This window comes from Macaca nemestrina, chromosome 1, assembly GCF_043159975.1.
Source record: "Macaca nemestrina isolate mMacNem1 chromosome 1, mMacNem.hap1, whole genome shotgun sequence".
In the NCBI taxonomy this organism is placed as follows: domain Eukaryota; kingdom Metazoa; phylum Chordata; class Mammalia; order Primates; family Cercopithecidae; genus Macaca; species Macaca nemestrina.
The window spans coordinates 221171652-221313127 of record NC_092125.1 but is presented as its reverse complement, the minus strand read 5'-3'; the positions used below and the strand labels follow the sequence as shown (position 1 = coordinate 221313127).

At 45.0% G+C, this 141476-nt stretch overlaps 8 protein-coding genes and 1 non-coding gene across 11 annotated transcripts in view; 6 read left to right on the top strand and 3 right to left on the bottom strand.

The window, feature by feature from the left end:
* Positions 1-11631, top strand: part of LOC105473182 (arylacetamide deacetylase like 3) — a 12997-nt gene extending 1366 nt beyond the window's left edge. The window contains exons 2-4 of one of the 2 annotated variants that reach the window (XM_011726840.2): positions 2018-2234; positions 3420-3483; positions 8127-11631. In XM_011726840.2, the coding sequence (XP_011725142.2) occupies positions 2018-2234; positions 3420-3483; positions 8127-8901 (1056 nt within the window). In that variant the 3' untranslated portion in view covers positions 8902-11631. The remainder of the gene's footprint in view (positions 1-2017; positions 2235-3419; positions 3484-8126) is intronic. The other variant, XM_071072459.1, reaches the window with a different exon arrangement.
* A 16039-nt stretch (positions 11632-27670) lies between these two features.
* LOC112425133 (small nucleolar RNA U13) lies at positions 27671-27774 on the top strand. The gene has a single exon (XR_003016146.1). It is a non-coding gene; the product is annotated as a small nucleolar RNA U13 (small nucleolar RNA).
* A 5751-nt stretch (positions 27775-33525) lies between these two features.
* CFAP107 (cilia and flagella associated protein 107) lies at positions 33526-48953 on the top strand. 2 transcript variants are annotated; one of them, XM_071100460.1, is made up of 5 exons: positions 33526-33820; positions 43151-43264; positions 44140-44280; positions 47098-47275; positions 48552-48953. In XM_071100460.1, exons 1-5 carry the CDS (start codon positions 33710-33712, stop codon positions 48731-48733), a joined length of 726 nt encoding a protein of 241 aa, XP_070956561.1. In that variant the 5' UTR covers positions 33526-33709; the 3' UTR covers positions 48734-48953. The 2 variants fall into 2 exon arrangements, with proteins under 2 accessions (XP_070956561.1, XP_070956564.1); XM_071100463.1 differs by lacking the exon at positions 44140-44280 and having other exon boundaries at positions 33528-33820.
* An 18893-nt stretch (positions 48954-67846) lies between these two features.
* LOC105473184 (PRAME family member 12) lies at positions 67847-70913 on the top strand. The gene is made up of 3 exons (XM_011726843.3): positions 67847-68174; positions 68564-69139; positions 70060-70913. The coding sequence occupies exons 1-3, from the start codon at positions 67888-67890 to the stop codon at positions 70619-70621; spliced, it is 1425 nt and encodes a 474-aa protein (XP_011725145.2). The 5' UTR covers positions 67847-67887; the 3' UTR covers positions 70622-70913.
* Positions 70914-72467: 1554 nt separating this feature from the next.
* Positions 72468-74384, top strand: LOC105473185 (PRAME family member 1-like; the record flags this gene model as incomplete). Its single annotated transcript, XM_071069199.1, is given in 2 exon segments — positions 72468-72862; positions 73811-74384. Coding segments are annotated over 2 exon segments (969 nt in total), but the record flags the coding sequence as incomplete, so codon positions are not given.
* A 12567-nt stretch (positions 74385-86951) lies between these two features.
* Positions 86952-90808, bottom strand: LOC105473189 (PRAME family member 5). Its single transcript, XM_011726848.3, has 3 exons — positions 90433-90808; positions 89163-89741; positions 86952-87841 (listed from the first exon to the last, which is right to left on the bottom strand). The coding sequence occupies exons 1-3, from the start codon at positions 90717-90719 to the stop codon at positions 87280-87282; spliced, it is 1428 nt and encodes a 475-aa protein (XP_011725150.2). The 5' UTR covers positions 90720-90808; the 3' UTR covers positions 86952-87279.
* An 8117-nt stretch (positions 90809-98925) lies between these two features.
* LOC105473187 (heterogeneous nuclear ribonucleoprotein C like 1) lies at positions 98926-101106 on the bottom strand. Its single transcript, XM_011726846.2, has one exon. The coding sequence runs from the start codon at positions 100040-100042 to the stop codon at positions 99143-99145; it is 900 nt and encodes a 299-aa protein (XP_011725148.2). The 5' UTR covers positions 100043-101106; the 3' UTR covers positions 98926-99142.
* Positions 101107-107657: 6551 nt separating this feature from the next.
* LOC105473186 (PRAME family member 17-like) lies at positions 107658-113314 on the bottom strand. The gene is made up of 4 exons (XM_024790144.2): positions 113260-113314; positions 110334-110645; positions 109363-109941; positions 107658-108234 (listed from the first exon to the last, which is right to left on the bottom strand). Exons 2-4 carry the CDS (start codon positions 110618-110620, stop codon positions 107676-107678), a joined length of 1425 nt encoding a protein of 474 aa, XP_024645912.2. The 5' UTR covers positions 110621-110645; positions 113260-113314; the 3' UTR covers positions 107658-107675.
* A 16860-nt stretch (positions 113315-130174) lies between these two features.
* On the top strand, positions 130175-133017 carry LOC105473188 (PRAME family member 17). The gene is made up of 3 exons (XM_011726847.3): positions 130175-130461; positions 130855-131433; positions 132459-133017. The coding sequence occupies exons 1-3, from the start codon at positions 130175-130177 to the stop codon at positions 133015-133017; spliced, it is 1425 nt and encodes a 474-aa protein (XP_011725149.1).
* The last annotated feature ends 8459 nt before the right edge of the window (positions 133018-141476 follow it).

Sequence of the window (141476 nt, the reverse complement as noted above, 5' to 3'; positions counted from 1 at the left end):
TGTGGAGACTGCATGAATAACCCTCTCCAGAGGGCTTATTATAATGCCTGGCACAGAGGGAGCCCTCTCTAAATAGTAGCCATTGTTACTCTTTCTTGATTCATTTATTTTTTATGCAAAGATGTGTCATGCAACTGCTGTGTGTCCTGCGCCAGTTCTGGGCCCTAGGGCCAATGACAGGTGAGAAAGATAAAGTTCCTACAGGTCTGCCTTGAGGGAGTTTGTAGGGTCCAGGCTGTGGGGGGCGGGGAAGTGGTCCATAAAGGACCAAACCCACAAGTGAACAAGCTACAGATAAACAGCTTCCCAAAGTGGAGAATGCAAGGAGGACAGCAAAACCCATCAGGGGAGTCAAGCAGGGCTTCTCTCTTTGGGCTCCTTGAGCCTCTGGGGTCACAGAACACAAGGGGGTCATGTATTTGGATGGGGTCAAAATTACCCTATTTTCACAACTAACTTCCAATTGAAATTCTTTCTATGAGGAATGAGGGCAACAAACCACAGCCCTGAAAGCCAGACCTTGACTTTGTCACCAAAGAGGAATCAGACATATTTGCATAGCGTATTAGATATTGTGGAAACTCATGTATTCTCCTCATTTCTTTGAAACTAGGGTAGTGTCAGGCAGCAGCTAGATCTTACTACTCTATGTGCTAGTAAGGAAACACCTATGTTACTATGTCATACATTTTAATATTTTGATAAGTATATTTAAATAAAACTGCTTTTCTTTATAATCCCATGTATTTATTTTATGTATTTAAAAATGTTCTGGGCTGGGTGTAGTGGCTCACACCTGTAATCCCAGCACTTTGGGAGGCTGAGGTGGGAGGATCGTTTGAGTCCAGGAGTTTGAGACCAGCCTGGGTGACATAGTGAGGCCTCTGTCTTTCCAGAGAAACAAAACAAAACAAAACAAAACAAAAGTTCTCAAATGAGGCCTGCAGTCTTTTACCCGTGGCCAAAATTGCTGTGGCACAGACAAGGATTAGGAAACACTGGAAAGGATAACCAGAGGGAGAGCCCTCTTTATTTATATATTTTTAACTTTTTTTTTGAGCTGGAGTTTCACTCTCATTGCCCAGGCTGGAGTGCAATGGCATGATCTTAGCTTATTGCAACCTCTTCCTCTCGGGTTCAAGAGATTCTTCCACTTCAGCCTCCCAAGTAGCTGGGAATACAGGAACCCACCACCACGCCCGGCTAGTTTTTGTATTTTTAGTAGAGATGGGGTTTCACCATGTTGGCCAGGCTGGCCTTGAACTCCTGACCTCAAGTGATCCACCAGCCTTGGCCTCCCAAAGTGCTGGGATTACAGGCATCAGCCACTGTGCCTGGCTGTATTTTCAACTCTTTATGAAACCTTGACATATACCAAAGGGGGAACAGGGTGCCCACTCTCCAGTGTCACCATCACTGACTCCTGGCCCATCTCCCTTCCTTGTGTCCCTAAATGTCCCTAACTTTTCCCTCATTTTCATTTATTTAAGAAGCTAATCTTGGACATCATATTATTTTATCCTAAAATTGTTCAGTAGGCATTTTCAAAAGATATGAACTCCCCCTTCCTGTTTTTAAAAAATGTACCCACACTATAGTTAGCTACACAGGCTTGGGGTGGCCAGATTGGCTGGGATGGCACAGGAAGGCCTCCCTGGAAACAGAGGTCGCGCCCGGGCTGAGGTGGAGCAGGGCCTCGTGGTGGAGGTGGGTGTTGCAAGTACAGGGGCCATCGAGGGCGCCCAGAAGTCTGGCTTGTAGTGGCTGCAGTGGAAGGTGTCAGGAGAGTGGGTTGAGAGGAGCTGGCTGGTGCTGTGGTCACCTGGGCCTGCATGAGAGTGGATTTTCCTGCAGGTGTCCTGAGGGCACTGAGGGCTTGAGCAGGGCTGTGGTCCAATCTGACTGCAGTTTCCAATCACTCCTTTCGTCACCTGTGGAGGGTAGGTTGTGAAGGCCAGACTCCAGATGGCCTGTGAAGAAACCCATCTCGACAGATTTCTTCTTCTCTCTCCAACAGGGGATGATTTTTGAGAAGCTCAGAATCTGTTCTATGCCCCAATTCATCCGTTTCGTGCACGATCTGCCGCCGCTAAAGTACGACCCCGATGTTGTGGTCACAGATTTCCGCTTTGGGACAATCCCTGTGAAGCTGTATCAGCCCAAGGCATCCACCTGCGCCCTGAAGCCTGGCATCGTGTACTACCACGGTGGCGGGGGCGCCCTGGGGAGCTTGAGTAAGAATCCTTTTCTCAGACCTCCCAAAGGGTGGTGGCACCCCTTAACATGACTTCAAAGAATGGGCATCTTCCTGGGGCTTAAAGTCTGCTATTATTACCAGGGAAAACCAGGGCAGTTCATGGTTTGCAGATCATTGAGGGGGCAAAAATATGGGATATATTGCCCTCTTATGTATCTCCTTATTTACCTAAATGTAATCCTTAGTTAAATGTAATAATACTGTAATATAAGGAAGGATACTGTAAGGTAAAGATCCTGAAATATACCCTTACTTGCATTTATATGTGTACATATGTACATACATATAAATATATACATGTATATATCACTACTCTACTTATAATCACCACCTCTAATTAGTTGGAAATAAGGATATTTTAAATGAAAAGAATTAAAACACAGCATTTTGTGTCACATCAGGTGTTGCTAAGACAAATTCTAGTACAGACAAATAGGAAGATTTGAGAAAAATCAATGAGAGGAAAAAGTCACTACTGAGACAAGTTTACTATCTTAATTATTACTCCCAGGGAATTGGGAGAGGGGAAACATCTTTATATGCTTTCTAATCTGTGGAATGCCAGGGTCCCAGTGTGGCAGCCTTTGAGAATAAGGGATTTAATGCAAGGGTGATGTTGGTTTTGTCTATATGAGAATGAGAGTAACAGCCAATATTTATTGAGCAATATTTATTAATATTACTAATTACACACAGGCACTGTGAGAACCCTACAGGTGGATGATCTCATTCTAACTCCAACACTCTATGAGTTAGATATTATCATTACCCCAGTTCACAGATGAGGAAATCAAGCCTCAGGAGGTTAAGAGGCGTGCTAGGCACTATGTCATCTCAAACTAGAAGGAGGCAAAGATGAGATTTGAACTCCAGTCTGTCTGAATCCAGAGCTCACACCCTAAACCTCTGCACTCTACAGTCAAACAGCTTTGCAGATATTTTTAATGACTTGTAGGATGGATCGGAGGGTGGGCATCTTAGAGAAAGTTGTTCAGGCAGTACCACGAAGGAGAATCAGTGAGAAGATTGACTGGCACTTTGCTGGAGTAGAGGAAAACCTAGTCAGCGTCGGCCCAAGGGCTGTGTCTATAAGAAGAAGACAGCAACAATGACTGGCAAAGGAAGCCTTCCTAGTGAATGTTAAAAACCATTTATTTTCTAGAAACCCACCATGGCATATGCTCTCGTTTGTGCAAGGAGAGTGACTCTGTGGTTCTGGCAGTTGGGTGAGTAAAGGGGAGATTCCAGGGAGCCAGCAGGGAGCAAGGCTCTGATGTGGAGAGATGGGGTGGGAAGAAGAAATGGGGGTGGGGGGTGGGAGCAGATTGGTGCTGGAGGAAGCCCAGAGGCGAGGATGGGCTGGGAGAAGCCAGTGAGTAGAGAAAGAGAAGGCAGCTGGGTGCGGTGGCTCACGCCTGTAATCCCAACACTTTGGGAGGCCACAGCGGGCGGAATTCTTGAGCCCAGGAGTTCAGACCAGCCTGGGCAACATAGTGAGATCCCATTTTTACAAAAAATACAAAAATTAGCCAGGTGTGGTGGTATATGCCTGTAGTCCCAGCTACTTGGGAGGCCGAAGTGGAAGAAGAACCTGAGCCTGGGAGGTTGCAGTGAGCCGTGATTGCGCCACTACACTCAGCCTGGGTGACAGAACAAGACTCTGTCTTAAACAAAACAAAACAAGAAAAAGAGAGTGAGAGAAAAATAAGGGGAGGTGAAGACAGATGGAGAGACAGAGAATGGGGAACCCCTTCCTCTGTGCATGTGGGCCGTGGGTTTGTTTAAACAGAGGTGTTTTGTGCGTTTGGAAGCTGGGTAGGAGGTGGTCTTTTTTAAGCGGATCAGGTGCAGAGTTTCACTACACGAACACCTGGATGACATAGCTCTTCTTTGAGTAAAACAGCCCTGCACCTCCCTCTGCTAAATGCCTGTGGTACCCTGTACCATCACTCAAACAACCCGAAATGCTGCCACATCCACTTCCAAGTGCTCCCAAAAGGGAGGTCCCTCTGGCAGAGACCCACTGAAGAAAGCGAGAAAAACAAAAACAAAACCAAACCCACTGTCTCTCCTAACGGATCTCTGACAGTCACCACCCAGCCTAGAGCCTCAAAGAGGGCGTGGTGAGCATTGGGTCCCCTGTCCTGCTGCCTGACGCAGCATCACACATATGGTTCCTCCTGGTTAAGTTTCCCTGTAGTTTCACGTAGAGGTACACACTCTAAAGAAATAGCAGTTCTTTGCGTCTCAGTGGGGGTACATATGCCAACTTTCTTATGGCACAGCTACCTGAGGAGATTAGAAAATGAAGGGATGAAGCCGGGCACAGTGGTTCATGCTTGTAATCCCAGCACTTTGGGAGGCCAAGGCGGGTGGATCACTTGAGGCCAGGAGTTCAAGACCAGCTGGCCAACATGGTGAAACCTTGTCTCTACTAAAAATACAAAAATTAGCCAGGCGTGGTGACATGTGCCTGTAGTCCCAGCTACTCAGGAGGCTGAGGCAGGAGAATCGCTTGAACCCGGAAGGCAGAGGTTACAGTGAGCTGAGATGGCGCCACTGCACTCTAGCCTAGGTGACAGAGTAAGACTCCGTCTCAAAAAAAAAAAGAAAAGAAAAGAAAAACAAAATTAAGAGATGAGATGAGAGAGAGAACTGGATAAACCCCTGACTTTACAATTCTTAGCTCCAGAAGGGTTTCTACCATAGGATGTTGCTGGACACCTTATCATTCTGGTTGTGCCAAACCAAGAGATTGTCAGTAGAACATGCTAGCAAGTCTCCGCTAAAAAGTTATTTTCTAAATCCAAGGTAGACAGGATTTTGGAGTTAAGGGCATTGCTTTCCAGGACTTCCTATTCCCAGGTGGCCTGAAATGGGGGTATGGAATGGAAATGGCATCAGCCATTTGTTGGTCCCATAGAGTATTTCTGTTTCTTTCTCTTTTCTTTCTTTCTTTCTTTCTTTTTTTTATTTGTGGCCAGCATTGAAAAATAGTGAACTTTCTCACAAAATCTGGATTTCTGGAATCTCTTAGCAATACCAGGTAGGCATGGCAGCAATGGTGCTGAGTGTGCATAGCTTGTTTGGAAGAGTGCTGTATATCTCTGGCCTCTGGTGGTACAGTCAGTCCTCAACACTGTCGACAGGTTCTTGGAACTATGACTTGGAGTAAAACCAATTTTACCTATTACAAAACCAAGGCTAATTGATATAAACAGAATTAAGCTCTGATGGTATAATCCTGGTCACAAAACACCAGCAAATTTATTAAATTTTTTAAAAATTTATTTTACTACTTTTATATTTTATCATTTTCTCTTTCTTTTCTTTTTTTTTTTTTTTTTTTTTTTTTTTTGAGACAGAGTCTCGCTCTGTCACCCAGGCTGGAGTGCAGTGGTGCGATCTCGGCTCACTGCAAGCTCCACCTCCCGGGTTTGCACCATTCTCCTGCCTCAGCCTCCCGAGTAGCTGGGACTACAGGCGCCTGCCACCGCGCCCGGCTAATTTTTTTGTATTTTTAGTAGAGACGGGGTTTCACCGTGTTAGCCAGGATGGTCTCGATCTTCTGACCTTGTGATCCACCCGCCTCGGCCTCCCAAAGTGCTAGGATTACACGCGTGAGCCACCGCGCCCGGCCTATCATTTTCTTTAGTAGAGGTGAGGGCTTGCCATGTTGCCCAGGCTGGTCTCAAACTTCTGAGGTCAGGCAATCCTTCTTCCTCAGCTTCTCAAAGTGCTGAGATTACAGGCGTGAGCCACTATGCCTGCTGTAAGCTTCTAAATAAAGACCAAAACCTGCTAATATTAAAAATTGAAATAAACGTGAGCTATACATATATTTTTAAAAGATTGATAAAAACAAAAAGATAATTGTTTACCCAATTCTTGGTGAATCAGTGAGTGATGGTGGTCATTCTGGTGGTGGGTTAAATCTAGGAATAAATGTTTGCAAGGTGAAAATTGTCAGGAGTACCTCTGAACATCTCCCAGTTCAAAACTAAGCACTCACAAATGTGGCAGGCTCACTGAGAGCTTCTGTACTGCATCATTTATTTTTGTGCAGATGTATGATTATTGTAGACTGTACGCATTTTTTTTTTTTTTTTTTTTTTTTTTTTTTTTTTTTTTGAGATGGGCTCTCCCTCTGTCACCCAGGCTGGAGTACAGTGGTGTGATCTCGGCTCACTGCAACCTCCGCCTCCTGGGCTGAAGCGATTCTTGGGCCTCAGCCTCCTGAATAGCTGGGACCACAGATGCACACCACCACGCCTGGCTAGTTTTTTGTATTTTTGGTAGAGGCAGGGTTTCACCATGTTGCCCAGGCTAGTTTTGAACTCCTGAGCTCAGGCTATCCATCTGCCTTGGCCTCCCAAATTGCTGGGATTACAGGCATGAGCCACTGTGCTTGGCTGACTTTATAATTTTTTTTTTTTTTTCTGAGACAGAGTTTCACTCTTGTTGCCTGGGTTGGAGTGCAACGGCGCGATCTCAGCTCACCACAACCTCTACCTCCCGGGTTCAAGGGATTCTTCTGCCTCAGCCTTCCTGAGTAGCTGGGATTATAGGCATGTGCCACCGCGCCCGGTTAATTTTGTATTTTTAGTAGAGACAGGGTTTCTCCATGTTGGTCAGGCTGGTCTTGAACTCCTGACCTCAGGTGATCTGCCTGCCTCGGCCTCCCAAAGTGTTGGGATTACAGGTGTGAGCCACCGCACCTGGCTGGCTTTATGCATTTTTCATTTTGCAATAACGTATATTCCTTCATCTATTTGGTTTCCAACTCACTTATTCTAATTCAGGGTCATGGGGGCTGGATCCTATCCCTGCAGCTTAGGGAACAAGGCAGGAACCCGCCCTGGACAGGACACCCTCCTATCGCAGGGCACACTCACACCTACACCCACATTCACTTGGACCGGGACAATTTAGACATGCTCATGAATGTAACATACACATCTTTGGGATGTGGGAGGAAACTGGGAGACCGGGAGAAAACCCACACAGACATGAGGAGAATGTGCAGACTCCACACAAACAGTAGTAGCCTAGGCTGGAGTCATTTTTCTTCCTTTCATCAATATAACGAAACAATGTTGAATGAAATGACATTATTTGAGGGCTGCTTTTTTTTTTCTTCTTTGAGACAGAGTCTCACTCTGTCTGTCGCTCAGGCTAGAGTGCAGTGGTGTGATCATAGCTCACTGTAGCCTCAACCTCCCAGGCCCAAACGATCCACTTGCCTTAGCCTCCTGAGTAGCTGGGACTACAGGCATCCACCACCACACCCAGCTAATTTTTTGTATTCTTTGTAGAGATGGGGTCTCACCATGTTGCCCAGGCTGGCCTTGAACTCTTAGACTCAAGGGATCGGCCCACCTCGGCCTTCTAAAGTGCTGAAATTAAAGGCATGAGCCACTGGCCTGGCCGACCTGCTGTATTTAAGTCTATAAGATCCCCCCTAACAAAATCTGTAGGTATGGCATGATTAATTAAAAACTCAAGCAGGCCTTGAAGTTGCTCATACAAGAATCATAAGACAGGAAGCAGGAGCAGGTGAGTCAGGGAAGCAACATGAGGTAGGTTCAGGAAGATGGGGCCAGTGTGGGTGATATTTACACTGTTGGCCAATTGGTGGATGTCTCGTGACACAGGTCCCCCATTAGGGCATTGAGATAGTAGGAATGGCACCTGCCTAGGTATGTGGGCTTTATGCGTCTCGTCTCATTTAAACCTCACACCTAACTACCTGCTCAAGTTTCAGAAAGGGAAGTGAATGGACTAATTTGGGCTAAAAGATGCTAGACGCTGATATTTTTGGATCTGCTGGGGCGATGGGTATCAACTGTGTTTCTTGATTCCTTTTCAGTTACCGCCAGTTACCTAAGCATAAGTTTCCAGTGCCAATAAGAGACTGCTTGGTGGCCACCATCCACTTCCTGAAGTCCCTGGATGCATACGGAGTGGATCCAGCCCGGGTTGTGGTCTGTGGTGACAGTTTGGGAGGGGGAATAGCCACGGTGGTTTGTCAAAAACTTGTGGACAGGCCAGATCTGCCCCAGATCCGAGCTCAGATCCTGATCTACGCCAGTCTCCAAGCCCTGGATTTACAAACCCCTTCCTTTCAACAGAGTAGAAACATCCCCCTGCTGAACTGGAGTTTCGCCTGCTGCTGTTTTCCTCGATACCTGGACTTCAGCTCCTCCTGGCAAGAGGTCATCATGAAAGGCGCCCATTTGCCTGCCAAAGTTTGGGAAAAGTACAGAAAGTGGTTGGGCCCGGAAAACATCCCCGAGAGGTTTAAGAAGAGAGGCTACCGACCGATACCCCCCGAGCCCGTGAATGAAGCTGCTTACTTGGAAGTAAGTGTTGTCCTGGATGTGATGTGCTCGCCTCTGATTGCAGAAGATGACGTAGTGTCTCAGCTCCCGGAAACTTGCATCGTGAGCTGTGAGTATGATGCTCTCCGGGACGATTCGCTGTTGTACAAGAAGAGGCTGGAAGACCTGGGAGTGCCCATGACCTGGCGCCATATGAAGGATGGTTTCCATGGAGTGCTCACCACCATTGACATGAGCTTCTTTCACTTTCCGTGCTCCACGAGAATTCTGAATGTGTTAGTCCATTTCATAAAGGGGCTGTGACCATCTTTCTTCTCTGCTGGTACTGCAATGTGGATTCCACTGGCCTCCAGCCTCCCACAGGGCTCTCTGTTGCTGATTTAGGTGGTGCATAGTGGGGCTAGGGAAGGGGTGGAGGTTGCTGTCACTTTTCTAGTCCAGGTTCTAGAACCACATGATGCATGCTCCTGATGTCCAGAGGATGTGGTAGAAAAGACAGGTTTGGGGGTGGGAGTGGGGGTCTCTGTCTCTGTTCTCTGTTGGGAAAATCTAGGCTGACAATCTTCAGTGGCCATTTGTGGGAGTGAATCAGCAGGTAAGAGCTGTTCTCAGCCTCCCTATGGGGCAGTTCAGGCTCTCCAGATTGATCCAGACTGTGTGTGACTTGTGTCCACTGGCTGGACTTTGAAATAGCACAAGGGCATCACGCACAACCTCACGGGGCTTTCCCAATGTGGCTCAGAGGCAGGAGCTCTGATGCTCTCGGCTGCTGTGAGGTAGTGGTGGTGGTGGAGAAACTGGCTTCACCCACCTCTTCTGTGAACAGTAGTGACTTTTCCTGCTGTTTCTCAGCCTCTGGGATCAGAGTCTTGACTGCCTGGGCTGGAAACGTTAAGATAGAATGGATAGAGCTTCCACAGTTGTTGGCATCGAGTGGTGGGTGAAGACAGCCTGCAGCTGGCCGACTTGGGGAGCTCTGGAGCTCCTGGAATCAAAGCCTGGCTTCCAACGAGAAGCCCCAGAGCAATATTCTAAGAGTTTGAGGAGAGAAGTTGGGAGGGAAGTGGGGTCCTGAGTTAGAGAACCATGAAGGCTGAGTCTAACTAGATAACACTGTCCACAGTGCAAAGTCAAGACAGCCAAAGGAACAGAAGATGTATTCGTGAGAACTATTTCTTTTTTAAGACATGGAACCAACTCAAATTGGCCTCCATTAGAAAGAGAATAGATTGGCTTAGGTAGCGATGCATGCTAGGCATACATTAGGCAAGGTTCGATCCAGGAACTCACACAGTGCCATCAGCTGTCCTGTCTTCTCTGCTCTGTTCTTCTCTCCTCTTAATGCCACCTTCACCTCTCCATGTGGTGGCACTGATCAGCTTGATGCTTACCTTCTCCCAGGGTCAAGTTCATTATCATGGACTTGCCTCATTCTCAGCAGTCCCAGAAAAAAACCTCATTGCAACTTAATGGCTTTGTTGGCTTTCTGAGCAATGTGTCCAGTTGCCACAGCCAAGGGAATGGAATGATCTAAATGACCATTCCCAAGTCCTATGCCATCTTGAGAGTGGAGGGTGGAGTCAATTCACCTTGGTGCTTGGACTAAACGTGGGGTGGTAAGTGACAACTTCCCTAATTGAAGGGTAAATGGTTGTTGGGTGGACACCAACACTTATTCTACTACAGAAGCTAAATTGAACCCTCAGGCAGGATATGTGAAAGTGGCAAGAGGTGTCAAGGACCACTGGGCAAGTTGGCCAACTGTTCCTTAGGAATGAAAATTCATTTGAAAAGAATGGTCAGGCTCCCGTGCTGGCCCCACCTGGTCTTCTGGAGGCTCTGATCTTGGTTAGTTAGTGGTCTTTACAGGTCAAGGTCAAGGCCATTGCACAAAAAACCCTGTGCATGCCCTTAACTTGCTTTCAGTTGAATATTTGGGTTGAACTATGAGGCAGAGAGGAATCCTGTTGGGTGACTCCTTGCTCTATTCACAGTTGACCAGCAGGTGGTTTGTTGGAGAAACAGTAACCATCCCCTGAAAACACACACTGTGGTAGCCACTCAACTGTTGAAGAGCACTGGAGTCCAAGGGGTGAGGCCGCCTCTGAGACAGGCCTCTGAGTTGAGTCTGGGAGAGGCTCTCTCCCTGGAGTGTTGCTTTTCTTGTTTCACCCCTGCCTCTGGAGATGGGTGGAGGAACATGAGCTGACCTTCTGGGAAGTTAGGTTGGCGAGGAGTTGCTGAGGCACTGCCGGGCCGTGCCCAGTAGAGAGGAATGTATAACATTTTAAGAGGCTGAGAGCACCCCTGGCTGGGCTCATGCCCATGGCAGCTTCCTTCTGCAGATCATGGGAGAAATCAAGCACTTTCACCTAATGGCTAGATGATTGATTTGGGGATGAAATTCTCCACTCCTCTCCTTTACCACATCACCACTATCCTTCCTGCAATCCATCCACGAGACTCACTGAGTGGAAAAGGGATAAGAATGAATGTTCACCCAGGGCCGGCTACATGCTAGGCACTGTACTGGACCGTTTAAATTTGCCACCTCTTAGGTTCCTCACATTAATCTTACAGAGTAGGTACAGGCATACCTATGGATATTGCAGATTCAGTCCCAGACCACAGCAATAAAGCAAGTCACATGAACTTTTTCTTTCCTTAGTGTATATAAAATTACATTTCCACTATATTAGTTTATTAAGTGTGCAATAGTGTTCTGTATTTAAAAAGCATGTACATACCTTAATTTAAATATACCTTGTTGCTTAAAAATGCTAACAATCGTCTGAGCCTTCAGTGATTGCAGTAGCCTAGGCTACCACCGTCTATATGGTTTGCACATTCTGCCCATGTCTGCATGGGTTTTCTCTGAGTCCTCCAGATTTCTCCCAAATTCCAAAGATGTGTATATTACATTCATGGGAATGTCTAAATTGTCATAATCTTTTTGCTGGTTGATGGTCTTGCCTTCATGTTGATGCTGCAGGTGGTGGTTGCTGAAGGTGGGGGTGGCTGTGGCAATTTCTTTTTTTTTTTTTTAATTTATTTATTATTATTATACTTTAAGTTGTAGGGTACATGTGCATAACGTGCAGGTTTGTTACATATGTATACTTGTGCCATGTTGGTGTGCTGCACCCATCAACTCGTCATTTACATCAGGTATAACTCCCAATGCAATCCCTCCCCCCTCCCCCCTCCCCATGATAGGCCCCGGTGTGTGATGTTCTCCTTCCTGAGTCCAAGTGATCTCATTGTTCAGTTCCCACCTATGAGTGAGAACATGCGGTGTTAGGTTTTCTGTTCTTGTGATAGTTTGCTAAGAATGATGGTTTCCAGCTGCATCCATGTCCCTACAAAGGACACAAACTCATCCTTTTTTATGGCTGCATAGTATTCCATGGTGTATATGTGCCACATTTTCTTAATCCAGTCTGTCACTGATGGACATTTGGGTTGATTCCAAGTCTTTGCTATTGTGAATAGTGCTGCAATAAACATACGTGTGCATGTGTCTTTATAGCAGCATAATTTATAATCCTTTGGGTATATACCCAGTAATGGGATGGCTGGGTCATATGGTACATCTAGTTCTAGATCCTTGAGGAATCGCCATACTGTTTTCCATAATGGTTGAACTAGTTTACAATCCCACCAACAGTGTAAAAGTGTTCCTATTTCTCCACATCCTCTCCAGCACCTGTTGTTTCTTGACTTTTGAATGATCGCCATTCTAACTGGTGTGAGATGGTATCTCATTGTGGTTTTGATTTGCATTTCTCTGATGGCCAGTGATGATGAGCATTTTTTCATGTGTCTGTTGGCTGTATGAATGTCTTCTTTTGAGAAATGTCTGTTCATATCCTTTGCCCACTTTTTGATGGGGTTGTTTGTTTTTTTCTTGTAAATTTGTTTGAGTTCTTTGTAGGTTCTGGATATTAGCCCTTTGTCAGACGAGTAGATTGCAAAAATTTTCTCCCATTCTGTAGGCTGCCTGTTCACTCTGATGGTAGTTTCTTTTGCTGTGCAGAAGCTCTTTAGTTTAATGAGATCCCATTTGTCAATTTTGGCTTTTGCTGCCGTTGCTTTTGGTGTTTTAGACGTGAAGTCTTTGCCCATGCCTATGTCCTGAATGGTACTACCTAGGTTTTCCTCTAGGATTTTTATGGTATTAGGTCTAACAGCAATTTCTTAAAATAAGACAACAGTGGATTTGCCACATCAGTGGACTCTTCCTTTCATGAAAGATTTCTCTGTAGCAGGTGATGCTGTTCTATAGCAGTTTTACCCACAGTAAAATTTCTTTCAAAACTGGAGTCGGTCCTCTCAAACCCCTATGCTACTTTATCAACTAAGTTTATGTAATATTCTAAATCTTTTGTTGTCATTATAGCATTTTCACCGAGAGTAGATTCCATCTCAAGAAATCACGATTTTTACTTATCTGTAGGAAGCAACTCCTCATCTGCCCAAGTCTGTTCCTGAGATGGCAGCAATTCAGTCATATTTTCAGGCTCCACTCCTAATTCTAGTTCTCTTGCTGTTTCCACCACATCTGCAGTTAATGTCTCCCACTGAAGTCACGAACCCCTCAGAGTCATCCATGAGGGTTGGAATCAACTTATTCCAAACTGTTAATGATGATATTTTGACCACCTCCCATAAATCGTGAATGTTCCTCATGGCTTCTGGAATCGCAAATTCTTTTCAGAAGGTTTCCAATTTACTTTGCTGAGGTCCATAAGAGGACTCACTGCCTACGATAACTATAGCCTTACAAATTGTATTTCTTAAATAATTAGACTTGTAAGTCAGAATACTCCTTGATCCATAGGCTGCAAAATGGATGTTGTGTCAGCAGGCATGAACACAATATTAACCTTGTACATCTCCATCAGAGTTCTTGGGTTATCAGGTGTCTTGTAAATAAGCAGTAATATTTTCAAAGAAATCTTTTATTCTGAACGGTAGGTCTCAACAGTGAGCTTAAAATATCTAGTAAACCGTGCTGTAAACAGATGTGCTGGCATCCAGGCTTCTTTGTTCCATTTATAGAGCACAGGGAAGATAGATTTGGGACTCTCGGAATGGAAATGAGCATTGGCTTCAACTTAAAGTCACCAGCTGCATTAGCTCCTAACAAGAGAGTCAGCCTGTCCTTTGAAGCTTTGAAGGCAGGCATTGACTTCTCCTTTCTAGCTATGAAAGCCCTAGATGGCATCTTCTTCCCCTAGAAGGCTGTTTCGTCTACAATGAAAATCTGTTGTTTCATGTAATTACCTTCATCAGTCATCTTAGCTGAGTCTCCTGGATGACTTGCTGCAGCTTCCCCATCTTGCACTTGCTGCTTCACCTTGCACTTTTATGATTATGTTATGGAGACAACTTCTTTCCTTCAACCTCATGAACCAACACCTGCTAGCTTCCTCACTTCCTCCTCAGCCTTTATGGAATGAAAGAGTTAGACTCTTCCTCCAGATTAGGCTTTGGTTTACAGGAATGCTGTGGTTGGTTTGATCTCCTATTCAGATCATTACATTTTTCTGCATGTCAGCAATAAGGCTGTTTTGCTTTCTTATCTATCGTGTTTCTCTGGAGTAGCACTTTTAATTTCCTTCAAGAACATTTCCTTTGCATTCACAAGTTGGTTAACTGGTATAAGAGATAGAGCTTTTGGCCTGTCTCAGCTTTCAACATGTCTTCCTCACTAAGTTTAATCATTTCTAGCTTTTGATTTCAAGTGAGAGATGTGTGACTCTTTCTTTCACCTGAACACTTAGAGTTCCTTGTAGGGTTATTCATTAGCCAAATTTCAATATTGTTGTGTCTCAGGGAATAGGGAGGCCCTAAGAGAGGGAGAGAGATGAGAGGGTATCAGTCAGTGGAGCAGTCAGAACACACAATATTTATTAAGTTCACTGTCTTATGTGGGTGTGGTTCGTGGCACCAAAACAATTACAGTAGTAACATCAAAGATGACTGATCACAAGCCAGGCATGGAGGTGCATGTCATGGCCCCAGCCACTCAGGAGGCTGAGGTGGGAGGATTGCTTGAACCCAGGGATTTGAATACAACCTGTGCAACATAGTGAGACCCCTGTCTCTAAAAATTTTTTTTAATTTAAGAAAGGAAACAAGGCTGGGCGCAGTGATTTACTCCTATAATCCCTCCTAACACTATCCCTCCCCTTGCCCCCAACCCCCTGACAGACCCCGGTGTGTGATATTCCCCTCTCTGTGTCCATGTGTTCTCATTGTTCAACTCCCACTTGTGAGTGAGAAATGCGATGTTTGGTTTTCTGTTCCTGTGTTAGTTTGCTGAGAATGATGGTTTCCAACTTCATCCATGTCCCTGCAAAGGACATGAACTTATCCTTTTTTATGGTTGCCTACTATTCTACAGTGCATATGTGCCACATTTTCTTTATCCAGTCTATCATTGATGGGCATCTGGATTGGTTCCAAGTCTTTGCTATTGTGATTAGTGCTGCAATAAACATATATGTGCATGTGTCTTTATAGTAGAATGATTTATAATCCTTTGGCTATATGCCCAGTAATGGGATTGCTGGATCAAATGGTATTTCTGATTCTGGATTCTTGAGGAATCGCCACACTGTCTTCAACCACAATCGTTGAACTAATTTACGCTCCCACCAACAGTGTCAAAGTGTTCCTATTTCTCCATACCCTCTCCAGCATCTGTTGTTACCTGACTTTTTAATAATCGCCATTCTAACCAGGATGAGATGGTATCTCATTGCAGTTTTGATTTACATTTCTCTAATGACCAGTGATGGTGAGCTTTTTTTCATATGTTTGTTGGCTGCATAATGTTTTCTTTTGAGAAGTGTCTGTTCATATCCTTCACCCACTTTTTGATGGGGTTGTTTGCTTTTTTTCTTATAAATTTGTTTAAGTTCAGTATAGACTGTGGATATTAGACCTTTGTCAGATGGATAGATTGCAACATTTTCTCCCATTCTGTAGGTTGCCTGTTCACTCTGATGATAGTTTCTTTTGCTGAGCAGAAGCTCTTTAGTTTAATTAGATCCCATTTGTCAATTTTGGCTTTTGTTGCAATTGCTTTCATTGTTTTAGTCATGAAGTCTTTGCCCATGCCTATGTCCTGAATTGTATTGCCTGGGTTTTCTTCTAGAGTTTTTATGCTTTTAGGTCTTATGTTTAAGTCTTTAATTCATCTTGAGTTAATTTTTGTATAAGGTGTAAGCAAGGGGTCCAGTTTCAGTTTTCTGCATATGGCTAGCCAGTTTTCCCAACACCATTGATTAAATAGGGAATCCTTTCCCCATTGCTTGTGTTTGTCAGGTTTGTCAAAGATCAGATGGTTGTAGATGTGTGGTGTTATTTCTGAGGCCTCTGTTCTGTCCCATTGGTCTATATATCTGTTTTGGTACCAGTACCATGCTGTTTTGGTTATTGTAGCCTTGTAGTATAGTTTGAAGTCAGGTAGCATCATGCCTCCAACTTTTTTCTTTTTGCTTAGGACTGTCTTGGCTATATGGGCTCTTTTTTGTTTTGTATGAAATTTAAAGTAGATTTTTCTAATTCTGTGAAGGAAGTCAATGATAGCTTGATGGGAATAGCACTGAATCTATACATTACTTGGGGCAGTATGGCCATTTTCATGGTATCAATTCTTCCTATCTGTGAGCATGGAATGTTTTCCATTTGTTTGTGCCCTATCTTATTTCCTTGAGCAGTCATTTGTAGTTCTCCTTGAAAATGTCCTCATGTCCCTTGTAAGTTGGATTCCTAGGTATTTTATTCTCTTTGTAGCAATAGTGAATGGGAGTTCACTCATGATTTGGCTCTCTGTTTGTCTATTGTTGGTGTATAGGAATGATTGTGATTTTTGCACATTGATTTTGTATCCTGAGACTTTGCTGAAGTTGCTTATCAGCTTAAGGAGATTTTGGGCTGAGATGATGGGGTTTTCTAATTATACAATTATGTAATCTGCAAACAGACAATTTGACTTCATCTCTTCCTATTTGAATATCATTTGTTTCTTTCTCTTGCCTGATTGCCCTGGTGAGAACTTCCACTACTATGTTGAATAGGAGTGGTGAAAAGGGCATCCTTGTCTTGTGCTGGTTTTCAAAGGGAATGCTTCTGGCTTTTGCCCATTCAGTATGATATTGGCTATGGGTTTTTCATAAATAGTTCTTATTATTTTGAGATATGTTCCATCAATACCTAGTTTATTGAGTGTTTTTAGCATGAAGGGGTGTTTAATTTTATCAAAGGCCTTTTCTACATCTATTGAGATAATTATGTAGTTTTTGTCTTTGGTTCTGTTTATGTGATGGATTATGTCTATTGATCTGCATATGTTGAACCAGCCTTGCATCCCAGGGATGAAGCTTACTTGATCATGGTGGATAAGCTTTTTGATGTGCTGCTGGATTTGGTTTGCCAGTATTTTATTGAGGATTTTCACATCGATGTTCACCAGGGATATTGGCCTAAGCTTTTCTTTTTTTGTTGTGTCTCTGCCAGGTTTTGGTATTAGGATGATGCTGGCCTCATAAAATGAGTTAGGGAGGAGTGCCTCTTTTTGTATTGTTTGGAATAGTTTCAGAAGGAATGGTACCAGCTTCTCTTGGTACCTCTGGTAGAATTTGGCTGTGAATCCATCCAGTCCTGGGCTTTTTTTGGTTGGTAGGCTATTAATTACTGCCTCAATTTCAGAACTTGTTATTGCTCTATTCAGGGATTTGACTTCTTCCTGGTTTAGTCCTGGGAGGGTGTATGTGTCCAGGAATTTATCCTTTTCTTTTAGATTTTCTAGTTTATTTAAGTAGAGGTGTTTATAGTATTCTCAAATGGTAGTTTGTATTTCTATGGGATCAGTGGTAATATCTTCTTTACCATTTTTTTATTGTGTCTATTTGATTCTTCTCTCTTTTGTTCTTTATTAGTCTGGCTAGCAGTCTATTTTGTTTATCTTTTCAAAAAACCAGTTCCTGGATTCATTGATTTTTTGAAAGGTTTTTTTGTGTCTCTATCTCCTTCAGTTCTGCTCTGATCTTAGTTATTTCTTGTCTTCTGCTAGCTTTTGAATTTGTTTGCTCTTGTTTCTCTAGTTCTTTTAATTTTGACATTAGAGTGTTGATTTTAGAACTTTCCCCCTTTCTCCTGTGGGCATTTAGTGCTATGAATTTCCCTCTAAACACTACTTTAGCTGTGTCCCAGAGATTCTGGTACATTGTCTTTGTCCTCATTGGTTTCAAAGAACTTATTTATTTCTGCTTTAATTTCATTATTTACCCAGTAGTCATTCAGGAACAGGGTTTTCAGTTTCCATGTAGTTGTGCAGTTTTGAGTGAATTTCTTAATCCTGAGTTCTAATTTGATTGCACTGTGGTCTGAGAGACTGTTATGATTTCTGTAATTTTTCATTTGCTGAGGAGTGTTTTACTTCCAATTATGTGGTCAATTTTAGAATAAGTGCTATGTGGTGCTGAGAAGAATATATATTCTGTTGATTTGGGGTGGAGAGTTCTGTAGATGTCTATTAGGTCTGCTGGGTCCAGAGCTGAGTTCAAGTCCTGAATATCCTTCTTAATTTTCTGTCTTGTTGATCTGTCTAATATGGACAGTGGGGTGTTAAAGTCTCCCACTATTATTATGTGAGACTCTAAGACTCTTTGTAGGTCTCTAAAAACTTGCTTATGAATCCCTGTGCTCCTGTATTGAGTGCATATATATTTAGGATTGTTAGCTCTTCTTGTTGCATTGATCCCTTTACCATTATGTAATGACCTTGTCTTTTTTGATCTTTGTTGGTTTAAAGTGTGCTTTATCAGAGACTAGGATTGCAACCCCTGCTTTTTTTACTTTCCATTTGCTTGGCAAATATTCCTCCATCCCTTTATTTTGAGTCTATGTGTGTCTTTGCATGCGAGATGGGTCTCCTGAATACAGCACACTGATGGGTCTTGACTCTTTATCTAACTTGCCAGTCTGCATCTTTTAATTGGGGCATTTAGCCCATTTACATTTAAGGTTAATATCATTATGTGTGAATTTGACCCTGTCATCATGATGCTAGCTGGTTATTTTGCACATTAGTTGATGCAGTTTCTTCATAGTGTCATTGGTCTTTATATTTTGGTATGTTTTTGCCATGGCTGGTAATAGTTGTTCCTTTTCACTTTTAGTGCTTCCCTCAGGAGCTCTTGTAAGGCAGGCCTGGTGGTGACAAAATCTCTCAGCATTTACTTGTCTGTAAAAAATTTTATTTCCACTTGGGTTATGAAGCTTAGTTTGGCTGGATATGAAATTCTGGGTTGAAAATTCTTTTCTTTAAGAATGTTGAATATTGGCCCCAACTCTCTTCTGGCTTGTAGAGTTTATGCAGAATGAACTGCAGAAAAGACCTGACATTTCTCTCTGGCTGCACTTAACATTTTTTCCTTTGTTTCAACTTTGGTGAATCTGACGATTGTGTGTCTTGGGGTTGTTCTTCTCAAAGAGTATCTTAATGGTGTTCTCTGTATTTCTTGAATTTGAATGTTGGCTTTTCTTGCTAGGTTGGGGAATTTCTCCTGGATAAGATCTGAAAGTGTGTTTTCCAACTTGGTTCCACTCTCCCTGTCACCTTCAGGTACACCAATCAACCATAGATTTGGTCTTTTCACATAGTCCCATATATCTTGGAGGCTTTGTACATTCCTTTTCATTCTTTTTTCTCTAATCTTGTCTTCACACTTTATTTCATTAAGTTGATCTTCAACCTCTGATATCCTATCTTCCACTTGATCGATTCAGTTATTGATAGTTGTGTATGCTTCACAAAGTTCTTGTGCTGTATTTTTCAGCCTCATCAGGTCGTTTATGTTCTTCTCTAAACTGGTTATTCTAGTTAGCAGTTCCTGTAACCTTTTATCAAAGTTCTTAGCTTCCTTGCATTGGGTTAGAACATACCTTTAGCTCAGAGGAGTTTGTTATTACCCACCTTCTGAAGCCTACTTCTGTCAATTCATCAAAGTCATTCTCTGTCCAGTTTTGTTCCCTTGCTAGTGAGGAGTTGTGATCCTTTGGAGGAGAAGAAGCATTCTGGTTTTTGAAATTTTCAGCATGTTTGTGTTGATTTTTCCTCATCTTCATGGACTTATCTACCTTTGATCTTTGATGCTGATGACCTTTGGATGGGGTTTTTGGGTGGGTGTCCTTTTTGTTGATGTTCATGTTATTGCTTTCTGTTTGTTAGTTCTCCTTCTGACAGTCAGGGCCCTCTTCTGCAGGTCTGCTGGAGTTTGCTAGAGGTCCACTGCAGACTCTGTTTGCCTGGGTATCACCAGTGGAGGCTGCAGAACAGCAAAGATTGCTGCCGGCTCCTTCCTCTGGAAACTATCCGAAAGGGGCACCCACCAGATGCCAGCTGGAGCTTTCCTGTATGAGATGTCTGTTGACCCCTTCTTGGAGGTGTCTCCCAGTAGGAGGCACAGGGGTCAGGGACCCACTTGAGGAGACAGTCTGTCCCTTAGCAGAGCTCAAGCACTGTGCTGGGAGATCCACTGCTCTCTTCAGAGCTGGCAATCTGCTGAAGCTGCGCCTACAGCTACCCCTTCCCCCAGGTGCTTTGTCCCAGGCAGATGGGAGTTTTATCTATAAGCCCCTGAATGGGGCTGCTGCCTTCCTTTCAGAGATGCTCTGCCCAGTAAGGAGGAATCTAGAGACTCAGTCTGGCTACAACAACTTTGCAATGCTACGGTGGGTTCTGCCCAGTCTGAACTTCCCGGAGGCTTTGTTTACACTGTCAGGGGAAAACCACCTACTCAAACCTTAGTAACAGTGGATGCCCCTCCCCCCACCAAGCTCGAGTGTCCCAGGTCGACTTCAGACTGCTGTGCTGGCAGGGAGAATTTCAAGCCAGTGGATCTTAGCTTGCTGGGCTCCATGGGGGTGGGACCCACTGAGCAAGATGACTTGGCTCCCTGGCTTCAGCCCCCCGTCCATGGGAGTGAATGGTTCTGTCTCAGTGGGGTTCCAGGCACCACTGGGGTATGAAAATAAGTTACTGCAGCTAGTTAGGTATCTGTGTAGACAGCCTCTCAGTTTTGTGCTTGAAACCCAGGGCTCTGGTGGTGTAGGCACCTAAGGGAATCTCCTGGTCTGTGGGTTGCAAAAACTGTGGGGAAAGCATAATATCTGGGCTGGATAGCACTGTCCCTCATCACACAGTCCCTCACGGCATCCTTTGGTTAGGGGCGGGAGTTCCCCGACCCCTTGTGCTTCTTGGGTGAGGCAATGCCCCAATGCCCCTGCTTCTGCTCGCCCTTCTTGGCTGCAGCCACTGTCTAACTAGTTCCAGTGAGATGAACTGGGTACCTCAGTTGGAAATGCAGAAGTTTCCCACCTTCTGTGTTGGTCTCGCTGGGAGCAGCAGACCAGAGCCGTTCCCATTTGGCCATCTTGCCAGATTCCCTCAGCATATGATTTGGAGACTGTTACCACACTCTCAATCATAATATTTCCACTTCCACTTTAAAATATCTTTTAGAAGTTAATTTTAAATTATATAAATGATACACCAATATACTCTCCTTTTGTTGTTGTTGTTGTTTTTAATGTTTTTATTAAAAAGATAGAGATGGTGATTGGGCACAGTGGCTCACACCTGTAATCCCAGCACTTTGGGAGGCTGGGGCAGGTGGATCACTTGAGGTCAGAAGTTTAAGACCAGCCTGGCCAATGTGTTGAAACCCCATCTCTACTAAAAATACAAAAATTAGCCAGGCATTGTGGTGGGCACCTGTAATCCCTCCTACTCGGGAGGTGAAGGCAGAAGAATTGCTTGAGACTGGGAAGCGGGGTAGGTTGCAGTGAGCAAAGATTGTACCACTGCACTCCAGCCTGGGCAACAGAATGAGATTCCATCTCAAAAAAAAAAAAAAAAAGAGATGGGGTCTCACTATGTTTCCCAGGCTGGTCATGAACTCCTGAGCTCAAGTGATCCTCCCACCTCCGCCTCCCAAAGTGCTGGGACTACAGGCATGAGCCATCATGCCTTGCCTATACTCTCCATTCAAATAAAACCTTAAAATATTAGAGATAAGGCTCAAGTCCTTCTGGCCACCTTCCCCTCAACTCTTTTCCTTTTTATCTTGATGTATGCACCATTACCTTTTTTAGGGGAGGTGGGTATGGTCTAATCCTTTAACGCCTGTTTCTGTGCATTTATCCACAGAAAATAAAGAGCATTATGTTATGGTATAATTTTTCCACATATTGCTACATAAAATATATTGTTCTGTATGTGCTGTTGTGAAATTTGAGTGAGTTTTCACTCAATAGTATATCTAAGAAATTCAGCCTAGTAAAAATAGATTTACCTTACTCTTTTTAGCTACTGCATAGTATTCTGTGGTTTGGCAATATTACACTTTTAGCCATTCCCTACTGATGAACACATTTGGTCTGTTTTCAGTTTCTCAATGTGATAAACAAATTTATAGTGAGCATTTCTGCACACATCTCCTTCTGCACATGTGATTCTCTGTGATAGATTCAAGAACTGTTAGCAGGGCACATCTTTTTTTATTTTATTTATTTATTTATTTATTTTTTGAGACGGAGTCTTGCTCTGTCGCCCGGGCTGGAGTGCAGTGGCCGAATCTCAGCTCACTGCAAGCTCCGCCTCCCGGGTTTACGCCATTCTCCTGCCTCAGCCTCCTGAGTAGCTGGGACTACAGGCGCCCGCCACCTCGCCCGGCTAGTTTTTTGTATTTTTTAGTAGAGACGGGGTTTCACCGTGTTAGCCAGGATGGTCTCGATCTCCTGACCTCGTGATCCGCCCGTCTCGGCCTCCCAAAGTGCTGGGATTACAGGCTTGAGCCACTGCGCCCGGCCGCAGGGCACATCTTAAATGTTGATAAATACTAACAAAATGCTTGTTTCCTTTCTTTTATCAGCAGATCTCAGTTGGAAGGGAAGTAGTCACGTTGTAACAACCAATCCCTAAAGCAAAAAGAAAACTGATGAGTTTGACAATTGGCAGGATGGGAAGTAGCTGGTATGGCATATCTGTATTTTAAAAGGAAAGTTCCTTGACTCAAACCATTAGTGGATTTTTGCCTCAAATATCTTTGCCTCCATTTAACACAGCAAACGTTGTCAGAGTCAGCAAACGGGCTCCTAGTTATGCAGGTTGCCAAAGCTTGTTTGGTTCCCTGACAAGAACACCACTGCCCTAACATTGCAGCTTGCTGTCTTGCAAATTGCTGTACAAGGTTAAATCAGGTAAGGCAGCGCCTGGGGTTCGGTTTCAAAGCATTTCTAGTCATAGAAAAAACACTCAAGGCTCTATCTCCATTACTATGAAACAATTCCCTGGCTGTCATCACTAAAGGACAGAGGAGTTTTAATTTGATGTTGAAGAGATAAATTTTGGACTTGTTGCTGCTGCATTCCCAAGGCCCTTCCAGGTGGTAGAATGATGCAGAGCATGTGATCTGGAGCCAATCAGAGACCCAACATTTAACCTCCCAGCCCCTCAGTTTTCTTGCCTTGAAGTGGGGGATCATCATATCTAACGGGTTGTTCATGCTGACTCAATGCAAGTTGTGATTAGGTATATGCTGCTTGTCAGACTCAACTGTAGAGGGCAGGGAGTGCTGTTGATCGGACTCACAGCAAAGCCCCCGTTGGGGTTAAGAAGTTACTCTTGTATGCAGGAATTCTCTATTCAAAGAGAATCTAGAATTACATTCCTTGGGATTCTTCTGCCTCAAATTTTCAAATACACTCTTCTAATGAAGGAAAAGGACTAAATGTTGTTACTAGAATAAACTTGGGTTAGGCACAAAGAGAAGAAAGAATTGACGATTTTTTGACCTTTTCTATGTGACAGACATTTTGCCGGGTGCTTTTAGGTGACATCTCATTGAATCCTCATCATGTTATGAAGCATATAATATTTCTTCCCAATTTATAGATCGGGAAACCAAGGTTGACATGGCCCGGAAACTTGTTCAAAGTTTCTTGGTAAGTGGTGGAACTGGAATTGGAAGCCAAGTTGGTTTGCGTTCCAAATCCACCATCCTACAACCGTTCGGTTCCCGTTGCAATAACCTGACACTGATTTGCCATCTTTAAGAAATATTTCTAGGTCATAGTGGATCAGGAGTGAAGAAGTCAATTCATTATTCACTCCTTGGGTCCTGTCTTAGACTTTGCCTTCCCAGTAAGCCTTCCTACTCCAGTCAGGGTTAGATTCTTCTCCTTCAGGCTTGCATAGCAGACAGTAGTTCCTCAATCATAGTTCTGAGCACATTGCATTGTGATTATACAGTGACTGAAAATGTGAATCGGATTGGACTAAAGTGTTCCGTAATCCAATCCATACACTGGATTAAAGTGGTGCCCAATTTCTAATGTTCACAGGTGCTTGGAAAAGCAAATGACAATCATCTCTGGATGAAGGAAATATTCTATGCTTTACATTATTTTTGCAAAGAGTTTTTAAAATACCAGCTACATGAGAAGAAAAGAGCTAGAAATAAGAACCCAATGAAACAACAGTAAAAAATCCACATTCTGTAAAAGAGGTCTGCTAACTATGCTCAAGGGGATAAAATATAAATCTGAAATTTGAGGAGGTTGAAAGTGGTAATTAAAAGTTCAGGAGGCAAAACAAAATTTAAAAAATTAAAATGGTAAAAGTAACATAGCATTAATGCACACGCACACACACACATATATATAGGAAACAAACAGAAATTCTAGAACTGAAGAATGCAGTAATCAAAAGAAAAATTCAATGGATAGACCTGTCAAAAGAAAAACTTCAGCCAAGTTAAATTTAAAAGAGTTTAATTGAGCAATGAATGATTCACATATTGGGCAGCCCCCAGAATCATAGCAGATTCAGAGAGACTCCAGAGGTGCCTTGTGGTGAGAACAAATTTATAGACCAAAAAGGGGGGAAGTTACATACAGAAATTGGAGGTGAGGTACAGAAACAGCTGGATTGGTTACAGGTTGGCGTTTGCCTTATTTGAACATAATTTGAACACTCAGCAGCCTGTGCATGGCTGAAGTATGACTTCTGGGATTGGCTAAGACTCAGCTGTTGTTACAGGTGCATACTTCTAAGTTAGGTGTTCAATCTTGTCTGCCTATTAAGCTAGGTTACGATTTGTCCACAAGGACTCAAATAGAGAAGTGCAGAGTCCTCCTCAGGCCATATTTAGTTTGCTTTAACAGGTTTGATTTCACCTTAGACACACCGGAAGAAAAGTTATGTAAACTGGAATCTAGGTCAGAAGAAACTGTAAGAAATCAAGCATGAAGAGACAAAAGCATAGAAAATACAGAAGAGGGGGCCAGAGGCATTGAGGATTCAGTGATAAGAAAGAACAAATATATAATTGGTGTCCTAGAAGGAGAGTAGAAAGAAAGGAGGCAGGAGCCATATCTGAACAGAAAATAGCTGAGAATTTCCTAAAATGATTGAAAGACATTTATCCATAAATCCAAGAAGCATATTGCATGCAGCATAAAGCAATCCACTCCTAGATACATCAGAATAATGCTGCAGGAAACCAAGGACAAAGAGAAAATCTTAAAAACAAAACAATTGCCCAAATACCTTAAAAGAATTAGTAGCCTGACACCTGTTTTCTCAGAAGCAACAATGACAGTCAGGAAACAGTGGAAAAATATATTCTATGTGTGAAGAAAAGTAACTGCCAAACTGGAATTCTACCCTCACTGAAAATATCCTTCAGAATCAAAGTAAAATAAAGATGTTTTCAGATAAATAGAAACTGAGGAAGTTTGCCACCAGCAGAACTCCTTTAAAGAATATTCTAAAGGGTTCTTCAGGAAAAAGGAAAATGATCACAGATGGGAGGTCAGAGATGAAGAATGGAATAAAAAATAATGCAAATGAAAATTATGTGGGCAAATCTAAGTAAATGCTAACTATAAAATGATAATAATAATAATAACACATGTAATGTAAAATATATAGGAAAGAGAATTAAAGTACACAATAACATATAGGTCTGGAAGGGACCAAATAGAGTTAAATTGTTCTAAGGTCCTTGAGTTTTCTGGGAGGAGGGTAAAAATATGAACCAACATTAGACTTTGCTAAGTCATGAGTGCAGGGTAATTTATTTGGTAAACACTAAAGTAATAGAAAATAGTTTAGTCTATTATGGGAAGTAGAAAAATAATAGTTAAGGGAATTTATATTCTCAAAACAACAATTAAGGGAATTTATAGCCTTAAAAGCATATAGAAGAAAGGAATAAAGGCTGAAAATTAATGAACTAAACATCCATCTCAAAAAACCAAAAAACTGATAACAAAACAAATCCAAAGAAAATACAAGGAACATAATGAAAAAAATTAAGTTTTTAAAAGTATTTTTATACTTACCCTTTTTTTAAAAAAATTATTTTTTTATATCTTTAAAGGAATATTTCTGAAATAAAACAATAACACAATAGAGATGATCAACCATATCACGTTTTGGCTCTTGGCAAAGACTGATAAAAGTGGTACTATCTGGTGAGAACAATAAAGGTAAAAGAGAAAAGGCATAAATAATAAATACTAGGCATAAAGGGAACTTTAATAGAAGCCCTAGAGATACAAAAAGATAAGAAGAAGATATTATGAGCAATGTATGTCAAAACTTTTGAAAATTTAGATGCAATGTGAAAATTCCTAGAAAAATACAACTTACCAAAACTGGAAAAGGCAACAGAAAACCTATGTAGTTTTGTACCTAATAAAGATAGCGAATCTAAAATAGAAAAGCCTTCCAACAAAAACAAAACCAAACAGAAACCTCCTGGCCCAGATGGATTGATTTATGTAATATTCAAGGAAGAAGTAACAGCCATACACACACACAAAACCTGATTTAAAAAGGAGCAAAGGCAAAGACCTAAAAAGAGAATTACAGTTAGACCCAACAATCCCATTACTAAGTATTTACCCAAAGGAAAATAAACCCTTCTACCAAAAAGATACCTATATTTGTATACTTATTGCAGCACTATTTACAACAGTAAAGACATGGAATTAACCCGGGTGCCCCTCAATGGTGTGGATTGGATAAAGAAAATGTGGTACAGGCTGGGTGCAGGGGCACACGCCTGTAATCCCAGCACTTTGGGAGACTGAGGCTGGTGGATCACTTGAGCTTACGAGTTTGAGACCAACCTGGGCAACGTGGTGAAACCTCGTCTCTACCAAAAAGATAAAAATTAGCCAGATGTGGTGGTACGCACCTGCAGAACCAGCTACTCAGGAGACTGAAACAGGAGGATTGCTTCAGCCTGGGAGGTTGAGGCTGCAATGAGCTGTGATCATGTCAATGCACTTCAGCCTAAGTGACAGAGTAAGACACTGTCTCTGAAAAGAAAAGACAAGAAAAGAAAATGTGGTACATATACATCATGGAATACTACATAGCCATAAAGAGGAATGAAATCATGTTCTGTGTGGCAACATAGATGCAACTGGGGCCATTATCCTAAGTGAATTAATGCAGAAACAGAAAACCAAAAATCACATGTTCTCACTTATAAGTGAGAGCTCAACACTGGGGACACATGGGCACAAACATGAGAACAGTGGACACCAGGGATTCCAAAAGTGGGGAGGGGGAAGGAGGGCAGGTGTTGAAAACTCCCTATTGGGTACTATGTTCACTACTTGGGTGGCAGGATCATTAGAAGCCCAAGTTCTAGGATCTTGCAATATATGCATGTAAAAACCTGCACATACACCCCTTGAACCTAAAATAAAAAATGAAAAACAAAAATATGGGCAAAGGACTTGAATAGACATTTCTCTAAAGTGGGTATATAAATGGCCAATGAGCATGTGACAAGATGCTCGATACTGTTAGTCATTAGGGGAAATTAAATCACAATGAGATGCCACTTCACACCCATGAGGCTGGTTGTTATTTAAAAACTGGAAAATAACAAGGGTTGGTGAGGAGGTAGTGAAATGGGAACCCTCGTGCTCTGCTGGCAGGAATGAGAAATGATGCAGATGCTGTGGAAAACAGATCTTTTTGTGGTTCGTGAGCCTGATGATTGGGTGTTCATGTACGTGTGTGAGATGTGCCACCCTTGAAACTTGTTATGACATCAGCACGTCACCCATCTGACCTGGAAAAAAAAAAAAAAAAGAAAAGAGAGAAGAAAACAGTTTTGTGGTGCCAATATCACTTCTAGGTATGAACCCAAAGAACTGAAAGCAGGGATTCAAACAGCTACTTGTACACCAGTGTTCATACCAGCATTATTTACAAAAGCCAAAATGTGAAAACACAGCAAATGTCCATCACCAGATGAATGGATAAACAATGTGTTAAATACATACAACGGAAATACCGTTCAGCCATAAAGAGGAATGCAGTTCTGATATGTGCTACAACATGGACGAACCTTGACAACATTATCTCAGGGCAAGAAAACTGACACAGGAGGACAAGTATTATATGATTCCACTTATATGAGATACCTAGACTAGGCAAGTTCACAGAGACAAAGGAGAAGAGAGAATACCAGGGGTTGAGGAGAAAGAGAGAATGGGGAGTTACAGCTTGAAGGGTACAGAGTTTCTGTTTGGGATGCTGAAAAAGTTCCGGAAGGTGTGGAGCAATGGAAACGCCCATACACTCATGGTGGGAATGTAAACTGATACAACCCTCTGGAAAATAATTGGCATTATCTAGTACAGCTGGAGGCACATATGCACTCTCTGATGTAGCAATTCCACTTTTAAGTATTTATCCTAGAGCAGTGGGTTTCAAAGTGAGATCCACAGATGCTTGGAGGTCCCAAGTCCCTTTCAAGGGGCCTGGAGGGTGAAAACAATTTTTTTTTCTTTTTTTTTTTTTTTTTTTTTTTGAGATGGTGTCTCACTCTTGTTGCCCAGGCTGGAGTGCAATGGCGCGATCTCGGCTCACTGCAACCTCTGCCTCCCGGGTTCAAGCAATTCTCCTGCCTCAGCCTCCCGAGTAGCTGGGATTACAGGCACCCGCCACAATGCCTGGCTAATATTTTGTATTTTTAGTAGAGATGGGGTTTCACTATGTTGGCCAGGATGGTCTCTATCTCCTGACCTCGTGATCCGCTCACCTTGGCCTCCCAAAGTGTTGGGATTACAGGTGTGAGCCACTGTGCCCAGCTGACAATTTTCATAATGCTACTAAGATGTTATTTGCCCTTTTCCACTAAAGTGCTGACTTTTTTTTTTTTTTGAGATGGAATTTTGCTCTTGTCACCTAGGCTGGAGTGCAATGGCATGATCTTGGCTCACTGCAACCTCTACCTCCCGGTTCCAGCAATTCTCCTGCCTCAGCCTCCTGAGTAGCTGAGGAGGTGTGCACCACCACCCCCTGGCTAATTTTTGTATTATGACTAGAGATGGGGTTTCACCATGTTGGCCAGGCTGTTCTCGAACTCCTGACCTCAGGTGATCCACCTACCTCGGCCTCCCAAAGTGCTAGAATCACAGGTGTGAGCCACCGCGCCTGGCCCACAGTGCTGACTTTGATGGTGCAAAAGCATTTGTGGGTAAAATTGCTGGCACCTGTGCATGGATCAAGGCAGTGCCATTAATTATATCAGTATCCTTTATTCTTCACTGCCACACACTTACAGTTTAAACAAAAAAATTAAGTTCACTTAAGAATGTTCTTTGATGAAGAAGTATCAGTTATTACTTTGATCAAACCTCGACCCTGAGCAAATGCCTTTTTAGTGCTGTGTGTGATGAAATGGGAAGGAGATACAAATAAGGCACTGATGTTGCACATCCAAGGGTGAGCACTGTCTTGAGAAAGAGCATTTGTGTGGGTGACTGAGTTGTGAACTGAATTAATTAGCTGGGCTTTTTTTTTTTTTTTCAATGAAACACCGTTTTTACTTGACAGATCATGATTACTTGCAGACAAACCATGATTACTTAAGTTTGAAATGTTTTCTTTTTGTTGTTGTTGTTTTCGTTTGTTTGTTTGTTTTGAGATGGAGTCTCGCTCTGTCGCCCAGGCTGGAGTGCTGTGGTGCAATCTTGGCTCACTGCAAACTTTGCCTGCCAGGTTCAAGCGATTCTCCTGTCTCAGCCTCCTGATGAAATGTTTTCTTGATGTTTCCTTGAAAATGAATGAGGTAAGCCTGTCACTTCAAGGAAAACGACTGAGATTAATTGTTGCCAATAACAAAATTTTGAGCTTTCAAACTAGAACTGGAATTTTGGAAAACTTATGTCCACCACTGTGAACTTGGCAACTTTCTAACAGTTCAATGCTTTTCTGATGATAACAGTAATGATGTTAGCAAATGCGATTTTTTTTTTTTTTTTGAGACAGGGTCTCACTTTGTTGCCCAGGCTAGAGTGTAGTGGTGCAATCGCTGCTTACTGTAGCCTCGACCACCTGGGCTCAGGCTATCCTCCTACCTCACTCTCCCAAATAGCTGGGACTACAGCTGTGGATCACCACACCTGGCTAATTTTTGTATTTGTTTGTAGAGATGGGGTTTCATCATGTTGCCCAGGTGGATCTTGAACTCCTGGGCTCAAGTGATCTGCTCGCCTCAGCGTCCCAAAGTGCTGATATTACAAGGTGTGAGCCACTGTATCCAGCAGCAAGTGTGATTTTTAAAAATGTTGTACAGTTTGGAAGAAGATCTACACAGCTTAGTAAAGCAATATTTTCCAGATGACCACCAAAATCACCAATGGGCAAAAAATTTATTCAAATTTTTTTGTTTTGGAAAATGGAGTTAATCTTTATTAAAAAATTAATTATGTTAACATGAAATAAGTTTTTTTGTTATTTTGAAATTAATAAATATATTTTAAATTTCTGTTTTAATTCCTTTCTTTCTTTTTTCGAGACAGGGTCTTTCTCTGTCACCCAGGCTGGAGTGCAGTGGCACGATCACAGCTCCCTGTAGCCTCAAACTCCTGGGCTCAACGGATCCTGCCATCTCAGCCTCCCTAGTAGCTGGGCCTATAGGTGTGCATCACCATGCCTGGCTATTTTTCATGTATATATATTTTTAAGAAATTAGTTTCTCTATGTTGCCCAGGCTGGTCTTGAGCTCCTGGGGCTCAAGTAATTCTCCTGCCTTGGCCTCCCGAAATACTGGGATTGTACACATAAGCCACTGTGCCCAGACTGTTTTAATTTCTAATATGGTAAATATTGATGAATATAACCAATAACATGTTGATAAACTCGCTTTCTGGGAGAAAAAAACCAAACAGCCTGATATGTAGCCTTTGCCAGTTCTGTGGTGGAAATATTCCCACTGTGACTGACGTCAAGCTACCAATGTGACTTCATAGAGCATGTTATTGGGACAAGACCACAACTGGCTCTCATGAGCAGGTACAATCTGGCTCCAGCACCACTAACACAGTCCACTACAGGCGCCCGCCACCACACCCGGCTAATTTTTTGTATTTTTAGTAGAGACGGGCTTTCACTGTGTTAGCCAGGATGGTCTCGATCTCCTGATCTCATGATCCACACGCCTTGGCCTCCCAAAGTGCTGGGATTACAGACGTAAGCCACCGCGCCTGGCCCGGTATAATTCAGTTTTTAAAACCTTTTATTGTCACATAAAACACAAATATCAAAAAGTACATTAAAAATAAATGTACACAGATAAATGAATTATGGAATAGCAAACCCCACAAAAAACACTGAGTTGATCAGGAAATAAAATATTGCCAGCACGCCCAAAGTACTCCACATGCCCCTCCCACTCACAACCCATTCCTCCTCTAAAGGAAACCACTCTCTTGACTTTTATAGCCATCACTCCCTTGCTTTTCTTTATATGCTTAATGCCAAAGTATGCTCCTAAACAATAATGTTCAGTTTTGCCTATTTGTGGACTGCACAGGGAGATAGTCTCCAGCATGGGTCAGAAGTACTGTCTCTTCCAAGAGAGGAAGGACAGGTTGGGTTTCATGCTTCACAAGGCCTGTATTTATACATATTCAGCAGGTTTGGGGGAAGCTATTTACACTTATGAGTGGAACTGAGCACATACACAATGGAAGAACATGTATGTAACATACATCTTTCCTAAACAATAATATTGGCTGGGCGCGGTGGCTCAAGCCTGTAATCCCAGCACTTTGGGAGGCCGAGACGGGCGGATCACGAGGTCAGGAGATCGAGACCATCCTGGCTAACACAATGAAACCCCGTCTCCACTAAAAATACAAAAAAATTAGCCGGGCGTGGTGGCGGCGCCTGTAGTCCCAGCTACTCGGGAGGCTGAGGCAGGAGAATGGCGGGAACCCGGGAGGCGGAGCTTGCAGTGAGCCGAGATCGCGCCACTGCACTCCAGCCTGGGCGACAGAGCGAGACTCCGCCTCAAAAAAAAAACAAAACAAAACAAAAAAAACAATAATATTTAGCTTTGTGTGTTTGTGGACTACATATAAATGGAATCCTACCGTATGTATTTACTCAAGTCTGGTTTCTTTTCCCCAATATTGTTAATGTTTTTAAGATTCACCCATGTTACATGTAGCCATGGCTGCTATGACTGTTTTGTACATGATTGTCATCCAAAAGACCACCAGGATGGCTGAATAGCACGACAGCTTTATTGGTGATACCAGTTTGCAAACTGCGGGCAGCGTTTTAATATTAAATGAGGTGGAATTTCGCTCTTTATGTCAAAAGGTGAATGTAGGACACAAAGAGAGTTTGTGCACAGCCTCTATAAGCTGGCTGAAACTGGCTTTAGGTCTGCAATAACTTATGAGAAAAGAATGTTTGTAAGGCCAGTCCTCTGTCCAGTGAACCTGGGAGGTGGAGCTTGCAGTAAGCTGAGATCGTGCCAGCCCTGTCCCAACTGTGGTCTCTGCTAAATAAAGGTTTATTCTAATCTGCAGAACATCTTTCATGGTCTTTTCCTGCCACAGGCTTAGTTTCAGGATGGAACACGTAGTTTCCTGGACTTCCTCTATTTTTGTTTAAAGGCTGTTGGAAACTTTCTCTGAATTGCCTACTGAAATCCAGCCTCTTCATTTTTAGCAAGCGATACTGTAGCACAGAGTTTTGTTTAGTTAACTTAACCACGTGTTATAGACCATCTACCTAAGTCAACCATTAAAACCCTTGCAGAGGATTTCATCATACGGATGAACTACAATTTATCGAACCAGCCCTCTGTTGATGGATATCTTGGTGCTTTTTAATTTTTTTTTTTGCCTAATGAATGAGCAAGACAAAGGCCCTTATCTCATTGGACTGAGCTCTGTGGGGATGGTGCCCAGGTCTAATTGCTAATGCATTGCAGCTGTAGCTAAGCACCTGCCATAGAATGTGAAATGATTGTGGAATGAATGAACGAAGACTGAGTGAATGAACCATATTATACCAGTGCCAGTACAAAGACAGAATTCTTTTGTGCAAGCCCCTGCAGAGTAGCAGACAGGAAATGGAGCCCAGTGGTTTAGGTCTGAACCAGAGGGGATTTAAATCTCTTCATGGGATTTAAATCTCATCACAACTGCATGACGTTAGGCAGCTACTTAATCTCTTTGCTTCAGTGTCCTCATCTGTAAAATGGGTATAATAATGGCATCTGCCTCAGAGGGCGGCTGTGAGGATTAAGCACGTGAATAAATGTATATAAATGTCTTTGCTTGGAGCAAGCACATCAACATTCATTAAATAGTTGCAGACTTTAACTCACCCCAATTGTAAAAGTGTAGCAAGGATGATACTAGTATTGTGGTGACAACACAGAAACCAGGTTCTTCTGGCCAGTGCTTTTGTGGGGGTGGTTGGTTTGATTTGTATCTGTGAGGTCAATTCTGCTTCTGCAGAATCAGCTGTTCTCTTACAGAGAGTATTTATACCCAGAGTCTGTCACCATGGAGACAGTCAACAGTAGAGGGGCCATTTTATTCTCTGAGATTAGCAGGGAGTAGTCTACTACTCAGTCAGGAGGCCAGTTGGGAAGACAAAATAGGCACCCCAAACTCAGCAACTTCATAGCACCTTCCTCTCCCCCTGAAGCCTTAAGCTGTGTCAAGTCAAAGAAACCTGGGGCAAATCCTTATCATGTTTTTGACTGCAGTAAATCCACAGCCACTCTCTACTCCAGGCTGGCAGATTGAGACTAAGTACTCAACGAAAGTGCTCACTGGAAATTGGGTGGAAGAGAGGAGAAAGGTAAGGAAACGAGAGAGACTGGACAGAGGGCTCAGAGGAGGACCGATGGGGAGAGGCAGGAGTGAATTTCATCTCTGTTTTCAAATGGAGGGCAGCAGATGATTGCATCTTGAAAATATTAAGATTGCATCTTAAATATTCAGCAGGTTTGGGGGGAAGTTATTTATACTTATGAGTGGAACTGAGTACATACACAATGGAAAAACATGTATGTAACATACATCTTTGTTCTCTCTGTGTTCTACAAAGGATAGTTACATTCAAGCAATATTCATGCATTTTGCATGGTTTCTATGACTGGTTTATACATGACGGTCAGCGAAAAGACCATCGACACTCTGTTACAGATATAATAGGGATATTGAAAATACGGTAACAGGTTGTCAATGTAGTGCCTCTCAGCACTCTTCTCAATGAAGTGTTTCTAGGCGTATGGATATTTTCTGTCATTAATTCCTTTATACTTGATTTGAAGAACACTTGCTCTCCTTATTCTGGCCCTTCCCAGAATATGGTACCTCCTGAGGCCAGCTTGCCACTCTCTGCATTGATGTCTGGGGATTTGCTGCTGCTCTCTGGCACCTTTCCACAATCCTGCCCTACTAATGCATTTCAATTTTTACTTTTTTTCTTTTTTTTTGAGACACAGTCTTGCTCTGTTGCCCAGGCTAGAGTGCAGTGGCATGATCTCGGTTCACTGCAACCTCCGCCTCCCGGGCTCAAGCGATTCTCCTGCCTCAGCCTCCCAAGTAACTGGTACTACAAGTGCATGCCACCATGCCCAGCTAATTTTTGTTATTTTTAGTAGAGATGGGGTTTCACCATGTTGGCCAAGCTGGTCTTGAACTCCTGACCTCAAGTGATCTGCCCACTTTGGCCTCCCAAAGTGCTGGGATTATAGGCATGAGCCACCGCACCCAGCTTCAAGTTTTACTTTCAAATAGAACAATTTGGCTCTTGGTTTTCCTTTGTGTTTTAAAGGTCTTTGGAAAATACTTTGCCTTAGTTGGCAAAGTTTCAAGTCGGCATACTTGAAATAGAATATCTTCATTTGTGTTTGGCAAGACTGAGCCACTTAAAGTTTTTCAGAGACATCTAGACTTCCCCATGTCTTCTTGGGAAGTGGGCAAGGGAAAGAAAGTGAAATAGAAATGTCAGCTTTGGTATGGGGAAAAGAAGGGAAGGTTAAAGGCTGTTTTCATGGAGAACGTTAGTAATTACCACCTCTCTGGCCAGATACAACCTTCAGTCACCATCAGCTACAAATGTACTTGACCTTGTTTGGTGAGCAGGTGCGTGCAAGAGAAGTTCCAAAAGCAGGAAGGACTGGTTGAATACCTTCAGGTGCCCATGAGTGATGCAGTACTCAGGGATATTATGGCCTGGTCTCACACCTAGAGAAGATTGCATAAAAGTAGTGGAGTTGGAGTGACGTCAACAAAGTAGTGGACTAAGAAGCTCCAGGTTCTCATTCCCTATAGAAACATTAAAGAAAAAAACATAAAAACACTATAGGAGCTCTGGAAAACAGTCAAAGATATATAGCCCAGTCAAATGGCCAATCAAGAAAAAGACACATTCAAAATGAATAGGAAATTTCATGATGTTTTTACTTGTCCTTTCCCACTACCTCCCCAGCACAGCACAGCATAGTCTGCATTTTAGGGTAAGTGGCAGCTTGGCTCCAAGTTCCCTCCTTCAAATCCAGAGTGAGTGGAGCAACATTTGAACCTGTCTGGGGCTGCCTGAGGGATTGCTCTCTATTTCTTCTAACTTGGAGCTCAGACGGGAAAAGGTGGCATAGTTCAGATCTCAGGCTGGGAAAAGCCATGGAAAGCAATGACAGGCACAGCTAGTGAAAGCTGCCAGGGGATTACAGATCTATAAATATCTAGGGCAAGAGATTGTGGATAGAGGAATACGATAGAACATCTGAAGTCGAAGAAGAAGCAGGGGTGAGACTTTTTTTTGGAAATTAAAACATTTAAAAGCAGCTGTGTATGTAGGGGAATTAAGAAAACACACACACACACGCGCGCACATACACACACACACACACAGGTCCAGGCAAGATGTACACCAGAAAAGACTTGAGAATATTTTAAGCCTTCATGTTGGGCTGACCCCAAGACTCAGAACATTACTTGCTAGTTAGAAAAGGTCTTCCCTGCACAGAGCCAGTCTACAAAGACTGGAAGAGTTGGCTGCTTTTCAAATGCCCAATTTTCAATGAAAAATCACCAGACATACAAAGATACAGGAAAAAAAGAAAAGGCCCATCCAAAGGAAGAAAATAAAGTGAGAGAAACTCTCCCTGAATAAACACAAGCATCAAGGTACTAGTCAAATACTTTAAAACAACCGTCTTAAATATGGACAAATAGGTAAAGGACACAAAGAACTAAAGTAAATCAGGAAAACAATACATGAACAAAATGAGAACATCAAAAAGGAGATTGAAATTATAAAAAGGAGTCAAACCAGTTTTAGAGCTGAAAAATGCAATAACTGAATTGAAAAATTCAATGGAGGAATTCAACGGCAGATTTGAATAGGCAGGAGAAAGAATCAGCAAAGTTAAAGGAAGTGAACAGAGCCTAAGGGACTTATGGGACATTATCAAGCAGATTAATATATGCATTAAGAGAATTGCATAAGGAGAAGAGAGAGAGAAAGGGGCCAAGAGAGCATTTGAAAAAATAATGACTAAAATCTTCCCAAATTTGAGTAAATACATAGATCTACAAATCCAAGAAGTTCAGTGAACTCCAAGTAGGAAAAATCTAAAGAGTCCCTCATTGAAACACTTTATAATTAAAATATTGAAACCCAAAACAAAGACAGAATCTTGAGAGCACCAGGAGAAAAGTAACTCATCAAGAACAATGGCTCCTCAGTGAGATTATTAGGGGATTGACCAGATGAGGTGGCTCACGTCTGAATCTCAGCACTTTGGGAGGATAAGGCAGGTAGACTGCTTGAGCCCAGGAGTTCAAGACCAGCTGGGCAACATGGTAAAACCCTATCTCTACAAAATATATACAAATTAGTTGGGCACGGTGGTATATGCCTGTAGTCCCAGCTACTCAGGAGACTGAGGTGGGAGGATCACTTGAGCCTGGGAGGTGGAGGTTGCAGTGAGCCAAAATCATGCCACTGCACTCTAGCCTGGGTGACAGAGTGAGAGTGAGGCCCTGTCTCAAAAAACAAACAAACAAACAAACAAAAAAACAGATTATTAGGGAATTTTCTCAGCAGAACCCTTGGAGCCTGGAAGGCAGTGGGATAATATATTTAAAGTGCTGATAAAAAAATACTGTTATCTGATAATTTTGTATCCCACAAAACTGTCTTTTAAAAATGAGGGAGAAGTTAAAACATTCCCAGATAAACAAAAACTGAGGGTGTTTATTGACAGTAGACCTACCTTGCCAGGAAAGCTAAAGAGAATCCTTCAAGTTGAAACAAAAGGACATTAGACAGTAACTTGAAGCCATACAAAAATATAAAGTTGTCCAGTAAAGGTAAATATGTAGAAAAGCATAAAAGCTAGGGTTATTATAATTTTGGGGTGTAATTCCAGTCTTTATTTTTGACAGAATTTAGAAGACAAAGGCATAAAATTATAAATCTATGTAAATGAGTATGCATTATATAAAGATGTAATTTGTGACTTTAATAACATAAAGCAGAGAGAGGCAAAGCTATAAAAGAGTAGAGTTTTGGTATGCAATTTCAGTTGGTCACAATTTATAATATGTTGTTATAGCTGTAGGATATTGTGTATAATCCCCACGGTACCCACAGAGAAGATGCCTATAGAGTATTCACAAAAGAAAATAATAAGGGAATCAAAATGTGGCCCTCAAAAATTAAACACAAAAGAAGACAGTAAGAGAGCAAATAAGGGACAAAAATCTACAAGACATACAGAAAACAAATACTCAAGTGGCAAAAGTAAGTCCTTCCCTATCAATAATCACTTTTAAATGTAAATGGATTAAACTTCCAAATAAAAGGCATACATTAGCGGAGAGATTTATAAAACAGGATCCAACTATATGCTGCCTACAAGAGACTGACTATAGATTGAAGCACACATGTAAGTTGAAAGTGAAATGAAGCAAAAAGATATTTTTTTTTGCCAGAAGGGAGCAGGTATGGCTAGTATCAGGCAAAGTAGGCTTTAGGTTAAAAACTATTATGAGACAAAGAGGGACATTATATATTGATGAAAGGGCCAATTCACCAAGAAGAAGGTACAATACACACATGTATACACCAAATATTAGAGCTCTGAAATATATGAAGCAAAATGGACAGAATTGAAGGGAGAAATAGATGGCTCCACACTAATAGAAAGGTACTTCAATATCCCACTTTTAATACTGGATTAAAAAACCCCAGAAGATCAGTAAGGAAACTGAGGACTTGAACAACCCTATAGACCAATTGGACCTGACAGACACTCCATCCAACAAAGGCAGAATAGGTGTTTTTTTTTTTCCTCAAGTACATATGGAATATTCTCCAGGATGGGCCATATGTTAGACTACAAAACAAGTTTTAATAAATTATAAAGATTAAAATCATAAAAAGTACCTTTTCTGATCACAAATGAAATGAACTTAAAGATCAGTAGCAGAAGAAATACAGAAAAATCCACAAATATGTGGAAATTAAACAACACACTGTTTTAAAAAAAATCAGTAAAGAAAAAAATCACAGAAAAATTAGAAAATAATAATGAAAATACAACATACCAAAACTTATGGGATTCAGTGAAAGTACTGTTAAGAGGGAAATTAACAGCTGTAAACACATTAAAAAAGAATAAATATCTCAAATTAACCTAACTTTACACTTTAAGAAAACAGAAAAACAAAGAACAAACTAAATGCAAAGCTAGCAGAAGGAAGGAAATTAAAGATTTAGAGAAGAGGTAAGTAAAATAGAAAATAGAAAAACAACAGAAAAAAATCAATAAAACCAAGCTGGGACCGGGTGCAGTGGCTCATGCCTGTAATCCCAGCACTTTGGGAGGCCGAGATGGGTGGATCATCTGAGGTCAGGAGTTTGAGACCAGCCTGGCCAACATGGTGAAACCCCATCTCTACCAAAAATACAGAAATTAGCTGGGTGCTGTGGTGCATGCCTGTAATTCCAGCTACTAGGGAGGCTGAGGCAGGAGAATTGCTTGAACCTGGGAGGCAGAGGTTTCAGTGAGCTGAGATTGTACCACTGCACTCCAGCCTGGGTGACAGACCGAGACTCCATCTCTAAACAAACAAGCAAGCAAACAAACAGAAAACCAACTTGGTTTTTTGAAAAGCTCAATAAAATTTACAAATGTTTATCTATATTGACTAAGGGAAGAAAAGAGGAGATGCAAGTAACTAAAATTAGAAATGAAAGTGTGAAATAATTACCAACTTTTTTCTGACATAAAAAGATAATAAGAGAGTACTGTGAACATATGCTAACAATTGGATAACTTACATAGTTCTCCATGAAATGGAGAAATTCCAAGAAATACACAATATATCAAGACTGAATTATAAAGAAATAGAAAATCTGAATAGATCTATAACTAGTGAAGAGATTGAATTAGTAATCAAAAATCTCCCAACAAAGGAAAGCCTAAGACCAAATGACTTCAGTGGTGAATTATAACAAATATTTTAAAAAGAATTAACATCAGTCCTTCTCAAATGCTTCCAAAATATTGAAGAGGAGGAAATAAATTCTAACTAACTTTATGAGGCCAGCATGACCCTGATACTAAAGATGAAGACATCACAAGAAAACTACAAACCAGTATTCTTTATGAATATTGATGCAAAAATCCTCAAGTAAATAGTAGAAACCCCAATTCAATATTATATTAAAAGGGTTATATACACCATGATCAAGTGAGATTCATTCCTGGAATGCAAGAATGGTTCAGGGCTGGGCATAGTGGCTCATGCCTATAGTCCCAGCACTTTGGGAAGCCGAGGCAGGCACATCAGTTGAGGTCATGAGTTCGAGACCAGCCAGGCCAACATGATGAAACCTCGTCTCTACAAAAAATACAAAAATTATGTGGGTATGGTGGCACATGCCTGTAGTCCCAGCTTGAAAATGGCTTGAACCTGGGAGGTGGAGGTCTCAGTGAGCCAAGATCTCACCACTGCACTTCAGCCTGGCCAATTCTGTCTTAAAAAAAAAAAAAGGTTTAATATATAAAAATTAATCAGTATACTAGAACGAAGGAAAAAAAACTACCTGATCATCACAATGTAGAAAAAGCATTGGGCAAAATTAAACTTCTTTTTATAAAAAAAAAAAAAAAAAGCATTCTACAAACTACACATAGAAGGAAACTGCCTCAGCATAATAACAAAAACCCACAGCTAACATAATACTCGATGGTGAAAGATTGAAAGCTTTTCCTTTAAGATTAGGAATAAGACAAAGATGCCAGCTTTTGCCACTTTTATTCAACATCGTACTGGAAGTTCTAGCCAGAAAAATTAGGAAAGTAAAAGAACAGCTTCCAAATTGGAAAGGAAAAAGTAAAATTATCTCTCTTTTTGCAGATGGCGTGATTTTATATATAGGAAACCCCTAATGATTTTATATGTCGGAAACACACATACACCCACACACAAACTGTTAGAACTAATAAACGAGTTAAGCAAAGTATGCAAAAGTTGATTGTGTTTGTAAACACTAACAGTGAACTCCGAAAAGGAAATTAAGAAAACAGTTCTATTTACAGTAACATCAAAAAATACAATACTTAAGAGTAGGCTTAACCAAGGAGATGAAAGGCTTATATACATTGAACACTACAAAACACTGCTGAAAAAAATAGAGGACATAAATTAATGGAATGACACCCTGTGTTCATGGATGGAAGACTTCATATTGTTAAGATACCAATACTACACAAAGCTATCTACAGATTCAATGCAATCGCTATCGAAACCTCAGTAAAGTTTCTGCAGACATAAAATCCATCCTAAAATTCATATAAAATCTCAAGAGACTCCAAATAGCCAAAACGGTCTTGAAAAAAAGAACAAAATTGGAAGACTCACATTTCTTGGTTTCAAAACTTACTAAAAGCCACAGTAATGAAGACAGTGTGATACCGGCATACAGACAGATACATAGACCTATAGAACAAAAGAGCCTACAAACAAACATTTGTATATACGATCAAACGACTCTTGACGAGGATGCTAAAACTGTTCAGTGGGGGAAAGGACAATTTCTTCAACAAATGGTGTTCGGTAAAGTGGATATCTGTGTGTAAAAATATAAAGTTAGGTCCTTCCCTCATTCCATATACAAAACTGAACTCGAAGTGGATCAAAGACCTGGATAAGACCTAAAACTACAAAACTCTTGGAAGAAAACACAGGGGGTTGGGTGTGATGACTCATGCCTGTAATCCCAGCACTTTGAGAGGCTGAGGCGGGAGGACTACTTGAGGCAAGGAGTTCAAGACCAGCCTGGGCAACGTAGCAAGAGCCCATCTCTCTCTTTTTGAAATTAAATAAAAAAGAAGAAAACACAGGGGAAAAGTCTCATGACATTGGCTTTAGCAAGAATTTCTTGATATGACACCAAAAGCACAAGCAACACAAGAAAAAAATAATAAATTGGACGTCATCAAAACAAAAGACTTTGTGCCTCAAAGGACACTATCAACAGAGTAAATGATAACCAGTGGAGTGGGAGAGAATATTTGCAAATCACAAATCTGATAAGGGGCTAATATCCGGAATATGTAAAGGACTTCTATAACTCAACAATAACCAAAGACAAGCAACCTGATTAAAAAATGACAAAGGAGCTGAATAGATATTTCTCCAAAGAAGATGTACAAATGGCCAATAAACACATAAACATAGTCAGCCTCACTGATTATTAGGGAAGTCCAAATCAAAACTACAATGAGATACCACTTCACCCTTTAGTACGGCTAGTATCAAAAAACAGAAAATAACAAGTGTTGGTGAGGATATGAAGAAATGGGAACCCTTGGACCCTAAATGATACTGCCACTGTGGAAAACAATATGGCAGTTCCCCCAAAAAATTAGACATAGAATTACCATATGATCCAGCAATTATGCTTCTGGTTGTATGCCCAAAAGAATCAAACGCAGGGACTCAACAAGATATTGTACATTCACAATAATAGTAACTATTCACAGTAGTCAAAAGGTGGATGCAACCCAAGTGCCCATTGATGGATGAAAGGATAAACAAAATGTGTAAGTATACTATGGAATATAATCAAACCTTAAAAAGGAAGAAGATTCTGACACATGCTATCAAATGGATGAATTTTGAAGACATTATACTAAGTGAGCTAAGACACAAAAGGACAAATATTGTATGATTCTACTTACATAGGGTGCCTGTAACAGGCAAGGTCATGCAGAGAAAGTAGAATGATGGTTGCCAAGGGCTGCAGGGAGAGGAGAATGGAGAGTTGGTGCTTAATGGTCACAGAGTTTCAGTTTTGCAAGGTAAGTAGAGTTCTAGAGATGGATGGTGGTGATGATTGCACAACAGTGTGAATGTCACTGAACTGTAGAGTTGAAAATGGCTAAAATGGTAAATGAATTTTATGTTGAATATATTTTACCATATTAAACGTTAAGAAAACTAATTAGAGAACAAAATGTAATTTAAAAAGTGAGAGAGTTGGAAAGAATGAGGAATGAAGAAGAGAAAGAAAGGGAGGACTGGGCACAGTGGCTCATACCTGTAATCCCAGCACTTTGGGAGGCCGAGGCGGGTGGATCACAAGGTTGAGAGATCAAGACCGTCCTGGCCAACATGGCAAAACCCTGTCTCTGCTGAAAATACAAAAATTAGCTGGACACAGCGGCGCGTGCCTGTAATCCCAGCTACTCCAAGGCTGAGAGAGGAGAATCGCTTGAACCCGGGAGGCGGAGGTTGCAGTGAGCCGAGATCGCTCCAGTGCACTCCAGCCTGGTGACAGAGCGAGACTCCGTGTCCAAAAAGAAAAAAAAAAAAAGGAGGAGGCAAAAAGGAGACAAGAGCAGGGAGAGAGAAGATGAGAAAGGACACAGGTGCAGATGATGAGAAGGTGGCCAGGGGAGACAATGACAGCTCTTCCCAGGGGTGACGCATGGCAGGCTCCCTGTCCCCAAGCAAGCTCTTATCCTGTGTTGGGCAGGATGTCCTGGGGTTTGTATTTACCTTTTCCCGACCCATCTTCTGATGGCCCAGGAGGTAAGGGGACCCAGCAGAAGTTTGAGAAGTGGCATCTCAGAGGCTTTCCTGAATATTTGGTCTTTTCCAGTTCACCAGAGACACTGACAAGACACCCCAATCCATTTACGGAAAAGAATACATCACTTTCCCAGACCACAGGCCGGACCAGATCTCCAGGTGGTACGGGAAAAGGAAAGTTGAGGTAAGAGGGAGTGGTGGCTGGGACACTCAGGCCTGGACCCCACCCACAGCTCAGGGGACACCAGCCAGGTTCTTATAGGTGTATTATCCTCTTGGGGAAAACAGGAGTAGTCTCATTAATACCCTCCCAGCCCAGGGGCTGCAGATAGCACTAACCCATAATTACCTGTGTGGGCTGATGATCTGTTTAATCTCAAACTGGTAGCATTCCCTCCAACCTATATCCCAGCACCTGGATCACACTCTTCCAACAGAATATGGGCAAAGAATGTGAGAAACAGCAACAAAAAGGTAAATGATGCATATAGTCGGGAATCACATAAGGCACTGCAAAAGCAGCTAGCAGTGATGTATTTGGACAAACAGTGTTGTGTATTATCCGTGCTGCAGCTTCCTGTTCTTTTGTATGAAAAGTCAAGCACCATTCACACGTTGTATTGACTGGGCACTTGTCTGTGGGAATCATGGTGTTCCAGGGGTTGGAAGCAGAAAGCAGGGCATTGCAACCTCAGAACATGCCCCCCACACCCAAGGAGGGGCATTTGAGACTATTATTACCTTTAGCAATCCCCCTGGTGAGTATCTAGGAGACAATTATTAACTTGGTGTGCCAGAGGCTCAGAGATCCTGGCGCTTCCAGGAACAGCAGGGAAAGCGGTCTCCTACAGTAACCCCTGTGGGCAGCTCCCAGCCGGCACAGCCTGGGGAGAGCGAGCTTGTAGGTGCTCACCCACTGGGTGAGCAGCTGTGCTCTGTCCCCACCACACTCTGGGAGTTCCCTTGACTTGTTTCTTTTGCCAGCCTGATGTTCTCATAAGTGATTTCTGTCTCCTCGCTCCCACTGCACCTGACCCTACTACACCTGCTTCAACTCAGGGTGGCAGCAGAGAGGCACGGAATAAGGTCGTGGACATCTTTTGGAATTGGGGCATTTTAGTGTTTGGAGGGACCCAAGAGATCATTCAGCTCAGCGGCCGGAGGTGTCAAGTGTCTTTTTCAAAGCTGTGTGGCTTATTGGTAAGGGATGAAGCAAATTGCTGCTCTGCAACTCAGGCAAAGAATGTCCTCAGATTCCATTCGTCATCTGCCAGAGTCGCCTATTTGCATACTGCATTTAGGGATCCACGTTAGGATAAGCAGCAACAGATTTTCAGCTCTGTGCTGGCAACCCCAGACCACTCCCTCATCCTCAGACCACGCTGACATCCCCAAGCAAGCTGATGCTCTGGGGCTGCTGAGCTTCACCGGTAGTGGGCACCAAAGACACAAGTGAATTTTAACATAACCAAGTCAAAGTTAGAAGCCAGGATCGGGCCGGGCGCGGTGGCTCAAACCTGTAATCCCAGCACTTTGGGAGGCCGAGACGGGTGGATCACGAGGTCAGGAGATCGAGACCATCCTGGCTAACACGGTGAAACCCCGTCTCTACTAAAAAATACAAAAAACTAGCCGGGCGAAGTGGCGGGCGCCTGTAGTCCCAGCTACTCGGGAGGCTGAGGCAGGAGAATGGCGTGAACCCCGGAGGCGGAGCTTGCAGTGAGCTGAGATCCAGCCACTGTACTCCAGCCTGGGCGGCAGAGCGAGACTCCGTCTCAAAAAAAAAAAAAAAAAAGAAGCCAGGATCGGGGGCTCTCGGTCTCCAACCATCCATGTGTGTGAGGTATTGACCCTAGTTCTCAGTACATTGTAGAGCATTTAGAGAGCTTTTCTGAAAGACCTTTAGACCCATTACAAGCTCTGACCAAGAGTTTAACATACAATCTAGTTAAAATTAAGAACCCCCCCCACCCCACCCACACCCCCGCACTGTCCTCTCCAAAAGAACAGACAATTGAATATTCATTTCTTCTTTTCTTTTCCTTTCTTCTCTTCTCTTCTCTCCTCTCCTCTCCTCTCCTCTTCTTTTCTTTATTTTGAGACAGAGTCTCGCTCTGTCACCCAGGCTAGAGTGCAGTGGTGCGATCTTGGCTCACTGCAACCTCAGCCTCCTGGGTTGGAACAATTCTCCTGCCTCAGCCTCCCGAGTAGCTGGGATTACAGGTGTGTGCCATCACACCCAGCTAATTTTTTTTTGTATTTTTAGTAGAGACAGGGTTTTGCTATGTTGGTCAGGCTGGTCCTGAACTCCCGGTCTCAAGTGATCTGCCCACTTTGGCCTCCCAAAGTGCTGGGATTACAGGCGTGAGCCACTGTGCCCAGTCCTGAATATTTATGTCTAATGTTTCTGTTCAAATTGCCTGCTTGTGGGATGGGGCTCTGAACATAACCCTGCTACCACACGGCTGCTTCAACTCTGTCAGCTCTTCTGTTTCCTTCATGATGCCCTTCTTCTCCTAGGACAGCTTCCTTCTCCATCTCCCACTCTCCACTCCCACTTGCTCTTCCTTCTTAGGCGAAAACGATTCCAAAGCTCATATCCCCAACTGCCTCCTTTATCTGATTCTCACACACCAAGCCAATGTTTCCTCTGCCTTAAATCACCCCAGGGCTAAGTAGTGGACAGTAGAGACCACCTCTAGGGCCCAGAGCCCACAAACTATTCACACATCCAGTCCTAAACTTGTCCACCCTAAACTTGCCTCACCCAATGGTTCCCATGGAAACCACAGTAAAGGCTCTGGGCCCTGCTCCCCGCTCGTTCCTTCCGCCTCCCGACCAACGACCAACACTGGTGCTTCCTTATGTGGCCCTGCAGGGCATGGCGTACTCTTCCTCTTGAGAACTGTAAGTAACAAGCTCTTCTTTCAAAGGTAGTTGTCTCTGTGTCTGTCACTTTCCCAAATAAGGAAAAATCCCAGGCACCCAATAAAGACAGCAGGACCACACCCCAAATCAAGAGAAACAGCGAGAAAATTCCTCCTGGCATCTCTCCCTCCCAAGCCACGAGGCTGCTTCTGCACTTCCCTCTGTTGATGGGAAACCCTCCAAGTCACTTCGGCACTGGAAATACACTACGGGGTACCTGGCGATGTGGATCTTGGGAATCCTGCTTAATGTCTGTGCCCACCCCCCTTGTCTTCCTCTGGCATTGTGATCTGACTTATTTATGGGACCACCACTTGAAATATTGGGTGCAGCTGGCATTTCCAGACCATAGCAGACACAGGCCTCCCTGTCTGCTCCAGACAAGAGGACAAGCATGGAAATCAACATTATCCCCCCTTGTAAATCAGTGCAGTTCCCCAGGATTCCCTTCTGGGCCCAAGAGGATTTTCTTAGGAAAAGCACTGAATCAGGCAGACATCCCAGAGAAAGGAGAACATGGCTTTCTTCTCCCTGTAAATTACTCCTCACCAAAGAAATCACTCCCCTAGTTTCCAACTGAGCGAGCAGTAAATCGTGTGCAGGAGAAGATAATGTATAGGGTGTTGTCTGATTCTTCCCACAGTAACAGACTGAAATATAAGGCACACACGTCAGGCTGGCTTTCACCATCTTTTCCTTGCCCTTAGGAACAGGCTTGGATGCATGAGACTTGAGACAAATAGGCTGCAATTTCAGATCACAAGTGAGGTGGTACTGACTCTTCCCATTCAGCAGGATGTCCTGGCTTTAATTTTAATGTGCCAACGTAGCTCATTCTAGGAATGAATTGACTTGGCATGGGACCGGCCATACAGAGAACTGACTGCAGCTAGCTGGGATGTGTTTGAAAGTGGGATGCCTCAGAGTGGGATAAACAAGTGTGTTTCTGAAGACCTTTTGCCAGCCCATGGATGCCCACTCTCTCCATTAGCGCCAAAGACCCCTACATGTGGCAGCTCCTGTCTCCACCATGGCCAGGCGGATGCCTTGCTCCTATCAGTAATGAGCCCACTGTGTCTGTCCTTCCAGGGGCTCCCCTACAAACACCTGATCACCCACCACCAGGAACCCCCACATCGCTACCTGATCAGCACCTATGACGACCATTACAACCGGCATGGTTACAACCCGGGGCTGCCTCCGCTCCGCACCTGGAATGGACAGAAGTTGCTGTGGCTGCCAGAGAAGTCTGACTTCCCCCTTCTTGGTATTTTTATAATTCAGGGTTTTCCTCTGAATTGGTCTGTAAAGGTGCACAGACCAATGCAGCTATACCTGCCTTATGCAGAAGGAGCCACACAGGTGGCCCTGGCTCCAGTAGAGCAGTGGATGACACAGTCGGGTCTGAGTCCTATTGTCCCCTCAGGGCTGCCTCCTGTGCTCTCCCCTTGATACGGGATAATCTTGGCTGTGTAATGAAGCCATCACCTGTGCCCCATGATGGCATGCTTAGAGCACAGGTGGCAGGGAGCGCATCCACGCATCCTTCCTCCCAGTCGTATTTACTACATGAATAGTGACAATATTTCCCAGGTAGTGCTCCTTGCTGCAATGGTAACAAACACTGAGGAATTTCTGGCCTCGGGGAGTTGACATTCCAGTGGGGAAACAGGTAAGACACCACTAAAAAGTAAGAACACTTAAGATCACATAGATAATTTTAGACCGGAATGTGTGCTATGGAGAGAAAACAGGTAATGGATAGAAAGTGAGGTGGTGAATTTGTGAGCCTCCTTTGGTTCACACGTTCCTCCTTGGAAAAGTGAGGGATGGTCTTTGTTGAGGAGATAGTTGAGTTGGGAAGAAGGGAACCATACAGGGATCGATGGGGAGGGCATTCCAGAGGAAGGAACAGAAAGTGAAAAAGGTCTACGGCAGGAATGGAGGAGGGCCATGTAGGGGCTCACAGGGCACAGTGAAGGGAATGAAATTTGTCCTACCCACAATCCCAAGACCTGGAATGCATTTTTGTAGGAGAGTGCCTTGATCTGATTTACATTTCAAGCCACGTCCACCCTAATGAGGACACAGAGCAGTGCCATCTCTTTGTGGTCCTACCTTTTGATGCAAAGGGACATAGGTCAGAGGATGAGCTACTGGTCACTCTGCATTACTTTTGCATGGGATTCTTCTCAACATCACTCTCCATGCACACAGCTTCCTTCCCGACAGGGGTGGGACAATTACTCAGGACTAGCGAGGCCACGCACAACCTCACCATGGGGGCTGACTTCTCCAAGGCCCCCGTGGCAGAGCCTGGTCTCCCCTGAGCACTTGGGATGCAGGTGCACCTTGAGACCGCCAGGGGCTGACTGAACCAATGCTCTCTGCAAGGCTTCTTCCCTCTGGGGCTCTGCTGGCCTTGGTGCCTGACAGAGCAGCCTGGGAAAATCTCCAGCGCCCCTGCTGCCCAGTCTCGTGGCCATTTAGAGCAAGACTCCTTCTCTAAGCCCCATTCAACAGGACCCTGGTTTCTCTTGCAGCTCCCCCTACAAACTATGGACTCTATGAACAACTTAAGCAGAGATGGCTCGCACCCAAGGCTGGCCTGAAGCAGAGCACGTACACTTCATCCTACCCCAGACCACCGTCGTGCGCTCTGTCCTGCAGGGAATATGCGATTCCGGTCCCTCCCCATCGCCTGCATCCTGTCCCACACTTCTGAGAGCTGCCACCCCAGTAGCAGCTCAGATAGAACCAACTGGAGACCCACAGCATCCCTGGACTTGCCAGACAACAAGCGGCTGCAGATAAACTCAGAGTACAATATCCGGCCTGTCAAGGATGCCCTCAGAATAACCATCTGCATTTGGCGGTACCTGTCCCCTCCTCAAATCCCACAGGTTCCTTTCTTTCCATCCCACAATTAAAGCTCTTTGATACTATTGCTGGGCTATGTACGTGCACAAGACAGATTCAGACTGTCAGAGAAAACAGGAAGGGCCCTTAAGTTCCACCCTGTTGTTTCACAGGAGGGGAAGCTGAGGTCCGGAGAGGTAATGAGACTTGCTGAAGAGTCTAGTCCCATGGAGGAAACGAATCTGATGATGAAACCCATCGTGAAAACTCCACAGAATGACCGAATGTGGTTCCCAGGAGGGCAGTGCTGCAGAGCTGGCGATGGGGAAGGACCCCAGCTTGTCTGTCATTGCCAAGGCAGAGGAAGGCGTGCTCTGGCCCCATGGGACTCGGAAGGGGAAGACACATGGCATTTCCTCTGTCTCTGAGCTCGCAAATCTTTTTTTTGTTTGTTTGTTTGTTTGCTTGCTTTTTTTTGAGATGGAGTCTTGCTCTGTTGCCCAGGCTGGAGTGCTGTGGCATGATCTCGGCTCACTGCAACCTTCACCTCCCGGGTTCAAGTGATTCTTCTGCCTCAGCCTCCTGAGTAGCTGGGACTACAGGTGCGCACTACTGTGCCCGGCTAATTTTTGTATTTTTAGTAGAGACGAGGTTTCACCATATTGGTCATGCTTGTCTCGAACTCCTGACCTCGTGATCCCCCTGCCTCAGCCTCCCAAAGTTCTGGGATTACAGGCCTGAGCCACTGTACCTGGCTGAGCTCTCAAATCTTTATGAGCCTGGACAGAGGGCAGAGCCTCTGGTGAGTGATTTGGGAGAGAGAGTAGATCTCCTAGCAGAAGAACTCAGGCATGGTCCTCGCCTAGGACAGGGGTCCACAAGTGCGCATGCTCAGTGCTCACACAAAACTTCCTCTTTGAAGAAATGCCAGCAGACACCTTGGGCCCTCTGCATGCTTGGCTCATGGGCACAGGTGTGTTTTGTCAGTGATTTTGTACTGCAGACCAGTAATATGACTCCCAGTTTGGGAACCTGAGTCTTTGCCATTGTTTTCACAGGACACCTGCTGGCCTCAGGCCACCTACCTTAGGGTCACATTGGCACCTACTAAGTTCCTTCCTTAGTCATCCAAGTGTCCATGTAAGGACGCTGTCTTCCATCCTGACTGAAAGTCAGAGCCTGCACAGGTTAGGTGCTCTATAAATGTTTGTTGGATGAGTGAATGACAGGAGTTGAATGAATGAGTTGAATGAGTGAATGACAGGAGGAGGAGCCAGGGGGTACAGAAAGGCTGCCTCAGGAGACAGCTGTGGGTTAAAGTGGAGCTGGCTGTCCTCACAACTCCAACATCCAGCCATTCTATTGAGCATCCATTGAGCCATATCTGGGCCTGGCCCTGACCTCACAGAGCCTCAGCCCAGCAGTCAGGGAGGAGCATGAGGTAAATGGCTGCAGGACAGAGAGCTGCGGCAGCTGGAGGCCCTGGGGGACAGTGAGGGATTGCGGGGAGTGAGGGAGACCCAGGATATGCTAAGTAAGGGTGTCCAATCTTTTGGATTCCCCGGGTTACATTGGAAGAATTGTCTTGGGACACACATAAAAAAAACGAACACTGGCCAGACGCAGTGGCTCATGCCTGTAATTCCAGCACTTTGGGAGGCCAATATGGGTGGATCCCCTGAGGTCAGGAGTTTGCAACTAGCCTGTCCAACGCAGTGAAATACTGCCTCTATTAAAAATACAAAAATGAGCTGGGCACAGTGATTCATGCCTGTAATTCCAGATACTCGGGAGGCTGAGGCCGCAGAATCGCTTGAACCCAGGAGGCGGAGGTTGCAGTGAGCTGGGATGGTGCCACTGCACTCCAGCCTGGGCGCCAGAGTGAGACTCCATCCCAACAACAACAACAACAACAACAATAAACTTACACTAACGATAGCTGATGAGCTAAAAATATATAGCAAAAAATACCATAATGTTTTAAGTAAGTTTACAAATTTATGCTGGGCCACATTCAGCCTGCAGGCGGAGGGTTGGACAAGCTTGTGCGAAGGTAAAGGATGTCAACGGGCAGGGGTTGACAGGTGATGAATGAAGACCTGGCCTGTCTAGGTAGGGCCAAGGAGAATCAGGCAGGTCAAGGCCAGAGAGCTGAGGGAGATTACCCAGCTGAAGGGACAGGTGGGGAGGGAAGAGAGGGTGGCTTGGGCCATGGGGGCAGCACGTGTGAAGCCTCTGACTTGGGAAGAAACTAAGCAGGTTCCTTAAAAGTCCAGAAAGACCGTGCGTTGGTCTCCTGTTGCTGCTGGAACAAAATACCACAAACTCAGTGCCCTTAAGCAACACATGTTTATTTGACCGTTTTTTATTATAAATGTGAATAGGCCAGGCGCGGTGGCTCAAGCCTGTAATCCCAGCACTTTGGGAGGCCGAGGCGGGTGGATCACGAGGTCAGGAGATCGAGACTATCCTGGCTAACACGGTGAAACCCCGTCTCTACTAAAAATACAAAAAACTAGCCGGGCGTGGTGGCGGGCGCCTGTAGTCCCAGCTACTTGGGAGGCTGAGGCGGGAGAATGGCGTGAACCCGGCAGGCGGAGCTTGCAGTGAGCCGAGATCACGCCACTGCACTCCAGCCTGGGAGACACAGCGAGACTCCGTCTCAAAAAAAACAAACAAACAAACAAACAATAAATGTGAATAAATGCACATTTGTTCAAAATATCGTAAGCTCAGTGCTTTAAAACAACACACATTTATCCTCTTGCAGTTCTCTTACGGGTAAGAGTCTACAGTGGGTCCTCAGGGCTGCGTTCCTTCTAGAGGGTCTGGGGCAAATTGTTTCCTTGTCTTTTCCAGCTTCTAGGGCACATCACTGCTCCCCATCTGGTGCCGCCATCAGCCTGTCGAGAGCCCGCAGTGCAACCTCTTCCTTCCTCTCTCTCCCCTTACAAGGATCCCTGTGACTACACTGGGTTCCCTGGATAACCCAAGATAACCTCCATCTCAAGATCCTTAATTTAATCACACCTATAAAATTCCTTCTGAATGTAAACTAACATATTCACAGGTTCCAGGATGAGGATATGGACATTCTAGGAGGGATGAGGAGAGAAAAGTTCTGTGCACTTGACACCTGCTCAGTCACTTACTCCCCTCCTACCCACAATGTGTCTGGTCCTTTCCAGGCAGCTGGGATGGTCAAGGGGCAGGGGCAGGTGGAATCCTATGAGGGCCACCGACTGTGGCTGCCCTCACCTGGTCAGCACTGCTTCACTTTCCACCCACACGCATTAAAAAGTCACTGTGAATGTGAGAGTGACCAGAAACTCAACTGAGCCGGAGTATTGTGTTCAAGGTCAACAGTGCAACCAGATCAACAAGATGGGGTGCACAACCAACAACCAAGGCTCCAGTTGACCAGGGCGGAGTTTCTCCCCAGCTGTTCCCAAAGGAAGATCAAGCCAGTGGGAGTCTATTTCCTACAGCCCTGCTTCAACCCAACCAGGGGTTCTCAAACGTGAGCCACATCAGCTTCACCTGGGGGCTTGTTGAAACACAGATGCTAGGCCCACCCCCTGAGCTTCAGGTGGGGCTGAGAAGCTGGGTTTCTAATGAGTTCCCAGGGGAAGCCAGTGCTGCTGGCCTGGGGACTGAACTTTGGCAACCACGGCACTAGGCTGAGCTAGTCTAATTCTTTTTTGTTTTTTAATTAATTTATTTTTGTTGATACATAATAGTTGTACATACTTTTGAGATACATGTGACCATCTGATACATTTATATAATCAAATCAAAATAATTTGGATATCTGCCACCTTAAATATTTCTTTTCTTTACGCTGGGAATATTCCAATTATTCTCTTCTAGCTATTTTGAAATGCACACTTAATGTTAACTATACTATCCCTACTGATCTATCAAACTCCAGTTCTTACTTCTAAGTGTATATTTGTACCCATTAACCAACCTCTATTCACCCACCCCTCGCACCCAGCTCTTTCCCGCCTCTGGTAACCACCACTCTATTCTCTATCATCATGATATCCACTTTTTAAGCTCCCACGTATAAGTGAGAACATGCGTTATTTGTCTTTCTGTGCCTGGATTATTTTACATAATGACATTGTTTTACATAATGATTATTTGAACATAATGACCTCCAGTTCCATCCATATTGCTGAAAATGACAAAATTTCACTTTTAATGGTTGAATGATATTTCATTGTATAGATATATGTACCACATTTTCTGTATCCATTCATCCATTCATGGACACTTACGTTGATTTCATGTTTTGGATATTGTAAATAGTACTGCAGTAAACGTGGTCGTGAGGACATCTGTTTGATATACTGATTTTCTTTCTCTTGGATATATGCTCAGTGATGGGATTGCTGGATCATATGGTAGTTTTAGTTTTTTGGAGAACCTCCATGCAGTTTCTGTAGGGGCTATACTAATTAATTTACATTCCCATCAACATTGTACAAGAGTTCTCCTTTCTCCATATACTCACGGGCATCTGTTATTTCTTGTCATTTTGATAAAAGCCATTCTAACTGGGATAAGGTGATATGTCATTGTGGTTTTGATTTGCCTTTCTCTGATGATTAGTGATATTGAGCATTTTTTCATATATCTGTTGGCCATTTGTGTGCCATCTTTTGAAAACTGTCTATTCAGAACTTTTGCCCATTCAAAAATGGGATCATTTGATTTTTTTCCCATTGACTTGTTTGAGCTTCTTGCATATTCTAGTTATTAGTCTCTTGCCAGTTGGGTAGCTTGTAAGAATGTTCTCCCATTCTGTGGGTCATCTCTTCACTTTGATTGTTTCCCTTGCTGTGCAGAAGAAGCTGTTTGCCTTGATGTAATCCCATTTGTCTATTTTTGCTTTGATTGCCTACGCTTTTGAGGCCTTACACAAAATATCTGCCCCAAACCAATGTTCTGGAGCATTTTTTCAAGTTTTTCTCCTGGTTTCATAATTTCAGGTCTTAGTCTTACACAGAATATCTTTGCCCCATCAATGTTTTGGAGTAATTTTTCAGGTTTTTCTTCTGGCTTCATAATTTCAGGTCTTAGATTTAAGACTTTAAACCACTTTGCTTTTTTTTTTTTTGTTTTTTAGATGGAATCTCGCTCTGTCACCAGGCTGGAGTGCAGTGGCGCGATCTTGGCTCACTGCAATCTCCACCTCCCGGGTTCAAGCAGTTCTCCTGCCTCAGCCTCTCGAGTAGCTAGGACTACGAGCACGTGCTGCCATGCCCAGCTAATTTTTGTATTTTTAGTAGAGACAGGGTTTCACTATGTTGGCCAGGATGGTCTCGATCTTCTGACCTCATGATTTGTCCACCTCAGCCTCCCGAAGTGGTGGCATTACAGGTAGTGAGCCACCGCGCTGGCTCAAGACTTTAAACCACTTTGACTTGATTTTTGTATACAGTGAAAGATAGGGATCGACTTCCATTCTGCACATGGCTATCCAGATTTTCCAGCACCACTGATGGATGAGACTGTCATTTCCCAGTTGTATACAGGCTTACTGCCTTTGTCAAAAATGAGTTGGCTGCAAATGTGTGAATTTATATCTGAATCTGCTATTCTGTTCCATTGGTTTATATGTCTATTTTTATGCCAGTACCATGCTGATTGGGTTACTATAGGTTTGCATTATATTTGGAAGTCAGGTAGTGTGATGCCTCTAGTTTTGTTCTTTTTGGTCAGGATGGCTTTGGCTATTCATGGTCTGCTGAGGTTCCACATAAAAATTGTAGAATTATTTTTGCTATTTCTGTGAAGAATGCCATTAGTATTTTGATAGGAATTGCACTGAATCTGTAAGTTGCTTTGGGTAGCATTTTCATTTTTAATGACATGAATTCTTCCTATCTATGAGCATAAACTATCCTTCCGTTTTTTCTCATATCCTCTTAAATTTCTTTCACCCGTGTTTTATAGTTTTCCTTGTATTAATCTTTCACATCTGTGGTTAAATGAATTCCTAGGTATTTTATATTCTTTGTCGCTGTTGATAATGGAAGTGATTTCTTGATTTCTTTAACAATCTTTAAGATTGTTTGCTGTTGGCATATATGAATGCTATTAATTTTTGTACGTTGACTTTGTATCCTACAATTTTACTGAAACACACTTTTTGTTAAAGTCTTTAGGTTTTTATAAATATAAGATCATATCATCTGCGTACAAGGTTAACTTGACTTCTTCCTTTCTAACTTGGATGCCCTTTATTTCTTTCTCTTGGCTTATTGCTCTGCCCAGGACTTCCGGTATTATGTTGAAAAACAGTGGTGAAAGTGAACATCCTGGTCTTGTTCCAGATTTCAGAAGAAAGGCTTTCAATTTCTCCTCATTCAGTATGATGTTGGTTGTGGGTCTGTGAAAAACGCCATTCATGATTTTGAATTGTGTTCCTCTATACCCACTTTGTGGAAAGTTTTTATCTTAAAGAATTGTTGGATTTTATTGAATGATTTTTCAGCATCTATTGAAATGATCTTATAAATTCAGTTCTTGGTTCTGCTAACATGATAAATCACATTTATTTATTTTCGTATGTTGAACCATCCTTGCACCACTGAGATGAGTCTTACTTGATGAGTGTAAATGATCTTTTTAATGTGTTACTCATTTCGGATAGCTAGTATTTTTAGAGGATATTCGCATGTGTGTTGATCAGGGATATTGGCCTGTAATTTTCTTTTTTGGTTGTGCCCTTGTCTGGTTTTGGTATTAGAGTAATGCTGGCAGTTCATGTATTTCTATTTTATTTGTAAAATTTATTTGGAATAACAGATTGTGCAGTGAAAATAAACATAGTAAACGTTAGACTTGATGTTCTGGACCCCAGCTCTTGCACAAGCCTCTCACTGTGGAACTTTATTACAAAGCATTAAAATGAGCAGCACTTTGGCAGGGACTAGGACAAATTCTGGGTGAAATGAGACAGAAGGGGGCCAATGGCCCCAGGTCCCAGATGAGTGGAAAAGAGGCTTTTATCAGCTGGGAGCTATGGGAGAACCCCAGGCCCAGTAGGCATTGCTGCAATGACCTCATGGTATGTATGTGTGCATTTGTGTGTGACCACCTGGAAAGTCACAGCTCTCCAGGATGAGCTGTCCTCATAGCAGAGAAAAGTAAAACGTCCCATATCCCTGGCAGGACACATCTCCCAGGAGTTCAGCAAGAAGACATGGGATCTGTGGACAGGAGGGCACTTGATAAAATCCTTCATTTGAGGTTGATGTGAAAAGTTGAACTCAAGATCCTGAGGCCCTACATCCTTCCTACTCCCCACAGGGCTCCTGCTGAGCCAGCCCTGCCTCCCAGATACAAGAGCCCAGGGAGAAGGTGGGAGAGAGGAAAACCCGCTGGGACCTCAGGGCATGGAAGGAGCCCTGGACCTTTCTCCCTGTGATGCCTCCCCTACTCTCACGTTCCTCTGGTCCTGGAGCTTCAGGGACTCCTGCATCCTTTCCTTCCCACAGCCCTGCCTTTGACAAAGTTCCATGCGTTTGCCTCCAGCTGGGTCCCCAACCCCAGGCTCTGGGAGCTGTGAGGAGGCTCAGGGCTCCTGCAGTCTGCAGGAGGAAACCTTGCTCTACATGAACCTGTATGGGTTCTGGGATCCCTTCCTGCACAGGGCCACCTGCAGGTCCCACACATGCATCTTCCCTAGAAGAGCCAATGGGGATGGGCCAGGGCCCCAAACCTTCTCCCAAACTCCACATCCAAAGGAGGGAGAGGGATCACCTGAAGCACAAACCTGGCGTGTGTGCTGGGTGGGTCCTGGCCCCACTGTCTCCTCCTGATCCCAGAGGCCAGGGATGTGGCCACAGGCGCCCTACCAACTCCCTATGCACCCCCAACCCAAGATGAACAAGCTCCTGCAGACTCCCAGGCCCACCCAAACTTAAAGAAATTAGGAGAATTCTCCAAGGGGAGAAGACAGCGGCTGCCTCTGTGGTGCTGTGCCCAGGAGGAAGATGATAACTGTTCAAACTGCCTTGGCAAGTTGTTTCAAAGAAATAAAGTCCTTGGATTCTCAGTGTTTTGAATTACGTTGCACTTAATAAATATTAGTTTTACTAATGTTTTCCACTTACCTGTCTGTTTTTATTCAGCAGTGAGAGAGTTCTTCATATTCAACAAAAAGTGATTAAAGGACATGGGATATCTGTCATTTTTCCCCATGGATTATTAAGATCACTCTGCACATTTCATTCTGCATAGTCATTTTTTTCTGACCTGGGCTGCAGTGCTGAGCCACGTGTACTCTGTTGAGTTCATTTTCCAGATTCTTTGCTTTCTGTTTGTCTTCCTCAGTAGCACTGAGAATAGTAGATGGCACATCCCAGGCACTCAGTAAAGATTTTTGAATGAATCAAGGGGAGAGGAGGGACAGGAAGGCACTGCGTGTTGGGGGGTCACATGTGCCAGAATCTTCCCTGAAAACTTGACCCAGAGTCTCCCCTCCAGGGCCTCATGACGCTCCTCAGCACTGGACATGGCAGGATTTTTCTGACTGAGAATCAATGTGCACCTTCTCCTTCCACAGGGAGGTGCTGGTCCGGCTGCTGGGCCCTGTTTTGACTTCCATGCCCCAAGACATTTCTCTGGCTTGCAGGAGGAGATTTGGCGTCTCTTGGATGACAGGGACTCTGGGCCAGACTCCGTTCTCCCTCATTCCCTCCTGAAAAGCCCACTCCTTCCTGTTCCATGAGGCTGTGACGAGCGAGGAGACAGAAATGCACAATTTTCAGAGAGCATCCCTTCCCCTGGCCTCACACCAAGGCTGCTTCCCTCTGACCTGTCCCTTGTCTCTGCATTCAGGATGGATGCGTGCCACCTGTGCTCCCTCCCCAGGACTCCCCACTGGACTGACTCTGTGCTCCTGGGGCAGGGTGGGGCAGTCACTGGTACCTCATGCAGACCAGGGCACACGAACGGCCTTGGGAACTCACAGGGTCATATCCGGGCCCCAGTCCCCCCAGAGTCTCAGGCACAAGGCCATAGCTGTTCAGGGACATGGCTCTGTGAGAGCCAGAGAACCTGGCCCCTGCCCTGCTGCCACCTCCTTCCTCCTCCCTTATTCCAGCCCCACCAGCTTCTCTAGCCACTCACTCCCTGACTTGACTTTGCTCTTTCCCTTAATTCCTCTGGCTCTGTCCAGCCTGTAGTGAGTCCCAAGAACTCCCCCACCCCCAGGGTGCTACAAGCACCTCCCTAGCATCAACTGTCTGCTCCGAGGGTGACCTCCTCAGATCCTTATTGGAGGGAAAAAAGGACAGCCCCTGCTAGGGCAAGAAGTGACCTGACTCAGACAGAAAACAAACTTATAACATCCCAGGTGCAGCCTTGTCAGCTTTCAGGCTGGGCCAGGGGAGCCTGGAAAGGGAAGGCCCCTGCCCCAGAACCTCTCCCAGGGATTCCCATCAACCTGGAACCCCTAGGAGAACCAGGGGAGTCAGGTCTTCCTCTGCAAGCCAGGCAAGGTCACCCTGCAGCAGTCCAGGTGCCTCTTTAGGTCCAGAGCAGCAGCTGAGGAGCTCCCCGCTTTGTGCCTTGCTGTATTCACCAGAATGCCTCAGTAGAACTTGGGGAGAATTCCTTCTTTACTGCCGATGACAGAGAAAGGGTGTCCAAGCATCATGGCCATGTTCCAAGGTCCAGGAGAGATGGGCTGATGTTCCTGGGATGCAAAGAGAATGGGCTGCCCTGGTCCTTTCCAGGTTCCCCTGGCCCAGCCTTAGAGCTGAAAAGGCTGCACCTGGAGAGGAAAATGGAAGCTCAGAAATATTCTAGAGACCCCGAGCAAGGGCCTGGAGGAAACTTTGAGATCCCAGTGAGGATTCCGTGAGTGGAGAAGGGATCAGGTCGTCCCTTGAGATGAGCTGTGAAGGCTGCTTTGATCTGGGCAGCAGACAAGCACCTTGAGCAGAACAGGCAACAGGACATGGTAGAATAGCCCTGAAGTGCAGGATTCTCACCAGGGTCCTGGGGGTGGTGCAAGACTCCCTGAATTGGGCAGGAAGGGAAACCTGTCAATCAGTTCTTTCCACGGTTCCAAGACGGCCGAATAGGAACAGCTCTAGTCTACAGCTTCCAGCATGAATGACGCAGAAGATGGGTGATTTCTGGATTTCCAACTGAGGTACCGGGTGCATCTCACGGAGTCTTGTCGGACAGTGGGTGCAGGACAGTTGGTGCAGCCTACTGAGTGCGAGCCAAAGCAGGGTGAGGCATCGCCTCACCTGGGAAGCACAAGGAGTCAGGGAATTCCCTTTCCTAGCCAATGGAAGCTGTGACAGATGGCACCTGGAAAATGAGGTCACTCCCACCCTAATACTGCCCTTTTCCAATGGTCTTAGCAAATGGCACACCAGGAGATTATATCCCATGCCTGGCTCAGAGGGTCCCATGCCCACAGAGCCTCGCTCGTTGCTAGCACAGCAGTCTGAGATCAAACTGCAAGGTGGCAGGAAGGTTTGGGGACGGGCGCCCGCCATTGCCGAGGCTTGAGTAGGTAAACAAAGAGACGGGGAAGCTCAAACTGGGTGGAGCCCAACACAGCTCAAGGAGGCCTGCCTGCCTCTGTAGATTCCACCTCCGGGGGCAGGGCATAGCTGAACAAAAGGCAGCAGAAAACCCTGTAGACTTAAATGTCCCTGTCTGACAGCTTTGAAGAGAGTAGTGGTTCTCCTAGCACGGAGTCTGAGATCTGAGAACGGACAGACTGCCTCCTCAAGTGGGTCCCTGACCCCTGAGTAGCCTAACTGGGAGGCACCCCCCAGTAGGGGCAGACTGACACCTCACATGGCCGGGTACCCCTCTGAGATGAAGATTCCAGAGGAATGATCAGGCAGCAACATTTGCTGTTCAGCAGTATTTGCTGTTCTGCAGCCTCTGCTGCTGATACCCAGGCAAACAGGGTCTGGAGTGGACCTCCAGCAAACTCCAACAGACCTGCAGCTGAGGGTCCTGACTGTTAGAAGGAAAGCTAACAAACAGAAAGGACATCCACACCAAAATCCCATCTGTACGTCACCATCATCAAAGACCAAAGGTAGATAAAGCCACAAAGATGGGGAAAAAACAGAGCAGAAAAGCTGAAAATTCTAAAAAATCAGAGCGCCTCTCCCCCTCCAAAGGAATGCAGCTCCTCACCAGCAACGGAACAAAGCTGGACAGAGAATGACTTTGACGAGTTGAGAGAAGAAAGCTTCAGATGATCAAAATTCTCTGAGCTAAAGGATGAAGTTCGAACCCATTGTAAAGAAGCTAAAAACATTGAAAAAAGAGTAGACGAATGGCTAACTAGAATAACCAGTGTAGTGAAGTCCTTAAATGACCTGATGGAGCTGAAAACCATGGCACAAGAACTACATGATGAATGCACAAGCTTCAATAGTGTGGGGAAATGAAAGAGAGATTACACTGTTACTTTGCCTATGTAGAAAGAAGTAGACATAAGAGACTCCATTTTGTTCTGTACTAAGAGAAATTCTTCTGCCTTGAGATGCTGTTCATCTGTAACCCTAGCCCCAACCTTGTACTCGCAGGCACATGTGCTGTGTTGACTCAAGGTTTAATGGATTTAGGGCTATGCAGGACGAGCTTTGTTAAAAAAGTGCTTAAAGACAATATGTTTGTTGAAAGTCATGCCATTCTCTAATCTCAAGTACCCAAGGACACAATACACTGCGGAAGGCCTCAGGGACCTCTGCCTAGGAAAGCCAGGAATTGTCTGAAGTTTCTCCCTATGTGACAGCCTGAGATAGGGCCTTGTGGGAAAGGAAAGACCTGACTGTACCCCAGTCGGACACCCATAAAGGGTCTGTGCAGAGGAGGATTAGTAAAAGAGGAAGGCCTCTTTGCAGTTAAGAGGAAGGCATCTGTCTCCTGCTCGTCCCGAGGCAATGGAATGTCTCTGTGTAAAACCCGATGGTATGTTCTATTTACTGAGATAGGAGAAAACGGCCTTAAGGCTGGAAGTGAGACGTGCTAGCCGCAATACTGCTCTTTAATGCACCGAGATGTTCGTATACATGCACATCAAGGCACAGCACCTTTCCTTAAACTTATTTATGACACATAGACTTTTCTTCACATGTTTTCCTGCTGATCCTCTCCCCACTATTACTCTGTTGTCCTGAAACATCCCCCTCTCCGAGATGGTAAAGACAATGGTCAATAAATACTGAAGGAACTCAGAGACCAGTGCCAGCACGGGTCCTCCTTATGCTAAGGGCCGGTCCCCAGGCCTGTTTTTCTTTCTCTATACTTCGTCTCTGTGTCTTATTTCTTTTCTCAGTCTCTCGTTCCACCTGATGAGAAACACCCACAGGTATGGAAGGGCAGGCCACCCCTTCAAGTAGCCAATTTGATCAACTGGAAAAAGGGGTATCAGTGATTAAAGATCAAAACAATGAAGTGAAGCGGGAAGAGAAGTTTTGAGAAAAAAGAGTAAAAAGAAACGAACAAAGCCTCCAAGAAATATGGTACTATGTGAAAAGAACAAATATATGTCTGATTGGTGTACCTGAAAGTGACGGGGAGAATGGAACCAAGTTGGAAAACACTCTGCAGGATATTACCCAGGAAAACTCCCCCAACCTAGCAAGGCAAGCCAACATTCAAATTCAGGAAATACAGAGAATGCCACAAAGATACTCCTCGAGAAGAGCAACTCCAAGACACATAATTGTCAGATTCACCAAAGTTGGAATGAAGGAAAAAATGTTAAGGGCAGGCAGAGAGAAAGGTCAGGTTACCCACAAAGGGAAGCCCATCATACTAACAGAGGATCTGTCAGCAGAAACTCTAAAATCCAGAAGAGAGTGGGGGCCAATATTCAACATTCTTAAAGAAAAGAATTTTCAACCCAGAATTTCATATCCAGCCAAACTAAGCTTTATAAGTGAAGGAGAAATAAAGTCCTTTATAGACAAGCAAATGCTGAGAGATTTTGACATCACCAGGCCTGCCCTACAAGAGCTCCTGAAAGAAGCACTAAACATGGAAAGGAAGAACCGGTATCAGCCACTGCAAAAACATGCCAAACTGTAAAGATCATTGATATTAGGAAGAAACTGCATCAACTAACGAGTAAAACAACCAGCTAACATCATAATGACAGGATCAAGTTCACACATAGCAATATTAACCTTAAATGTAAATGGGATAAATGCTCCAATTAAAAGACACAGACTGGCAGATTGGATAAAGAGTCAAGACCCATCAGTGTGCTGTATTCAGGAGAGCCATCTCACATGCAGAGACACATATAGACTCAAAATAAAGGGATGGAGAAAGATCTACCAAGCAAATGGAGAACAAAACAAGAAAAAGGATTGCAATCTTAATCTCTGATAAAACAGACTTTTAACCAACAAAGATCAAAAGAGACAAGGCCATTACATAATGATAAAGGGATCAATTCAACAAGAAGGGCTAACTATCCTAAATATATATGTACCCAATATAGGAGCAGCCAGATTCATAAAGCAAGTCCTTAGAAACCTACAAAGAGACTCAGACTCCCACACAATAATACTGGGAGACATTAACACCCCACTGTCAACATTAGACAGATCAACGAGACAGGAAGTTAACAAGGATATCCAGGAATTAAACTCAGCTCTGCACCAAGTGGACCTAATAGACATCTACAGAACTCTCCACCCCAAATCAACAGAATATACATTCTTCTCAGCACCACATCACACTTATTCCAAAACTGACCACATAGTTGGAAGTAAAGCACTCCTTAGCAAATGTAAACAAACAGAAATTATAACAAACTGTCTCTCAGACCACAGTGCAATCAAACTAGAACTCAGGATTAAGAAACTCACTCAAAACCACTCAACTACATGGAAATTGAACAACCTGCTCCTGAATGACTACTGGGTACATAATGACATGAAGGCAGAAATAAAGATGTTCTTTGAAACCAATGAGAAAAAAGACAAAACATACCACAATCTCTGGGGCACATTTAAAGCAGTGTGTAGAGGGGAATTTCTAGCACTAAATGCCCACAAGAGAAAGCAGGAAAGATCTAAAATTGACACCCTAACATCACAATTAAAATAACTAGAGAAGCAAGAGCAAACACATTCAAACGCTAGCAGAAGTCAAGAAATAACTAAGATCAGAGCAGAACTCAAGGAGATAGAGACACAAAAAACCCTTTAAAAAATCAATGAATCCAGGAGCTGGTTTTTTGAAAAGATCAACAACATTGATAGACCACTAGCAAGACTAATAAAGAAGAAAAGAGAGAAGAATCAAACAGACACCATAAAAAATGATAAAGGGGATATCACCATCTATCCCACAGAAATGCAAACTACCATCGGGGAATACTACAAAGACCTCTACGCTAATAAACTAGAAAATCTGGAAGAAATGGATAAATTCCTGGACACATACACCTTCCCAAGACTAAACCAGGAAGAAGTTGAATCCCTGAATAGACCAATAACAGGCTCTGAAGTTGAGGCAATAATTAAGAGCCTACCAACCAAAAAACATCCAGGACCAGATGGATTCACAGCCAAATTTTATCAGAGGTATAAGGAGGAGCTGGTACCATGCCTTCTGAAACTATTCCAATCAATAGAAAAATAGGGAATCCGGCCAGCATCATCCTAATACCAAAGCCTGGCAGAGACACAACAACAAAAAAAAGATAATTTTAGACCAATATCCCTGATGTTCATCGATGCAAAAATCCTCAATAAAATACTGGCAAACCGAATCCAGCAGCACATCAAAAAGCTTATCTACCATGATCAAGTGGGCTTCATCCCTGGGATGCAAGGCTGGTTCCACATATGTAAATCAATAAACGTAATCCAGCATATAAACAGAACCAAAGACAAAAACCACATGATGATCTCAATAGATGCAGAAAGGCATTTGACAAAATTCAACAGCCCTTCACGCTAAAAACTCTCAATAAATTCGGTATTGATGGGACATATCTCAAAATAGTAAGAACTATTTATGACAAACCCACAGCCAATATCATACTGAATGGGCAAAAACTGGAAGCATTCCCTTTGAAAACTGGCACAAGACAGGGATGCTCTCTCTCACCATTCCTATTCAACATAGTGTTGGAAGTTCTGGCCAGGGCAATCATGGCAGGAGAAAGAAATAAAAGGTATTCAATTAGGAAAAGAGGAAATCAAATTGTCCCTGTTTGCAGATGACATGATTGTATATTTAGGAAACCCCATAATTTCAGCCCAAAATCTCCTTAAGCTGATAAGCAACTTCAGCAAAGTCTCAGGATACAAAATCAATGTGCAAAAATCACAAACATTCTTATACACCAATAACAGACAAACAGAGAGCCAAATCATGAGTGAACTCCCATTCACAATTGCTTCAAAGAGAATAAAATACCTAGGAATCCAACTTACAAGGGATGTGAAGGACCTCTTCAAGGAGAGCTACAAACCACTGCTTAACGAAATAAAAGAGGACACAAACAAATGGAAGAACAGTCCACACTCATGGATAGGAAGAATTAATATCGTGAAAATGGCCATACTGCCCAAGGTAATGTATAGATTCAATGCCATCCCCATCAAGCTACAAATGACTTTCTTCACAGAATTGGAAAAAACTACTGTAAAGTTCATATGGAACCAAAAAAGAGCCTGCATTGCCAAGACAATCCTAAGTCAAAAGAACAAAGCTGGAGGCATCACACTACCTGACTTCAAATTATACCACAAGGCTACAGTAACCAAAACAGCATGCTACTGGTACCAAAACAGAGATATACACCAACGGAACAGAACAGAGCCCTCAGAAATAATACCGCACATCTACAACCATCTGATCTTTGACAAATCTGACAAAACAAGAAATGGGGAAAGGATTCCCTACTTAATAAATGGTGCTGGGAAAACTGGCTAGCCATATGTAGAAAGCAGAAACTGGATCCCTTCCTTACACCTTATACAAAAATTAATTCAAGATGGATTAAAGACTTAAATGTTAGACCTAAAACCATAAAAACCCTAGAAGAAAACCAAAGCAATACCGTTCAGGCCATAGGCATGGGCAAGAACTTCATGTCTAAAACACCAAAAGCAATGGCAAGAAGAGCCAAAATGGACAAATGGGATCTAATTAAACTACAGAGCTTCTGCACAGCAAAAGAAACTACCATCAGAGTCAAGAGGCAACCTACAGAATGGGAGAAAATTTTTGCAGTCTACTCATCTGACAAAGGGCTAATATCCAGAATCTACAAAGAACTCAAACAAATTTACAAGAAAAAAACAAACAACCCCATCAAAAAGTGGGCAAAGGATATGAACAGACACTTCTCAAAAAGAAGACATTGATGCAGCCAACAGACACATGAAAAAATGCTCATCACCACTGGCCATCAGAGAAATGCACATCAAAACCGCAATGAGATACCATCTCACACCAGTTAGAATGGCAATCATTAAAAAGTCAGGAAACAACAGGCGCTGGAGGGGATGTGGAGAAATAGGAACACTTTTACGCTGTTGGTGGGACTGTAAACTAGTTCAACCATTGTGGAAGACAGTGTGGTGATTCCTCAAGGATCTAGAACTAGAAATACTATTTGACCTAGCCAATCCATTACTAGGTATATACCCAAAGGATTATAAATCATGCTGCTGTAAAGACACATGCACAGGTATGTTTATTGTGGCACTATTCACAATAGCAAACACTTGGAACCAACTCAAATGTCCATCAATGACAGACTGGATTAAGAAAATGTGGCACATATACACCATGGAATACTATGCAGCCATAAAAAAGGATGAGTTTATGTCCTTTGTAGGGACATGGATGAAGCTGGAAACCATCATTCTCAGCAAACTATGGCAAGGATAAAACACCAAACACCGCATGTTCTCACTCATAGGTGGGAACTGAACAATGAGAACACTTGGACACAGGAAGGGGAACGTCACACACCGGGACTTGTTGAGGGGTTGGGGGAGGGGAGAGGGATAGTAAACACGCTTTACCTTCTAGAGGGGACCAGGACTGTATCTCGTCCCATGCCCTCAAAGACAATATTATGTTTTGAGTCTACAGTGTCTCTTTTGTAATTATTTCCTTTTTAATTTTTGAATTCAATCTGAGTGGAGTCTTCCAATCCTTCTGTCTCCTCCCCCACAAAATACTCACCATGTTTTGTGTTGTCTTGGTTCCTTCCCAGGGTCCCGTTAGGACACCCAGTCCCATCCTGCCCAGCCCCCACCTCACTTTGTAATTTTGGCCTAATTTCCTCCGGAGAAGCCTGAACCTTTGTCGTGAGATCAATCACACCCTCAGTGGTACCCTTCTTCCACCTGAATGGGCGTATGATCTACCATGTTAGAAAGCATAAATCCCAGGCGACCAGTGGATACAGAGAGATATTTATTCTGCTTTCTTAGGGATGAAATTACTGTCTTCTTAGAGTTGTTTTAGCTCTGAGACATTTCGATAATGTTTATGTGGCCAAATATCTCCCAACAAAGGTTTTGTTTTTTTCTGTCAAATGCCAGAAACAGATTCAACCCTTTCCTGCATCACTATGAAGCTCTCATGTCAGTCAAACTCCATCAGTGTTTGTGGAATAAAGGAAAAATGAGTTGTGGACTTTCACCCTATTATTTATACTTTCACTTTCATAAATGTATATCTGATTCAATCAATTAATCAGAAGAAAGTCACAAGCTCAATCAGGATTAACTGGGTGGAACTTCAGAATCTAATCAGACTCATTTTCTGATTGGAAGTTGGTTGTTGAGAAGGGGAGGGTGTGGTTAGAAAGGTCCATAAAAGCTCCCAAAGGTGCACAGAAGAGACCCGAAGCCCTGGCGCCTGGAGTACTGCTTGGTTCTCTGAGAGGTCGCAGCACCCTGCAAAGTGAGTCCAGCTCTGGTAAGTCACCCCCTCCTTAGGTTCATGCCCATCTGATCTGCAGCCAGCCAGTCAGGGATGGTGACATGCAGCCCAAGGGGGCAGAGAGAACTTCCTTATCTGTTTTCAGATGAATGATTTAGGCTTTGATTTTTCCTCTAAATGTAGTTTTGTCTTCATCCCCCAAAATTTGATTTGTCCTTGGTTTTTGTCATTTCAAAATTCATATCGAAGCAGTTTTTTTTTAAACAAAAGATATTAAAAACTTACAACTGGTTGAATTTCTATTTCATGACATTTGAAATTATTGGTTTTTATGCCCTTAAATTATAGTTCATAGACTTGATGGCATTGTGATTTTACATGTTAGGCTCTCATTTTTACTAAAACCTTAAATATTCCATAGACCATTCTCAAGAGTGGAGGCTTTGTTCTGAACATGGGATCAATTTTTTCCCCCTAGATTCCATCCCAAAGTGGGTCATTGTGAGTCTGTGTAAGAGATCAACATTGGAACCTTCATCTGAGAGTTAGAGTTTTTATCCCTAACTTCCACAGGCTCTAGAATACTGTCACGGTGCTTTCACAATTTCTTGTTACAATTTTTCAAAATAAAAAATAATGGCACTGATTCCAAGGAGTGCCTTTAGTCTTCTGCAAGCATGTTAATTGTGGGAACTGAGAATGTAGGCTGTGTGGGGCCACGGGACATTCTCATTCCATTGTTTTAGGGTGGTAAGTGACAAGAAATATTTTCTTGAAAAGGTGGAGCTTAGATTTCAGGATCCTCAGCAACGCTTCCCAGTGTTACTGAGATTTAGTGCAGCAATGGTTGAAAATGAATGGGCCAGTGGTCACCTTGCCCCTCCTCATTGTTTGGAAGACAATCTTCATGGTACCAGCAGGAGCAGAATTACGGATCTGTGTCCAGAAAGTTCAGAGTGGAATTGGGGTGAACTAATTACCTTTCCACCTCTACCAGAGCAATGGCATTGGCACTAGGAGATGATGAAGTAATGTGATTTGCCATAAAAATCATGCTCTTTCTCTGAAAGTTTTCCACGTAGATTCATCAGCATGAGCCTCCAGGCCCCACCCAGACTCCTGGAGCTGGCTGAGAAGAGTCTGCTGAGGGACGGAGCGTTGGCCATCCCCACCCTGGAGGAGCTGCCCAGGGAGCTCTTTCCCTCACTGTTCATAGAGGCCTTTACCAGGAGATGCTGCGAGACCCTGAAAACTATGGTGCAGGCCTGGCCCTTCACCCGCCTTCCTCTAGGGTCCCTGATGAAGTCACGTCCTCTGGAGACCTTTGGAGCTGTGCTGGAGGGGCTTGATGCACTGCTTGCCCAGAAGGTTCGCCCCAGGTGAGGTGACCCAGCTGGCCAGGTGGGGAGGGCCCAGACATCCAGGGTAGGGTTGGCTGGGTCAGAAGGAGTGGGAGGCCCAAGGGTGGCCCAAAGGCTTCTGATGCGGCTGGCAGGGAAGCTCAGAGAGGCCTTGGCCATTGTCCAGCTCCTCTGGGAAAGGACTGCTCACCATGCAGGGCCCACTGAAGGATCAGGAACCTGCTTCCTCCCAGTGGCAATTGAAGACACTAGCAGTGGGGACCAGGCAGGTTTCAAGGAGAAAGAGGGATGGAGAAAAGACAGAGAGTGGGAGAAGCAGCAGGGAGGGGAGTCACTGATGTCTGGGATGTGGATAAAAGCTCAAATCGTTGAGTAAATCTGGAGCCTCTCTTCTCTTTTACCCACAGGCGGTGGAAACTTCAAGTGCTGGACTTGCGGGATGTGGATGAGAACTTCTGGGGCATATGGTCTGGAGCTTCTGCACCCTCCCCAGAGGCCCTGAGTAAGAGACAAACAGCAGAGAACTGTCCAAGGCTGGGTGGGCAGCAGCCCTTGATGGTGATCCTAGACCTTTGCTTCAAGAATGGGACTCTGGATGAATGCCTCACCCGCTTCTTAGAGTGGGGCAAACAGAGAGAAGGCTTACTGCATGTGTGTTGCAAAGAGCTGCAGATTTTTGGAATGCCCATCCACAGTATCATAGAGGTCCTGAACATGGTGGAACTAGACTGTATCCGGGAGGTGGAAGTGTGCTGCCCCTGGGAGCTGTCCATTCTTATAAGGTTCGCCCCTTACCTGGGCCAGATGAGGAATCTCCGCAAACTTGTCCTCTTCAACATCCATGTCTCTGCCTGCATTCCCCCAGACAAGAAGGAGCAGTTTGTCACCCAGTTCACCTCTCAGTTCCTCAAGCTGGACTACTTCCAGAAGCTTTACATGCACTCTGTCTCTTTCCTCGAAGGCCACCTGGACCAGCTGCTCAGGTGAGGAAGGATGGTGAGCTTTCTGTGCAGACCACAGCAGAGCCTTTCTCTATCACAGTAAACACCAGGGGGTATCTACTGTGAGCCAGCTTGTGACGAGGTCACAGTGAAGGGGACACTAGAATGTCCATGCATTGTCCTGTTGGCAGCTCTGTCCTAAAATGGGTGTCACACAACCATCCCAATAAGCCAGAGGGATCTCCTGGGCTAGATGCTATAGAGAGGCTGCCATGCTAGGAAGCTAGCAACTGCGGGTTCAGATCTAGTGATGGTACATTTGTGAATTCCTCCCGAGGATGTTTGTCTAAGTTAAGATGATGGGAAATAGGGAGTTGAAGAGGGCACTAAAGAAGAGAAAGCCCATCACACCCCTCTGTTTTAAAATATAAGGTCTGTCCTCACCTGCCTAGTGAACAGGCAAAATCCTGTCTCTCCCTCTGTCAGTAAAATGCTTTGAGCTCCAAGTCAGGTAACTAATGTACGGGAAATACATGATGATGGAATAGAGGGTGAGGGAGCAGGAGTGAAGAAGGGAGAAAGTGATAGACGGTTTGTTGATGATACAGGCGTGTCAGGGACTCCTGCAGCCTGGCCACCCCAGCTGATGTTGCAGGATTCCGCCTGGGTTATTCTTTATGTCTGTGTCTCCGTGGTGCTCCTGTGGCCCAGAGATGTAGTTTTCTGCCTGACAGATGAAGAAAGGGAGCCTTAGAGTTCATGGGCTTGACCCACTCACCTGAGTGATGGTGAAGGACTGAGCCTCAATTGGGACTGTCTGGAAGGAGCAGAGTCTCCGTTCCCACACCGCGGGTGCTGACTATCCTCAGATGAGCAGAGCAGCCTTGGGTTGTGGAGACTGTCATCTCTCACCATGAGGTCTTCCCACCACTCTCCTCTAACTCCTCCTTGTTCTCTCCCAGGTGTCTCCAGGCCCCCTTGGAGACGGTCGTCATGACCGACTGCCTGCTGTCAGAGTCGGACTTGAAGCATCTCTCTTGGTGCCCGAGCATCCGTCAGCTAAAGGAGCTGGACCTGAGGGGCATCACACTGACCCATTTCAGCCCTGAGCCCCTCGCCGTTCTGCTAGAGCAAGTTGAGGCCACCCTGCAGACCCTGGACTTAGAGGACTGTGGGATCACAGACTCCCAACTCAGCGTCATCCTGCCTGCCCTGAGCCGCTGCTCCCAGCTCAGCACCTTGAGCTTCTATGGGAACCTCATCTCCGTGGCCGCCCTGGAGAACCTGCTGCGCCACACCGTCGGGCTGAGCAAGCTGAGCCTGGAGCTGTACCCTGCCCCTCTGGAGAGTTATGATGCCCAGGGTGCTCTCTGCTGGGGGAGATTTGCTCAACTTGGGGCTGAGCTGATGAAGACACTGAGGGACTTAAGGCAGCCCAAGACTGTTGTGTTCAGCACTGTCCCCTGCCCTCGCTGTGGCATCAGGGCCTCCTATGACCTGGAGCCCAGTCACTGCCTCTGCTGAATGCCTGTCCATCAGGGTGGATGTATTTAGAGCTTTCTTCTGGTCATTTGGGAACTGAATCCTAGGCCATGAGTGTATGTTAAAGGGAGCACAGACGCACCATGGATGCAGAAGTGGTGGGACTGGGGGAAAAGTTGAGCTGGAGTTGATGGAATCTTTAGAGATCTGTGTCCCAGAGAAACAGAAATGGGAATCTGAACTGCTAGAGTGAAAATCAGGTAGGAGAGACACATGAGAGAGTTACCTCTGCATGGATGGTTGTAAAGAATCGGTCAGAAATAAAGGGAAACTGAATGGAAACTGTCTGGTGTCCTCCATGATTACTTCACCTGGCTTAACAATGTAAACCTAAGAAGTCTCAAGTTACTGATGGAGGAAAGGAGGCACTGATTTGTCTGTGACAAAAGAGTTTCAGCTCCCAGAAATCAAGCCATCAAAATGGAATTTGATCATTTGGATCAATTCCCTCCTTTTCTTTACTTCTCTCTGGGCATCTGTTACCTTCTTGCTATTCTCTGTGACTACTTAGTGGGTTAATGCACATGAGAGACACACACAGGGCCTGGAGCATTCTAAGTGGAAAGTGAGTGTCAGCCACTGAAGTTCAGCTGCTTCTTCTCATGGGCCCTCACTTCTGTCCAGATGCCGAGACCCTGTTCACTCCAAATGGGTGGATCCAGAACTCTCAGTTCCTGACCGTTACCTGTGCTGGGAAAGGACTTCACTGCCCAAGGCATGGCCCCTGCCCTGGAAGGGGAGCTCCAGACTGTGTGAGCAGCAGCCTCAGGGCATCACCAACCCATGCCTGTCCTCACGGTGGGTAGTGGCCCTTGCTGAATTAAAGCAGTTGTGGCCAATAAAGACATCCAAATTCCCTTTTAGCAAAATGCTTGCATTATGTAGGCATATAATACCTATAACATCGGTGAAAGACCTTTTCTTAACACCTCCCCTTTCTCCCTGTCAGGGAAGACTAGTGCATCGTATTTGGAATCACACATCCTTAGAGGGTGGATAACGATCAAGTGCCTGGGGGTAATTAGTGACCACACCTGTGCTGAAGGACCCTACACAACACGCACCTAAGTGTAGAACCCTGCTGAGGACTCAGGGGCTGGTGCTGTTGGGCATGAAATAGGCAAGAAGCTCAGTTTCCCTGTAAAATAAGGATGATGATGCCCGCCATCCTATGAGACCGTTGTACGACCCAGTGAGATGGTGCATGGTCAGGACTTGGAATGGGGCCTAGCATACAGTAAGAGCTCAATACGTGCATCTTGTTCTCGTTTTCCCTCTCCTAATAGAAGTCCCAGCATTCTTCACCCTTCAATGTCATCTTCCATTCCTGATAACAGGGAGGCAGTAGGATGCCAGGGCGGGCAACAGGACTCAGCTGCTACACACCACCACTACTTAATCATGATTCCCCCAAACTGCAGAGCCTCAGCAGCCAGCAGAGGGTGGGGTGGGCGGGGAAGGCCTGAGTTCATCACTAGTGATCCTGAGAGAAAATGTCCAACCCATGAGACTCATGTGCCATCTGCTGGTAGGTGAGACCATCTGTTGTAATTTATTGATGCAAACAGGATGATATTGAGTGGTATCTCCAAAAATCTGCTGTTATGTAAATGTTTATAGAGAATAAATATGTATTTGTGATTTACATACAACACATTTAAGATTCAAATTGAAATGTTAACATATAACAGGAATTTAGTGCTTTAAAGTATGTAGTGCAATATTTTAAAAATGCTTAATGTGGTTTTGAGTCTCAAATGAAATGACACATTCAAAACGAATTTTAAAGATCAATGAATAAGAATTGCTCTTATTTAAAAATATTTAAATACCCCAGGATGAATGCCTGAGATACCTCTTTCAGTGGGTTTACCAAAGGAGAGGTTTAGTACACCTGTGCTGTAGTAAGTTGGTGAATTATCTAACGCCGATTAAATATCTCAGAAAACCACTGACATTAATCCACCTGAATAGTATTCAGGAGCTGGAAATCCGCAACATGTCCTGGCCACGTCTGATAAGAAAGCTTCGTTGTTACCTGAAGGAGATGAAGAATCTTCGCAAACTCGTTTTCTCCAGGTGCCATCGTTACACGTCAGACAATGACCTCGAGGGACGGTTAGTCGCCAAATTCGGCTCTGTGTTCCTCAGGCTGGAACATCTCTAGTTGCTTAAAATAAAATTGGTCACCTTCTTCAGTGGGCACCTGGAACAGCTGATCAGGTGAGAAAGGATTGCGCACTTTCTCTGCAGACCACAGCACAGCCTTGTTTTGTTACAGCAAACACTGGAAGGCATGTACTGTGTGCCAGTCAGTGGCAACGTCACAGTGAAGGGGACACCAGAATGTCAACACATTGTCCCATTCAGGGCTCCATGTCATGGAGTGGCTATCACAGGATCGCTCCAATGTGGGCAGCGGGGTCACCTGGGGTAGAGGCTAAAGAAGGATATCATGTACGAGCTAGTTGAGTGGGGGTTTCAGCTCTACTGAGGGTGCACGTGTGAATTTCTTGTTTCAAGGTGTGTTTCAAGTTGATATGATATAAAAGAGGTAATAGAGGAGGCTATGAAAGGAGGAAAAGTGCACCAAACTTGTGCATGTCACAGTAGAAGCTCTGTCCTCACCAGCTTAGTGATCACGAATGATTCTGTCTCTAATTCCCTGTCTGTAAAAGGTTGTTTCGAACTCCAGGAAAGGTAATTGACATGGGAAATGTGTACTTCTTGAATGGAGGGTGAGGGAGTAGGCATGAGAGTGGTAAAAAGTGATAGGTGGTTTGCAGATGCAGGCATGTCCGGGAGCCCCTGCCGGCACGTAGCCCCAGCTGATGTCCCTAGACCTTGCTCAGTTGAGTTCTTTGTGCACATCTCCAACCTGGTACCTGTGGCCCAGAGATGAAGTTTTCTGCTAAAAAGTGAAGAAAAGAGGCTTTAGAGATTTTGCAGCCTTGAATCAATCACACAAGCAATGGCGAAAGGGCCGAGGCTAAAATGGGACTGTCCTGAATGATCAGAGTCCTCATCACGCAGCAACTTGCATGCGGACCATCATCACATGATGGGAATAAACTTGTGTTTGGGTGAAGCAGACATTTCCCTTGAGGTTATTCCCCACTACCTTCATCTAACTGGTGCCATTGCCCAGAACTAACTTCTTGATCTCCACAGGTGCCTCCAGAACCCCTTGGAGAACTTGGAATTGACTTGTGGCTACCTATTGGAAGAGGATGTGAAGTGTCTCTCCCAGTACCCAAGCCTCGGTTACCTGAAGCATCTGAATCTCAGCCACGTGTCACTGTTCCGCATCAGTCTTGAGCCCCTCGGAGCTCTGCTAGAGAAAGTTGCTGCCACTCTCGAGACCCTCATCTTGGAGGGCTGTCAGATCCACTACTCCCAACTCAGTGCCATCCTGCCCGGCCTGAGCCGCTGCTCCCAGCTCACCACCTTCTACTTTGGTCAAAATTTCATGTCTGTGGATGCCCTGAAGGACCTGCTGCGCCACACCAGCGGGCTGAGCAAGTTAAGCCTGGAGACGTATCCCGCCCCTTGGGAGAGTTTGAATTCCTTGATTCGTGTCAGTTGGAAGATCTTCACCCCACTTTGGGCTGAGCTGATGCAGACACTGAGGGAAGTCAGGCAGCCCAGGAGGATCTTCATTGGTCCCACCCCCTGCCCTTCCTGCGGCTCATCACCGTCTGAGGAACTGGAGCTCCATCTTTGCTGCCAGGGAAGGCGTGCCTAGCGGGGTAGATACATCCAAAGTTCTCTTCCAGGCACCTAGACACTAAAATCTAGTATGTACGTGAAAGTTATTTTTCTTATTTCTTATTTCCTTTTTAATAATTCTAAAATTTTTATTAAAAAAATTTGAGACAGGGTTGCCCCAGCTGGTCGCAAACTGCTGGGCACATGGGATTCTCCTGCCTCAGTCTCCTAAAGTGCTGGAATTGCAGGCATGAGCGACTTTGCCCAGGCCACGTGTACAGCTTAAAGGAAGCACTGAACTCTTTGCTTCAGGCAAGTGCTCAGTACAATGGAAAAAACATAACAGCAGGGGGCAGGACTGGAGGAAAACGTTGAGGTGGAGTCAGTGAGACCTTCAGGGACCCGTGTCCTGCAGAGTCAGAGACAGAACCTAAAGTTCTATAGTCATGAGAATGTTATCCCTGCAAAGATGGTTACAAAGAAATATCAGAAATAAAGAGAACCTCAGTGAACACTTTCTGGTGTCCTCTGTATTTGATTGACTTGCTTTAGCGATTTGTACATCAGAAATCTCTAGTTATTGAGTTACTGATGGAAAAATAATGCAGTACTAATTTGTCTATCATTGAGGTTCAGCTTGAGAACATCAAAAAACCATATAAAATTAGATCATTTTGATAAATTCTCACCAATTCTTGTTCTTTTCTTTTTCTTTTATTTTTGGAGAGAAAAGTCTCACTTTGTCCCCCCAGCTGGTGTGCAATGCAATGGTGCAATCTGGGCTCACTGCCATCCTTTACTTCAGGGCTCAAGTGATTCTCATGCCTCAACCACTCAAGGAGCTGAGACTACAGGCACGTGCCACCAAGCCTGGCTAATTTTTGTATATTTAGTAGAGACAGGGTTGTGTCGTGATGACCAGGCTGGTCTCGAGTTCCTGGCTTTGAGTGATCCGCCAACCTTGGCCTCCCAAAGTGCTGGGATTACAGGTGTGCCAATGGTCTTCACCCATTTTTCTCTTAAGTCATCTGTTTTTTTTTCCTTACTTTTTCACCTTTGGGGAGCAACTCAGTCGGGCACCAAAGATTGGGCAGACAGCGGCCCTGAGGAAATGGGCTTGGGGTGGTGCCATGCTTGCACATGAAGTGTGGTTGCCAGGTTCAGAAAGCAGAGCTGGGGCTGTGCTCCAGGGGCCTGGTTGGGAAGCAGAAATGGCACCTGGTTCAATGACCTGGCCAGCTATGCGGCCACTGTGCCCGCCCTGCTAATAGTGTCAAGTTCCTGGACCTCAAAGGGAGGTTCTGTGGAAATCCTCCTGAGGCTGTGTTTCCAAGATCTGCCCACCACAGGGGTGACCACAGAGCCTGATGCTCCCGATTGCTGGGCCTGTGAACCATGATCCACTGTTACAGATACCCGCCTTGGCAGGGTTGTGGGCCAGGCCAGTGCCCCATGTCACTGAGGCAGCAAATTGTGTCACCCATACCCTCTCATGGCTAAACGGGACCTGCGCCCAAGTCTGAAGCCTCTACCAAGCCTCAACCTCACTCCTCACTGTGTGCTGTTAGCCTGCAATCTTCTTGAAAAGAGTGCAGTTGGGGCTCGTTAAACCAGACCCAGGAGCATTGGGTTTGTTTGTGCAGCGTTGGCCAGAGCTCCTGTGAACCTTCATCTCGCCTGTCCCCTCTGTGGGGAAATACAGAGAGAGGGCACAGCCGAGGCTGCATACACTTTGGAGCTGACAGGAGCCTGGGAGAAGAGGGAATCCTGGTCCTCCTGAGTTGGTAGGGCAGTAGCTCCAAAGGTGCAACAGAAGCTGCCCAGGTTGCAATTACCAACTGACGTCCCCCAGTGCTCTGGAGGGCCCAGGAGTTTTCCCCTTCCCCTGTGGCTGGAGGTGCCTGCTGCCACTGCGTGGTCTCTCATGGCACCTGCTCTAATTTTGGAGAGGGATTGGGGTGGAGCCCGGATGCTATTGCAGCCTAGGTGGGTGTGCGCATGCTCGGGGCCGGGCTGAGTCCCTGTCCTCCTGCTGTCTTGAACCCTCTGGACTTTGGACACTGACCAGCATGGGAGGGGGCCAAGGACAGATCAGCCCTGGCCTTTGGATGCTCCTCGGTGTGTGCGACCTGGGTGCCATGGGTGGTGGTGGAAGAGAGACAAACTCCTAGGCGGGAAAGCGAGGGTACCTAGTCAGGCTCCACTGTCTAACCAGGGAGGGCCTGAAGCTGGTGGGCTGGGCTACCAGTCCTGCGGACCACAACCCTCCAGTACAGAGCTGGCCTCACGTAGATTAAGACGGCTTTGCATTTGGCAGACAAAAGTGAAACATCTCATGTCCCTGGCTGGGCAGCTCCCCCAGGAGTCCAGCAAGAAGACATGGGGTCTGCGGACAGGAGGCCACTGGGTGAAACCTCTCATTTGAGGATCATGTTAAAAGTTGAACTTAAGACCCTGAGTGCCCTATGTCCTTCCCACTCACCAAAGATCCCCAGCTGAGCCAGCCCTAACTCCCTGACACAAGAGCCCAGGGAGAGCTGGGAGAGAGGGAAACCCGCTGTGACGTCAGGGCATGGAAGAAGCTCTGACCTTTCTCTCCATGATGGCTTCTCCCCTCCCAAGTGCCTGTGGCCCTGAAGCTTCCAGGGACCCCTGCTTTCCATCCGTGCCCTCCTCTGCTCCCACCAACCCAGCCTCTTCTAAAGCCCCATGGATTTATCTCCATGTGAGTGCCCCAGTCTCAGGCTCTGGCAGTGGCTAAGAGGCTCGGGGACCCTGTGCCTGTCTGGAGGCAGCCTCACTCTATGTGGACCCACGTGGGTTTTTGGAATTCTTTCTACACAGGGTCACCTGCAGGTGTACAATGGGTGCATCATCTCAAGAAGAGCCAATGTGGATGGGTGAGGACCAGGAACCCCCTCAGGCATGCACATGGAAAGATAGAGAGGGGTCCCAGGAAGCAAAGGCTCAGGGGTGGGTCCTGGGCCCTTCTGTCTCCACTAAGCAAAGAGGCCAGTGAGTTTGGCCACAGAATACACACCTACTTCCCATGGGTTCATACCCAAAGGACAAACTCCTTCAGACTCCCTGCTCCATGCACTCGAGATCCCCAGGGCACCTTGAGTTATGATATCAAAAGGAGACAGAAACCAGCTTTTCTCTCTCTGTTTTCAGATAAACAATACTAATGCTAATACTAATACTAACACTCTTACTAATACTAATACAAGTACGAGCACTAGCACTAGTCCTAATACTTATACGAATACCAAGAGGGATATTTTCTGCTTGCTGTTCCAGGAAATGTGCTGAGTGAGCACTTTTTTTCTTTTTATTGGAGTCACCGTGCCAGGGAAGACAGTGGTGAGGGGCCTCCTTTGAGTAAAAACCAGGTAAATTCAGCACCTGCTTGCTCCAGTGTCTGCCCCTCCAGGGCCTCTGTGTCCTGATGCAGAGTCCAGCCTGTTCTCCCCAGGCTCACATCCCTTGTGCCCAGAGACCCACCAAAAAAGAAAGTCCCGAGAAACAGGAAGGAATGCCACCAGCCAGAGACCTCACACTCATGGGCCTCAGAGATATTCATGACCTGAGGAGCACAAAGGGGAGTGTGTAGGGAGCGGATCCCCATTCAGAAAGAAGCAGGTCAGTGCCCCAAGGCCTGGAAGATGCCGGCTGCCTCCTCTGTGCTGTGCTGTGGGGAAGGCAATAATTGTTTAAACAGCTCTTGGTGAGTTTTCCCAAGGAAATAAAGTGCTTGAATTCTTACTGTTTTAAATTCCAGTGCACTTAATAAATATTAACTTTTTTTGTTTTGTTTTGTGATGGAGTCTCACTCTGTTGCCCAGGCTGGAGTGTAATGGCACAATCTCGGCTCACTGCAACCTCTGACTCCCTGGTTCAAGTGATTCTCCTGCCTCAGCCTCCCGAATAGCTGGGATTACGGGCACCTGCCACCATGCCAACCTAATTTTTGTATTTTTGTAGAGATGGAGTTTCACTATGTTGGCCAGGCTGGTATGAACTCCTGACATCAGGTGATCTGACCTCCTTGGCCTCCCAAGTGCCGGGATTATGGGCTGAGCCACTGTGCCGGGACAATATTAACTTTTTTCTTTCATTCCCCTGTATATTTCTAATGGGCAGTGAGAGAGTAGTTCATGTTCTGACAAAGAGTGATTAAAGGATATGGGATAACCATCATATTCCACACGGATTATGAAGATGGCTTTGCAGGACACGGGGCTCCCACTTGTAATCTCAGCACTTTGGGAGCCTGAATTGGGAGGATCAAGACCAGCCTGGGCAACAGTGAGACCTCGTCTCTACAAAAGATAAACAAAATGAGCCAGGCATGGCGGCACACAGCTGTATTTCCAGCTAATTGGGAGGCTGACACGAGAGGATCGGTTCAGCCTGAGAGGCCGAGGCTGCAGTGAGCTGAGATTGCACCAGTGAACACCAGTCTTAGAAACAGAGTGAGGCCCTGTCTTTAGAAAGAAGAAGAACGAAAAAAACAGAAAAGAAAAGACGGCTCTGCACATTTTATCCTTCCGGATCCATGTTTTATCTGCACAGACATTTTTTTTTTTTTTTTTTTTTCTGATCTGCACTGCAGTGACGAGCCAGGTATATTCTGTTGAGCTCATTTTCCAGCTGCCTTGCTTCTTGTTTATCTTCCTCAGCAGCACCCAGTATAGCAGGCGGCGCATCCCAGGCCCTCAGCGGAAGTTTTGTTTTTGTCGTTACTGTTGGTTTGAGACAGAGTTTTGCTCTTGTTGCCATCCAGGCTGGAGTGCAGTGGCACGAGCTCAGCTCCCCGCAACCTCCATCTCCCTGGTTGAAGAGAATCCCCTGCCACCACGCCCAACTAATAGGAAGGGGAGGCACTGGGCGTTAAGAGATGTTCCAAATCTTCTCTGTGGTTTTTCCCAGAGTCTTCCCCTCCAGGGCCACCTGACAATCCTCAGCCCTGGACAATGCTCCTTCCGGATCCATGAGAAAGTGCCAGGCAGCCTGATAGGCCCAGGTTTGACTAACTCCTAGCAAGACCTTCCCCTGGTTTGCAGGAGTAGATAGGGAGTCACTTGGATGACAGGGACTCCAGTCCAGACCCCATTCTCCCTCATTCCCTCCTGCAAAGTTCAATTCTCACAGTCCTGTGAGGCTGTGACAAGTGCAGAGACAGAACTGCCCCATATTCAAAGTGCCTCCCTTCCCCTGGCCACACGCCAAGGCTTCCTCCCTTTGACCTGTCTCTTGTCATTGCATCCAGGGTGGGTGCTCGCCACTGACTCTCTCTCCCCAGGTTTCCCTGCTAGACTACCTCTCTGCCCCTGGGGTGGGGTCAGGCAGCCACTGGAACCTCATGTAGACCAGGGCGAAATCAAAAGTCCTTGGAAACTCACAGCCCCACATCCAGGTCCAAGTCCTTTCAGGGTCTCAGACCCAAGTCCCCAGTTTATCAGGGATGTGGCTCTGTGGGAGTCAGAGAACCGAGTCCCCAACCCTGCTGCCATCTTTCTCCTCCACACTTAATCTGGCCCCCATTAGCTCCTCGGGGACACTCCCTTTCTTGACCCTGTTCTTGTCCTTAGTCCCCCTGGCTCCATCCAGCCTGCAGGGAGTTCCCAGACCTCCCCCACCCAGACTGCTGCAGGCGCCTCCCTCAGCATCCACTGTCTGCTCTCAGAGTGACCTTCTCCTCAGATCTTTATTGGAGGAAAAAAGAGGGGCAGGCCCTGGTCTTGGGAAAGACAGTCATAAATGTGATCTGGAATGAGACCCTCCTGAGGACTAGGGGAGGCCAGCAGGGCCTGGTCAGAGATTTTTCACTGTTAGAAATGCACAGAGGGCACACACCGCAGGCAAGGAAAAGCCCTGCCTCAGAAACAGACTCACTGCTTTCCAGGTGCAGCCTCAACATGTCTAAGACTGGGCCAGGGGAGCCTGGGAAGGGATGGCCCCTGCACCAGGACCTGTCCCAGGCTTTGCCAACAGCCTGGCACTTCTAGGTAAACCAGAGGAATCAGCTCTTCCTGTACAAGTTAGACAAGGTTCCCTCCATCGGTCCCAGGTGCCACTTTAGGTCCAGAGTAGCAGCTGAGGAGCTCCCTGCTTTGTGTCTTCCTGGGTGCACCCAAATCGCTCAGTAGAATTTGGGGAGAATTTATTGGTCACTGCTGATTCCAGGGAGAATATCTCTTAGCATTGTTTGTGGCCATACTCCTGGGTGCAGGAGAGATCCGCTGACATTTCCAGGAAGCAGAGGACTCGGCTTCCCCGACAGCGCAGGCTTGGGGAGGAAAACAGAAGTTCAGAAATATTTTAGAGACCCCGATCAAAAGCCCAGGAGAAGCTTTGGAATCCCAGTAGAAATTCTGTGAGTGGAATTGAGGTCAGGCCGTCCCTTCAGATGGGCTCTGAAGGGTGCTCTGACCTGGACAGCAGAGGAGCACCTTCAGAAGCACAGGCAACCAGAACATGGTAGAAATACCCCCCAAAGGGCAGGATTCTCACTGGGGTCCTGGGGATGGTGCAGAATCCCCCAAGGGGTTCATTTCTCTCCCAAAGTCTGCAGACACAGCTTCCACCATCCATGCTTCCAGATTGAAAAGTCTCCCTCCTTACGTCTGACCACACTGCTCCTCTCTGGGCTCTGCCCCAGCTCACACACTCAGATTCACTTGTCCCAAGCTGGTATTCTGGGGAAGCCCATCATGTGTGTGAGTCATGATGCTTCACCTTCCAGTAGGAGCCAAGACTGTATCTGCCCTCTCTGCCCTCAAAGAAAGTGTGATGCTTTAAGAGTCTGTATTATCTCTTTTGTAATTACGTTTTTATAATTTTTAAACTCAATCTAAAAAACAGTCTTCCAATCCTTTTGCCCAGATGCTCTCAAAATACCTGCCATGTTTTATGTTGTCTTGGTTCCCTCCCAGGGTCCCGTTAGAACACTCAGTCCGGTCCGGCCCAGCCCCCTCCTTACTTTGTAATGTAGACCTGATTTCTTTTAGTGAAGCCTTGACCTTAACCTTGAGATAAATTACGCCCTCAGTAGCTCCTGTCTTCCGCCCAAATGGACATATGATCTACCATGTTAGGTAGCACAAAACCTAGGTGACCAGTGGATACACTGAGATTTTTATTGTGTTTTTTAAGGATGACATCACTGTCTTCTTGAAGCTGTTTTAAATCTGGAACATTTTGATACTTTCAATGTGGCCAAAGGTTCTCCAATAAATAAATACATATATATGTATATGTAAATATATATAAATCCTTCCCTGTATCACTATGAAGGTCACATATTAGTCAAACTTTACCAGTGTTTGTGGAATAAGTGAACACATGAGTTTCTGACCTTCATCTTATTATTAATTCTTTCACTTTCATAAATGCCTATCTAATTTAATCACTTTATGAGAAGAAAGTTGAAAACTCAATCAGGGTTAACTGGGTGGCAGTTCCGGATCTAGTGGGATGTCATTTTCGGATTGGAAGTTGGTAACTGAGAAGGGGGTTGTGCTGAGAAAGGTCAATAAAAGCTCCTGAAGATGCACAGAAGAGCCCGCAGCCCTGGCGCCTGGAGCTACCGCTTGGTTCTCGGAGAGGTCCCAGTACCCTGCAAAGTGAGTCCAGATCTGGCAAGTCACCACCTTTTTAGGGACATGTCCATTTGATCTGATCTTCTGTGTAGCAAGTCACAGAAATGTCTGGAAGACACGAGCACCTATACTCTGGAGAGAAGTCTGGGATAAGGGGAAGATTAGAGGAGACATTTGCTCTGTGTTTTTGGAATGTTTTGCAATGAGAATTCTGTCCAGAGAAAGGCAAAAGGATGAAAAACAAATGAAGCTCACCCACATGTGCCTCTATATACCTCTTACCATGCTGGACTTCCTTTTGTTTTGTTTTGTTTTTCTTTTTCTTCTTATGGTGTCTCGCTCTGTTGCCCAGGCTGGAGTGCAATGGCACAATCTTCAATCACCACAACCTCCACCTCCTGGGTCAAGCAATTGTCCTCCCTCAGCCTCCCCAGTAGCTTGGACTACAGGTATGTGCCACCATGCCCAGTTAATTTTTGTATTTTTAATAGAGACAGGGTTTCAACCATGTTGGCCGGGCTAGTCTCAATCTCCCAACCTAAAGTGATCCGCCTGCTTCAGTCTCCCAAAGTGCTGGGATTACAGACGTGAGCCATTGCACCTGGCCAATTGCTGGACTTTCATGACACACATGGAGTAGCCACAGTATCAAAAGGGCTTTTTTTCCCATAATCCAATTTATTTCTCTTATTGGTAGCGAGCTGTTGACATCCCTAAGTTAGCAATTTAGTGGCTATACTGATGACAAACATTTCCATGCATCACGTGGTCAACAGCATTTGCTACCAAGTGCCAGGTTCCCTGCTCAGCAGTGGGACCCCAGGATGATCGAGACAAAGTTCCTGACCTTTAGCAGTGATACCGAACAAGTGAGATTGTCAATAAAGAAAAAATCCTTGTAAAACATGCCATACCCCTACAATTTGGTAATCATAGTCCTCGGTATTTAACAAAATGAGTAAACCCACACCTGGATGTTTATAGCAGCTTTATTCATAATCGCCAAAACTTGGAAGCAAGCAAGATGCCCTTCAGTCAGTGACTATCCAGTCAGTGAGCTATTCTGAAGCCATAAAAAGACATGAGAGATTCCTAAATGCACGTTATGGTACAAGTGAAAGAAGGCGATGTGAAAAGACTCATCCTGTTAGACATTCTGGAAAAGGCTTTTGCCTTTTTCTATGGAGATGGTAGAAAGTCCAGTGGTTGCCACGGGTTGGGAGTACAATGGGATGAATGAGAAGAGGACAGAGGACTTTTAGGGAAACAAAACTACTCTGCATGATGCTCTAATGGTGGATACATGTCATTATCCCTTTGTTAAAATCCATAGAATGTAAAAACCAGCAATGATCCGTCATGTAAACTATAGACATTGGGTGATAGTGATGTGTCCATGTGGCTGATTGACTGTGCTGAATGCTCTGCACTGGTGTGGGTGTTGATCCTGTGGGGGTGCTGTATATTGAAGGAGGAAGGGGATAGATGAGAACTCTGGACTTTCTGCTTAGTTTCTCTGTGAATCTAAAACTGCTTTAAAGAAAAAAATAGGCTGGGCATGGTGGCTCACGCCTGTAGTCCTAGCACTTTGGGAGGCTGAGGCAGGCACATCACCTGAGGTCAGGGGTTCGAGAGCAGCCCGGCCAACATGGTGAAACCCCGTCTCTACTAAAAAATACTAATACTACTACAAAAACTAACCAGGTATGGTGGCACATGCCTGTAATCCCAGCTACTCAGGAGGCTGAGGCAGGAGAACCACCTGAACCCTGGATTGTGGAGGTTGCAGTGAGCTGAGATCATGCCACTGTGCTCCAGCCTGGGAGACAGAGTGAGACTCCATCTCCAACATAAACAAATAAACAAACAAACAAATAAATAAACCTAGGGCTGGGTGTGGTGGCTCATGCCTTTAAGGGCTAACTCTCAGCAGTTTGGGAGGTCGAGGCAGGTGGATCGCTTGAGCCCAGAAGTTCAAGACCAGCCTGGGCAACATGGTGAAACCTGGTCTCCACTAAAAATACAAAAATAATCCAGGTATGATGGTTCATGCCTGTTGTTCCAGCTATTAGGGGAAATGAAGCAGGAATATCACCTGAGCCTGGGAGGTTGAGGCTGCAGTGAGCCGTGATCATGCCACTGCACTCCAACCTGGATGACAGAGTGAGAACTTGTCTTAAATTAAAATAAAATAAACTCAATATTTTTAAAAACTGTAATGTTTCCTTTCAAAGCTAAAATTGTGTTATTCTAAATATATTTTAAAGAAGAAAGGATTATTGTTCAGTGTCTTTAAAATTAGTTTTAAAATCTCATTTGTTTTGAGATTCCAAACCAAGTTAAGTATTCTTTTTCTGCCCCCGCTTGAGACGGAGTCCTCCTCTTTCACCCAGGCTGGACTGCAGTGGCGCGATCTCGGCTCACTGCAACCTCTGCCTCCCGGGTTCAAGCGATTCTCTTTCTCTTGCTTCAGCCTCCTGAGTATCTGGGATTACAGGTGCCCATCACCACGCCCAGCTAATTTTTTGTATTTTTAGTAGAGACGGGGTTTCACCATGTTGGCCAGCCTGGTCTCCAACTCCTGACCTCGTGATCTGCCTGCCTCAGCCTCCCAAAGTCCTGGGATTACAGGCGTGAGCCACCGCACCTGGCCATTAACCATTCTTAAAATATCACATTGCATTCTTTGAAAGTTCTATATCGTTCATATACATAAATTACAACACAAATCTTTATACTTAAATAATATTTACATTGTAGTAAATTATTTTTTTCTTGTTCTGTCACCCAGGCTGGAGTGCAGTGGCATGATCCTGGCTCCCTGCAACCTTCACCTCCAGGGTTCAACCAAATGTCCTGCCTCAGCCTTCCCAATTGCTGGGATTACAGGCGAGTGCCACCATGCCCAGCTAATTTTTTGTATTTTTAGTAGAGACGGGATTTCACCATGTTGGCCAGGCTGGTCTCAAACTCCTGATCTGAAGTGATTCACCTGCCTCGGCTTCCCAAAGTGTTGGGATTACAGGCATGAGCCACCGCACCTAGCTCATAAGAGGAAATTTTTTAAAATACTGTAAAATATAGTCCTTGCAACACTAAATTACACCATATGGTCTGATCTAAGAGCAAATGGCACCCGAGACCCACAGATTGGAAATTTTTATCTTATTAGGAATGAATCCAGTGCTGAACTGCCTGCCCTGCCCCCTGCTGGCTCCTGGGGCTCCGCTGTTAGGGAGAATCATGATGAAATTTGTGGTGACTTGAAGAAGCTGAGTCCCATTGTAGGCCCTGGGCTCTTGTTTCCTCCCTGTTATCAGGAATAGGAGATGAGATTGAAACGTGGAAAACGCTGGGACTTCTGCTAAGAAGAGAAAAAAGATCAAGATGTATTGATATTACTATGTGCCAGGCCCTGTACCAAGCCCTAAACATAAACCATCTTATTGGATCCTACTAGGGTCCTGTAAGCTGTTGGACAACATCATCCTCATTTTACAGGGAATCTGAGGCTCTTGGCTAAGATCCCTGACAGCAACACCAGCCCCTGAATCCTCAGCAGGATCCTTCACTTGGGTGCCCATTATGCAGGCTTCCTCAGCACAGGGAGGTCACTCATCACCCACAGGCACTTGATCGTTCTCCACCCTTGGATGATGTGTGATTCCAAAACACGCTGCACTAGTCTCTTCCTTGATAGGGAGAGAAGGAAGGTGTTACGAGATCTTTCATCGATCTGACCTAGCTTCCCCAAAAGATGTATCTTTTTAAATGTCAGATGGAAATATTTTAAAAGTGTTACATGCCTGTATAGTTTTAGTATTTTATTTAAAGGGAATGTGGCTGTCTTTACTGGCTACAACCAGTTTAATTCAAGAAGGGCTGCTAGTCATCAGGGGAACAAGCAAGGGTTGGTGCCTCCCAGAGGCTCCAGCTAATACACAATATGGACATCCCCTTCCAGGGCAGCGGGAATAGAGTGGCTCCTTGTGTGTCCACCCACTAAGGCTTCTGGAACCACGTGGAGACTCACAAGGAGTGGCCAGGGTCGCAGCATCTGGCGAGCAGTGAAAGACCCTGAGAAGAGGGTGCTTTCCATGTGGATTGGCTCGCTGTTCTTGCCCACTAATGTTCCAGACCCTGGGTGTCCACCAGTATTAACCCACTGAACAGCCACAGAAACTAACAAGGAGGTAACAGATGTCTAAAGAGAAGTGAAGAACTGGAGGAGGCCAAGTGTGGAAGCCAACACTTATAATCCCTGCACTTTAGGAGGCCAAGGCAGGAGAATCACTTGAGCTCAGGAGTTCCGAATCAGCCTGGGCAAGACAGCAAGACCTTGTCTCTACTAAAAAAGTATCCAGGCGTGGTGACTCACATACCTGTAGTCTTAGCTACTCAGGAGGCTGAGGTGGGAGGATCGCTTGAACCCAGGAGATTGAGGCTGCAGTAAGCTATGATTGTGCCACTGCACTCTAGCCCGGGTGACAGAACAACATCTTTAAAAAACAAACAAAAAAATAGTTAGACGCAGTGGCTCACACCTGGAATCCCAGCACTTTGGGAGGCCGAGTTGGGTGGATCACCTGAAGTCAGGAGTTTGAGACCCGCCTGACCAACATAGTGATGAAACTCTGTCTGTACTAAAAATACAAAAATGAGCTGGGCATGGTGGCACATGCCTGTAATTCCAGCTACTTGGGAGGCTGAGGCTGGAGAATCTCTTAAACCGTGGAGATGGAGGTTGCAGTGATCTGAGATGTCAATTGCACTCCACATTACAGCCTGGGCAACAAAAGTGAAACTCTGTCTCAAAAAAAAAAAAAAGGAAGGAAATTGATTAAAATAACCAAATTTCATTTAAATGCCTTGATTTTCTGGGGCTGCATCTTATTGATTGGACAACTCAGTGCCTTCTTTTTCCATCAATAACTGAAGATTCCTGGGGCTTAAACTGGAAAGCAGGTTACTTGACAACAGAGGGCACCAGATAGTTTCCACTTAGTTTCCTTTTATTTCTGACTGTTTCTTTACAACCATCCATGGAAGGGGAACTCCCTCATGTATTCTCAAGCCTGAATTCCACTCTAGACATTCCCATTCCCATTTTTGACTCTATAGGACACATGTCCCCAAAGTCTCATTGAATCCATGTCAACATTTCCCCCAAGTCTGGCCCCTGCTTGATCACCTTTCCTTTCCCACTTCAGAGCCGGTGTCTGAAACGGTGGTTTCTGTGCTCCCTTTAGGATGTGTGTAAGACCTAGGTTTTAGTTTCCAAGTGTCCAGAAGAAAGCATTTGATATATCCACCCAAATAGGCAGGTATTCAACAGCAGCACTGATCTACCTCCAGGCCATAAAATGTCCTGTTGCCACAGTCAGCGCAGTAGTCAGTACAGAACAAGATCCTCTTGGGGTGCCGTAAGTCCCTCACTCTCCCCATCAGCTCAGCCCGAAGTTGGGCAAATCTGCGCCAGCAGAGAGTACCACCAGCATCATAACTGTCCCGCGGGGCAGGATACAGCTCCAGGCATAAGTTGTTGAGTATGATTGTGTGGCACAGCAGGTTCTCCAGGGTGGCCATGGAGATGGGATTTCCACAGAAGCTGAAGGTGGTGAGCTCAAAGCAGCGGCTCAGGGCAGGCAGGATGGTGCTGACTTGGGAGTCTACGATGCCACAGTCATCTAAGCCCAGGTACTCAAGGGTGGCTGCAACTTTTCCTAGCAGAACTTGGAGAGGCACAAGACATAAATTGGCCAGTCTGATGCCCCTCAGGTCCAGGGTCTTTAGCTGACTGACACTCGGGCACTGGGACAGATGCCTCAAGTCAGATTCCAAAAGCACACAGTTAGTTATTGCGAGGATCTTTAACGGGGTCTTCAGACAGCTGGGGAGAGAAAGCAAGAAGTTAGTTCTGGAGAATCATAGGGGCGAGTGGAGGGTGGTGGAGAATGTCAAGGTGAAGGATGAAGACCATTTTGCCCAAGCCCAGGGTCATTCTGATTGTCTGGTCAACACTTAGGATGCTGCGTGATGAAGAGCTTTGTCATTGAGGTCACTTCCATTTTGGGCCCGGAGCAGTAACTCACGCCTGTAATCCCAGAATTTCGGAGGCTGAGACTGGCGGATTACTTGAGGTCAGAATTTTGAGACCAGCCTGGCGATCATGCCAAAACCCCCTCTCTACTAAAAATGCAAAAATTAGCCAAGTGTGGTGGCTGGTGCCTACAATTCCAGCTACTTGGGAGGCTGAGGCAGGAGAATCGCTAGAACCTAGGAGGTGGAGGTTGCAGAGAGCAGAAATCCTGCCACTGCACTCCAGCCTGGGTGACAGGGTGAGACTATGTATTAAAAAAAAAAATCCATTTGAGGCTGAGTCTTTTCACCGTCATTTATGGAATGGATCAAGTTCACAGAATCCCTAACGCTCCCTTTCCTCATCTGTCAGGCAGAAAATCACATCTCTGGGCCACACGAGCCCAGCGGAGACGCAGGCAGAAGGGACAAACCCAGACAGGATCCTGCAACATCAGCTGGGGTGGGCAGGCTGCACGCGTCCCTGACACGCCTGTATCATCAGCAAGCCGTCTATCACTTTCACCCCTCTTTGTGCCTGCTCCCTGACCCTCTGTTTCAGAATCGTGCATTTCCTAGGTAATTAATTTACTTGGAGCTCAAAGCAACCTATTACAACAGGGATAGAGATGGGATCATTCGTGTTCACCAAGCTGTGGGGCACAAAGCTGATACTCTGAAATGTGCAGGTTTGCTGAGCATCCCCCTCTTCGGTGCCCACTTCACTTCCCCACTTCCCATCATCTCCTCAAAAATTATCTTGTTGGCTGGGTGTGGTGGCTCACGCCTATAATCCCAGCACTTTGGGACCCCAAGGCGGGTGGATCACCTGAGGTCAGGAGTTTGCAGATAGCCTGGTCAACGTGGTGACACCCTGTCTCTACTTAAAATGTAAAAATTAGCCAGGTGTGGTGGCCCACACCTGTAATCCCAGATACCTCACCTGCCTCTATTGGGATGGTTGTGTGAAACCCATTTCAGGACAGAGCCACCAACGGGACAATACGTGGACATTCTAGTGTCCCCTGCACTGTTACATCCTCATGGGCTGGCTCACAGTAGATGCCCACTAGCGTTTACTGTAACATAGGCTCTGCTGTGGTCTGCAGAGAAAGCTCACCCCCCTCGCTCACCTGAGCAGCTGGTCCAGGTGGCCTGCAAGGAAAGAAACAGAGTTCATATAAAGCTTTTGGAGGTAGTGCAGCTTGAGGAACTGAGAGGTGAACTGGGTAACAAACTCCTTCTGCTTTGTGGAAACGTAGTGAGAGACGTCCACGTGGGAGAGATCGAGCCTCTGAAGATTCCTCATCTGGCCCAGGTATGGGGTAAACTGTGTCAGGATGGGCAGTATCCAACTGCAATTCACTTCCACCTCCTGGATACAGTCCAGGTTCACCATTTTCAGGATGTTTCTGATATTGTGGAAGGGCATTCCCAAAATTTTCAGCTTCTTACAGCACAAGTGTAGTAAATCTTTCCTCTGCTTGACCCACAGAAGGAGGCAGGTGAGATATTCATCCAGAGTCCTGGTCTTGAGCCAAAGGTCTATGAACACAGTCAAGGGCTGCTGTCCTCTCATGCTTGGACAGTCCTGCACTGGTTTTCTGCTCCTCATGGCATTGGGAAAGCACCCATGGGCCATGGCTTCAGACCAAACCATCCAGAAGTTCTCACTGACATCCTGTAAATCCAGCACTTGAAGCTTCCACCGCCTGTGGGAAAATAGAGGCGAGACTGAGAATTTAAGGACTCACTTCTGAACTTATACTCCACATCCTGGATAGCAGCTGCTCCCCTCCCTGCTTCTTCTCCCTCTCTCTGACTGTTTTCCACCCTGTTTTCCCCTTGGATCCTGCCCAGTTCCACTTTTTTTTTTTTTTTTTTTTTTTTTGAGATGAATTTTCCCTGTCACCCAGGCTGGAGTGCAGTGGTGTGATCTCAGCTGACTGCAACCTCCACCTCCCAGGTTCAAATGATTTTCCTGCCTCAACCTCACAAGTGTCTGGGATTACAGGCTCCCACCACCATGCCCAGCTAATTTTTGTATATTTAGTAGAGTCGAGGTTTGACCATGTTGGAGAGGCTGGGCTCGAACTCCTGACCCTACGTGATCTGCCTGCCTTGGCCTCCCAAAGTGCTAGGATTACATTGTGAGCCACCATGCCCGGCCCAGTTCTCATTTTTCGTGGTGCCTTTCAGTGCCACTAGAGGAGAGGTTCCTGTTACCTCCATGGACGCTGGGTGGTAAGCAGTCCTTTCCCTGAGGAGCTGCGGAATGGCCAAGGCCTCTCTGAGCTTTCCCACCAGCGCCATCCCCTCTTGGGCCTCCCCACTTCTCATGACCCATCTGGTCCTTCTCTGGACACCTGTGAACTCCGCGCCAGCCCACCTGGGCCACCTCACCTGAGACGAACCCCCTGGGTAAGCAGTGCATCAAGTCCATCAAGCACAGCTTGGAAGGTCTCCAGACAAACAATCTTTATCAGAGGCCTCAAAGGGAGGCGGCGGAAGGGCCAGGCCTGCACCATCAGCTTCAGGGCCTCACAGCGTCTCCTGCTGAAGGCCTCCATGAACAGGGGGGGAAAAAGTTCTGTGGGCAGCTCCTCCAGGGTGGACATGGTCAAGGCCTGGTCCCTCAGCAGGCTCCGCCCCGCCAGCTCCAGGAGTCTGGGTGGAGTCCGGACGCTCATCTTCACCAATCTGCAAGGAAAAGTTCCACAGGACAAGTCCAGAGAAAAGGCATCACTCTCAGGCCAAGCCCCTGCAATCTCATCTTCTCCCAGGGCCAAAGTCACCGCTCTGGCGAGGGTGAAAGAGTCCTCAGTTTACTCCAATTCTACTCTGTACTCATGGCCACAAAGCCAGCATTCTGCCTCTGCTGCATCAGCATGAGCGTCTCCCAAGCAGTGAGGAGGCAGGACCCGCACTAGCCCTTCCTCTCTATCCGGTGCTCCAGCCAGTGACTAGTGAGCATGGAGGAGCCTGAAAACTAACCCCTCCCACCTTTGGGGGAAATTTCTAATTACTCAAGATTCTAAAACAATGGGAATGGGAGTGTCACAAGCCTACATGCCTACATTCCCAGTTCCTACAAATTAGCTGGTTGGGAACATTCATGGAGCACCCCTAGAACGGTTTCTATGTGTTTTCTTTTAATTATTTAAGCTTTCTTTCTCTTTCTCTCTCTCTTCTTTCCTCCTCTCCCTCTTTCCCTCCCTTCTTTTTTCCCTCTCTTCTTCCTTTCTTTCTTTCTCTCTCTCTTTCCTTCCTTCCCTCCCTCCCTTCTTCCTTCTTCCCTTCTTTCCCTCCGTCCCTCCTTCCCTCCTTCCCTCCTTCCTTCCTTCCTTCCTTCCTTCTCTCCATCCCTCCTTCCCTTCTTTCTTTCTCTCTCTCTCTTTCTCTTTCTTTCTCTTTCTTTCGTTCTGACAGCGTCTTGCTCTGTCACCCAGGCTGGAGTTCAGTGCTGGGATCTCCACTCAGTGCAGCTTTGACCTCCCAGACTCAGAGGATTCTTCCACCTCAGCTTCCCAAGTGCCTGGGACCACGGGCATGCATCACCATGACCAGCTAATCTTTTAATTTTTGACTGTTTGTAAAGACAGTGCATTTTGCTGTGTTGTCCAGTCTGGTCTTAGAATGAAACAATCCACCTGCCTTGGCCTCCCAAAGTGCTGGGATTACAGGTGTGAGCCTCCACCCCAGCCTCATTATTGAAAATTTCAGTGAGAAGCTTTGAAATCTATGTGACATTGTTACACATCATTTACAAGACAGATGTTCCCAATACACACCTTTTACACATATTAAAAATGAACCACTTTGGCTGTGCATGGTGACTCACACCTGTAATCCCAGCACTTTGGGAGGCTGAGGATGGTGGATCATCTCAGGTCAGGAGTTCGAGACGAGCTGGCCAACATGGTAAAACCCTATCTCTACTAAAATTAGAAAAACTAACCTGGTGCAGTGGTGTGCACCTGTAGTCCAAGCTACTAGGGAGGCTGAGGCAGGAGGATCGCTTGAACCCAGGAGGCAGAAGTTGCAGTGAGCTGACATTATACCACTGCACTCCAGTTTGAGAAATAGGCTAGATTCAAAAAATAAAAAAAAAAAAATAAAAAAAGAGAGAGAGAACTAGATTTGATTAGACTTCTTAAGCCCCACCCAGTTAATTCTGATTGGATTTTTGGCTTTCTTTTAGGTTAACTGATTGAATTAGACATTCATCCATCAAAGTGAAAGATTTATGGATAGGGTGAAAGTGCAGGACTCATTCACTGATTGACTCCACAAACATGGAGCTTTACTAATATGTGTCCTTCATAGTCCTGAGTGTGAGATAGGGAAGGGTTGAATCTCTTCCTGACATTAGACAGAAAGAAAAAAACTTGAAAGTATCTTTGTTGAGGGATCCTTGGCCACATCAAATGTATCAAAATATTTCAGAGTTGAAACAGTTTTACAAAGACACACATGACTGTCCCTAAGAAAACACAGTAGAAATCTTCATGTATCCAATGATCACCTGGGTGGTATAATTTAATTTTTTTGGAGTGGGGGGAGCTGATGCCCAGGCTGGAATGCAGTGACACCATCTCAGCTCACTGTAACCTCCACCTCCCAGGTTCAAGTGATTCTCATGCTTCAGCCTTCCACGTAGCTGGGATTACAAGCATGCACCCCCACACCCATGTCTCCATCCAGGTGGAAGAGTTACAATGAGGATGTGACTGGTTTAAGATTAAGGTGAAAGATACTCTTTGGTTAAGATTTTTTTCTTTCTTTTTTTTTTTTTTTTAACAGGGTCTTACTCTGTTGCCCAGGCTGGAGTACAGCAGTGGTGTGAGCATGGCACACTGCACCCTCAATCTTCTGGGCTCAAGTGATTCTCCCACCTCAGTCACCCAAATAACTAGGAATACAGATGCATCCCACCATGCCCTAACTTACTTTTTTTTTTTTTTTTTTTTTTTTGAGGCCGACCAGCATTGGCTCATGGCTGTAATTCCAGCACTTTGGGAGGCCAAGGCAGGTGGATCACTTGAGGTCAGGAGTTCAAGAGCAACCTGGCCAGCATGGTGAAACCCCACTGCTGCTAAAAATACAAAAATTAGCCACGCATGGTGGCAGACAAATGTAATACCAGCTACTTAGGAGGCTGAGGCATGAAAATTGCTTGAGCCTGGGAGGCGGAGGTTGCAGTGAGTTGAGATCATGCCACTACACTCCATCCTTGGCAACAGAGTGAGACTCCATCCCCCCGTCAAAAAAAGAATATGTGGTAGAGATGCATTTCTGCCATGTTGCCCTGGTTTGTCTCAAATGCCTGGGCTCAAATGATCCTCCCACCTTGCCCTCCCAAAGTGTTGGGGTTACAGGCATGAGTCACTGCTCCCATGAACAGTTAAGAAATGACATAAACCAAAGCACAATCCAATTTTTTGAAAGAAAGACAAAACTGCATTTAGAGAAAAAAATTCAAATCTTCAAATTGTTCATATGAGGAAAAAAAAAAACAAAAAACAGGATACAACTCTGTGCCATCACAGGCTGCACTGTCACCATCCTAGACGGGCTGACTGTAGGTCAGATGGGAGTGTCCTTACAGAAATTAGGGACTTACCAGATCTGGAGTCACTTTGCGGGTTGCTCAGACCTCAGGAAGAATCGAGCTGTAACTCCAGGCTTGAAGACTTTGGGTCTCTCCTGTGGGTCTTTAGAAGCTTTTATTGACCTTTCTAATCACAACTCCCATCCACGCCTCTCCGCTTATCCACTGCTAGCTTCCAATCTACAAGTGATATCTGATTGGGTTCCTGAAGCTCCACCCAGTTAATCCTGATTAAGTTTTTGGCTCTCCCCAGATGAATGGAATGTGTCAGATATCCATTCATCTCAGATATCCATACCAAATTCTTGAATCATAAAATTGACAGTGTTAGGGATAGGGTGGAAGTCAAGAGTTCATCCATTCAAGGCTGGGCGAGGTAGCTCATGCCTGTAATCCCATCACTTTGGGAGGACAAGTGGGTGGATCACCTGAGGTCAGGTGTTCAAGACCAGCCAGGCCAACATGGTGAAACCCCATCACTTCAAAAACACAGAAATTTGCCGGGGATGATGGTGGGTGCCTGTAATCCCAGCTACTTGGGAGGCTGAGGCAGGAGAATCGCTTGAACCCAGGAGGTGAAGGTTGCCATGAGCTGAGATCGTGCCACTGCACTTCAGCCTGGGTGACAGAATGAGACTCTGTCTAAAAAAAATAATAGTAATAAATGAAAAATAAATAAAATAAAAAGAAATAGAAAACTTTTGCCAAGTAAGTTTTACATTTACTTTCCTTCTAACATCCTTATTCACTTTTAAAACATAGGTTACAGCTCCTCATGAAATGAATCAGACAGCTTTCCATATTTCCCTTTCTTTCTGGAATATCTTATGTAAGACAGAAAATACCGACTGGGCATAGTGTCTCACACCTGTAATCCCAGGACTTTGAGAGGCTGAGGCGGGCAGATCACTTCAGGTCAGGAGTTTGAGACCAGCCTGGCCATTATGGTGAAACCCTATCTCTACTAAAAATGGAAAAATTAGCCAGGTGTGGTGGTGGGTGCCTGTAATCCCAGCTACTTGAGAGGCTGAGGCAGGAGAATCGCTTGAGTCTGGGAGGCCGAGATTGCAGTGAGCAGAGATTGTGCAATTGCACTCTAACGTGGGCGACAGAGCAAGACTCCATCTTAAAACAAACACAAAAACAAGCAAACAAAAAACTGACAGTTTGGAAAAAAATCACATGGAAATTATCTGAGCCTAGAGACTTGAGTGAGTGAGGTCTCTGATTAGAATTTATTTATTTATTTTTTTGAGACAGACTCTCACTCAGTTGCCTAGGCTGGTATGCAGGGGCAGGATCTCGGCTCATTGCAACCTCTGCCTCCTGGATTCAAGCAATTCTCCTGTCTCAGTCTCCCGAGTAGCTGGGATTACAGGCATGTAATTTGATTTTTGCATTTTTAGTAGAGATGTGGTTCCACCACATTGGGCGGGCGGGTCTCAAACTCCTGACTTCAAGTGATCCTCTAGCCTCGGCCTCCCAAAGTGCTGGGATTACAAGCAGGAGCCACTGTGCTCAGCCAATAGATAACAAATTCAAGAAAATGGTTTTGTCTGGGCAGAAAGTAAGAGACAAGACTCCGGCAATAAGGGAGGGTCACCCAGGAAGACTCATCTGGAAGGTGATTCATCAGGGGAAATCTGAAGCAAATATGGCAAAATGTTAACAATAAAGCTGGGTGTGAGTAACTTTGTGTTTTATGTATTACTCAGTAGACTTTTCTGTGTATTTGGAATATTATGAAAATTATACTGAGAATATATGAGAGACTAAGATATCGTGATTGGAATGTGCAGAATTCTTTTTTTTTTTTTTTTTTTTTTTGAGACAGGGTCTCAGTTTGTCACCCAGACTGGAGTGCAGTGGCACTATCTCGCCTCACTGCAGCCTTGACCTCCTGGGCTCAAGCCACCCTCCAGTCTCAGCTCCCTAAGTAGCTGGGACTACAGGTGTGCACCACCACACCTGGCGAACTTTTTGTAGAGACCGAGTTTCACCATGTTGCCCAGGCTGGTCTTAAACTCCTGAGCTCAAGCAGTGTGCCTGCCTTGGTCTCCCAAAGTACTAGTATTACAGGGGTGAGTCATTGTGCCCAGCCCAGAACACTTTAGAGAAATTCTGCTAGAAATGGGAAGAAATGAATGCTAGCTAGAGACTCCTATGGCAGCAAACACAGTTTTTTTCTTTCTTTTCCTTTTGCTTCATTTTCAAAATGAAAGATTGTGAAGAGCCTGGTCATAAGCTGATGAAAATGATTTATCAGAGACAAGAAAATTGATCCAGAAGAGATGGGATAAATACAGGGAAAGCTTTGAGAAGCCAAAGAGAAGCTTTAGTGTGGACAAGGAATTTAGTACCATACGGTCTGTAATAGTAAAATAAATGTACATCAACAGGCAAAGGTTAAACCGTGCACCATTCGTTTTATAAACTACTCTATGCCAGCTAATTAGAATGAGGACAAATCTTCAAGATTTACACTTAAGTGGAAAAAAGTGAGATGATCAATACCACAGTAAAACACTATTTCTATAAGGAAAGATAAAACCAGACATCGTCCGGCCGGGCCCAGTGGCTCTACTAAAAATATGACATTAGCTGGGAGTAGTGGCGCACGCCTATAATCCCAGGTGCTCTGGAGGCTGAGGCAGGAGAATAGCTTGAACCCTGGAGGTGGAGGCTGCAGTGAGCCGAGATCTCACCATTGCGCTCCAGCCAGGGCAACAAGAGGGAAACTCTGTCTCAAAAAAAACCCAAAACACCCAAAAAAAACCAAGATACTAAAAAACTCAGACATCTCTATGCACACATAAGGATGTTTAGGAAGGCACACTAAACTGAACTATCTGGAGAGGAGGTAGGGATGGAGGGAAAGTTCAGAGGAGACATTTGTTGTCTGTATTATTGGACTGTCTTACGTTGAGAATCCTGTCTGTATTAATTGCAGGGATGGGGGATGTACGAGAAACAAATGAAGTTGCCCGCATGTACTTCTTCTGATTACTGGACTTCAAGATACACAGGGAGTGACCACAGCGCCACCACGGCTATGTCTTTCATATCCAACTTATTTACATAATTGGTAGCCCGCTAATGTTGACCTCCCCAAATTGACAAATCAGTGGCTGTGAACTGATAGTGTTCTATGCGCCATGTGGTCAACAGCATTTGCTAGCACACATCAGGCGCCATGCTCACCTGTAGGACCACAGGGTAACAGAGACAGAGTCCCTACCCTTTTATTTCTTTTTTGAGTTGGAGTTTTGCTTTTGTCGCCCAGGCTGGATGGCACGATCTTGGCTCACTGCAACCTCCACCTCCCAGGTTCAAGTGATTCTCCTGCCTCAGCCTCCCGAGAAGCAGGGATTACAGGAACATACCACCATATCCGGCTAATTTTTGTATTTTTAGTATAAACGAGGTTTCACCAGGCCAATCGTGGTTTCTCACGCCTGTAATCCCAGTACTTTGGGACACCAAGATGGATGGTCACGAGGTCAGGAGTTCAAGACCAGCCTGGTCAAGATAGTGAAACCCCATCTCTACTAAAAACACAAAAATTAGCCGGGTGTGGTGGTACGTGCCTGCAATCTCAGCTACTCAGGAGGCTGAGGCAGAAGAATCACTTGAACCCGGGAGGCAGAGGTTGCAGTGAGCTAAGATCACACCACTGCACTCCAGCCTGGGTGAGAGCAAGACTCTGTCTAAAAAATAAAAAAAAGAAAAGAGAAAGAAAAAAAGAAACGGGGTTCAACATGTTGGCCATGCTGGTCTCGAACTCCTGACCTCAGGTGATTCTCCTGCCTTGCTCTCCCAAAGTGCTGTGATTACAGGTGTGAGTCACTGCTCCCAGCCTAGTCCCTAACCTTTAAGAGGCAGTGTCTGTCTAGCAGATGAGATTGTCCAGGAAAAAAATTCTAAAATACCCGTAGTGCACTATCCAGTAATCATCATAGCCGATATTTACCTAAATGAGTAAACCTGCCCACAGATGTTTGTACCAGCTTTATTCGTAATTGCCAAAACTTGGAAGCAACCAAGATGCCCTTCAATAGTGAATGGATAAAAATAGTGACTCATCCAATCAATAGATTATTAAGCCCTGAAGTGACATGGAGGATCCCTAAATGCATGTTATGGTACAAGCTAAACGAAGTCAATGTGAAAAGATGACATCCTGTGAGACAATCTGGAAAAGGCAAGACTGCAGGCACAGCAGAAAGCCCAGTGGCTGCCAGGGATTGGGGTACAGTGGGATGAATAGGCAGAGCTGAGAGGCTTTGTAGGAAGTGAAACTACTCTGCATGATGCTATAATGGTGGAAACGTCATTATCCATTTGCCAAAACCCATAGAATGGGCCCAGCGTGGTGGCTCATGCCTATAACCTTAGCACTTTGGGAGGCCGAGGCAGGAGGATCACCTGAAGTCAGGAGTTCAAGACCAGCCTGGGACCAGCATGGTGAAACCACGTCTCTGCTAAAAATAAAGCATTAGCCAGGAGTGGTGGTGTGCGCCTATAATCCCAGCTGAAACTCCACTAAAAAAAAAAAAAAGAAAAGAAATATTTTACAAGTGTTATATGCCTCTATGAGTTTCATAGTTAGATAAAAGGGAATATGATATCTTTACTGGTGAGAGCTAGTTTAATTCAGCAAGGGCCGCTGCCCACCGTGAGGACAGGCACGGGCTGGCGATGCCCTGAGGGTCCTGCTCATGCGCACTGCGGGCCTCCCCTTCCAGGGCAGGGGCCAAATGTTTTGTAGAGATAGGGTTTTGCCATGTTGTCCAGGTTGGTCTCGAACCCCTGGGCTGAAATGATCCTCCCGCCTTGGCCTCCCAAAGTGTTGGAGTTACAGGCAGGAGTCACTGCTCCCACCAAGAATTTTCTTTCTTTAAATTCCTGGTTGAATAAGGACTTGTTTATTTTGAGGAAAAAAGGTCCCAAACATCAAGGTGTTCACAAAAATAACCCACAGTATCAACTTTAGAAAACAAGTTTTAAGATTATAACACTAATTATTTTCCTGAGGATGCATTTGACATGCCAAGTCTCATTCACAAAAATATATCGTTAGATTTTTGTTGAAGTGCCCCACACAGCACACTAACATGGGGGTGTAACACACATAATTCTAACTCCAAGCTGCTTTCAGGAGCTGCTCAACTCCATGAGATTGCCTTTGCAGTTAGGGAAGCAACTACTGAACTTACGTGTGAATGAAAAGAATTGTATTCCCTACAAAAAAAAAAGAGATTATTTTGGAGACAGTTGATAACCATACATCCTTTTTACTGTTAAGTTACAAAGAGGCATCTAAATTACAAGAAAATATTGCAGGGTAAGACTTAAGAAAACTACTAGGAGCATCAAGGGAAGTGAAAATGGGACTAGGTGCAGGGCAAAAAAAATGAATTAATGAATATGGGAAGGACAAGGATGAGGAGAACAGTAAGCATGTGCTGAAGATAGAGGTAAAAAAATAATGGGATAAGATTTCTAAACCCCACTATGTGCTTCAGAGTCATCCTGGCCATTGGCGCCGTCTCTCTTATCCTCTCCTTCCTCAGCCTCTTTTTCATCATCCTTGATCAACTCCAGCTGCTCATCCGCCCGATCTTCATTATCAGCATCGCCCAGTAGGGGCCGCTCGTCAGCAGAGCCATCTGCGCCCCCCTCAGACTCCAGCTTCACGTGAGCCTCCCCTTTCTTCACGGAGCTGCTGCTCTGCTCCTCTTGTGACGTAGCGTTCTTCACCTCTACTCCTTCTTTGCTCTGTTCCTTTTCAATGTTTTCCAGGTTTTGCAGGAGAGAAGCCACTTTCTCTTTTATCTGGGTCAACTCCTGCTTGATGGCCTGAAGGTCGTCTCCTTTCAACTTTCCAGACTTGTGAGATCCCCTCTGTCCACTCTTGGAACCGAAGCCACTTGTGCGCCTTCCTGAGGTGCTTCCTGACACGCGCGGACGTTTCGAGGGCCCTCCAGCCAGAGCAACAGGAGGAGGAGGAGGGATCCGTGCTGGGAAACTGTACATCCGACCGTAATAATCCCGTTGGAAGTCATAGTCCGAGTCAAAGGAGGAGCCGGACGTCTCCGCTGCTGATCGTTTCCCGCCTGCTTTTCGCTGGTTCGCTTTTGGCTCCGCAGCCAGGTTTATATCCACAACCTGGCCGGCAACCATTCTGCCGTCCTCTCCCGCCACAGCGGCGCGGGCGTTTTTCTCCTTAGCGTATTGAACGAAGGCAAAGCCCTTATGAACAGAGCAGCCCGCGACTCTGCCATACTTGGAAAAGATGGCCTCCACATCAGATTTCTTGACAACGAGAGTGTTGAGATTCCCAATGAACACACGGGAGTTCACGGAGTGAGGATCTGTCTTGTTGGTAACGTTGCTGGCCATTGTGGTTGATGAGAAGGTTTCTCAAAAAGCCAAAACAGGAGGCAAGAGGGAGAAGAGATTCGATTCCAAGTCTCCTCCTCCCGGGTTCTACGTGGAGAAGCCAACTGCGGCTCGACGTCGGAAATGCGGCCACAACCGCTCAGTCTTCGTCTCTTCACAAAACGGCCCCCAACAAGAATTCTGAAATGACATAAAAAAGGCACAATCACAATTTTTGAAATAAAGACAAAATTGCATTTAGAGGAAAAAATATCAAAGCTTCAAACTGTTCATATGAAAAAAAGAAAAGAGACAGGGTATAGGTAGCTCTGTGCCATCACAGGCTGCACTGTCACCATCCCAGACCGGCTGACTATAGGTCAGATGGGAGTGTCCTTACAGAAGTTAGGAACTTACCAGATCCGGATGTAGTTTAGAAGGTGCTCAGACCTCAGGAAGAACCAAGCAGTAACTCCAGGCTTGAAGACTTTGGGTTTCTCCTCTGGGTCTTTAGAAGCTTTTATTGACCTTTCTAATCACAACTCCCACCACGCCTCTCCACTTATCCACTGCTAACTTCCAATCAAAAAGTGATATCTGATTGCGTTTCTGAAGTTCCACCCAGTTAATCCTGATTGGGTTTTTGGCTCTCGCAGATTAATGGATTGAACCAGATATCCATTCTTATCACATATCCATATTCATTTCATGAATCAAGAAATTGACAGTGTTAGGAATAGAGTAGAAGTCAAGAATTCATTCCTTCAAGGCCAGGCGAAGTGGCTCACGCCTGTAACCCCAGCACTTGGGGAGGCCAAGTCGGGTGGATCACCTGAGTTCAGTAGTTCAAGACCAGCCTGGCCCACATGGTGAAACTCTGTCTCCACAAAACACACACACACACACACACACACACAGAGAGACAAAACAAAAAACCTTTGAGGACAAAACCTTGTTCACTCATGGTCTATATTTAATGTACTTCCACTAGAAGTGAGAAATTCTCATGGTTTGCATAATATTTTAAAATTATCAATCACTCCAAAGGTATATCTACTATTTGTAAAAGTATTAACTACTTTGTCTTTGACTATATGACAAGCTCTAGTAGGGGTGTATATTACTGTAAATTGTTCTGATATAAACTCTAAAATAAACACAAAAGTATTAACCAACTTTTAAAACAGGATAAATAGGTCAGGTGCGGTGGCTCGTGTCTGTAATCCAGCACTCTGGGAGGCCAAGGCGGGCAGATCACGAGGTCAGAAGACGGAGAACATCTTGACCAACATAGTGAAACCCCATCGCTACTAAAAATGTAAAAATTAGCCAGGCATGGTGGCACAGGCCTGTAATCTCAGCTACTCAGGAGGCTGAGACAGGAGAATCACTTGAACTAGGGGGTCGGAGGTTGCAGTGAGCTGAGATCTCCTCACTGCACTGCAGCCGGGGCAATAGAGTGAGACTCCGTCTCAAAAAAAAAAAAAAAAAGGCCAGGTGTGGTGGTGGCTCACTCCTGTAATCCCAGCACTCTTTGGGAGGCCAAGGCAAGTAGGTCACAACGTCAAAAAATCGAGACCATCCTAGCCAACATGGTGAAACCCCGTCTCTACTAAAAATACGAAAATTAGCTGGGCATGGTGGCGCCCATCCATAGTCCTAGCTATTCGAGAGGCTGAGGCAGGAGAATCGCTTGAACCCAGGAGGAGGAGGTTGCAGTGAGCCAAGATTGCGTCACTGCACTCCAACCTGGTGACAGAGCGAGACACCGTCTCAAAACAAACAAGCAAACAAGAAACAAACAAACAAAAAAAGGTGGAAAAATAAATTCTCAATTTCTATCTCTAAATTCATCTTCAGAAGTGATAGCATTTCCTGCTTGGCATTCTTCTCCTACATTTTTGGCGTAAGATCTATCAACAAAAAGTATGAACCCAGGTTTGTGTAATGGAATATCTTAAACATCAATAGGAGGAGTCAGTAGTTCTGATGCCACACACACACGTGTGGTCTTCTCCATCATCAGTAAACGGCTGCAAAGTGGCAGAGTTATGCAGAGTATAGCATTTGAAATGGAGATTTGAAGGTGACAAGAAAAGGAATTTGTAAGACATCAGTCTACAAGTTGAAAAATGTTGGTTCACGTCACAATAATTTTATTTATTCATTCATTTTATTTATTTGTTTGTTTATTTTTTGAGACCGAGTCTCACTCTGTCACCAGGCTGGAGTGCAATGGCACAATCTCGGCTCACTGCAACCTCTGCCTCCCAGGTTCAAACGATTTTCCTGCCTTAGCCTCCTGAATAGCTGGGACTACAGGCGCATGCCACTACACCCGGCTATTTTTTTGTATTTTTGGTAAAGACAGGGTTTCACCATGTTAGCTAGGATGATCTCGATCCCCTGACCTCGTGATCTGCCCACCTTGGCCTCCCAAAGTGCTGGGATTACAGGCGTGAGCCACCATGCCTAGCCTGTTTGCATCAAAATTTAATAGGTATTCAATTGCATATGAAACTTGTAGGTAAAGTTTATTTCTTTTTTCTTGAAAGCCTTTATTTGTTTGTTTATTTATTTATTTATAATGTATTTGTTTATTAATTTTTTTTTTTTTTTTGAGATGGAGTTTCATTCTTGTTTTCCAGGCTGGAGTGCAATGGCACGATCTCGGGTCACTGCAACCTCTGCCTCCTGGCTTAAGTGATTCTCCTGCCTCAGTCTCCCAGTTAGCTGCAATTACAGGCACAGGCCACCACACACAGCTAATTTTTGTATTTTTAGTAGAGAGAGAGTTTCACCATGTTGCCCAGGCTGGTCTGGAACTCCTGACCACAGATGATCCACCCACCTCGGCCTCTGAAAGTGCCGGGATTACAGGCGTGAACCACCGTGCCCAGCCTAAACTCGTCATTTTTAATACCTTCTACATCACATGAGGAAGAAAAGCAGAAACACTTGAGTGCTTCACGAAGGTCAAGGTTGGTATAAGTTTGGGTTCCAATATGATGAATTTCTGCTTCTAGGGAACCAAGCAGTTCAGGTAAAGGAAGGTCAGGAAACTCCAGGGCTTTCTCTCCCTCCAAAGAAAGCTTTACGCATCACCTTAACTTAGAAAGCAAATCTCATCCCCGCGTTGTCACGTAGTAAAAAGGCATACTTTCCTAAAAATGGTCCCAATGTCATTTGGACTGCTTCAAACACAGGAATTTTCTGAACTTCATGTGAAACCCCTCCTCAGAAATATTTTCCTGACTCCAAGGGATTTGCTGATATATTGGCTTGGGACGTTAACTGGATATGGCAGCCCTGGTATCCACCAACTCTGTACCTAAGTCTGCAATGATCTGGATCTCAGCTTCTCCATTTTTACTTGAGGATATTATAGAAAATAATTTACCAGAGAATTAGATGAAGTTCCATCAATATGGAGCCATCAGAAATGTCCTGAATCCAGGTGCGGTGGCTCATGCCTGTAATCCAATCACTTTGGGAGGCCGAAGTGGGGGGATAACCTGAGGTTGGGTGTTCAAGACCAGCCTGACCAACATGGAGAAACCCCGTCTCTACTAAAAATACAAAATTTGCAGACCACAGTGTCACATGCCTGTAATGCCAGCTACTTGGGAGGCTGAGACAGGAGAATCACTTGAACCCGGGAGGTGGAGGTTGCAATGAACCGAGATCGTGCCATTGCACTCCAGCCTGGGCAACAAGAGTGAAACATCATCTCAAAAAATAAAATTTTTTTTAAAAAGTCCTCTAATGCAAACAATGTCTGGGCCAAAAGGGTTAGGTCCAATAGAGACCTGGTGCAAATTTAGACAATTTTCATTCCAATGGCCTGTTTCAAAGGTAACAGGCAACTTGAGAAGGGTTTCCCTGTTTACGACCAACTGAATTTGAGTTTTAATAGTGAGGGGAGCTCCCCTTGCTCTTATCCCTTCAGCTGTTTTAGCTGCAAACACTTTATTATCCTTTGCATTCTTTTTTTTCAGCGTTGGATACTTTTATGTTCTAGAACTCTCTTAAAATGTTCACCTATGGTGACCAATTCAGCCATATCAGTAACTTTTTTTTTTTTTTGGAGGCAGAGTCTCCCTCTATTGCCCAGGCTAGAGTGCAGTGGCATGATCTTGGCTCACTGCAACCTCTGCCTCCTGAGTTCAAGCGATTCTCCTGCCTCAGCCTTGCAAGTAGCTGGAAGAACAGGCGTGTGCCACCATGCCCAGCTATTTTTTGTATTTTTTGTATTTTTATTAGAGATGGAGTTTCACTATGTTGACCAGGCTGCTCTTCAACTCCTGACCTCATCCACCCACTTCGGCCTCCCAAGGTGCTGGGACTAGAGGCGTGAGCCACCGTGCCCAGCCTTTTGTATTTTTAGTAGAGATGGGATTTCACCATGTTAGTCAGGCTGGTCTCGAACTCCTGACCTCAAATGAGCCACCCACCTCAGCCTACCAAAGTGCTGGGACTACAGGTGTGAGCCCCTGCTCCCGACCTGGTAACTTCTTATGTTTTTCAATCAGGTCACCAAGCTGTGGTCAAAATCCATTAATGAGTAAAGTTTTCTGAGCCCTTCAAGTTCTAGCAGGAAATATTCCCTAGCTACTATTATAAGACCAGAATGTTTTACAAAGGAAATTACCATTCTAGACTTGGAATCAAAAACTGACACATCTGTCTTCTGTTCACATGATTCAATAATAAACCAATTGGCCGAATGTGGTGACTCAAGACTAATCCCAGCACTTTTGGAGGCCGAGGCGGGAGGATCACTTGAGCCAGGAGTTAGAGACCAGCCTAACCAACAGAGTGAGGCCCCATCTCTATAAAAACACAGAAATTTAGCCAGCTGTGGTTTTGTGCATCTGTGGTCTCAGCTACTTAGGAGGCTGAGGTGGGAGGATTGCTGGAGCCCAGGAGGCTGAGGATGCAGTGGACTATGATGCACCACTGCACTCCAGCCCAGGTGACAGAGGGAGGTCCTGTCTCAGAAAAATAAATAAATAAATAAATAAATAAATAAATAAATAAATAAATAACAATGGACCAGTCAATCTTTCGTGGGAAGGCAGTGGGAATTGCTGCATCTTTTGGGTCATCCCTGGAAGTAGATCTTGAGGGGATAATAATACTTTCTTCAGGCTTTTTCCACCTTGCTGTAGTCGTTCATTTTTAGGCTTTCCCAGGTCCTAATACATGTGTGTCAACTGATACAAACCAGGTAACCCAGAGTCACAGCCTCCTGCGAGGATTCGAATTTACTCAGTAGATCAGGTGCAGTGACTCACACCTGTAATCCCAGCACTTTGAGAGTCTGAGGTGGGAGGATCACTTGAGGCCAGAAGTTCAAAACCAACCTGGGCAGCATTGCAAAACCCTGTCTCTGAAAAACTAAAAATTAAAAACCAATAGAAAATAATGGGTGCTAGGGAGGATGTGGAGAAATGAGAACCCTGGTACACCATTGGTAGTTGTGTAAATTAGTACAGCTAGTATGGAAAACAGTATGGAGTTTCCTCCAAAAAATAAAAATAGGATTATCATATGAACCATAAATCCCACTGCTGGATATATATGTATATATGTGTATATATGTGTGTGTGTGTGTGTGTGTATGTGTGTATGTGTGTGTGTGTGTGTGTGTGTGTGTGTGTATATATATATGTGTATATATATATATATATAATATATCCAGGAGATATCTACACTACCATGTTGGTCAATCTGGTCTCGAACTCCTGGCCTCAAGTAATCCACTTGCCTCAACCTCCCAAAATTCTGGGATTACAGGCGTGAGCCACTACACCTGGCCTGCACTCCCCTATTTATTGCAGCACTATCCACAATAGTGGATACGTGTCCACCAACAGATGAATGGATCAAGAAAATGTGGTAAATATACACAATAGCCATAAACATGAATGAAATCCTGTCATCTGCAACAACATGGATGAAACTGGAGGGCATGGTAAGTGAAGTAAGCCAGATACAGAAAGACAAACATGGCATGTTCTCACTCATATTTGGGAATTAAAAGCCATGAAACTTATAAATAGTAAAATGACGGTTATCAGAAGCTAGGAAGGGTGATGGGAAATGGAGAGTAAGAAGGGGATGGTTAACGGGAACAAAAACACAGATAGGAATAAGATCTAGGGTTCAGTAGCACAATAGGGCAACTGACGTTGACAATAGTTTATTGTAAATTTCTAGAAAATTAAAGCAGTGGAATTGGAATATTGCTAGCACGAAGAAATGATAAATTCTTGAGATGTTGGATATCCCCATTACCATGATTTGAACATTACACATTTTATGCTTGTATCAGAATATCAGGCCAGGTGCAGTGGCTCATGTCTAGAATCCCAGCACTTTGGGCAGCTGAGGCGGGTGGTTTACCTGACATCAGGAGTTTGAGACCAGCCTGGCCGACATGGTGAAAGCCCCTTTCTACTAAAAATACAAAAATTAGACAGGCGTGATGGCGGGTCCCTGTAGTCCCAGTTACTCGGGAGGCTGAGGCAGGATAATTGCTTGAACCCAGGAAGCAGATTTCTAGAGAATTCTGATGTATAAATGTCTAAAACAGGTTGATCAATCATGGAAGACACCAGAAAGTTTCCATTCATGTTCCATTTATTTATGACATTTTTAAATAACCATCCTTGCAGGGGTAACTCCTGCATCACTCTAGAACTTCAGGTTCCATTTCTGAGTCTAGGAAACAGGTCCCTAAAGGCCTCATCGATGCCAAGTCAGTGTTTTCACCCAGTCCTGCCCCCGGCTGAGTCGCCTTTGTTTTTCCACTCACAATCTCACAGTGAGCACTTGCCTGAAACACATGGCTATGTGCTTCCTTTAAGAAGTGCCTGACCGGGCCTGGCTGCTCACATCGGTAAACCAGGCACTGTGGAAGGCCAAGGCAGTTAGATCACTTGAGGTCAGGAGTTGGAGACCAGCCTCCGCCAACATCGTGAAACCCTGTCTCTACTAAAAATACAAAAATTAGCCGGGCATGGGGGCGCACACCCATAACACCAGCTACTTGGGAGGCTGAGGCAGGAGAATCACTTGAACCCAGGAGGTGGAGTTTGCAGTGAGCTGAGATTGTGCCACTGCACTTCATCCTGAGGGACAGAGTGAGACTCTGTCTCAAAAAATAAAATAAAATAATATATAAAAAATAAAATTGAAATTAAAAAATGCACCCATGTACAATATTTTGGTTCCTAAGTGTCCAGAAGAAAGCGTATCCATCCCACTAATCAGGCCTTCCCTAGGAGCAAAGATGGAAGTCCACTTTCTCAGATGGCCATGAGCCACAAGAAGGGCAGGGAACGGGAGCAAAAAAGATCCTCTTGGGCTGCCTAACTTCCCTGAGCGTCCGCATCTACTAAAAATACAAAAATTGGATGGGCATGGTGGCACACGCCAGTAACACCAGCTACTAGGGAGACTGAGGCAGGAGAATCACTTGAACCTGGGAGGTGGAGGTTGCAGTGAGATGAGATTGTGCCACTGTAATTCAGCCTGAGGAGAGAGAAAAATTCCATCCAAAAAAAAAAAAAAAAAAGCACCTATGTCCTAGATTTCAGTGTCCAAGGGTCCAGAAGAAAGCTTATCCATTCCACTAACCAGCTCTTCCCTAGGAGCAAAGATGGAAGTCCACTGTCTCAGATGGCCATGAGCCACAGGAAGGGCAGGGAACGGGACCAAAAAAGATCCTCTTGGGCTGCCTGACTTCCCTGAGCGTCCGCATCAGCTCAGCCCGAATTGGGGCAAGGATCTCCCAATTGACGTGACCCCTGTTGTCAAGACTCTCCAGAGGGGCAGGATACAACTCCAGGCCTAACTTGCTCAGCCCGCCTGTGTGACGCAGCAGGTCTTTCAGAGCATTTGCGGAGGTCTCATTTCCACGAAAGTAGAAGGTGGTGAGCTGGGAGCAGCGGCTCAGGGCAGGCAGGAGGACCCTGAGTTGGGAGTCCTGGATCCGACAGTCCTCTAAGACGAGGCTCTTGAGAGTAGCAGCAGCTTTCTCTAGCAGAGCTCCAAGGGGCTCAAGATTGGTGGTCCACATTAGGATATGAATCAGACGCAGCTCCTTTAGCTGACTGAGGCTTGGGTACTGAGACAGACACTCCATATCCCGATCAGTTAGGTAAGCATGACAGAATGTAAAGGCCTCCAAGGGGTTCTTGAGACACCTAGGGAGAGCAAGAAGTTAGTTATGGGCAATGGTGCCAGTTAGCGGAGGGGGTGGGAAATAATGTCAACGGTAAACTTGAAGTGGGCATTGAGCAATTCTGCACCTTACTACAACACAGGTGTTATGGTAACCTGCAATGGGGAAGCCTGTTTCACCCAAACACAAGTTTGTTCCCATCATCAGATGATGGTCCGCATGCAAGGTGCTGCCTGATGAAGACTCAGATCATTCAGGGGCAGCTCCACTTTAGGCTCAGTCCTTTCACCCTTGCTTGTGTGATTGATACCATTCTGAGGCCTACTCCCTCACCCTCCATCCCAGAAGCATGCATTTCCCATATCAATTACCTCTCCTGGGGTTCTAAACAACATTTTACAGACAGCGATTTAGAGACAGGATCATTGGTGTTTACTAAGCTTCTGAGGACAGAGTTTCTACTGTGAAATGCACAGGTTTGATGCACTTTCCCTTCTTTTTTTTTTTTGAGACAAGGTCTCACACTGTAACCTGGGCTGAAGTGCAGTGGCACAATCTCAGCTCACTGCAACCTCTGCTTCCCTTGCCTCAGCCTCCCAAGTAGCTGGGATTACTGGTGCCCATCACCATGCCCGGCTAATTTTTTTTTTTTATTTTTAATAGAGACGGGGATTCACTGGTCTCGAGGCCAGGTTGGTCTCGAACTTCTAACCTTGTGATCTGCCCACCTCGGCCTCCAAAAATGCTGGGATTACAGGCGTGAGACACCGCGCCCGGCCGCACTTTCTCTTCTTTCATACCCTCCTCTGTATGAAGAATACGTTTCCATCATATTCACTTTAAACACACTTCCTAACAAGGAATTCACAAATGCACCCTCACTAGATCTGAACCCCCAACTAACCAGCTCCCTCCATGTCTCTCTGTAGCATCTACCCCAGGCCATCCCCTTGCCCTTGTTTGAGTGGTCTTGTGATACCCACTTCAGGATATAGAGCACTGAAGAGCGTAATGCACTGATATTTTAGCCTCCCATTCCCTGTGACATCACCAGTGGCTGGCACACAGTAGATGCCCACTAGCGTTTACTGTGAAAAAGAACAAAAGTCTGTGGTATGGTCTGCAGAGAAAGCTCACCATCCTTTCTTACCTGAGCAGGTGCTCCAGGTGCTCTTTGATATTGCTGACCTTTCTTATATAAAGCATCTGGGGGTAGGACAGGCAGAGGAATGGAGAGTCCAAGTCAGGAATGAACTGCTGGAGGCCGCTCACGTATAACTCACCATCATAACCGAAGGCTAAAAAGAGTTTGCGAAGATTTCTCATCCGGCTCAGGTAAGGGGCAAACTTTCCTGTTTGATTCAGAGAGCACTTTCTCCTGACTTCCAACTCCTGCATACTGTCTGGGTATATCCTTTCCAATAGATTTCTGAAACTTGAAGTGGGCATTGAGTAATTCTGCACCTTACTACAACACAGGTGCACGAGACCGCTTCTGTAGTGGACCCACCCACAGAGGTAGCTCAGGCATTCATCCAGCGCACCGTCCTTTAGGCAGAGGTCTATGAACACCTTCAAGGGCTGGCGCTCTCCCATCCTCGGACAGTCCTCCACTGTCTGCCTCTTACTCATGGCCTCTGGGGAGCAGGACAGGGCCCGGGCTCCAGACCATATGGTCCAGAAATTCTCCTCAACATCCCGCAAATCCAGCACTTGAAGTTTCCACCTCCTGTGAGTCACATGGGGGAAAAGCTCAGAATGAGCAAGGACCCACCCCCGACCTGAGCTTTCCCTCCACATCCAGGACATCAGTCAGCTGCTTCTGTCCTCAGTGCTCCCACTTCTGTCTCTTCTCCATCCCGTTCCCCCTTTGATTCTCCCTGGCACCCACTTCTAGTACCTTGACCTTCCACTGGGAGGAAGCAGGTTCCTGTTTCCTCGGTGGACCCTGCATGGTAAGCAGTCCTTTCCCAGAGGAGCTGGGCCATGGCCAAGGCCTCTCATGGGCACCATCAGAAGCCTCTGAGCCACCCTAGTTCCCCAACCCCGCCACACCTGAGCCAGCTGTCCCCTTCCCTGGATGCCTGGGCCCTTCCCACCAGGCCACCTGAGTCACCTCACCTGGGCCGAACCTTCTGGGCCAGCAGTGTATCAAGTCCCTTCAGCACAGCTCGCAAGGTCTCCAGATGAGGTGTCTTCATCAGGGATCCCAGAGGGAGGCGGAGGAAGGGCCAAGCCTGCACCATCAGCTTCAGGGCCTCACAGCGTCTCATGCTGAAGGCCTCCATGAACATCAGAGGGAAGACCTCCCGGGGCAGCTCATCCAGGGTGAAGATGGTCAGGGACCGGTTCCTCAGCAGGCTCTGCCCTGCCAGCTCCAGAAGTCTGGATGGGGACTGGAGGCTCATTCTGACAAATCTGCAAGGAAAAGCTCTAGAGGAAAATCCAGCAAAAAGGCAAGTTTCTCAGGCCAATCCCCTGCAACCCACTCTTCTCCTAGGGCCAAAGTCATTTCTCCAGCATGTGTGAAAGAGCTCTCAGTTTATTCCAATTCCATTCTGCAATAAGTGACCACAGAGATACAGTTCTACCCTTCTGATACCAAGAAGAATGTGTCCCAACCTCTAAAGAGTCAGCAAGATCACTCTTAGTCCATGAATTATTAGCCTCTGCTCCACTAAACTCATAACACCGGGAAATGTTACCGAGGATCTCTGAAGCTCAGATCTCATGCCCAGGTAATATTTTATTTTTTGACTTTTTGTAAAGACAGTGGGTTTCACTATGTTGTCCAGGCTGGTCTCGAACTCCTAGACTCAAGCAATCCACCTGCCTTGGCCTCCCAAAGTGCTGGGATTACAAGCGTGAGCCTCTGCCCCGGCCTCATTATTGAAAATTTCAGTGAGAAGCTTTGAAAGCTATGTGACAGTGTTATGCATCATTCACAAGACACAGATGTTTCCAATACACATCTTACACATCTTAAAAATGAACCACTTTTCAGGAGATCGAGACCATCCTGGCGAACACGGTGAAACTCCGTCTCTACTAAAAAAATACAAAAAACTAGCCGGGCGAGGTGGCGGGCGCCTGTAGTCCCAGCTACACAGGAGGCTGAGGCAGGAGAATGGCGTAAACCCGGGAGGCGGAGCTTGCAGTGAGCTGAGATCCGGCCACTGCACTCCAGCCTGGGCGACAGAGCGAGACTCCGTCTCAAAAAAAAAAAAAAAAAAAAAAAAAAATGAACCACTTTGGCTGGGTGCAGTGACTCACACCTGTAATCCAGCCCTTTGGGAGGCAGAGGAAGGTGGATCATCTGAGGTCAGGAGCTCGAGAGTAGCCTGGCCAACATGGTAAAACCCTGCCTCTACTAAAATTACAAAGATTAGCCTGGGGCAGTGGCCTGTGTCTATTGTCCAAGCTAGTAGGGAGACTGAGGCAGTAGGATCGCTTGAACCCAGAAGGCAGAGGTTGCTGTGAGCTATTATACCACCGCACTCCAGCCTGGGAAACAGGCTAGATTCAAAGAAAAGAGAGAGAGAGAGAACTACATTTGATTAGACTTCTTAAGCTCCACCCAGTTAATCCTGATTGGATTTTTGGCTTTCTTCCAGATTAACCAATGGAATTAGATATTCATCCATGAAAGTGAAAGAATTAGGGATAAGGTGAAGTCCAGGACTCATTCACTGATTGACTCCACAAACATGGAGCTTTACTAATATGTGTCCTTCACAGTCCTGAGTGTGAGATAGGGAAGGGTTGAATCTCTTCCTGACATTAGACAGAAAGAAAAAAGCTTGAAAGTATCTTTGTTGAGAGATCCTTGGCCACATCAAATGTATCAAAATATTTCAGAGTTGAAACAGTTTTACAAAGACAGACATGACAGTCCCTAAGAAAACACAGTAGAAATCTTCATGTACCCAATGATCACCTGGGTGGTATAGTTTAATATTTTTTGGTGTGGGGGTAGCTGAGTCTCACTTTGTTACCCAAGCTGGAGTGCAGTGGCACCAGCTCGACTCACTGTAACCTCTGCCTTAGAGATTCAAGCAATTCTCGTGCTTCAGGCTTCCACATAACTGGGATTAAAGGTATGCACCCCCACACCCATGTCGCCATTTGGGTGGAAGAGTTACAATGAGGATCTGATTGATTTAAAATTAGGGTCAAAGATCCTCTTTGGTTAAGATTTTGGGGTTTTTTTGTTTGTTTGTTTTGGACAGGGTCTCACTCGGTTGCCCAGGCTGGAGTACAGCAGTGGTGTGAGCATGGCTCACCACAGCCTCAATCTTCTGGGCTCAAGTGATTCTCCCGCGTAAGCCACTCAAATAGCTGGGACTACAGATGCATGCCACCATGCCTGGCTAATTAAAAAATATACAGATATTTTGTGGAGGCCGAGCACTAGTGGCTCACGGCTGTAATCCCAGCACTTTGGGAGGCCGAGGCAGGTGGATCACTTGAGGTCAGGAGTTCGAGACCAACCTGGCCAACATGGTGAAACCCCACCTCTACTAAAAATACAAAAATTATCTGAGCATGGTGGCAGATGGCTGTAATACCAGCTACTCAGGAGGAAGGCTGAGGCATGACAATTGCTTGAACCTGGGAGGCAGAGGTTGCAGTGAGCTGAGAGGATGCCACTGCTCTCCAGTCTGGGCAACAGAGTAAGACTCCATCCCCCCTCTCAAAAAAGAACATTTTGTAGAGATGGGTTTTTGCCATTTTTCTTAGGCTGATCTCAAACCCCTGGGCTGAAATGATCCTCCAACCTTGGCCTCCCAAATTGTTGGGGTTATAGGCATGAGTTACTGCTCCCATCAAGAAGTTTGAAATGACATAATGCAAAGCACCACACAATTTTTTGAAATAAAGACACAACCGTATTTGGAGGAAAAAACTCAAAGCTTCTAGTTGTTCATATGAAAAAAAAAAAAAAGACAGGATATATCTCTGTGCCATCGTAGGCTGCACTGTCACCATCCCAGTCCGTCTGACTGTAGGTCAGATGGGAGTGTCATTACAGAAATTAGGCACTTACCAGATCTAGACTGAGTTTGCAGGGTGCTCAGACCTCAGGAAGAACCAAGCTGTAACTCCAGGCTTGAAGACTTTGGGTCTCTCCTCTGGGTCTTTAGAAGCTTTTATTGACCTTTCTAATCACAACTCCCACCCACACCCCTCCACGTATCCACTGCTAGCTTCCAATCAAAAAGTGATATCTGATTGCATTTCTGAAGCTCCACCCAGATAATCCTGATTGAGTTTTTGGCTCTCCCCAGATTAATGGATTGAATCAGACATCCATTCATACCAGATATCCATATTAATTTCATGAATCAAGAAATTGACAGTGTTAGGGATAGGGTGGAAGTCAAGAATTCATTCATTCAAGGCTGGGTGAGGTGGCTCACACTTGTAATCCCAACTCTTTGGAAGGACAAGGCAGGTAGATCGCCTGAGTTCAGGTGTTCAAGACTAGCCAGGCCAACGAAGAGAAACCCTGTACCTACAAAACTTCAAAAATTAGCCGGGCATGATGGCAGGTGCCTGTAACCCAGCTACTTGGGAGGCCGAAGCAGGATAATCACTTGAACCCCGTAGGCAATAGTTTCAGTGAGCCAAAATTGTGCCATTGCTCTCCAGTCTTGGTGACAGAGGGAGACTCTGTCAAAAAACAAAACAAAACAAAACAAACAAACAAACAAAATAAACAAGAATTCATTCATTCATGAACTCCACAAACACTGATGGACTTTTACTAATATGTGACCTTCATAGTCCTGAGTGTGAGGCAGGGAAGGGTTGGATCTGTTCTGGACATTAGACAGAAAAATAAAATCTGAAAGTAGTGCTGTTGGGAGATCTTTGACCACATCAAAATTATTAAAATGCTGTATACTTACAAAAAGCTTTATAAAAACAGAGGAGTCGTCCCTACAATATCAAAATAAAAATCTCCACGTATCGAATGGTCTTGTAGGTTTTGTATCACCTAAGGTAGCAGATTATACTCTCGTTCTCGTGGAAGAGAGGTGCCATGGAGGGCATGAGTAGTCTCAGGGCTTAGGTTAAGTCTTCTCTGGAAGAAATTGAAAGCATACCTATAAACTTTATAAATTTGATCGATGAAGAAGGGAGGGGGAGAAACAAAAATAAACCAAGCTTGCTGCGTATTCAGCATTCATCATGAGGTCAGCTTGCTCTCTGACCTGCTTCTTTATGGTTGCTGGCAGCCTGCTGTCCCAAGATCATGTAGACCTTAGATTACATGTTCCCCTTAACTGCCCTGCAGACAACAATTTAAGCATTGTAAAACATTAACTTTTTCATTTGAGATATCCCTTCAGGTTCTGCTGTCAGTGAAACTACTGATGCCAGCTGATCTGAAGGGCCCTGCAAGGCACCAACTCACCAAAGAATGCAGTTTCTACATCCTGATGACTTCATCCCTCTTACCACTACACCAACTTTCCAGCCCCTTGCTATCCAGGATCCACTGGAAACCCTCAGTACTTCTAGGGGAGATGAATTTAAGAATCTCCTCCTAGCTTCTCATTCAGACACCCTGTGATCATTAAACTCTCTGCTGCAAACCCTGCTGTCTCAGAATATTGGTAAGCTACTCTGCAGCAGGCATAGGAGCCTGATGGTCCTGTAATAAAGTCTTGTCAAAATTACAAATGGAAGTGAGGGCCGAGGCTGGTCAGGGTTGAGCTGGGTTTTTAATGGGATCCTGGGAGTGAACCAAGACTTGGTAAACATGTTGGGGGTTACTGAGTGGGTGGAGGAGGAATCGATCCAACATTGCACTGATGCCCCTTTGGTTTTGATCCTTATGACTAAGGATGAGTCTTTCAAAACAATATATATAATCCTCCTTATTTTTCATTTCAAAACTTTCCATCTTCCTTTATCTCCCCAAATAATCTCACATCTATTCCCATCCCTTTGCTTATTTCATAATAAACATATTTTTTTTTCAGAGTCTCCTTCTCTGTAAAGTAGACCATATATTTTGTTGCCACAGAAGGTGAGTAACCTGGTTTTATGGAGAGAATGGGTCAAAAGGATCCCATTCCTCAATGGCTGAGGTGATATGAAGGTCATGACTATTCCTTGTCATATCTGCGCCTGCATATTGCCAGTGAAAACTTGCATGTCACATTGGTCAGTCTTCCAAACTAACCACCTGTGGAAGGTCTTATGATTGCCTTACATCCTGTCCCTGAGTAAAGAATTTGACTGGGAGTTCATGAGTGCCTCAAATTCTACAAGTATTGATGAAGGCTTCACCCACTGACAGTGAGAAGGACACTGATTTGATTCTGATCATGAAGTTTTGCTGGTTTCCTTGCAAGGAAAATGTTTTAGCCTGTTATGTTGTAATCTAAAGCCAATGATTGTAACCTCTGCATTGTACCTTCCAATAGAAAAAACAAAACAAAACCTCAACTCTATTTGAGCCTTGCCAGTTCAATAAAACAAAAGAAAATTACAAAAACAAAATGATAGGAAGAGTCCCATTCCCTTCTTTTAACCTTTCTTACAAAAGTATTCCAACTTGTAACAGACTTTGGAAAACACCTACTTTGCCAGTGTGTGTCTTCCAGGTCAATCCTGACATTTCCATCCAATGAAGCTTTCTTTAATTATTTCTACCTCAAGAACCTTACCTTCCACTGACACCAGGTTGCATAGTAATGGTTTGAATTCAGGCAGGTAGAAATACTATTTCTATGAGTTTTATAAAGTAATCCTTGCATGCCATCTCCATTGAAGAATGAATAGGTTTCTTTCCTAATATGTCCTGAGTACTGATGCATCCAATAAATGAAACTATTATTTATTTCATATAGCGGAGTTATAGATGCTTTCTATTCGTCAATAGAGTTTCCAGTGAACCAACATCAAGTTTCAGTAAGTTGTCTGATTACATGGCAGAGGGTAACATGGTCATGTTCTGATTCTATGTCTATGTTGATGTGTATAGCATTCCAGCCTTCATAATGCACGTCAGACCAAAGAGATTGATTCTAGGGGGAGTCTGGGACGCTATCTAGACTAGAGGCAGTTGTACTAATGTTTTCTAGGCATAGAGATCAATTACCAGTAATGAAATCAATAATAGTCATAGGCCACCCATTTGTACCTATAGCTTCTTCTTAGTGCCAAATCATTTAATTATAAATATTAACCAACCTTCCAAAGGAAGGATAACAAACCTTATCATGAAGTTAGCATCCTCAGTTGCTACCCAACTGTATATGAGAGCAGGTTCTACTATTTAGTCGTGAGCCTTCCCTTTCATCTAAATGACTCCATAGCCAGCAATTGCATTGGTTAGTGAGAGTGGCTACATTTTGAACAGGAGACTTTAGAAAGTGTTTGCTTTGAGTGGTGAAAGTATCTAACAACATAAAATATAGGTTTGAGCATTTTGTGTTAATACAAAACAAAACCAAGACTCAATGAATGGAAGAAGATCAAATGGAGTCTTGTTCCATTGTCTTGGAAAAGCTGTCTACCACGTGATGATGTCTGCTTCTAGGGAAGGCTTTTCCTTGGATATCCTTAATTTTAAGTCACCTGGTACGGACCCATCCAATGCTGCTCATGGGCAGATTTCCCTTGGTGTCCTTTCTAAAGGATGCAGTCTCCAAATACTAGGGCCCCAAAGGTCTAAACATTACTGAAAGCCTCCTTCATCTACTGGAAATAGTCTTTGAAATACTGCATCAAATTCTTGCAGTATTGAGTCATATTGTTACTGAAAGATGGGCTCACTCTCCTAAGTGCATAGAACCCAATACTATGACACCATCTTTTGAGAAAAGAAAAAAAAATTAGGCCAGGCATTGTGGCTCATGCCTGTAATCCCAGCATTTTAGGAGGCTGAGGTGGGCAGATCACAAGATCAGGGGTTTGAGACCAGCCTGGCCAACACGGTGAAACCCCGTTTCTGCTGAAAATACAAAAATTGCCTGGGTGGGGTGGCATGCGCCTGTAATCCCAGCTACTCAGGAGGCTGAGGCAGGAGAATCTCTTGAACCTGGGAGGCGGATGTTGTTGTGAGCTGACATAGCACCAATGTACTCCAGCCTGAGCAACAGAGACTCTGTCTCAAAAAAAAAAAATAATAATAATAATCCAATTTTCTTTGTTAGTTTAGCTAATTTTAGTTTCAAGATACCATTTGTTCCCTCAACCTTTGTAGAATACCAAGGATAATGAAGTTAATGGTAGTGCCATTGGATCTGTGAAATTTTACCTATGTGATCACCTGCCTAGTAAAATGAGTTCTTGTATCATTGGAGATTTCTCCAGAGATGCCCCAGAAAGGAAACACATTTTATAATCATTTATTTGCTATGACTGTAGCATCAGCCTTTCTGAAAAGGCAACCTACAACCCATCCTGAAAACGGACACACAATCGCAAGAATTGTAGCCTTTTTACATGGCTCACTGTCATCATTGGTCCATGACATTCCTCTTTCTTGCAGCTAGATGTGTGTATGTCTATCTATTCATATCTATATCTATATATATTTCCTTTTTTTACCATGATTCACTTCCACTCTCCTTTCCATAGATAGACACTGTACTCTTTGTTTTTTTTTATTATACTTTAAGTTCTAGGGTACATGTGCACAATGTGCAGGTTTGTAACATATGTATACATGTGCCATGTTGGTGTGCTGCACCCGTTAACTCGTCTTTTACATTAGGTATATCTCCTAATGCCATCCCTCCCCTCTGCCCCACCCCACACCATGTCCCAGTGTGTGATGTTCCCCACCCTGTGTTCGAGTGTTCTCATTGTTCAGTTCCAACCCATGAGTGACAACATGCAGTGTTTGATTTTCTGTCCTTTTAATGGTTTGCTCAGAATGATGGTTTCCAGCTTCATTCATGTCCCTACAAAGGACATGAACTCATCCTTTTTTATGGCTGCACAGTATTCCATGGTGTATGTGTGCCACATTTTCTTAATCCAGTCTATTATTGATGGACATTTGGGTTGGTTCCACGTCTTTGCTATTGTGAATAGTGCCTCAATAAACATATGTGTGCATGTGTCTTTATAGCAGCATGATTTATAATCCTTTGGGTGTATACCCAGTAGTAGGATGGCTGGGTCAAATGGTATTTCTAGTTCTAGATCCTTCAGGAACTGCCACACTGTCTTCCACAATGGTTGAACTAGTTTACAGTCCCACCAATAGTGTAAAAGTGTTCCTATTTCTCCACATCCTCTCCAAAAAAAAAAAAAAAAAATACAGAACAGTGCCCCAAGGCCTGGAAGATGCGGGTTACCTCTTCTGTGCTGTGCTGTGGGAAAGACGGTCACTGTTTAAGCCACTCTTAGTGAGTTTTTCAAAAGAAATAAAGCAGTTGGATTCTCAGTGTTTTGAATGATGGTGCACTTAATAAATATGAACTTTTTTTTTTCTTTTTTCTTTTTCTTTTTTTTTTTTTTGAGATGGAGTCTCGCTCTGTCGCCCAGGCTGGAGTGCAGTGGCGCAAGCTCGGCTCACTGCAAGTTCCGCCTCCCGGTTTCACGCCATTCTCCTGCCTCAGTCTCCGAGTAACTGCGACTACAGGCGCCCGCCACTACGTCCGGCTAATTTTTTGTATTTTTAGTAGAGACGTGGTTTCACAGTGTTAGCCAGGATGGTCTTGATCTCCTGACCTCGTGATCTGCCCATCTCGGCCTCCCAAAGTGCTGGGATTACAGGCGTGAGCCACCGCGCCCGGCTTTTCTTTTTTTCTTTTTTTTTTTTTTTTTTTGAGACAGAGTCTTGCTCAGTCGCCCAGGCTGCAGTGCAGTGGTGCAATCTCGGCTCACTGCAAGCTCCGCCTCCTGGGTTCTCGCCATTCTCCTGCCTCAGCCTCCCTAGTAGTTGGGACTACAGGCGCCCGCCACTACGCCCTGCTAGTTTTTTTGTATTTTTAGTAGAGACGGGGTTTCACCGTGTTAGCCAGGATGGTCTCAATCTCCTGACCTGGTGATCTGCCTGTCTCAGCCTCCCAAAGTGCTGGGATTACAGGCGTGAGCCACCACACCCGGCATAAAAATTAACTTTTATCTTTGATTTCCCTTAGCATACAATAAAAGTTTAATAACTGCATCTTGTTTTTCTATTTCCCTTCTAGCCTAAGTCCCAGCAATTCTTCATCCTTTAATTTTACCTTCCATTCCTGGTAACAGGGAGGAAGCAGGAACCCAGGGCACACAATAGGACTCAGCTTCTACAGGCGGCCACCATTTCATCAGGATTCCCCCAGACGGTGGACCCTCGGCAGCCAGCAGGGGGCGCAATGGGAAGTACAAGCCTGAGTTCATCTCTCCTTGTAGCAGAGAAAATTCCCACCCCATGGGCCTCGGGTGCCACCTTCTGGTGGATCAGACCATGTGGCATCAGTTAGTGGTGTAAACAGGACTATATTGTAACGGTATTTAATTAAGAAAATCTATTCTTTTAATGTACAAATATTCAATTGTAATTTATATACATTTCAAGATATAAATTGAAATTTTAAATTATTAAGGGAATTTAGTATTTAAAGTATGCAATGTAACATTTTAAAAATATCTAATGTGGTTTGAAGTCTCAAAATAAATGATACTTTCAAAACTAATTCTAAATACATGTGGGGAAAAGGAAGAGAGATCAGCCTGTTACTGTGTCTATATAGAAAGAAGTAGACATAAGAGACTCCATTTTGTTCTGTATTTGTGATGCTGTTAATCTGTGACCCTACCCCCAACCTTGTCCTTTGCAAGAGACATGTGTTGCGGTGACTCAAGGTTTAATGGATTTTGGGCTGTGCAGGATGTGTCTTTGTTAAACAAATGCCTGAAGGTAGCTTGCTGGTTAAAAGTTATCACCATTCTCTTAATTTCAAATACCCAGAGACACGTACACGGCCAAAGGTCGCAGGGACCTCCGCCCAGGAAAGCTAGGTATTGTCTAAGGTTTCTCCCCATGTGATAGACTGAAACTATGCTGCTAAAAGGTTTATGGAGATGTTTGCATATGCATCTCAAGGCACAGCATTTTCCTTTGAACTTATTCATGTCACAGAGGTTTTTGTTCATATGTCTTACTGCCGATTTCCTCTTTTTTCTTTGATCCTATTGTCCTGCCACTCCCCTGTCTTTAAGATGGTAAAGATAATTATCAATGAATACTAAGGGAACTCAGAGACCGGGGCCGGCGTAAGGGAACTCAGAGACCGGGGCCGGCGTGGGTCCTCTGTATGCTGAGCGCCGGTCCCCTGGGCCCCGCTTTTCTTTCTCTATACTTTGTCTCTGTGTCTTATTTCTTTTCTCAAGTCTCTCGTTCCACCTTACGAGAAACACCCACAGGTGTGGAGGGGCAGGCCACTCCTTCAATACAAATAAATAAGAATTGTTGTTATCGTTTGTTGTATTGTTTTGAGTTTTGTTTTTGTTATTGTTGTTGTTTTGTTTTTGTGTTTGTTTTTTTTGAGAAAGGGTCTCGCTCTGTTGCCTAGGTGGAATGCGGTTGTGTGATTATACTTTACTGCAGCGTCAACCTCTTGGGCTCAAGTGATCCTTCCAAATCAGCCTCCTAAATAGCCGAGATCTCAGGCATGTGACACAATGCCCAGCTAATTTTATTTATTTATTTATTTATTTATTTATTTATTTATTTTGCGTCAGAGTCTGACTCTTTCTCCCAGGCTGGAGTGCAGTGGCGCGATCTCGGCTCACTGCAACCTCTGCCTCTGGAGTTCAAGCTATTCTCCTGCCTCAGCCTCCCAAGTAGCTTTAACTACAGGAGCACACCACCACACCCAGCTAATATCTGGCTAATTTTTTAAAATTTCATCCTTCCAAAGTGTCAGGATTACAGGCATGAACCGCTGCTCCCAGCTTAATAATGGTTTTTATTTTAAAAATATTTAAACTAAGTCTCATGTATGGTCTATGAAACAAATAAAAATAAAAATCATTAAATTTAAATTAATAAACTTTTAGAGCTGAGAGGAAGTAGTACAGGTTTTTAAATAAAATACGATTGATTTTGTTACAGCAGTGTTAAATTCATAGTAAAATTGAACAGAAAGCAGACAGTTTCCACTTTCTTCCTGACCCCACACACCGTCTCCCCCAGGAGCAACATCTCACAGGAACCTGGCACATTTGTTACCATGTATCAACCGCACTCTACTGAGTGACAGCAAAAATACACAAGTACTCACACATGGCATTACATATACAATAGTAACATTTTCCATATTATTTTTAGATATTTTTAAACCTATTACAACTTTATAGATACACGTGATTCCTCCAGGGTAACCAACCCTCCTCCCATTGCTGAAGCCATAATGCTCCCTCTTGCTCATGGGTAACCACTTTCTTGAATTAATTATATAACTTTACCAAGCACGTTTTAATGATATTCTTCATACATGTGTCCCTAATTGACAGATACTATATTGGATGTTGGTAAATTTTACCTAAATGCCATTCTTTACATAATCTTCTTCAATGTTTCCTTGGGATATGATTTTATTTTTGAGATTTCTGTATGTTGATTTATTTAGATTTAAAAATGAGGCCATGTGTAGCTCACTGCAACCTCCGACTCCTGGACTCAAGTGATCCTCCCACCTCAGCCTCCCCAATAGCTGGGACTACAGGTGTGTGCCGGGCTGGAGAGCGGCAGTGTGGTCTCAGCTCATGGCAACCTCTGCCTCCTGGGTTCAAGCACTTCTCTTGCCTCAGCCTCCCAAGTAGCCAGGATTACAGGCACACACCACCACACCCAGCTAATTTTTTTATGTTTAGTAGAGATGGGGTTTCACCACATTGGCCAGGCTGGTCTCGAACTCCTGACCTCAAGACACCCACCCAACTCAGCCTCACAAAGTGCTGAGATTAGAGGCGTGAGCCACCGTGCCCGGTCTGTCATTATGATTTCTCTTTTATAGAGTTGAAGATTGGTTACAATAGCAACATATTTCTAATTTCTTTACTTACTGTTCCTTTTGAAATCTCAGATCTTTTTATCATGTGACTTTTTTAATGGCACTAAAATTTATGAACTCTCTCAATCATTATCATGAAAGTCTTTTATTCTACCTCATTCTTGAAGGATTTTTGCTAAATTTGGAATTGAAGAATTTCAAAAATATGGTTGGAAATTTGATATTATGATTTCATGTGATTGGGACTTCCATTGCTGAGGTTGAAAAGTCAACTGTCAGTCATAAGGTTATTCCATCATAGGACATTTGCTTGTTCTATCTGGCACACTTAAGACCTTTTTTTGGGTGGGGGGTCATTGTCCGAAATTTCACATAGTTTATCTGAATATGAATTTCTTCTTCTTTATTCCACTCTGGATTATCAAAAATTATCAAAATGTTTCCGAATGAAAAAAGCTTGAAGAAGACAGTGATGTCATTCCTAAGAAAGCCTAATAAAAAGCTGTATAAATTGAATGGTCACCTGGGCTTTATGCTATCTGACATAGCAGATCATATGCACATTCAGGTAGAAAAAAAGAACCACTGAGGGTGTGATCAATCTCAAGACTAAGTCAAGGCTTCAGTGAAGGAAATCAGGACAAAATGACAAAGTGAGGTGGGGACTGAGCAGAATGGGACTAGGTGTTCTAATGGGACCCTGGAAAGGAACCGAGACAATAGAAAACATGGTGGTTATTTTGTGGGTATCTAGATGTCAGGACTGAAAGTCTTTTGTCTAGATTGAGTTTATTTATTTATTTATTTATTTATTTATTTATTTATTTATTTGAGATGGGGCCTTGAACTGTCACTCAGCCTGGAATGCAGTGGCATGATTTTGGCTTACTGGAGCATCAGCCTCCCAGGTTCAAGTGATTCTCCCACCTCTGCCTCCTGGGTTGCTGGGATTACAGGTGCCCACTACCACGCCTGACTGATTTTTGTATTTTTTTTTTTTTTTTTTTTTTTTGAGACGGAGTCTCGCTGTGTCTCCCAGGCTGGAGTGCAGTGGCGTGATCTCGGCTCACTGCAAGCTCCACCTCCTGGGTTCACGCCATTCTCCCGCCTCAGCCTCCCAAGTAGCTGAGACTACAGGCGCCCGCCACCACGCCCGGCTAGTTTTTTGTATTTTTAGTAGAGACGGGGTTTCACCATGTTAGCCAGGATAGTCTCGATCTCCTGACCTCGTGATCCACCCGCCTCGGCCTCCCAAAGTGCTGGGATTACAGGCTTGAGCCACCGCGCCTGGCCTGATTTTTGTATTTTTGGTAGAGATGGGGTTTCACCATGTTGGCCAGGCTGGTCTCGAACTCTTGACCTCAAGCGATCCACCCACTTCAGCCTCCCGAAGTGCTGGGATTACAGGCGTGAGCCACCACACCCATCAGATCTGAGGTTTTATCTCCATTCCAGACATTAGGTTCTACCCTCCTTTCTGCTTCTCTCTCTCTCTGACTTTACTTCATCCTCCTTACCCCTTGGATTCTGCCTGGTACTCAGTGCCACTAGGAGAGAAGGTCCTGTTGCCTCAGTGGACCCTGCATAATGAGTAGTCCTTTCCCTGAGGTTCCGGGTAACGCCCGAGGCATCCCTGAGCTTTCTCTTCAGCACCATCAGAAGCCTCTGGGCCACCCATGGGCCCCCTTCTCTTCCTCACCCAGCTGTCACTTTCTTTGACACCTGTGCCCTCCACCTGGGTCACCTCATCTGGAGTGAACCTTTCCAGCCAGCAGTGCATCCAGCCCATCCAGCATCGCTCACAATGTCTTCAGGGGAATTGTCTTCATCAGCGATCCCAGAGGAAGGCAGGTTAATGGCCAGGCCTGCACCATCATTTTCAGGGTCTTGCAGCGTCTCCTGGTGAAGACCTCCATGACCAGTAGGGGGAAGAGCTCCCTGAGCAGCTACTGCAGGGCTGAGATGGCCAAGGCCTGCCCCGCCAGCTCCAGGTGTCTTGGTAGGCCCAGAGGCTCATCCTGATGGACATGCAGAAAAAAATATCTGGAGGACGAACCCAGAGAAATGGCAATCACATCACTTCATCAGCTCCCAGGGCCGATGCCAATGCTCTGGTAGAGGTGGAAAAGTCCTTACCTCGCCCCAGTTCCACTCTGCACTTGGTGGACACGCATCCATTATTCCGCTCCTGCCCTTACCAGAATGTCTTTCAAACACTGAGGAGGGGGCAAGGTGACCACTGGCTCATTAATTTTCATGCTACACAAAATCTCAGTACCACTGGGAAGTGTCACTAAGGATCCTGAAAGCTATGCTCCACTTTCTTGAGGGAACATTTCTGGTCACTGAAGACCCTGAAACAATAAGAATGAGACTGTCATGTGGCCCCACAAAGCCTACATTCTCAGTTCCCACCATTACAATGCTTCGGTAGACTTTAGGGACTTCATAACATTGATGCCACTATTTTTAATTTTGAAAAATTTTAACAAGAAATTGCAAAAGCTCTATGACAGTCTTCTAGAGCTTTTGGAAGTTAGGGATAAAAACATGAATGAAGATTGCAGTGCAGATCTCTTACACAGACTCACAATTACCCATTTTGGGATGCAGTCTCAGGAAAGAAACGGATCCCATGTTCAGAACAAAGACTCCATGCTTGAGAATGGTCTAGGGAATATCTTATTTATTTATTTATTTATTTATTTATTTTGAGACAGAGTCTCGCTCTGTCACCCAAGCAGGAGTGCGGTGGTGTGATCTTGGCTCACTGCAAGCTCCGCCTCCTGGGTTCACGCCATTCTCCTGCCTCAGCCTCCCTAGTAGTTGGGACTACAGGCGCCCGCCACCACGCGCTAATTTTTTTTGTATTTTTAGTAGAGACGGGGTTTCACGGTGTTAGCCAGGATGGTCTCGATCTCCTGACCTCGTGATCCGCCCGCCTCGGCCTCCCAGAGTGCTGGGATTACAGGCGTGAGCCACCGCGCCCGGCCTGGAATATCTTTAAGGTTTTAGTAAAAACAAAAGCCTAACTTGTACATTGCAATTCCACCAATCTCTGAACTCTAATGTAAGGACGCAGAAACCAATAATTTCAAATATCAAGAAATAAAAATTTAACCAATTGTAAGTTTTTAAAATCATTTTTTTTTAACTGCTTTCTTGAGAATTTTGAAAGGACAAAAGCCAAGCAAAAATCAAAATTCAAGGGATGAAGACAAAACTACGTTTAGAAGAAAAATAAAAGCCTACAACTGTTCATCTAAAACAACAGACAAGAAGTTTCTCTGGGTCAGCTTGGGTGGTACGTCACCGCCCCCCAGACTGGCTGGCTGGAGATCAGACGGGCATGCCCCTAAGAAGCGGGTGGCTTACCAGATCCTAAGAAGGGGGTGACTTACCAGATCTTACTCACTTTGCAGGGTGCTGGGACCTCTCCGAGAACCAAGCAGTAGCTCAGGTGCCAGAGTATGGGGCTCTTGTATATCTTCTGGAGCTTTCATTGATCTTTCTCACCGCAACCCCCTTCCCAATTACCAACTTCCAATCCAAAAATGACATCCCACTAGATCCTGAAGTTCCACTCGGTTAATACTGATTGAGTTTTCTACTTTCTTCTTCTTGAGTGATTAAGTTAGATAGGCATTTATGAAAGTGAAAGAATTAATAGTAGGGTGAAAGTCTAAAACTTTTTATTCATTTATTCCACAAACACTGTAAAGTTTGACTAATATGTGGCTGCCATAGTGATACAGGGAAGGGTTTAATCTGTTCCTGACATTAGAAAAAAAAATAGGGTATTTTTATCGGGGGACCTCAAAAGTCTCAAAACGTTTCTGAGTTAAAACAGTTTGAAGAAGACAGTGATGTCAGCCCTAAAAGACAGAATAAAAATCTCTGTGTATTCTGAGGTCAGGAGTTCGAGACCAGCCTCACCAACACGGTGAAACCCCATTTCTACTAAAAATACAAAAATTAGCCCAGCATGGTAGCATGTGCCTGTAATCCCAGCTCCTCCGGAGGCTGAGGCAGGAGGATCGCTTGAACTGAGGAGGCGGAAGTTGAAGTGAGCCTTATGTGGCAGTCAAGGGAAACTATAATCTAAGGTCTACATGATTTTGGGACAGTAGGCTGCCAGCAGCCATGAGGAAGCAGGTCAGAGAGCAAGCTGACCTCATGATGAATGCTGAATATGCTGCAAGCTTGGTTTATTTTTGTTTCTTCCCCTCCCTTCTTCACTGATTACATTTATAAAGTTTAAAGGTAAGGTTTCCATTTCTTCCAGAGAAGTCTTAACCTAAGCCCTGAGACCACTCACACCCTCAGTGGCACCTCTCTTCCACCAGCACGAGTGAATAAACTGCTGCCTTAGGTGATATAAAACCCACATGACCATTTGATATATGGAAAGTTTTATTCTGATTTTGTAGTGAGGACTCCTCTGTTTTTATAAAGCTTTTTTAAGTATAAAGCATTTTTATAATTTTGATGTGGCCAAAGATCTCCCAACAACACTACTTTCAGATTTTATTTTTCTGTCTAATGTCCGGAGCAGATGAAATCCTTCCCTGCCTCACACTCAGGACTATGAAGGTCACATATTAGTAAAAGTCCATCAGTGTTTGTGGAGTTCATGAATGAATGATTTTTTTTTTTTTTTTTTTTTTTTTTTTTTGACAGAATCTCCCTCGGTCTCCCAGACTGGAGTGCAGTGGCACAATTTTGCAACCATTGCTTTCTGGGTCCAAGTGATCCTCTCACCTCAGCCTCCCGAGTAACTGGGTTTCAGGCACCTGCCATCATGCCCGGCTAGTTTTTGTATTTTTGTAGAGACGGGATTTCACCTTTCTGACCTGGCTGGTCTTGAACTCCTGACCTCGGGTGTTCTACCTGCCTTGTCCTTCCAAAATGCTGGGATTACAGGCATGAGCCACTTTGCCTGGCCTGGAATGAATGAATTCTTGACTTCCACCCTATTCCTAACACTGTCAATTTTTGATTCCTGAAATTAATATGGATATCTGATATGAATGGATGTCTGATTCAATCCATTAATCTGGGGAAAGCCAAAAACGCAATCAGGATTAACTGGGTGGAGCTTCAGAAATGCAATCAGATAATCACTTTTTGATTGGAAGCTAGCAGTGGATACGTGGAGGGGCGTGGGTGGGAGTTGTGATGAGAAAGGTCAATAAAAGCTTCTGAAGACCCAGAGGAGAGACCCAAAGTCTTCAAGCCTGGAGTTACTGCTTGGTTCTTCCTGAGGTCTGAGCACCCTGCAAACTCAGTCCGCATCTGGTAAGTCCCTAATTTCTGTAAGGACACTCCCATCTGACCTACAGTCAGCCCGTCTGGGATGGTGACAGTGCAGCCTAAGATGGCATAGAGTTATATCCTGTTTTGTTTGTTTTTTTTCTCATATGAACAATTTGAAGGTTTGAACTTTTCCCTCTAAATGCAGTTTTGTCTTTATTTCAAAAAATCGGATTGTGCTTTGGTTTATGTCATTTCATAATTCTTTTTTTTTTTTTTTTTTTTTTTTTTTTTTGAGACGGAGTCTCGCTCTGTCGCCCAGGCTGGAGTGCAGTGGCCGGATCTCAGCTCACTGCAAGCTCCGCCTCCCGGGTTCACGCCATTCTCCTGCCTCAGTCTCTCGAGTAGCTGGGACTACAGGCGCCTGCCACCTCGCCCGGCTAGTTTTTTGTATTTTTTAGTAGAGATGGGGTTTCACCGTGTTAGCCAGGATGGTCTCGATCTCCTGACCTCGTGATCCGCCCGTCTCGGCCTCCCAAAGTGCTGGGATTACAGGCTTGAGCCACCGCGCCCGGCCCATTTCATAATTCTTGATGGGAGCAGTGACTCATGCCTGTTACCTCAACATTTGGGAGGCCAAAGTGGGGGGATGATTTGAGCCCAGGCATTTGGGACCTAACTGGGCAACATGGCAAAAACCCATCTCTACAAAATATTATTTTTTGGAGGGGGCAGATGGAGTCTCACTCTGTTGCCAAGGCTAGAGTGTAATGGCACGATCTCGACTCACTGCAACCTCCACCTCTCAGGCTCAAGCAATTTTCATGCCTCAGCTTCCTGAGTAGCTGGTATTACATCCATCTGCCACCCTGCCTTGCTAATTTTTGTATTTTTAGTAGAGGTGGGGTTTCACCATGCTGGCCAGGTTGGTCTCGAACTCCTGACCTCAAGTGATCCACCTGACTCGGCCTCCTAAAGTGCTATAATTACTGCTGTGAGTCAGTGGTGCTCTGCCTCTACAATTTTTTTTTTTTTTAAATTAGCCAGGCATGGTGGCATGCATCTGTATTCCCGGTTATTTGGATGGCTGAGGTGGGAGAATCACTTGAGCCCGGAAGAGTAAAGCTGCAGTGAGCCATGCTCACACCACTGCTATACTCTAGCCTAGGCAACAGATTGAGACCCTGTTTAAAAAAAAAAAAAAAAATCTCAACAAAAGAGGATCTTTGGCCTTAATTTTAAAGCAATCACATCCTCACTGTAACTCTTTCACCTGAATGGAGACATGGGTGTGGGGGTGCATGCCTGTAATCCCACCTACTTGGAAGACTGAAGCATGAGAATCGCTTGAACCTGGGAGGCAGAGGTTACAGTGAGCCGAGATGGTGCCACTGCACTCCAGCCTGGGCGACAAAGTGAGACTCAGCTCTCCCACACCAAAAAAAAATTAAATTATACCACCCAGGTGATCATTGGATACATGAAGATTTCTACTGTGTTTCCTTAGGGACTGTCATGTCTGTCTTTGTAAAACTATTTTAACTCTGAAATATTTTGATAAATGTGATGTGGCCAAGGATCTCTCAACAAAGATACTTTCAAATTTTTTTCTTTCTGTCTAATGTCAGGAAGAGATTTGACCCTTCCCTATTTCGCACTCAGGACAATGAAGGACACATTAGTAAAACTCCGTGTTTGTGGAGTGAATCAGTGAATGAGTCCTGCACTTTCACCCTATCCATAAATCTTTCATTTTGGTGGATGAATATTTAATTCCATCGGTTAATCTGGAAGAAAGCCAAAAATCCAATCAGGATTATCTGGGTGGGGCTTAAGAAGTCTAGTCAAATGTAGTTCTCTCTCTCTTTTTTTAAATCTAGCCTATTTCCCAGGCTGGAGTACAGTGGTATAATCTCAACCCACTGCAACCTCTGCCTCCTGGGTTCAAGCGATCTTCCTGCCTCAGCCTCCCTAGTAGCTTGGACTACAGGCACACACCACTGCACCTGGCTAATTTTCATAATTTTAGTAGAGGTAGGGCTTTACCATGTTGGCCATGCTGGTCTCGATCTCCTGACCTAAGATGATCCACCTTCCTCTGCCTCCCAAAGTGCTGGGATTACAGGTGTGAGTCCCTGCACCCAGCCAAAGTAGTTCATTTTTAATATGTGTAAGAGGTGTGTATTGGAAACATCTGTGTCTTGCGAATGATGCATAACACCGTCACATAGCTTTCAAAGCTTCTCACTGAAATTTTCAATAATGAGGCTGGGCACAGGGTCATGCCTGTAATACCAGCACTTTGGGAGGCCAAGGGGGGTGGATTGTTTGAGTCTAGGAGTTCAAGACTAGCATGGAGAACATAGTGAAACCCAATGTCTTTACAAAAAGTCATCAAATAATAGATTAGCTAGGCATGAGATCTGAACTTCAGAGATCCTCGGTAACATTTCCCAGTGCTATGAGTTTAGTGGAGCAGTGGCTAATAATCATGGACTAGGAAAGATCTTGCCTGCTCTTTAGAGGTTGGGACACACTCTTCTTGGTATCAGAAGGGTAGAACTATGTCTCTGTGTCCACTTATTACAGAATGGAATTGGACTAAACTGAGGGCTCTTTCACACATGCTGGAGAAATGACTTTGGCCCTAGAAGTGGGGGTTGTAGGGGATTGGCCTGAGAAACTTGCCTTTTCGCTGGATTGTCCTCTACAGCTTTTCCTTGCAGATTTGTCAGAATGAGCCTCCAGTCCCCATCCAGACTCCTGGAGCTGGCAGGGCAGAGCCTGCTGAGGAACCGGTCCCTGACCATCTTCACCCTGCATGAGCTGCCCCGGGAGGTCTTCCCTCTGATGTTCATGGAGGCCTTCAGCATGAGACATTATGAGGCCCTGAAGCTGATGGTGCAGGCTTGGCCCTTCCTCCGCCTCCCTCTGGGATCCCTGATGAAGACACCTCATCTGGAGACCTTGCGAGCTGCGCTGAAGGGACTTGATACGCTGCTGGCCCAGAAGGTTCGGCCCAGGTGAGGTGACTCAGGTGGCCTGGTGGGAAGGGCCCAGGCATCCAGGGAAGGGACAGCTGGCTCAGGCATGGCGGGGTTGGGGAGCTAGGGTGGCTCAGAGGCTTCTGATGGTGCCCATGAGAGGCCTTGGCCTTGGCACAGCTCCTCTGGGAAAGGACTGCTCACCATACAGGGTCCACCGAGGAAACAGGAACCTGCTTCCTCCCAGTGGAAGGTCAAGGTACTAGAAGTGGGTGCCAGGGAGAATCCAAGGGGGAACGGGATGGAGAAGAGACAGAAGTGGGAGCACTGAGGACAGAAGCAGCTGACTGATGTCCTGGATGTGGAGTGAAAGCCCAGGTCGGGGGGGGGGGTCCTTGCTTATTCTGAACTTTTCCCCCATGTGACTCACAGGAGGTGGAAACTTCAAGCGCTGGATTTGCGGGATGTTGATGAGAATTTCTGGACCATATGGTCTGGAGCCCGGGCCCTGTCCTGCTCCCCAGAGGCCATGAGTAAGAGGCAGACAGTGGAGGACTGTCCGAGGATGGGAGAGCGCCAGCCCTTGAAGGTGTTCATAGACCTCTGCCTAAAGGACAGTGCGCTGGATGAATGCCTGAGCTACCTCTGTGGGTGGGTCCACTACAGAAGTGGTCTCGTGCACCTGTGTTGTAGTAAGGTGCAGAATTACTTAATGCCCACTTCAAGTTTCAGAAATCTATTGGAAAGGATATACCCAGACAGTATCCAGGAGTTGGAAGTCAGGAGAAAGTGCTCTCTGAATCAAACAGGAAAGTTTGCCCCTTACCTGAGCCGGATGAGCAATCTTCGCAAACTCTTTTTAGCCTTCGGTTATGATGGTGAGTTATACGTGAGCGGCCTCCAGCAGTTCATTCCTGACTTGGACTCTCCATTCCTCTGCCTGTCCTACCCCCAGATGCTTTATATAAGAAAGGTCAGCAATATCAAAGAGCACCTGGAGCACCTGCTCAGGTAAGAAAGGATGGTGAGCTTTCTCTGCAGACCATACCACAGACCTTTTGTTCTTTTTCACAGTAAACGCTAGTGGGCATGTACTGTGTTCCAGCCACTGGTGATGTCACAGGGAATGGGAGGCTAGAATATCAACACATTATGCTGTTCAGTGCTCTATATCCTGAAGTGGGTATCACGAGACCACTCAAATAAGGGCAGAGGGATGGCCTGGGGTAGTTGCAACACAGAGAGTCATGTAGGGAGCTAGTTAGTCGGGGGTTCAGATCTAGTGAGGGTGCATTTGTGAATTCCTTTCTAGGAAGTGTGTTTAAAGTTAATATGTTGAAACTTGCTCTTCATATAGAGGAGAGTGTGAAAGAAGGGCAAGTGTATCAAACCTGTGGGTTTCACTGTAGAAGCTCTGTCCTCACAGCTTAGTAAATGCCAATGATCCTGTCTCTAATTCCCTGTCTTTAAAAGGTTCTATTGAACCCCAGGAAAAGTAGTTGGCATGGGAAAAGCGTGCTTCCTGGACAGAGGTGAGGGAGTAGGCATGAGAGTGGTATAAAGTGATAGGTGGTTTACAGACACAGACATGTCAGGGAACCTTTGCAGGCAGGTAGCCCTAGCTGATACCCATAGACCTTGCTCAGCTGAGTTCTTTGTGCACATCTCCCACTGGGCTCCTCTGGCCCAGAGATGAGGTTGTCTGCTGAAAGATGAAGTAAAGAGACTTTAAGGAGTTTGTGGCCTTGAACCAATCACACAAGCAAGGGTGAAAGGACTGAGCCTAAAATGGAGCTGCCCCTGAATGATCTGAGTCTTCATCAGGCAGCATCTTGCACCCAGACGATCATCTGATGATGGGAACAAACTTGTATTTGGGTGAAACAGGCTTCCCCACTGCAGGTTACCATAACACCTGTGTTGTAGTAAGGTGCAGAATTGCTCAATGCCCACTTCACGTTTACCACTGAGATTATTTCCCAACCCCCTCCTCTAACTGGCACCATTGCTCAAAACTAACTTCTTGCTCTCCCTAGGTGCCTCAAGAACCCCTTGCGGGCCTTTATATTCTGTAATGCTTACCTAGCTGATCAGGACGTGGAGTGTCTGTCTCAGTACCCAAGCCTCAGTCAGCTAAAGGAGCTGCACCTGATTCATATCCTAATGTGGACCACCAATCTTGAGCCCCTTGGAGCTCTGCTAGAGAAAGTTGCTGCTACTCTCAAGAGCCTCACCTTAAAGGACTGTCGGATCCAGGACTCCCAACTCAGGGTCCTCCTGCCTGCCCTGAGCCGCTGCTCCCAGCTCACCACCTTCTACTTTGGTGGAAATGAGACCTCCACGAATGCTCTGAAAGACCTGCTGCGTCACACAGGCGGGCTGAGCAAGTTAGGCCTGGAGTTGTATCCTGCCCCTCTGGAGAGTCTTGACAACAGGGGTCACGTCAATTGGGAGATCCTTGCCCCAATTCGGGCTGAGCTGATGCGGACGCTCAGGGAAGTCAGGCAGCCCAAGAGGATCTTTTTTGGTCCTGTTCCCTGCCCTTCCTGTGGCTCATGGCCATCTGAGACAGTGGACTTCCATCTTTGTTCCTAGGGAAGAGCTGGTTCGTGGAATGGATAAGCTTTCTTCTGGACCCTTGGACACTGAAATCTAGGACACAGGTGCTTTTCTTTTTTATGGAGTTTTGCTCTCCCCCTCAGGCTGAAATGCAGTGGCACAATCTCATCTCACTGCAACCTCCACCTCCCAGGTTCAAGTGATTCTCCTGCCTTAGCCTCCCTAGTAGCTGGTGTTACTGGCGTGTGCCACCACGCCCATCTAATTTTTGTATTTTTAATAGAGACTGGGTTTCATGATGTTGGCAAAGGCTGGCCTCGAACTCCTGACCTCAAGTGATCTGACCACCTTGGCCTTCCACAGTGCTGGGTTTACAGGCAAGAGCAGCCGTGCCCGGTGAGGTGCATCTTAAAGCAAGCACACAGCCGTGTGTTTCAGGCAAGTGCTGACTGGAAGTGGAGAAACAAAGGCTACTCAGCTGGGGCAGGACTGGGTGAAAACGCTGACTTGGCATCGATGAGGCCTTCAGGGACCTGTTTCCTAGACTCAGAAATGGAACCTGAAGTTCTAGAGTGATGCAGGAGTTAGCACCCCGCAAGGATGGTTATTTGAAAATGTCATAAATAAATGGAACCTGAATGGAAACTTTCTGGTGTCTTCCATGATTGATCAATCTGTTTTAGCTATTTATACATCAGAAATCTCTAGTTGCTGATGAAAGGTACTAAGTTTTCTGTGATTGAGGTTCAGCTACAGCAAATCCAGGCATCCAAACTGAAATGTGATCATTTTGATTAATTCCCATCCATTTTTTACCCTCTTCAGTCATCTGTTTCTTACTTGCTTTCTCCCATGCCTGTTCACTGGGTTCATTCACAAGAGATGCACACTTAGGGCCTGGAACATTCTGTGTGGGCAATGATGATGAGCCACTGAAATCTACCCTCTTCTCAGGGGCCCTCGCTGCTCCCCAGATACCGAGACCCTGCTCACTCCTAACGGGCAGATCCAGAGGAATCCGTTCCTGAAAACTGGCCATGCCAGGAAACAGCTTTACTGCACCAGGGGCTGCCCCCTGACCTGGAAGAGATGGCCATAGCGTGTATTGCAGGAGCCTGGTGACATCACCAACTCTTGCCTGTCCTGACGGTGGCTGGTGGGTTTCACTGAATTAAGGTAGTTGTGTCCAATTTCCCTTTTAGAAAAATGCATATTACATATTCTAAGTATTTCTAGTGCACATTAATACAAAAATACATCTTTTGGAAAGTTAATTCATATCAATGAGATATCTTCCTATAACGTCTCCCTTCTCTCCTTATCAAGAAACATGAGACACCAGGGCACTGACCTGTAGGCAGTGTTCCTGCACTGCCTTGAGAATCTCTTTGGAACCTGCCCCATGTGGGCCAGGAAGCTCTCTGATGGTTCACTCAGGTGAACCTGAGTTCACTGTGTTGACCTCGTTGATCTCAAACTCCTAGACTCAAGCGTTCCTCCTATCTTGGCCTCCCAAAGTGGTGGGATTACAAGCATGAGCCACCGTGCCTAGTTTTACTATTTTTTTAATTTTAAAATTGTTGTGGATGTATAAATATTGTGCATATTTACAGGGTACATCTGATGTTCTTTTTTTTCTTTTTTTTTTTTTTTTTTTTTTGAGACGGAGTCTCACGCTGTTGCCCAGGCTGGAGTGCAGTGGCGCGATCTCGGCTCACTGCAAGCTCCGCCTCCCGGGTTCCCGCCATTCTCCTGCCTCAGCCTCCTGAGTAGCTGGGACTACAGGCGCCCGCCACCGCGCCCGGCTAATTTTTTGTATTTTTAGTAGAGACGGGGTTTCACTGTGGTCTCGATCTCCTGACCTTGTGATCCGCCCGCCTCGGCCTCCCAAAGTGCTGGGATTACAGGCTTGAGCCACCGCGCCCGGCCTGATGTTCTTTTTTTTCTTTCTTTCTTTCTTTTTTTTTTTTTTTTGAGGTGGAGTCTCCCTCTTTCACCCAGGCTGGAGTGCAATGACACAATCTTGGCTCACTGCAAACTCCGCCTCTCAGGTTCAAGAAATTCTACTGCCTCAGCTTCTTGAGTAGCTGGGACTACAGGAGCCCATCACCACACCTGGCTGATTTTTGTATTTTTAGTGGAGACGGGGTTTCACCAGGTTGGCCAGGCTGGTCTCGAACTCCTGACCTCAGGTAATCCACCCACTTGGGCCTCCCAAAGTACTGAGATTATAGACAGGAGCCACCACAACTGGCCTGATATTCTGATACAAGCGTAAAATGTGTAATGTTCAAATCAGGGTAACGCGGGTTTTCACCATCTCAAGGATTTATCATTTCTTTGTGTCAGCAACATTCCAATTCCATTGTTTTAATTATGTAGAAATTTACTATGAACTATTGTCAACATGAGCTGCCCTATGGTGCTACTGAACACTAGATCTTATTCCTTCCTAACTACATTTTTGTACCCATGAACCATCCCCCGCCCCCCTTTTTTTTCTTGAGATGGAGTCTTGCTCTGTCACCCAGGCTGGAGTGCAGTGGTGCAATCTCAGCTTACCGCAAGCTCCGATTCCCAGGTTCATGCCATTCTCCTGCCTCAGCCTCTGAGTAGCTGGGACTACAGGTACGTGCCACCACACCCAGCTAAATATTTTTTTTTTGTATTTTTAGTAGAGACAGGGTTTCACCGTATTAGCCAGGATGGTCCCAATCTTCTGACCTCATGATCCGCCCACCTTGGCCTCCCACAGTGCTGGGAATACAGATGTGAGCCACCTCGCCCTTCTTATCCTTTGTTTCCCATTATCCTTCCTAGCTTCTGATAACCGTCATTCTACTCTTTATTTTTAAGTTTCATGTTTTTTAGTTTCTAAATATGAGTGAGAACATGCCATGTTTGTCTTTCTGTATCTGGCTTACTTCACTTAACATAATGCCCTCCAGTTCCATCCATGTTGCTGCAGATGACAGGATTTCATTCATGTTTATGGCTGAATGATATTCTATTGTGTATATTCACCACGTTTTCTTGATCCATTCATCTGTTGATGGACACTTAGGTTGATTCCATATTTTGGCTATTGTGGATAGTGCTGCAATAAATATGGGAGTGCAGGCCAGGTACGGTGGCTCACACCTGTAATCCCAGAACATTGGGAGGCCAAGGTGGGTGGATCACTTGAGGTCAGGATTAGAGACCAGCCTGACCAACATGGTGAAACTCCATTTCTACTAAAAATACAAAATTAGTCGGGCATGGTGGCATATGCCTGTAATCCCAGCTACTTGGGAGGTTGAGGCAGGAGAATCATCTAAATCAAGGTAGAGGTTGCAGTGAGCTAAGATCACACCACTGCACTCCAGCCTGTGCAACAAGAGTAAAAACTCAGTCTCACAAAAATAAAAAGAAATAAAGAAAAATAAAAATAATATGGAAGTGCAGATATCTCTTAGATATATTTCTTTTTTCTTTAGGATATATATCCAGCAGTGGGATTTATGGTTCATATAGTAATTTTTATTTTTATTTTTTGGAGAAAACTCCACACTGTTTTTCACAGCAGCTGTACTAATTTACATAACTACCAATGGTGTACCAGGGTTCCCATTTCTCCATAGCCTACTTAGCATTATTTTCTGTTGGTTTTTTATTTTTTCAGAGACAGGGTCTTGCAATGTTGCCCAGGTTGGTTTTGAACTTCTGGCCTCAAGTGATCCTCCCACCTCAGCCTCTCAAAGTGCTGGGATTACAGAAGTGAGTCACTGCACCCGATCTACTGAGTAAATTCGAATCCTCGCAGGAGGCTGTGACTCTGGGTTACCTGGTTTGTATCAGTTGACACACATGTATTAGGACCTGGGAAAGCCTAAAAATGAACGACGACAGCAGGGTGGAAAAATGCCTGAGGAAAGTATTATTATCCCCTCAAGATCTACTTCCAGGGGTGGCCCAAAAGATACAACAATCCCCACTGCCTTCCCATGAAAGATTGACTGATCCATTGTTATTTGTTCATTTATTTATTTCTTTTTTCTGAGACAGGATCTCCCTCTGTCACCTGGGCTGGAGTGTTGTGGTAGATCATAGTTCACTGCAGCCTCAACCTCCTGGGCTCAAGCAATCCTCCCACCTCAGCCTCCTGAGTAGCTGAGACCACAGAAGCACAAAACCACAGCTGGCTAATTTGTTTCATTTTTATAGAGATGGGGCCTCCCTCTGTTGGCTAAGCTGGTCTCTAACTCCTGGTCTCAAGCGATCCTCCTGCCTCAGCCTCCAAAAGTGCTGGGATTACTCTTGTGTCGCCATGCTCAGCCAAGTGGTTTATGACTGCACCATGTGAACAGAAGACAGATGTGTCAGTTTTTGATTCCAAGTCTAGAATGGTAATTTCCTTTGTAAAACATTCTGGTCTTATAATAATAACTAGGGAGTATTTCCCGCTAGAACTTGAAGGGCTAGGACAACTTTACTCATTAATGGACTTCGACCACAGCTTGGTGACCTGATTGAAAAACATAACGTAGGCCAGGCGCAGTGGCTCACGCCTGTAATCTCAGCACTTTGGGAGGCCAAGGTGGGTGGATCACGAGGTCAGGTGATCGAGATCATCCTGGCTAACAGGTGAAACCCCGTCTCTACTAATAATACAAAAAATTAACCGGGCCTGGTTGTGGGCGCCTATAGTCCCAGCTACTGCAGAGGCTGAGGCAGCAGAATTGCTTGAGCCCGGGAGGCAGAGGTTGCAGTGAGCCGAGATCATGCCACTGCACTCCAGCCTGGGCGACAGAGTGACTCCATCTCAAAAAAAAAAAAAGGAAAAGAAAAAAATTACAGGCCACGCACAGTGGCTCAAGCCTGTAATCCCAGAACTTTGGGAGGCCGAGATGGGTGGATCACGAGGTCAGGAGATCGAGACCATCCTGGCTAACACGGTGAAACCCCGTCTCTACTAAGAAATACAAAAAACTAGCCGGGCGAGGTGGCAGGAGCCTGTAGTCCCAGCTACTCGGGAGGCTGAGGCAGGAGAATGGCGTGAACCCGGGAGGCGGAGCTTGCAGTGAGCCAAGATCACACCACTGCACTCCAGTCTGGGTGATAGAGCAAGACTCTGTCTCAAAAAAAAAAAAAGAAAAGAAAAGAAAAGGAAAAAAAAATCACATAAGAAATTACCAGGCTGGGTGCTGTGGGTCACACCTGTAATCCCAGCATTTTGGTTGGCTGAGGTGGGTGGTTCATTTGAGGTCAGGAGTTCAAAACCAGCCTGACTAACATGGTGAAATCCCATCTCTACTAAAAATACAAAAGGCCGGACACCGCGGCTCACATCTGTAATCCCAGCACTTTGGGAGGCCGAGGCGGGTGGATCACGAGGTCAGGAGTTTGAGAGCAGCCTGGTCAACATAGTGAAACCACATTTCTACTAAAAATGCAGAAGTTGCCCAGACATGGTGGCACGCACCTGTGGTCCCTGCTACTCGGGAGGCTGAGGCAGGAGAAGCCTTGAACTTAGGAGGCAGAGTCTGCAGTGAGCCAAGACTGCGCTGCTGCACTCTAGCCTGGGCAACAGAGGGAGACTCCATCGCACAAAAAAAAAAAAAAAGTTACTGATAGGACTGAATTGGTCACCATAGGTGAACATTTTAAGAGAGTTCTAGAATGTAAAATATCCAATGCTGAAAGAAAAGAATGCAAAGGATAATAAAGTCTTTGCAGCTAAAACAGCCGAAAGGATAAGAGCAAGGGGAGCTCCCCTTACTATTAAAACTCAAACTCACTTTGTTGTAAACAAGGAAACCCTGCTCCAGTTGCCTGCCACCTTTGAAACCATCAGGCTGTTTGGAATGAAGATTGTCCACTCTCGCACCAGGTCTCTACTGGACCGAACCCTTTTGACCCAGACACTGTTCGCATTAGAGGACATTTCTTTTTCCTTTCTTTTTTTTTTTTTTTTCTGAGACTGAGTCTCACTCTGTCATCCAGGCAAGAAGACTTTCCATGAACTATCGACGGATAATGATCAGACCTTCCATGACCCAGAACCTGGAGCTAATGGCTTTTAGAAACAAAACCAGAGGAAAACTGTCCTTGAGCCTCATTGGAAGGGATTCTACCACATGAGTTACATTTAAGGATTTCCACGGGAAATCCTCTTCGAGAGGTAGACGGTGTTAGGAAATCGCTTTCCCAAAATGACAGAATAAGACTCCACGTGACTTCCTTCCATGGACTTGCTATTGTCTTGCATTAACACAAAAAGTTCCAATTTATACTTCTATTTTCATAGGAATTTTTCCTTCTCAAATCAAACATCCTCTAAGATCCTCTATTCAAAACGTAGCCATGTAGCCACTCTTTTTTTTGTTTTTGTTTCTTTTTTTTTTTTTTTTTTTGAGACGGTATCTCGCTCTGTCGCCCAGGCTGGAGTACAGTGGCACCGTCTCGTCTCACTGCAACCTCCGCCTCCCGGGATAGAGCAATTCTCCCACCTCAACCAGTAGCTGGGATTATAGGCGTATATCACCGCACCCAGCCTCAGTTTTTCTTCACTGTAAACCTGAGTAATCTACAGTTGCTTTTATGGAGAGAAAAAGGCAGTGAGTTGTCTGATCAATGAGGTTTGGCCCCAGGAACTCATGGCATGAGAATGAAATCATGGTGATGAGCTCCTCCTATCCTTTACTTCCCTCTGGGTGTGTGTTACCACCTTGCTTCTGTATGTGAGTGTTCAGACGGTTAACACGCAATACTAGGTGGACACACAGGGCCTGGATTATTCTAAGTGACCAGTGGGCATGAGCCCCTGAAGTTAAGCCCCTTCTTCTTGGGGGCCCTCCCTTCAATCCAGATGCTGAGACCCTGCTCACTCTTGATGGGTGGATCCAGAACCCTCAACTTCTGACCGTTACCTGTGCCAGGAAAGGACTTCACTGCAAAAGGCGCGGCCCCTGCCCCGGAAGGGGAGGCCCACAGTGCGCATGAGCAGGAGCCTCAGGGCATCACCAACCCATGCCTGTCCTCATGGTGGGGAGCGGCCATTGCTGAATCAAACTAGCTCTCACCAGTAAAGACATCATACTCCGTTTTATCTAACTATGAAACTCATAGAGGCATGTAGTAACACTTGTAAAATATTTCTTTTTCTTTTTCCTTTTTTTTTTTTTTTAGTGGAGTTTCAGCTGGGATTATAGGCGCACACCACCATGCCTGGCTAATGTTTAATTTTTAGCAGCTATGTGGTTTTACCATGCTGGCCAGGCTAGTCTTGAACTCCTGACCTCAGGTGATCCTCCTGCCTCGGCCTCCCAGACTGCTGAGATTATAGGCATGAGCCACCACACTGGGCCCATTCTATGGGTTTTAACAAATGGATAATGACACGTTTCCACCATTATAGCATCATGCAGAGTAGTTTCACTTCCTAAAAAGCCTCTCAGCTCTGCCTATTCATCCCACTGTACCCCAGTCCCCGGCAGCCACTGGGCTTTCTGCTGTGCCCACGGTCTTGCCACGGTCTTGGTGACACTGTGGTAACTCCCTGTGTATCATGAAGTCCAGCAATCAGAAGAAGTACATGCGGGCAACTTCATTTGTTTCTCATACATCCCTCACTCCTGCAATTAATACAGACAGGGTTCTCAACATAAGACAATCCAATAATACAGACAGCAAATGTCTCCTCTGAACTTTCCCTCCATCCCTACCCCCTCTCCAGATAGTTCAGTTCAGTGTGCCTTCTTCCAGACTCTCCCGTGAATTCTTAAACATCCTTATGTGCACGTAGAGATGTCTGGGTTTTTTCTTTCTTGTTTTCGTTTATTTGTTTGTTTGTTTTTGAGATGGAGTTTCGCTCTTGTTACCCTGGCTGGAGCGCAATGGTGAGATCTCGGCTCACTGCAACCTCCACCTCCAGGGTTCAAACAATTCTCCTGCCTCAGTCTCTCGAGTAGCTGGGATTATAGGCGTGCGCCACCACTCCCAGCTAATTTCATATTTTTAGTAGAGCCACTGCGCCCAACCGGATGATGTCTGGTTTTATCTTTCCTTATAGAAATAGTGTTTTACTGTGGTATTGATCATCTCACTTTTTTCCACTTAAGTGTAAATCTTGAAGATTTGTCCTCATTCTAATTAGCTGGCATAGAGTAGTTTATAAAACGAATGGTGCACGGTTTAACCTTTGCCTGTTGATGTACATTTATTTTACTATTACAGATCGTATGGTACTAAAATTCCTTGTCCACACTAAAGTTTCTCTTTGGCCTCTCAAAGCTTTCTCTCTATTTATCCCATCTCTTCTGGATCAATTTTCTTGTCTCTGATAGATCATTTTCATCAGCTTATGACCAGGCTCTTCACAGTCTTTCATTTTGAAAATGAAGCAAAAGGAAAAGAAAGAAAAAAACTGTGTTTGCTGCCATAGGAGTCTCTAGCTAGCATTCATTTCTTCCCATTTCTAGCAGAATTTCTCTAACGTGTTCTGGGCTGGGCAC

Coding starts and splice junctions, on each gene's coding strand:
- CFAP107 (XM_071100460.1), top strand. CDS start 33,710: ATGTTTTTGACTGCAGTAAATCCACAGCCACTCTCTACTCCAGGCTGG. Junction 43,265..44,139: donor ACGGGAAAAGGAAAGTTGAG/GTAAGAGGGAGT, acceptor GCTTCAACTCAG/GGTGGCAGCAGAGAGGCACG. Junction 47,276..48,551: donor GTCTGACTTCCCCCTTCTTG/GTATTTTTATAA, acceptor TTTCTCTTGCAG/CTCCCCCTACAAACTATGGA.
- LOC105473184 (XM_011726843.3), top strand. CDS start 67,888: ATGAGCCTCCAGGCCCCACCCAGACTCCTGGAGCTGGCTGAGAAGAGT. Junction 68,175..68,563: donor GCCCAGAAGGTTCGCCCCAG/GTGAGGTGACCC, acceptor TTTTACCCACAG/GCGGTGGAAACTTCAAGTGC. Junction 69,140..70,059: donor CACCTGGACCAGCTGCTCAG/GTGAGGAAGGAT, acceptor GTTCTCTCCCAG/GTGTCTCCAGGCCCCCTTGG.
- LOC105473189 (XM_011726848.3), bottom strand. CDS start 90,719: ATGAGCGTCCGGACTCCACCCAGACTCCTGGAGCTGGCGGGGCGGAGC. Junction 89,742..90,432: donor ACCCAGGGGGTTCGTCTCAG/GTGAGGTGGCCC, acceptor ATTTTCCCACAG/GCGGTGGAAGCTTCAAGTGC. Junction 87,842..89,162: donor CACCTGGACCAGCTGCTCAG/GTGAGCGAGGGG, acceptor TTCTCTCCCCAG/CTGTCTGAAGACCCCGTTAA.
- LOC105473187 (XM_011726846.2), bottom strand. CDS start 100,042: ATGGCCAGCAACGTTACCAACAAGACAGATCCTCACTCCGTGAACTCC.
- LOC105473186 (XM_024790144.2), bottom strand. CDS start 110,620: ATGAGCCTCCAGTCCCCATCCAGACTTCTGGAGCTGGCAGGGCAGAGC. Junction 109,942..110,333: donor GCCCAGAAGGTTCGGCCCAG/GTGAGGTGACTC, acceptor TGTGACTCACAG/GAGGTGGAAACTTCAAGTGC. Junction 108,235..109,362: donor CACCTGGAGCACCTGCTCAG/GTAAGAAAGGAT, acceptor TGCTCTCCCTAG/GTGTCTCAAGAACCCCTTGG.
- LOC105473188 (XM_011726847.3), top strand. CDS start 130,175: ATGAGCCTCCAGTCCCCATCCAGACTCCTGGAGCTGGCAGGGCAGAGC. Junction 130,462..130,854: donor GCCCAGAAGGTTCGGCCCAG/GTGAGGTGACTC, acceptor TGTGACTCACAG/GAGGTGGAAACTTCAAGCGC. Junction 131,434..132,458: donor CACCTGGAGCACCTGCTCAG/GTAAGAAAGGAT, acceptor TGCTCTCCCTAG/GTGCCTCAAGAACCCCTTGC.